Below are 121,896 nucleotides of genomic sequence, written 5' to 3' on the forward strand. Positions count from 1 at the left end.
TGTTACCGTGCCGCCCGTTCTGGGGCTTCCGGGGGAGTTGACATTCTGGAAGCTGATCAGGATGTGTGTCTGCAAATTCTTGATACATCCAGTGAGGAGAGCAGAGGAGATCCAAGCTGGCAATGGGAATGAGTTAAATCACCTCTGAAATCTCCTTTCTGAAGTGCTGCCTCCTTTCTAGATAAAGGTGAAAAGATCGCCGGAGATCAGACAAATCAGAGAGATTTATAAAATTCGAACAGGACTAGACAGGGTAGACGCAGGGAGGATATTCCCGATGGTGGGGGGAGTCCAGAACCAGGGGTCACAGTCTGAGGATTCAGGGGAGACCATTTAGGACAGAGGTGCGGAGACATTTCTTCACCCAGAGTGTGGCGAACCTGTGGAGTTCATTACCACAGGAAGTAGTTGATGCCAAAACATTGAATATATTCAAGAGGCAGCCGGATAGAGCACTTGGGGAGAACGGGATGAAAGGTTATGGGGAGGGAGCAGGATTAGGCTGCTGAGTTGGACTATCATGCCATGATAGTGATCGCTCGATGGGCCGACTGGCCTCCTCCTGCCCCTACTTTCCATGTTTCGATGTTCAGGGGTCAGAAATCATTTCCAAATAAGTTCCAGAAACGTTCACTGGAGTGGGATCTATTTTAAACAGAAAGAAAACAGTTGGAAGATATTTTGAGACACAATAAAGATCTTGGAAATTGTTTAGTCTGCTGAGTGATTACAGAGCGGTGGATGTGGAAAATTACCTACCAGCGCATCCCACCTGATGGTAAAACGGTTCCACGCTCTGTAATCATCCGAAATAAACGGTCAAATGATTTTCTTTTCAATCCACAAAAATCGCTCAGCAGCTGCAAACAGCAACAGCAAGAAACAAAAACCTTCATTGCTGAGAAAATGTGGTTCACATCTCTCGTGGAGGCGCTGACTCTCACTGACGCTCACTGACACTCACTGACTCTCACTGACTATCGCTGACACTCAATGACTCTCACTGACTATCGCTGACACTCAATGACTCTCACTGACTCTCACTGACTCTCGCTGACTCTCATTCACACTCACTGACTCTGACTATCGCTGACACTCAATGACTCTCACTGACTCTCACTGACTCTCACTGACTCTCATTGACACTCACTAACTCTCGCTGACTCTCACTGACTCTCACTGATGCTCACTGACACTCACTGACTCTCGCTGACACTCACTGACTCTCATTCACACTCACTGACTCTGACTCTCGCTGACACTCAATGACTCTCACTGACACTCACTGACTCTCACTGACTCTCATTGACACTCACTAACTCTCGCTGACACTCAATGACTCTCACTGACACTCACTGACTCTCACTGACTCTCATTGACACTCACTAACTCTCGCTGACTCTCACTGACTCTCACTGACTCTCACTGACACTCACTAACTCTCACTGACTCTCACTGACTCTCACTGACGCTCACTGACACTCACTGACTCTCACTGACTCTCGCTGACACTCACTGACTCTCATTCACACTCACTGACTCTGACTCTCACTGACACTCACTGACTCTCACTGACTCTCATTGACACTCACTAACTCTCGCTGACTCTCACTGACTCTCACTGACACTCACTGACTCTCACTGACTCTCATTGACACTCACTAACTCTCGCTGACTCTCACTGACTCTCACTGACTCTCACTGACGCTCACTGACACTCACTGACTCTGACTCTCGCTGACACTCACTGACTCTCATTCACACTCACTGACTCTGACTCTCGCTGACACTCAATGACTCTCACTGACACTCACTGACTCTCACTGACTCTCATTGACACTCACTAACTCTCGCTGACTCTCACTGACTCTCACTGATACTCACAGACAGTCACTGACACTCACTGACTCTCACTGACTCTCATTGACACTCACTGCCTCTCGCTGACTCTCACTGACTCTCGCTGACACTCACTGACTCTCATTCACACTCACTGACTCTGACTCTCGCTGACACTCACTGACTCTCACTGACACTCACTGACTCTCACTGACTCTCATTGACACTCACTAACTCTCGCTGACTCTCACTGACTCTCACTGACTCTCACTGACTCTCGCTGACACTCACTGACTCTCATTCACACTCACTGACTCTGACTCTCGCTGACACTCACTGACTCTCACTGACACTCACTGACTCTCACTGACTCTCATTGACACTCACTAACTCTCGCTGACTCTCACTGACTCTCACTGACTCTCACTGACTCTCGCTGAAACTCACTGACTCTCACTGACACTCACTGACACTCACTGACTCTCACTGATACTCACAGACACTCAAAGACTCTCACTGACACACACTGACTCTCACTGACACTCACTGACACTCACTGACTCTCACTGACTCTCACTGACACTCACTGACACTCACTGACTCTCACTGATACTCACAGACACTCAAAGACTCTCACTGACACACACTGACTCTCACTGACTCTCATTGACACTCACTAACTCTCGCTGACTCTCGCTGACACTCACTGACTCTCGCTGACACTCACTGACTCTCGCTGACACTCACAGACTCTCACTGACTCTGACTGACTCTCACTGACTCTCACTGATTCTCAATGACTCTCTCTGACTCTCACTGACACTCACTGACTCTCACTGACTCTCACTGATTCTCAATGACTCTCTCTGACTCTCACTGATTCTCAATGACTCTCTCTGACTCTCACTGACACTCACTGACTCTCACTGACTCTCACTGACTCTGACTGACTCTCTCTGACTCTCACTGACACTCAGTGACTCTCACTGACACTCATTGACACTCACTGACTCTCGCAGTCACTCACTGATCTCACTGACACTCACTGACTCTCGCTGTCACTCACTGACTCTCACTGACACTCACTGACTCTCGCTGTCACTCACTGACTCTCACTGACACTCACTGACTCTCACTGACTCTCGCAGTCTCTCACTGACTCTCGCTGTCACTCACTGACACTCACTGACTCTCAAGGACTCACGCTGAGTCTCACTGACTCTCACTGACTCTCACTGACTCTCACTGACTCTTGCTGACACTCACTGACACTCACTGACTCTCACTGACTCTGACTGACTCTCACTGATTCTCATTGACTCTCTCTGACTCTCGCTGACACTCATTGACTCTCTCTGACTCTCACTGACACTCACTGATTCTCACTGACACTCACTGACTCTGACTGACTCTCACTGACTCTGACTGACTTTCACTGACTCTCACTGACTCTCGCTGAATCGCACAGACTCTCACTGACACTCACTGACTCTGACTGACTCTCGCTGTCTCTCACTGACTCTCGCTGTCACTCACTGACTCTCACTGACACTCACTGACTCTCAAGGACTCACGCTGAGTCTCACCGACTCTCACTGACTCTCGCTCACACTCACTGACACTCACTGACTCTCAAGGACTCACGCTGACTCTCACTGACTCTCACTGACTCTCACTGAATCTCGCTGTCACTCACTGACTCTCACTGACATTCACTGCCTCACACTGATTGTCACTGACACTCACTGCCTCACACTGACTCTCGCTGAAACTCACTGACTCTCACTGACACTCACAGACTCACTGACACTCACTGACTCTCACTGACACTCATTGACTCTCACTGACATTCACTGCCTCTCACTGACTCTCACTGACTCTCACTGACTCTCACTGACACTCACAGACTCACTGACACTCACTGACTCTCACTGATACTCACTGACACTCACTGACTCTCACTGACTCTCGTTGACACTCACTGACTCTCACTGACTCTCGTTGACTCTCACTGACTCTCACTGACACTCACTGACTCTCATTGACTCTCACTGACACTCACTGACTCTCGCTGACTCTCGGTGACTCTCACTGACTCTCACTGATTCTCATTGACTCTCTCTGACTCTCGCTGACACTCACTGACTCTCACTGACACGCACTGACTCTCACTGACACTCACTGATTCTCACTGACACTCACTGACTCTGACTGACTCTCACTGACTCTCACTGACTCTCACTGACTCTCACTGACACTCACTGACACTCGCTGACTCTCACTGACACTGACTGACTCTGACTGACTCTCACTGACTCTCACTGATTCTCAATGACTCTCTCTGACTCTCACTGACACTCAGTGACTCTCACTGACACTCACTGACTCTCGCTGTCTCTCACTGACTCTCGCTGTCACTCACTGACTCTCACTGACACTCACTGACACTCACTGACTCTCACTGACTCTCACTGACTCTCACTGACTCTCACTGACTCTCGCTGTCACTCACTGACTCTCGCTGACTCTCACTGACTCTCACTGACTCTCACTGACTCTCACTGACTCTTGCTGACTCTCACTGACTCTCACTGACTCTCACTGACTCTCGCTGACTCTCACTGACTCTCACTGACTCTCACTGACTCTCACTGACTCTCGCTGACTCTCGCTGACTCTCACTGACTCTCACTGACTCTCACTGACTCTCGCTGACTCTCGCTGACTCTCACTGACACTCAGTGACTCTGACTGACTCTCACTGACTCTCACTGACTCTTACTGACTCTGACTGACTCTCACTGACTCTCGCTGAATCGCACTGACTCTCACTGACACTCACAGACTCTCACTGACACTCACTGACTCTCACTGACTCTCACTGACACTGACTGACTCTGACTGACTCTCACTGATTCTCAATGACTCTCTCTGACTCTCACTGACACTCACTGACTCTCAAGGACTCACGCTGAGTCTCACTGACTCTCACTGACTCTCGCTCACACTCACTGACACTCACTGACTCTCAAGGACTCACGCTGACTCTCACTGACTCTCACTGACTCTCGCTGACAATCACTGACTCTCGCTGTCACTCACTGACTCTCACTGACACTCACTGACTCTCACTGACACTCACTGACACTCACTGATTCTCACTGACACTCACTGCCTCACACTGACACTCACTGACACTCACTGATTCTCACTGACACTCACTGCCTCACACTGACTCTCGCTGAAACTCACTGACTCTCGCTGACACTCACTGACTCTCACTGACTCTCACTGACTCTCACTGACTCTCACTGACACTCACTGACACTCACTGATTCTCACTGACACTCACTGCCTCACACTGACTCTCGCTGACACTCACTGACTCTCACTGACTCTCACTGACTCTCACTGACACTCACTGACACTCACTGATTCTCACTGACACTCACTGCCTCACACTGACTCTCGCTGACACTCACTGACTCTCACTGACTCTCACTGACTCTCACTGACACTCACTGCCTCTCACTGACTCTCGCTGACAATCACTGACTCTCACTGACACTCACTGACTCTCGCTGACTCTCGCTGACTCTCACTGACTCTCACTGACTCTCGCTGACACTCACTGACTCTCGCTGACTCTCGCTGACACTCACTGACTCTCACTGACTCTCACTGACACTCACTTACACTCACTGACTCTCACTGACTCTCGCTGACACTCACTGACTCTCACTGACTCTCACTGACACTCACTGACACTCACTGACTCTCACTGACTCTCGCTGACACTCACTGACACTCACTGACACTCACTGACTCTCACTGACTCTCGCTGACTCTCACTGACTCTCGCTGACAATCACTGACTCTGACTGACACTCACTGACTCTCAATGACACTCACTGACTCTCACTGACTCTCGCTGACTCTCACTGACTCTCGCTGACACTCACTGACTCTCACTGACTCTCACTGACTCTCAATGACACTCACTGACTCTCAGTGACTCTCACTGACACTCACAGACTCTCACTGACTCTCACTCACTCTCACTGACTCTCACTGACACTCACAGACTCTCACTGACTCTCACTCACTCTCACTGACTCTCACTGACACTCACAGACTCTCACTGACTCTCACTCACTCTCACTGACTCTCGCTGACACTCACTGACTTCACTGACTCTCACTGACTCTCAATGACACTCACTGACTCTCAGTGACTCTCACTGACACTCACAGACTCTCACTGACTCTCACTCACTCTCACTGACTCTCACTGACACTCACAGACTCTCACTGACTCTCACTCACTCTCACTGACTCTCGCTGACACTCACTGACTTCACTGACTCTCACTGACTCTCAATGACACTCACTGACTCTCACTGACACTCACTGACTCTCACTGACTCTCACTGACACTCACAGACTCTCACTGACTCTCACTCACTCTCACTGACTCTCACTGACACTCACAGACTCTCACTGACTCTCACTCACTCTCACTGACACTCACTGACTCTCAGTGACACTCACTGACACTCACTGCCACTCGCTGGCTGTCTCAAACTCTCGCTGATGCTCTCACTGACTCTCACTGACACTCACTGACTCTCGCTGAATCTCACAGGCACTCACTGACACTCACTGACTCTCACTGACACTCACTGACTCTCGCTGACTCTCGCTGAAACTCACTGACACTGACACTCACTGACACTCACTGACTCTCGCTCACACTCACTGACACTCACTGACTCTCACTGACTCTCGCTGACACTCACTGACTCTCACTGACACTCACTGACTCTCGCTCACACTCACTGACACTCACTGACTCTCACTGATACTCACTGACTCTCACTGACTCTCACTGACACTCACTGACTCTCACTGACTCTCGCTCACACTCACTGACTCTCACTGACTCTCGCTGACTCTCGCTGACACTCACTGACTCTCACTGACTCTCGCTGACAATCACTGACTCTGACTGACACTCACTGACTCTCACTGACTCTCACTGACTCTCGCTGACTCTCGCTGACACTCACTGACTCTCAATGACTCTCACTGACTCTCAATGACACTCACTGACTCTCACTGACTCTCGCTCACTCTCGCTGACACTCACTGACTCTCACTGACTCTCACTGACTCTCAATGACACTCACTGACTCTCACTGACTCTCGCTCACTCTCGCTGACACTCACTGACTCTCACTGACTCTCACTGACTCTCGCTGACACTCACTGACTCTCACTGACACTCACAGACTCTCACTGACTCTCGCTGACTCTCGCTGACACTCACTGACTCTCAATGACACTCACTGACTCTCACTGACACTCACTGACTCTTGCACACACTCACTGACACTCACTGACTCTCGCTGACTCTCACTGACTCTCAATGACACTCACTGACTCTCACTGACTCTCAATGACACTCACTGACTCTCACTGACACTCACTGACTCTCACTGACACTCACTGACACTCACTGACTCTCACTGACTCTCACTGACTCTCGCTGACACTCACTGACTCTCACTGACTCTCACTGACACTCACTGACACTCACTGACTCTCACTGACTCTCACTGACTCTCAATGACACTCACTGACACTCACTGACTCTCACTGACTCTCACTGACACTCACTGACACTCACTGACTCTCACTGACTCTTGCTCACACTCACTGACACTCACTGACTCTCACTGACTCTCGCTGACACTCACTGACTCTCACTGACACTCACTGACTCTCACTGACACTCACTGACTCTCGCTCACACTCACTGACTCTCACTGACTCTCGCTGACTCTCACTGACTCTCGCTGACAATCACTGACTCTGACTGACTCTCGCTGACACTCACTGACTCTCGCTGACTCTCACTGACTCTCAATGACACTCACTGACTCTCACTGACTCTCACTGACTCTCACTGACTCTCGCTGACACTCACTGACTCTCACTGACACTCACTGACTCTCGCTCACACTCACTGACACTCACTGACTCTCACTGATACTCACTGACTCTCACTGACTCTCGCTGACACTCACTGACTCTCACTGACTCTCGCTCACACTCACTGACTCTCACTGACTCTCGCTGACTCTCGCTGACACTCACTGACTCTCACTGACTCACGCTGACAATCACTGACTCTGACTGACACTCACTGACTCTCACTGACACTCACTGACTCTCGCTGACAATCACTGACTCTGACTGACTCTCGCTGACACTCACTGACTCTCAGTGACACTCACTGACTCTCACTGACACTCACTGACTCTCACTGACTCTCGCTCACTCTCGCTGACACTCACTGACTCTCACTGACTCTCACTGACTCTCAATGACACTCACTGACTCTCACTGACACTCACTGACTCTCACTGACACTCACTGACTCTCACTGACTCTCGCTGACTCTCGCTGACACTCACTGACTCTCAATGACACTCACTGACTCTCACTGACACTCACTGACTCTTGCACACACTCACTGACACTCACTGACTCTCGCTGACTCTCACTGACTCTCAATGACACTCACTGACTCTCACTGACTCTCAATGACACTCACTGACTCTCACTGACACTCACTGACTCTCACTGACTCTCACTGACACTCACTAACTCTCGCTGACTCTCGCTGAAACTCACTGACACTGACACTCACTGACACTCACTGACTCTCGCTCACACTCACTGACACTCACTGACTCTCACTGACTCTCAATGACACTCACTGACTCTCACTGACTCTCAATGACACTCACTGACTCTCACTGACACTCACTGACTCTCACTGACTCTCACTGACACTCACTGACTCTCGCTGACTCTCGCTGAAACTCACTGACACTGACACTCACTGACACTCACTGACTCTCGCTCACACTCACTGACACTCACTGACTCTCACTGACTCTCGCTGACACTCACTGACTCTCACTGACACTCACTGACTCTCGCTCACACTCACTGACACTCACTGACTCTCACTGATACTCACTGACTCTCACTGACTCTCACTGACACTCACTGACTCTCACTGACTCTCGCTCACACTCACTGACTCTCACTGACTCTCGCTGACTCTCGCTGACACTCACTGACTCTCACTGACTCTCGCTGACAATCACTGACTCTGACTGACACTCACTGACTCTCACTGACTCTCACTGACACTCACTGACTCTCACTGACTCTCGCTGACTCTCGCTGACACTCACTGACTCTCAATGACTCTCACTGACTCTCAATGACACTCACTGACTCTCACTGACTCTCGCTCACTCTCGCTGACACTCACTGACTCTCACTGACTCTCACTGACTCTCAATGACACTCACTGACTCTCACTGACTCTCGCTCACTCTCGCTGACACTCACTGACTCTCACTGACTCTCACTGACTCTCGCTGACACTCACTGACTCTCACTGACACTCACAGACTCTCACTAACTCTCGCTCACTCTCGCTGACACTCACTGACTCTCAATGACACTCACTGACTCTCACTGACACTCACTGACTCTTGCACACACTCACTGACACTCACTGACTCTCGCTGACTCTCACTGACTCTCAATGACACTCACTGACTCTCACTGACTCTCAATGACACTCACTGACTCTCACTGACACTCACTGACTCTCACTGACTCTCACTGACACTCACTGACACTCACTGACTCTCACTGACTCTCACTGACTCTCGCTGACACTCACTGACTCTCACTGACTCTCACTGACTCTCACTGACACTCACTGACACTCACTGACTCTCACTGACTCTCACTGACTCTCAATGACACTCACTGACTCTCACTGACACTCACTGACTCTCACTGACTCTCACTGACACTCACTGACACTCACTGACTCTCACTGACTCTTGCTCACACTCACTGCCACTCACTGACTCTCACTGACTCTCGCTGACACTCACTGACTCTCACTGACACTCACTGACTCTCACTGACACTCACTGACTCTCGCTCACACTCACTGACTCTCACTGACTCTCGCTGACTCTCACTGACTCTCGCTGACAATCACTGACTCTGACTGACTCTCGCTGACACTCACTGACTCTCGCTGACTCTCACTGACTCTCAATGACACTCACTGACTCTCACTGACTCTCACTGACTCTCGCTGACACTCACTGACTCTCACTGACACTCACTGACTCTCGCTCACACTCACTGACACTCACTGACTCTCACTGATACTCACTGACTCTCACTGACTCTCGCTGACACTCACTGACTCTCACTGACTCTCGCTCACACTCACTGACTCTCACTGACTCTCGCTGACTCTCGCTGACACTCACTGACTCTCACTGACTCACGCTGACAATCACTGACTCTGACTGACACTCACTGACTCTCACTGACACTCACTGACTCTCGCTGACAATCACTGACTCTGACTGACTCTCGCTGACACTCACTGACTCTCAGTGACACTCACTGACTCTCACTGACACTCACTGACTCTCACTGACTCTCGCTCACTCTCGCTGACACTCACTGACTCTCACTGACTCTCACTGACTCTCAATGACACTCACTGACACTCACTGACTCTCACTGACACTCACTGACTCTCACTGACTCTCGCTGACTCTCGCTGACACTCACTGACTCTCAATGACACTCACTGACTCTCACTGACACTCACTGACTCTTGCACACACTCACTGACACTCACTGACTCTCGCTGACTCTCACTGACTCTCAATGACACTCACTGACTCTCACTGACTCTCAATGACACTCACTGACTCTCACTGACACTCACTGACTCTCACTGACTCTCACTGACACTCACTGACACTCACTGACTCTCACTGACTCTCACTGACTCTCGCTGACACTCACTGACTCTCACTGACACTCACTGACTCTCACTGACACTCACTGACTCTCACTGACACTCACTGACACTCACTGACTCTCACTGACTCTTGCTCACACTCACTGACACTCACTGACACTCACTGACTCTCACTGACTCTCGCTGACACTCACTGACTCTCACTGACACTCACTGACTCTCACTGACACTCACTGACTCTCGCTCACACTCACTGACTCTCGCTGACTCTCACTGACTCTCGCTGACAATCACTGACTCTGACTGACTCTCGCTGACTCTCACTGACTCTCACTGACTCTTGCTCACACTCACTGACACTCACTGACACTCACTGACTCTCACTGACTCTCGCTGACACTCACTGACTCTCACTGACACTCACTGACTCTCACTGTCACTCACTGACTCTCACTGACTCTCACTGACACTCACTGACTCTCACTGACTCTCGCTGACAATCACTGACTCTGACTGACTCTCGCTGACTCTCGCTGACACTCACTGACTCTCGCTGACTCTCACTGAATCTCACTGACTGTCACAGACTCTCACTGACTCTCGCTGACTCTCACTGACACTCACTGACTCTCAGTGACACTCACTGACACTCACTGACTCTCGCTGACTCTCGGTGACTCTCGCTGACACTCGCTGACTCTCACTGACACTCACTGACTCTCACTGACTCTCACTGACACTCGTGACTCTCGCTGACTCTCGCTAACACTCACTGACACTCACTGACTCCCACTGACTCTGACTGACTCTCACTGACTCTCACTGACACGCTCTGACTCTCACTGACACTCACTGATTCTCACTGACACTCACTGACTATGACTGACTCTTACTGACTCTGACTGACTTTCACTGACTCTCACTGACTCTCGCTGAATCGCACTGACTCTCACTGACACTCACAGACTCTCACTGACACTCACTGACTCTCACTGACTCTCACTCACTCTGACTGACTCTGACTGAATATCACTGACTCTCACTGATTCTCATTGACTCTCTCTGACTCTCGCTGACTCTCACTGACTCTCACTGACACTCACTGACACTCACTGACACTCACTGACTCTCGCAGTCACTCACTGATCTCACTGACACTCACTAACTCTCGCTGTCACTCACTGACTCTCACTGACACTCACTGACTCTCGCTGTCACTCACTGACTCTCACTGACACTCACTGACTCTCGCTGTCACTCACTGACTCTCACTGACACTCACTGACACTCACTGACTCTCGCAGTCACTCACTGATCTCACTGACACTCACTGACTCTCGCTGTCACTCACTGACTCTCACTGACACTCACTGACTCTCGCTGTCACTCACTGACTCTCACTGACTCTCACTGACACTCACTGACACTCACTGACTCTCGCTGTCACTCACTGACTCTCACTGACACTCACTGACACTCACTGACTCTCGCAGTCACTCACTGATCTCACTGACACTCACTGACTCTCGCTGTCACTCACTGACTCTCACTGACACTCACTGACTCTCGCTGTCACTCACTGACTCTCACTGACTCTCACTGACACTCACTGACACTCACTGACTCTCGCTGTCACTCACTGACTCTCACTGACACTCACTGACACTCACTGACTCTCGCAGTCACTCACTGATCTCACTGACACTCACTGACTCTCGCTGTCACTCACTGACTCTCACTGACACTCACTGACTCTCGCTGACTCTCGGTGACTCTCGCTGACACTCGCTGACTCTCACTGACACTCATTGACTCTCGCTGACTCTCACTGACTCTCACTCACTCTCACTGACTCTCACTGACTCTCGCTGACTCTCTCTGACTCTCGCTGACACTCACTGACTCTCACTGACACTCACTGACTCTCGCTGTCACTCACTGACTCTCACTGACACTCACTGACTCTCGCTGTCACTCACTGACTCTCACTGACACTCACTGACACTCACTGACTCTCGGTGACTCTCGCTGACACTCACTGACTCTCGCTGACTCTCGGTGACTCTCGCTGACACTCGCTGACTCTCACTGACACTCATTGACTCTCGCTGACACTCACTGACTCTCACTCACTCTCACTGACACTCACTGACTCTCACTGACTCTCTCTGACTCTCGCTGACACTCACTGACTCTCACTGACTCTCACTGACACTCACTGATTCTCACTGACACTCACTGACTCTGACTGACTCTTACTGACTCTGACTGACTTTCACTGACTCTCACTGACTCTCGCTGAATCGCACTGACTCTCACTGACACTCGCTGACACTCACTGACTCTCACTGACTCTCGCTGACACTCACTGACTCTCACTGACACTCACTGACTCTCGCTGACTCTCGCTGAAACTCACTGACACTGACTCTCACTGACACTCACTGACACTCACTGACTCTCACTGACTCTCGCTGACACTCACTGACTCTCACTGACACTCACTGACACTCACTGACTCTCACTGACTCTCGCTGACACTCACTGACACTCACTGACTCTCACTGACACTCACTGACTCTCACTGACTCTCGCTGACACTCACTGACTCTCACTGACTCTCGCTGACTCTCACTGACTCTCGCTGACAATCACTGACTCTGACTGACACTCACTGACTCTCACTGACACTCACTGACTCTCACTGACTCTCACTGACACTCACTGACTCTCACTGACTCTCACTGACTCTCAATGACACTCACTGACTCTCAGTGACTCTCACTGACACTCACAGACTCTCACTGACTCTCACTCACTCTCACTGACTCTCACTGACACTCACAGACTGTCACTGACTCTCACTCACTCTCACTGACTCTCACTGACACTCACAGACTCTCACTGACTCTCACTCACTCTCACTGACTCTCGCTGACACTCACTGACTTCACTGACTCTCACTGACTCTCACTGACTCTCAATGACACTCACTGACTCTCACTGACTCTCAATGACTCTCACTGACTCTCAATGACACTCACTGACTCTCACTGACACTCACTGACTCTCGCTGTCACTCACTGACTCTCACTGAGACTCACTGACTCTCGCTGTCACTCACTGACTCTCACTGACACTCACTGACACTCACTGACTCTCGGTGACTCTCACTGACACTCACTGACTCTCGCTGACTCTCGGTGACTCTCGCTGACACTCGCTGACTCTCACTGACACTCATTGACTCTCGCTGACACTCACTGACTCTCACTCACTCTCACTGACACTCACTGACTCTCACTGACTCTCTCTGACTCTCGCTGACACTCACTGACTCTCACTGACTCTCACTGACACTCACTGATTCTCACTGACACTCACTGACTCTGACTGACTCTTACTGACTCTGACTGACTTTCACTGACTCTCAGTGACTCTCGCTGAATCGCACTGACTCTCACTGACACTCGCTGACACTCACTGACTCTCACTGACTCTCGCTGACACTCACTGACTCTCACTGACACTCACTGACTCTCGCTGACTCTCGCTGAAACTCACTGACACTGACTCTCATTGACACTCACTGACACTCACTGACTCTCACTGACTCTCGCTGACACTCACTGACTCTCACTGACACTCACTGACACTCACTGACTCTCACTGACTCTCGCTGACACTCACTGACACTCACTGACACTCACTGACTCTCACTGACACTCACTGACTCTCACTGACTCTCGCTGACACTCACTGACTCTCACTGACTCTCGCTGACTCTCACTGACTCTCGCTGACAATCACTGACTCTGACTGACACTCACTGACTCTCACTGACACTCACTGACTCTCACTGACTCTCACTGACACTCACTGACTCTCACTGACTCTCACTGACTCTCAATGACACTCACTGACTCTCAGTGACTCTCACTGACACTCACAGACTCTCACTGACTCTCACTCACTCTCAATGACACTCACTGACTCTCACTGACTCTCACTGACTCTCACTGACTCTCACTGACTCTCAATGACACTCACTGACTCTCACTGACTCTCGCTGACTCTCGCTGACACTCACTGACTCTCACTGACTCTCAATGACACTCACTGTCACTCACTGACTCTCACTGACACTCACTGACTCTCGCTGACACTCGCTGACTCTCGCTGAAACTCACTGACACTTTCTCCCACTGACACTCACTGACTCTCACTGACACTCACTGACTCTCGCTGACTCTCACTAACTCTCACTGACTCTCATTGACACTCACTAACTCTCACTGACTCTCACTGACTCTCACTGACTCTCATTGACACTCACTAACTCTCGCTGACTCTCACTGACTCTCACTGACTCTCGCTGACACTCACTGACTCTCAATGACACTCACTGACACTCACTGATACTCACTGACACTCACAGACCCTCACTGACTCTCACTGACACTCACTGACACTCACTGACTCTCACTGACACACACTGACACTCACTGACTCTCACTGACTCTCACTGACTCTCACTGACACTCGCTGACTCTCACTGACACTCACTGACACTCACTGACTCTCACTGACTCTCACTGACACTCACTGACTCACACTGACACTTACTGACTCACACTGACTCTCAATGACACTCACTGACACTCACTGATACTCACTGACACTCACTGACACTCACAGACCCTCACTGACTCTCACTGACACTCACTGACACTCACTGACTCTCACTGACACACACTGACACTCACTGACTCTCACTGACTCTCACTGACACTCGCTGACTCTCACTGACACTCACTGACACTCACTGACTCTCACTGACACACACTGACTCTCACTGACACTCACTGACACTCACTGACTCTCACTGACACACACTGACTCTCACTGACACTCACTGACTCTCAATGACACTCACTGACTCTCACTGACACTCACTGATACTCACTGACACTCACTGACACTCACAGACCCTCACTGACACTCACTGACACTCACTGACTCTCACTGACACACACTGACTCTCACTGACACTCACTGACTCTCACTGAATCGCACTGACTCTGACTGACTCTGACTGACTCTCACTGACTCTCATTGACACTCACTCACTCTCGGTGACTCTCACTGACACTCACTGACTCTCGCTGACTCTCGGTGACTCTCGCTGACTCTCGCTGACTCTCACTGACACTCACTGACTCTCACTGACTCTCACTGACACTCACTGACTCTCGCGGACTCTCTCTGACTCTCGCTGACACTCACTGACACTCACTGATTCTCACTGACACTCACTGATTCTCACTGACACTCACTGACTCTGACTGACTCTTACTGACTCTGACTGACTTTCACTGACTCTCACTGACTCTCGCTGAATCGCACTGACTCTCACTGACACTCACAGACTCTCACTGACTGTCACTGACTCTCACTGACACACACTGACTCTCACTGACACTCACTGACTCTCACTGACTCTCACTGACACTCAATAACTCTCGCTGACTCTCACTGACTCTCGCTGACTCTCACTGACACTCACTGACTCTCATTGACACTCACACTCTCGGTGACTCTCACTGACACTCACTGACTCTCACTGACTCTCAGTGACACTCACTGACACTCACTGACTCTCGCTGACTCTCGGTGACACACGCTGACTCTCACTGACACTCACTGACTCTCGCTGACTCTCGCTGACACTCACAGACACTCACTGACTCTCACTGACTCTCACTGATTCTCATTGACTCTCTCTGACTCTCGCTGACACTCACTGACTCTCACTGATACGCACTGACTCTCACTGACACTCACTGACTCTGACTGACTCTTACTGACTCTGACTGACTTTCACTGACTCTCACTGACTCTCGCTGAATCGCACTGACTCTCACTGACACTCACAGACTCTCACTGACACTCACAGACTCTCACTGACACTCACTGACTCTGACTGACTCTGACTGACTCTCACTGACTCTCACTGATTCTCATTGACTCTGACTCTCGCTGACACTCACTGATTCTCATTGACTCTCTCTGACTCTCGCTGTCACTCACTGACTCTCACTGACACTCACTGACTCTCACTGACTCTCATTGACACTCAATAACTCTCGCTGACTCTAACTGAATCTCACTGACTGTCACAGACTCTCACTGACTCTCGCTGACTCTCACTGACTCTCATTGACACTCACTCACTCTCGGTGACTCTCACTGACACTCACTGAATCTCACTGACTCTCACTGACTCTCACTGACACTCACTGACTCTCAGTGACACTCACTGACTCTCGGTGACTCTCGCTGACACTCGCTGACACTCACTGACACTCACTGACTCTCACTGACTCTCACTGACACTCGTGACTCTCGCTGACTCTCGCTGACACTCACTGACTCTCACTGACTCTGACTGACTCTCACTGACTCTCACTGATTCTCATTGACTCTCTCTGACTCTCGCTGACACTCACTGACTCTCACTGACACGCACTGACTCTCACTGACACTCACTGATTCTCACTGACAGTCACTGACTCTGACTGACTCTAACTGACTTTGACTGACTTTCACTGACTCTCACTGACTCTCGCTGAATCGCACTGACTCTCACTGACACTCACAGACTCTCACTGACACTCACTGACTCTCACTGACTCTCACTCACTCTGACTGACTCTGACTGAATATCACTGACTCTCACTGATTCTCATTGACTCTCTCTGACTCTCGCTGACACTCACTGACTCTCACTGACACTCAGTGACTCTCGCTGTCACTCACTGACTCTCACTGACACTCACTGACTCTCACTGACACTCACTGACACTCACTGACTCTCGCAGTCACTCACTGATCTCACTGACACTCACTGACTCTCGCTGTCACTCACTGACTCTCACTGACACTCACTGACTCTCAGTGACACTCACTGACACTCACTGACTCTCGCAGTCACTCACTGATCTCACTGACACTCACTGACTCTCGCTGTCACTCACTGACTCTCACTGACACTCACTGACTCTCAGTGACACTCACTGACACTCACTGACTCTCGCTGACTCTCGGTGACACTCACTGACTCTCACTGACACTCACTGACTCTCACTGACACTCACTGACTCTCACTGACTCTCGCTGACAATCACTGACTCTGACTGACTCTCACTGACTCTCGCTGACACTCACTGACTCTCGCTGGCTCTCACTGACTCTCAATGACACTCACTGACTCTCGCTGACTCCCACTGACTCTCACTGACACTCACTGACTCTCGCTGACTCCCACTGACTCTCAATGACACTCACTGACTCTCACTGACTCTCACTGACTCTCGCTGACACTCACTGACTCTCACTGACTCTCGCTGGCAATCACTGACTCTGACTGACTCTCACTGACTCTCGCTGACACTCACTGACTCTCACTGACTCTCAATGACACTCACTGACTCTCACTGACTCTCACTGACACTCACTGACTCTCGCTGACTCTCGCTGACACTCGCTGACTCTCGCTGGAACTCACTGACACTGAATCTCACTGACACTCACTGACTCTCACTGACACGCACTGACTCTCACTGACTCTCATTGACACTCATTGACCCTCACTAACTCTCACTGACTCTCTCTGACTCTCACTGACACGCACTGACTCTCACTGACTCTCACTGACTCTCATTGACCCTCACTAACTCTCACTGACTCTCACTGACTCTCACTGACACTCACTGACTCTCATTGACACTCACTGACACTCACTAACTCTCACTGACTCTCGCTGACTCTCACTGACTCTCACTGACTCTCGCTGAAACTCACTGACTCTCACTGACTCTCACTGACACTCACTGACTCTCACTGACTCTCACTGACTTTCACTGACACTCACTGACACTCACTGACTCACACTGACACTCACTGACACTGACTGACTCTCAATGACACTCACTGACTCTCACTGACACTCACTGACTCTCACTGACACTCACTGACTCTCACTGACACACACTGACACTCACTGACACTCACAGACTCTCACTGACACTCACTGACACACACTGACTCTCACTGACACTCACTGACTCTCACTGACTCTCATTGACACTCAATAACTCTCGCTGACTCTCACTGACTCTCACAGACTCTCACTGACTCTCGCTCACTCTCACTGACACTCACTGACTCTCATTGATACTCACTCACTCTCGGTGACTCTCACTGACACTCACTGACTCTCACTGACTCTCACTGACACTCACTGACTCTCGCTGACTCTCGGTGACTCTCGCTGACACTCGCTGACTCTCACTGACTCTCACTGACTCTGACTGATTCTCATTGACTCTCTCTGACTCTCGCTGACACTCACTGACTCTCACTGACACGCACTGACTCTCACTGACACTCACTGATTCTCACTGACACTCACTGACTCTGACTGACTCTTACTGACTCTGACTGACTTTCACTGACTCTCACTGACTCTCGCTGAATCGCACTGACGCTCACGGACACTCACAGACTCTCACTGACACTCACTGACTCTCACTGACTCTCACTGAGTCTGACTGACTCTCACTGACTCTCCCTGATTCTCATTAACTCTCTCTGACTCTCGCTGACACTCACTGACTCTCACTGACACTCACTGATTCTCACTGACACTCACTGACTCTGACTGACTCTTACTGACTCTGACTGACTTTCACTGACTCTCACTGACTCTCGCTGAATCGCACTGACGCTCACTGACACTCACAGACTCTCACTGTCACTCTGTGACTCTCGCTGTCACTCACTGACTCTCACTGACACTCACTGACTCTCACTGACTCTCATTGACACTCAATAACTCTCGCTGACATTCACTGACTCAAACTGTCACTCACTGACTCAAACTGACACTCAGACTCTCATTGACTCTCACTGACTCTCACTGACACTCACTTACTCAAACTGACACTCACTGACCCTCACTGACACTCACTGACTCTCACTGACTCTCACTGACTCTCACTGACACTCACTGACTCTCACTGACTCAAACTGACTCTCACTGACTCTCACTGACTCTCGCTGACACTCACTGACTCTCGCTGACACTCACTGACTCTCAAGGACTCACGCTTAGTCTCACTGACACTCATTGACTCATGCTGACTCACACTGACACGACTGACTCTCGCTGACACTCACTGAATCTCGCTGACGCTCTCTGACTCTCACTGACACTCACAGACTCTCATTGACTCTCACTGACACTCACTGATACTCACAGACTCTCACTGACTCTCACTGACTCTCGCTGACACTCACTGACTCTCAAGGACTCACGCTTAGTCTCACTGACACTCATTGACTCATGCTGACTCACACTGACACGACTGACTCTCGCTGACACTCACTGAATCTCGCTGACGCTCTCTGACTCTCACTGACACTCACAGACTCTCACTGACACTCACTGACACTCACTGACACTCGCTGACTCTCACTGACACTCACTGACTCTCACTGATACTCACAGACTCTCACTGACTCTCGCTGACACTCACTGACACTCACTGACACTCACTGACTCTCGCTCACACTCACTGAATCTCGCTGACACTCGCTGACTCTCACTGACACTCACTGACTCTCACTGATACTCACAGACTCTCACTGACTCTCGCTGACACTCACTGACACTCACTGACTCTCACTGACACTCACTGACTCTCTCTGACTCTCACTGACTCTCTCTGACACTCACTGAATCCCGCTGAATCTCGCTGCCTCTCGCTGTCTCACACTGACACTCACTGACTCAAACTGACGCTCACTAACACTCACTGACTCTCTCTGACTCTCGCTGACTCTCGCTGACACTCACTGACTCTCACTGACAGTCACTGACTCTCTCTGACTCTCGCTGTCTCTCACTGAAACTCACTGACTCTCACTGACTCTCACTGACACTCACTGACTCTCACTGACAGTCACTGACTCTCTCTGACTCTCGCTGTCTCTCACTGAAACTCACTGACTCTCACTGACTCTCACTGACACTCACTGACTCTCACTGACAGTGACTGACTCTCTCTGACTCTCGCTGTCTCTCACTGAAACTCACTGACTCTCACTGACTCTCACTGACACTCACTGACTCTCACTGACAGTCACTGACTCTCTCTGACTCTCGCTGTCTCTCACTGACACTCACTGACTCTCACTGACACTCACTCACACTCACTGACACTCACTGACTCTCGCTGACTCTCACTGACTCTCACTGACACTCAGTGACTCTCACTGACTCTCAATGACACTCACTGACTCTCACTGACTCTCACTCACTCTCGCTGACTCTCACTGACACTCACTGACTCTCGCTGACTCTCACTGCCTCTCACTCACTCTCACTGACTCTCGCTGACACTCACTGACTCTCGCTGACTCTCACTGACACTCACTGACTCTCGCTGACACTCACTGACTCTCGCTGACACTCACTGACTCTCGCTGACTCTCACTGACACTCACTGACTCTCGCTGACTCTCACTGACTCTCACTGACTCTCACTGTCTCTCACTGACTCTCACTGACTCTCACTGACTCTCGCTGACTCTCACTGACTCTCACTGACTCTCACTGACTCTCGCTGACTCTCACTGACACTCACTGACTCTCGCTGACTCTCACTGACTCTCACTGACTCTCATTGACACTCACTGACTCTCACTGACACTCACTGACACTCACTGACACTCGCTGACTCTCACTTACACTCACTGATACTCACAGACTCTCACTGACTCTCACTGACTCTCACTGCCACTCACTGACTCTCACTGACTCTCACTGACACTCACTGCCACTCACTGACTGTCTCAAACTCTCGCTGACGTTCTCTGGCTCTCACTGACTCTCACTGACTCTCACTGACTCTCGCTGACTCTCACTGACTCTCATTGACTCTCACTGACTCTCACTGCCTCTCACTGACTCTCGCTGACTCTCACTGACACTCACTGACTCTCGCTGACTCTCACTGACTCTCACTGACTCTCATTGACACTCACTGACTCTCACTGACACTCACTGACACTCACTGACACTCGCTGACTCTCACTTACACTCACTGATACTCACAGACTCTCACTGACTCTCACTGACTCTCACTGCCACTCACTGACTCTCACTGACTCTCACTGACACTCACTGCCACTCACTGACTGTCTCAAACTCTCGCTGACGTTCTCTGGCTCTCACTGACTCTCACTCACTCTCACTGACTCTCGCTGACTCTCACTGACTCTCTCTGACACTCACTGAATCTGGCTGAATCTCGCTGCCTCTCGCTGTCTCACACTGACACTCACTGACACTCACTGACTCTCTCTGACTCTCACTGACTCTCTCTGACACTCAGTGACTCTCACTGACCTTCACTGACTCTCACTGACTCTCACTGACTCTCGCTGACTCTCAATGACACTCACTGACTCTCGCTGACTCTCACTGCCTCTCACTCACTCTCACTGACTCTCGCTGACACTCACTGACTCTCACTGACTCTCACTGTCTCTCACTGACTCTCGCTGACACTCACTGACTCTCGCTGACTCTCGCTGACACTCACTGACTCTCACAGACTCTCACTGACACTCACTGACTCTCACTGACTCTCGCTGACTCTCACTGACTCTCACTGACTCTCGCTGACACTCACTGACTCTCACAGACTCTCACTGACACTCACAGACTCTCACTGACTCTCACTGACACTCACTGACTCTCACTGACACTCGCTGACTCTCACTGACACTCACTGATACTCACTGACTGTCTCAAACTCTCGCTGACGTTCTCTGACACTCACTGACTCTCACTGACACTCACTGACTGTCTCAAACTCTCGCTGACGTTCTCTGACACTCACTGACTCTCACTGACACTCACTGACTCTCACTGACTCTCCCTCACTCTCACTGACTCTCACTGACTCTCATTGACTCTCACTGACTCTCACTGACATTCACTGACTCTCACTGACACTCACTGACTCTCGCTGACACTCACTGACTCAAACTGACTCTCACTGACTCTCACTGACATTCACTGACTCTCACTGACTCTCACTGACACTCACTGCCACTCACTGACTGTCTCAAACTCTCGCTGACGTTCTCTGACACTCACTGACTCTCACTGACACTCACTGACTCTCACTGACTCTCCCTCACTCTCACTGACTCTCACTGACTCTCATTGACTCTCACTGACATTCACTGACTCTCACTGACACTCACTGACTCTCGCTGACTCTCGCTGGCACTCACTGACTCTCGCTGACACTCACTGACTCAAACTGACTCTCACTGACTCTCACTGACATTCACTGACTCTCACTGACTCTCGCTGGCACTCACTGACTCTCGCTGACACTCACTGACTCAAACTGACTCTCACTGACTCTCACTGACATTCACTGACTCTCACTGACTCTCGCTGACTCTCGCTGGCACTCACTGACTCTCGCTGACACTCACTGACTCAAACTGACTCTCACTGACTCTCACTGACATTCACTGACACTCACTGACTCTCGCTGACTCTCGCTGGCACTCACTGACTCTCGCTGACACTCACTGACTCAAACTGACTCTCACTGACTCTCACTGACATTCACTGACTCTCACTGACTCTCGCTGGCACTCACTGAATCTCACTGACTCTCGCTGACTCTAGCTGACTCTCACTGAATCTCACTGACTCTCACTGACTCTCACTGACTCTCGCTGACTCTCACTGACTCTCACTGACACTCACTGACTCTCACTGACTCTCGCTGGCACTCACTGACTCTCGCTGACTCTCGCTGACACTCACTGACTCTCACTGACTCTCACTGACTCTCGCTGACTCTCACTGACTCTCGCTGACTCTAGCTGACTCTCACTGAATCTCACTGACTCTCACTGACTCTCACTGACATTCACTGACTCTCACTGACACTCACTGACTCTCGCTGACTCTCGCTGGCACTCACTGACTCTCGCTGACACTCACTGACTCAAACTGACACTCACTGACTCTCGCTGACTCTCACTGACTCTCGCTGACTCTCGCTGACTCTCACTGACTCAAACTGACACTCACTGACTCTCGCTGACACTCACTGACTCTCGCTGACTCTCACTGACTCTCACTGACACTCACTGACTCTCACTGACTCTCGCTGGCACTCACAGACTCTCACTGACTCTCACTGACTCTCACTGACTCTCGCTGACACTCACAGACTCTCACTGACTCAAACTGACACTCACTGACTCTCGCTGACTCTCACTGACTCTCACTGACACTCACTGACTCTCACTGACTCTCACTGACACTCACTGACTCTCACTGACTCTCGCTGGCACTCACTGACTCTCGCTGACTCTCGCTGACACTCACTGACTCTCGCTGACTCTCACTGACTCTCACTGACACTCAATGTCACTCACTGACTCTCACTGACTCTCACTGACTCACATTGACTCTCTCTGACTCTCGCTGACTGTCATAGACTCTCACTGACACTCACTGACTCTCGCTGACTCTCACTGACTCTCAAGGACTCACGCTGAGTCTCACTGACTCTCATTGACTCTCGCTGACATTCACTGACACTCGCTGACACTCACTGACACTCACAGACTCTCACTGACTCTCACTGACATTCACTGCCTCAAACTGACACTCAGACTCTCATTGACTCTCACTGACTCTCACTGACTCAAACTGACACTCACTGACTCTCGCTGACTCTCGCTGTCTCTCACTGACACTCACTGACTCTCACTGACAGTCACTGACTCTCTTTGACTCTCGCTGGCTCTCGCTGACTCTCGCTGTCTCTCAGTGACACTCACTGACTCTCACTGACACTCACTGACTCTCACTGACTCTCGCTGACTCTCACTGACTCTCGCTGACTCTCACTGAATCTCACTGACTCTCACTGACTCTCATTGACTCTCACTGACTCTCGCTGAATCTCACTGACTCTCACTGACTCTCATTGACTCTCGCTGACTCTCACTGACACTCACTGACTCTCACTGACTCTCACTGACTCTCACTGACTCTCATTGACTCTCGCTGACTCTCACTGACACTCACTGACTCTCACTGACTCTCACTGACTCTCGCTGACTCTCACTGACTCTCACTGACTCTCGCTGACTCTCACTGAATCTCACTGACTCTCACTGACTCTCATTGACTCTCGCTGACACTCACTGACTCTCACTGACACTCACTGACACTCGCTGACACTCACTGACACTCACTGACTCTCACGGACACTCACGGACACTCACTGTCACTCACTGACTCTCACTGACTCTCACAGACACTCACTGACTCTGACTCTCACTGACTCAGAATGAGAGCCTCATTAGTACGAATGGAGTGAGAGAAAGAGAGCGGGGGCTTTGGAGATAGGTAGAGGGGATGCATATTTCAATTTGTCTCGTGCCTTTAATGTGTGGCTTTGTAAATAAAATTTACTTTATTTTAATGGAATACCAAACACTCCAATGTGCATTGCAGGAACACTTTAGGACAAGACATGACATGGACCAATGTAGAGACGAGATAACAGGGCAGGTGACCAAATAGCTGGTCAGATCGGTAGTTTTTAATGAGTGTCCTAATGGCTGTGAGAGGATAGACAGACTGGGAAGATTCAGGATGGAATTCTAGAAATTGGGGCTTCATCACTTGAGTGCATGAAGACAAGATAGAATCCCTACAGTGCAGAAGGAGGCTATTCTACCCATGAGTCTTTATTGACCACAATTCCTCCCAGGCCCTATTCCCATAACCCCATATCTTTACCCGGCTAATCCCCCTGACACTAGGGTCACGTTGGCACGGCTAATCCACCTTATCCGCACATCTTTGTGTGCTTGGGAGGAAACCAGGGCACCCAGAGGAAACCCACGCAGACAAGGGGAGAAGGTGCAGACTCCACACAGACAGTGACCCGAGCTGGGAATCGTACGCGGCTCTCTGGTGCTGTGAGGCAGCGGTGCTCACCACTGTGCCTGCATAAATAGATGGTTACGCAGGAAAAGATATTGCTGATGGACTAAGGGCTTTAGATCAGTAGTTCCCAACCAATGTGTCATGCACGCTAGTGTGTTGTGAAAGCGCCCCCCCACCAACACCTCCCCCCCCCAATCCCCTTCAAAGTTTGCTCTGAAAAAGGTTTCAAAATACATGTAATTCCTCAAACACTTTGTCTTCATCTCTCTGGTCGGCAGCTCTGAGACCCGATGAACCTCAGGCCAGCCGGAAAAGAGCCATGCACGTGCAGTTTCGATCTTTTACATTGGTCCAGCCCATGTACGTGACCGACGGGACTCGGAGCTGAAGGCAAAGGTTCCATCGCGCCCACACAATATGTGAAAACTCAAAAAGAACCCTGGGAGAAGCGAGAGGGACAGGGAGGGGATTAAAGAAAACACACGCGAGGAGAGGGAGAGGTTAAAAACAAAGTTCCCAGTGAGGGGAGAAGACAGAGAAAGGGATGCCTCAAATCTTTTCTCTCAGAGAGGCGCGCTCTGACATGGAAGAGTTTGGGCATCATTGAGATGGACACGTCACCTGAGAATTTTCACAGACGCACCATAGAAAGCATTCTTTCTGGTTGTATCACAGCTTGGTATGGGCTCCTGCTCTGCCCAAGATCACAACGAACTATAAGGGTCGTGAATGCAGCCCAGCCCATCACACAAGCCTGGGATCGGGTCTGGGTGGGACTGTGTTTGGTGCAGACTCCATCTATCAAATGGCCTCCTTCTGCACTGTAGAGATTCTGTGATTCTCTGTCTACACTTCCCACTGCCTCGGCAAAGCAGCCAATATAATCAAGGGCCCCATGCACTCCGGACATTCTCTCTTCCACCTTCTTCCGTTGGGAAAAAGATACAAAAGTCTGAGGTCATGTACCAACCAACTCAAGAACAGCTTCTTCCCTGCTGCTGTCAGACTTTTGAATGGACCTACCTCGCATTAAGTTGATCTTTCTCTACACCCTTGATGTGACTGTAACACTACATTCTGCACTCTCTCCTTCCCTTCCCCCTTATGTATTCCAAGCATGCTATGCTTTGTCTGTCTAGTGTACAAGAAGCAATACTTTTCACTGCAATCCCAATATGACACGACAGCTCAGTGACTATCACTGTTTGCTGTGCAGGCACATGGATTTGGGTCGGTGTCTGCGGGAGTTTGCGCATTCTCCCCGTGCTTGCGTGGGTTTTCTCCGGGTGCTCCGGTTTCCTCCCACACCCCAAAGGTGCGCTCTTAGGCTGATTGGTGTAACAAATTGTCCCTAAATTAGTCTCCCCTCAATCTGGTTTCCGATGTGGAGTGCCATAAACGTAGACAGGGGTCACGGGCGGAAGAGGGGACTCACAATGTTGAAATGGCGGCGCGGGCTTGTTGGGCCGAAGGGCCTGTTTCCCGGGCTGTGTTGTTCTTTGTTCTTTGTACGGCGATAATAATTCAGGTGCCACATCAGACTGTCCTGGTGTCAGAACTCAAATGATTATCATTTCACAGATTTCATTGGAGGAGCAACAGGGTGGGTTCTCCAATGGACCAGATTAATCCTCAGTGAATGGGGGCAAAAACCAGCCCCCCATGGTCAGATTGAGTTGGACAGAGATAGATGAATAGATTGATAGATAGATGAGAAAGATTGATTAATGGCATTTCCCTTTGTTGTTTCACTGTGAGACCACACAAAACAAAGAGTCATAAAAGGGAAGTTCAGAAATGTTCCTTGGCTGCTGTGGTAACAGAGAGCTTTAATCTTTGATGTTTTGAAAACAGCATTAAAATGGTTCGCCCCGAGCAATCATCTGTTGCCAGAGCTCAGGAATTGTCCAAACGTTCTGTGTATCTGGGATCACTGTGAGTTTTGCAGAGATTAAACGCTCAGCTTTACTGAAAAAGGAACAAAGATAAAAGTATTTGCGATGTGAATGCAACAATTAGCCGTGGAAAGAAACATTCCCAATCCAAAACAAACTGGACCATTTCCTTCTTCAGTTTGAGCAACTCTTATTTAATGCCTCTTCTCAGTAAAGTATTTTTTCTTTGGCATTAAACTGCTTTACCTATCGTAATCTTTCGTTTGCAAGTCTGATCCTGATCTCTTGCGACAGCAACAAGCTCGGCAGAATCGCGGAAGGCGGAAGGTTAGGCTCAGGTCTCCCTCTAGTGGATTTCCCCAAACCAGGAGCCAGGAAATCTGGATGTCTACTTTCACTCAGTCCTTCTCAGGCTGTGAGTGTTGTTGGCATTGCCTGTGCCACGTGGCGCAGTGGTTAGCACTGCTGCCTCACAACGCCAGGGATCTGAGTTCGATTCCTGGTTTGGGCCACTGTCTATGTGGGGTTTGTACATTCTCCCTGTATCTGCGTGGGATTCCTCCTGGTGTTCCCGTTTCCTCCCACACTCCAAAGGTGTGCGAGTTAGGTGGATACGTTGCCCTGTAGTGTTAAAGTAAAGTTTATTTATTATTCACAAGTAAGGCTTACATTGACACTGCAATGAAGTTACTGTGAAATTTCCCTAGTCGTCACAGTCTGGTGCCTGTTTGGGTCAGTGCACCTAACCAGCACGTCTTTCGGAATGTGAGAGGAAACCGGGGCACCCGTAGGAAACCCACACGCACACGGGGAGAATGTGCAAACTCCACACTGACAGTGACCCGAGCCGGGAATCAAATCCGGATCCCTGACGCTGTGAGGTGGCAGTGCTAACCACTGTGCTGCTTGTCAGGGCGACTAGCAAGGGTAAATGCATGGGATTATGAGTATAGAGCCTGGGTGGGATTGTGGTCGGTGTACACTCGATGGGCCAAATGGCCTCCTTTTGCACTGTATGCATTCTATGATTCAATGAATCCCTCAGCACTGAGCCTCTGACAGTGCGGCACTCCCTCCGCACTGACCCTCTGACAGTGCGGCACTCCCTCAGCACTGATCCTCTGACAGTGCGGCACTCCCTCCGCACTGACCCTCTGACAGTGCGGCACTCCCTCCGCACTGACCCTCTGACAGTGCGGCACTCCCTCAGCACTGATCCTCTGACAGTGCGGCACTCCCTCAGCACTGACCCTCTGACAGTGCGGCACCCCCTCAGTACTGACCCTCTGACAGTGCGGCACTCCCTCAGCACTGACCCTCTGACAGTGCGGCACTCCCTCAGTACTGACCCTCTGACAGTGCGGCACTCCCTCAGTACTGACCCTCTGACAGTGCTGCACTCCTTTAGTATTACACTGACCCATTAGTCCAACTAATGTGCATAAATCCTCAAGTGACATTTGAACTCATATCCTGAACTGAGTGACCACAGCTAACAGTTATCAATAAATGATAATTTTGGAATTAATGGGTTGCCATACAAAAACTAAAATACACTTCTTACTGTCTGACAGGTAGTAAACTTTCTGAGAACTCAGAAACTCTGTCCTTCATGTCCATATTATCATTATTTTGTTTGTTACTAACTCTGTTGTTTTGCCTTTTTTTCTGTGGTATCCCTGAAGCCCTGTAATCTCTTCACACTGCTGCCTCACAGAGCCAGGAACCCGGGTTCAATTACTGCCTCGGGTGACAGTGCGGAGTCTGCACATTCTCCCCGTATCTGCATGGGTTTCCTCCGGGTTCTCCGTTTTCCTCCCACAGTCCAAAGACATGCAGCTTGGGTGGATTGGCCGTGCTAAATTGCCCAGTTATGTCCATAGATGTGTACGGTAGGAAGATTAGCCGTGGTAAGTGTTTGGGATAAGAGGCAATGGGACAGTCTGGTGGGCCTGGGTGAGATGCATTTGCGGAGAGTGGGTGCAGACTCGATGGGACAGTTGCCTCTTTCGGCACTGTAGGGATTCTATGGGAGAATGGGCATTTGAATGATACAATCTGTACATCTTTGGACTGTGGGAGGAAACTGGAGCACCCGGAGGAAACGCTTGCACAAACGAAGAGAACATGTCACTCCAACATCACTCCCTCCGGCTCTGATGCTCAATATCGGCCTTGGAGGGAGCACAGAGAAGGTTCACCAGGCCGATACCGGAGATGAGGGGGTTAGCTTATGAGGAGAGATTGAATAGACTGGGCCTGTACTCGTTGGAGTTTGGAAGGCTGAGGGGGGATCTTATAGAAACATACAAGATAATGAAGGGGCTAGATAGGGTAGAGGTGGAGAGATTCTTCCCGCTTAGAAAGGAAAACAGAACTTGAGGGCACAGCCTCAAAATAAGGAGTGGGGCGCAGTTTAGATCGGAGTTGAGGAGGAACTTCTTCACTCAAAGGGTGGTGAATCTCTGGAATCCTCTGCCCGTTGAAGTAGTGGAGGCTACCTCGCTGAATATATTTAAGTCACGGGTAGACAGATTTCTGATAGACAGGGGAATTAAGGGTTATGGGGAGAAAGCGGGAAAGTGGAACTGATCCACTTCAGATCAGCCATGATCTTATTGAATGGCGGGGCAGGCTTGAAGGGCTAGTTGGCCTACTCCTGCTCCTATTTCTTATGTTCTTAGTAGCAGCAGTGTGTATTATCTACAAGATGTACTGTCGCAATTCACCAAAGATTCTTAGACAGCACCTTTCAAACCCATGACCACTTCCATCTAGAAGGACAAGGGCATCAGATACATGGGGAACACCACCACCTGCAAGTTCCCCACCAAGATATTCACCATCCTGACTTGGAAATATATCGGCCGTTCCTCTGCAGTTGCCGGATCAAAATCCTGGAATTCACTTCCTAATGGCATTGTGGGTCAACCCCCAGCACATGGACTGCAGCGATTCAAGAAGGCAGCTCACCCCCACCTTCTCAAGGGGCAACGAGGGATGGGCAATAGATGCTGGGTCAGTCAGCAACGCCCCATGAATGAATATGAAAGAACTGTTGAAAAATGGCAGGAAGATTGGTAACCAGAGGATACAGACTTCAGATAATTAACTCCAGAGCTGGAAGCAACATGAGGGAAAATTATTTTAACACAGCGAGTTGGTGTGATCTGGAAGGGTGGTGGAAACAGACCCAATCAGAACTTCCAAAGCAGAATTGGGTAAATAGTTGAAATTGAATAATTTGGAGGGCTACGAGGCAGGAGCGGGTTGGATTGGATACTCCTTCGAAGGGGCAGCATGGACACAATGGAACGAACGGCCTCCTTCTGCGATGAACAGCCTTTGTGCGGAAGGTGTTCTATGATCAGCCACAGCAATTCTCCTGCTGTCCACCAGGAGGGGCATGTGAGCCATTCTCCCCTCCAGATTTACCCTCCTGATTCAGAAGGGGATGTCGGAGCTTGTCTGCAGGTTTGATTCGATATCCCACTGGCTCAGGGATCAGGGCTGCCAATGGTGCCGAATGTTTGTGGGGAATGGGAATTCCTGCCGCCAGGGCAAGAAGTGGCAGTCGGCCTCGCTCCGACAGACGATCCTTTGCTGGTGGCTGGTACTCCGAGAGCGGGCAGCATTAACAGTGCCATCCTCGTTGGGTTTGTTTCGGGGAGTTGGGGGGGGGATGGAGGGAGCCAGGATCAGGCTGGATACCAGCCGGAAATCCTGACAGGAATACTGCAGGAAAGCAAGCTTCAGCAAGCTGGTTATCACTGCTGCCTCACAGCGCCAGGGACACAGGTTCGATTCCCGGCTTGGGTCACTTTCTGTGTGAAGTTTGCACATCCTCCCCGTGTCTGCGTGGGTTTTTCTCTGGGTGCTCCAGTTTCCTCCCACAGTCCGAAGATGTGCGGGTTTGGTGCATTGGCCGTGCTAAATTGCCCCTTAGTGTCAGGGGGATTAGGACTGTAAATATGAGGGGTTACAGGGATGGGACCTAGGTGGGATAGTATTTGGTGTAGACTCGATGGGCCTAATGATCTCCTTCTGCACTGTAGGTTCTATGATTGTTAAGAGTGGGATCACAGCAGGACTAGCAAGACAAGGGAACACACAATGAACAGTAGGGAAGTACAGAGGACCACTCGGACCAGGGGGTGAATGTCCAAAGATCCCTGCAGGATCTGAAGCAGGGAGGTTATGATGGAGCTGTACCAAACACTCGTTAGGCCACAGCGAGAGCACTGTGTGCAGTTCCTGTCACCACACTGTAGAAGGGGTGTGATTGCACTGGAGAGGGAGCAGAGGGGATTCACCGGGATGCTGCCTGGGAACGTTCCAGCTCCTGGAGAGGCTGGTTAGGCTGGGCTCGTTCTCCTTGGAGCAGAGAAGGCTGAGGGATGATTGAGGTCTACAAAATTATGGGGGACATCGATAGGATGGATAGAAAGAAACTTTTCCCCTCAATAGAGGGATCACCAACCAGGGGGAAGAGATTTAAAGAAAGGGGCAAGGGATTTGAGGGGGAATAGTTGCACTCAGAGGGTGCTGGGAATCTGGAACTCACTGCCTGAGAGTGGGGACTCTCAACAACATTTAAGAAGTACTTAAATGAGCGCTTGAAACGCCAGAACATACAAGGCTATGGACCAAATGCTGGAAAACGGGATTAGAATGGATAGGTGCTCAATGATCAGTGCAGACATGATGGGCCGAAGGGTCTCTTTTGGTGCTGTAAAATTCTATCAGCTGAAATCTCCCCCCTCTCGCCTGCCTTGGGAATCGCCGCAGGCGGAGACGTTGACCTTAGGCAGGATTTTCCAGTCCTGGGGGAGAGTGCAGCTGGAAAATCCCACCCCGTGACTCTACACCCAACTGCAATGCCTTCAGCAGTCCAATAGCCCAACAACATTGGTTGCCTTGACTCCAACAAAGATGGCAGCCAGGTGGGTGCGCTGTGGGAGGGGGGGGGCCATCGATCTCAGCCCCCACCCTGGGAACCGCAGAGTCTGCTCCTTCAGGAGATACCGGGAAGCACTCTGGGAAGGTGGGGAAGCACCTGCCTGTCAGAGTGAGGGTCACTGAACCACATTGGCTCCCACGCAAGTAATGTCATTCTTGTTTTCGAATCATCGTCCTGATTTCTGTAATCTCTCCCAGGCCCACAACCTGCTGAGATATCTGTGTTTCTCAGATTCCAGCCTAGTCTGCGTTCCAGCATTGCCTCATCAACACTGGGGGCTAGGTCTCTAGTTGCCTGGGCCCACTGCTCCCTGGGCCCACTGCTCCCTGGGTCCAGTCTCACTGGGTCCAGTGCTGTCTAGTTCCAGTGCTCACTGCATCCAATGCCGTCAGAGTCCAGAGCTGTCTGGGCCCAGTGCTCTCTGCGTCCAGTGCTCTCTGCATCCAGTGCTCTTTAGCTCCAGTGCTCTCTGGGTCCACTGCTCTCTGTGTCCAGTGCTCTCCGCGTCCAGTGCTCTTTGGCTCCAGTGCTCTCTGGGCCCAGTGCTCTCTGCATCCAGTGCTCTTTGGCTCCAGTGCCCTGTGCGTCTAATGCTGTCTGGGCCCATTGCTCTCTGCACCCAGTGCTGTCTGGGCCCAGTGCTCTCTGCATCCAGTGCTGTGTGGGCCCAGTGCTCTCTGCATCCAGTGCTCTCTGGGCCCAGTGCTCTCTGCGTCAAGTACTGTCTGGGCCCAGTGCTCTCTGCATCCAGTGCTCTCTGGGTCCAGTGCTGTCTGGCTCCAGTGCTCTCTGGGCCCAGTGCTCTCTGCATCTAGTGCTGTCAAATTGTTTTTGGGAGAGGTGGACGAAGATGCCAGAATATGAGGTGGGGCTTGTTAACATGGCACATCAGGATGGTTAGCACTCAGAATTAGGGGTTTGGAAGGGTTACTGTTGGCCCTGGTCCTCTTTAGAGAACAGGAACTGGGCCAGATAGGAGAGAGGGCACTGCCTGGTGTGTGGGGTTGTCTTACAGTCGCTGTCCCTGGGCTTAGCGAACTGTGTACTGGGCTGCAGAGGGTATATGACAGGGGATATTTGCAGCCTTTAGCTAGAGAAGATATAATGCATGGTGGAGGATGTCATTTCTGTACATAACAGTGTGCACACCCTCCAGATAGGGAAGATAGCGATCCACATGGGGCATAGGCTCGGGGGAAGAGTGGCAATGTCCACCACGACAATGATAAGATCCAGTGTTAGTGGGGGAGGTGAGAACGTAACAGCTATCATCTGTAACTGCACACTGTGAGTGTTATATATTTAAGTAGTTGTATGATTGCCTTAAGAACCAGTCACATGATTCGTTGATATCACTTGGGGTGTTGCTGGTTGCTGTTCAATTTCATTTTTTGTTCATAGAATCATACAGTGCAGAAGGAGGCCATTCAGCCCATCGAGTCTGCACCGACCACAATCCCACCCAAGCCCTATCCCTACAACCCCATCCATTCACCCTACCCAGTTCCCCCAGCACTAAGGGACAATTTAGCATGGCCAATCCACCTGACCCCACATCTTTGGAGTGTGGGAGGAAACCGTAGCACTGGGAGGAAACCCACGCAGACATGGGGAGAATGTGCTAACTCCACACAGACAGTCACCCAAACTGGGGATCGACCCAAACTGGGGATCGAACCTGGGTCCCTGGCGCTGTGAGGCAGCAGTGCTAACCACTGTGCCACCCCAGACCGTTCTGTGTAGAGAACATCTCTTTCAATAAACCTGTTGGGTGTCATTTTGAATCTAAGTGTGCAAACCACATCTATTTCTTTTTGTTTAAAACCCACAACACCAAACATAATTAGGGCGTTACAAAAGGTAAATAGACATTGCGGGTCCTCAACTTTGAATATTAGAAGTTAGCTCTTTACAATGAGGCTCCAGGTTAATTGGAGGCACGTGGGGAGTGAGTGAGAGAGGGAGAGAGGGGTAGTCAAACTCCACCCTCTCGTAAAGGTGAAATGCCGCTATCCTGAAGTCCAAGAACAATGCATCCAGCAAAAACGAAAGTAAAATTGGTTTTATCTGGGATGACCATGAGGTAGTGTGGGAGGACCACTACACTGGGCTATGGGGCTCCAGAACATTCACATACTAATCCAATGAGTGAGAGACTATGGGCAGGATTTTCCATATCAAAAATCATTGGATGAGTCTCACCCTGTTCACAACAATTGCAAGTTTAATATTATCTCAAAATTGTTGAAATCTGACCCTGTACAATACTACTCATAGTCATTAATATGCACCAACAATGTACGATGACTACAAAAGTAGCCGATTTACCATTTGGGAAGTAGATCTTCTTTGAAAGCAATGTGTCAACAATCAGAGCGTATCACCATTTACTGTGCGTCAGTATGAACAGGGTGTCCCCGGGGAGTGTGTCAGTATTTACAGAGGGTCCCCGGGGAGTGTGTCAGTATTTAGAGAGGGTCCCCGGGGAGTGTGTCAGTATTTACAGGGGGTTCCCCGGGGAGTGTGTCAGTATTTACAGGGGGTCCCCGGGGAGTGTGTCAGTATTTACAGGGGGTCCCCGGGGAGTGTGTCAGTATTTACAGGGTGTTCCCGGGGAGTGTGTCAGTATTTACAGGGGGTTCCCCGGGGAGTGTGTCAGTATTTACAGGGTGTTCCCGGGGAGTGTGTCAGTATTTACAGGGTGTTCCCGGGGAGTGTGTCAGTATTTACAGGGTGTTCCCGGGGAGTGTGTCAGTATTTACAGAGGGTCCCCGGGGAGTGTGTCAGTATTTACAGGGGGTCCCCGGGGAGTGTGTCAGTATTTACAGGGGGTCCCCGGGGAGTGTGTCAGTATTTAGAGGGTGTTCCCGGGGAGTGTGTCAGTATTTACAGGGAGTCCCTGGGGAGTGTGTCAGTATTTACAGGATGTTCCCGGGGAGTGTGTCAGTATTTACAGGGTGTCCCCGGGGAGTGTGTCAGTATTTACAGGGGATCCCCGGGGAGTGTGTCAGTATTTACAGGGTGTTCCCGGGGAGTGTGTCAGTATTTACAGGGAGTCCCTGGGGAGTGTGTCAGTATTTAGAGGGTGCTCCCGGGGAGTGTGTCAGTATTTAAAAGGGGTCCCCGGGGTGTGTGTCAGTACTTACAGGGTGTTCCCGGGGAGTGTGTCAGTATTTTACAGAGGGTCCCCGGGGAGTGTGTCAGTATTTACAGGGGGTTCCCCGGGGAGCGTGTCAGTATCTACAGGGGGTCCCCGGAGAGTGTGTCAGTATTTACAGGGGGTTCCCCGGGGAGCGTGTCAGTATCTACAGGGGGTCCCCGGAGAGTGTGTCAGTATTTACAGGGTGTCCCTGGGGAGTGTGTCAGTATTTACAGGGGGTTCCCGGGGAGTGTGTCAGTATTTACAGGGGGATCCCCGGGGACTGTGTCAGTATTTACAGTGGTTCCCTGGGGAGTGTGTCAGTATTTACAGGGGGTCCCCGGGGAGTGTGTCAGTATTTACAGGATGTCCCCGGGGAGTGTGTCAGTATTTACAGGGGGATCCCCGGGGAGTGTGTCAGTATTTACAGGGTGTCCCCGGGGAGCGTGTCAGTATTTACAGGTGTCCCTAGGGGAGTGTGTCAGTATTTACAGTGGGGTCCCCGAGGAGTGTGTCAGTATTTACAGGGGGTTCCCGGGGAGTGTGTCAGTATATACAGTGGGGTCCCCGGGGAGTGTGTCAGTATTTACAGGGGGATCCCCGGGGACTGTGTCAGTATTTACAGTGGTTCCCTGGGGAGTGTGTCAGTATTTACAGGGGGTCCCCGGGGAGTGTGTCAGTATTTACAGGGGGATCCCCGGGGAGTGTGTCAGTATTTACAGGGTGTCCCCGGGGAGCGTGTCAGTATTTACAGGTGTCCCTAGGGGAGTGTGTCAGTATTTACAGTGGGGTCCCCGAGGAGTGTGTCAGTATTTACAGGGGGTTCCCGGGGAGTGTGTCAGTATATACAGTGGGGTCCCCGGGGAGTGTGTCAGTATTTACAGGGGGTCCCTGGGGAGTGTGTCAGTATTTACAGGGGGTCCCTGGGGAGTGTGTCAGTATTTACAGGGGGTCCCTGGGGAGTGTGTCAGTATTTACAGTGTGTTCCCGGGGAGTGTGTCAGTATTTACAGGGGGATCCCCGGGGAGTGTGTCAGTATTTACAGTGCAGTCCCCGGGGAGTGTGTCAGTATTTACAGTGGGGTCCCCGGGGAGTGTGTCAGTATTTAGAGGGAGTCCCCGGGAAGTGTGTCAGTATTTACAGGGGGTCCCTGGGGAGTGTGTCAGTATTTACAGGGAGTCCCCGGGAAGTGTGTCAGTATTTACAGAGGGTCCCCGGGGAGTGTGTCAGTATTTACAGGGGTCCCCGGGGAGTGTGTCAGTATTTCCAGGGGTCCCCAGGGAATGTGTCAGTATTTACAGGAGGTCCCCGGGGAGTGTGTCAGTATTTACAGGGGGTCCCCGGGGAGTGTGTCAGTATTTACAGGGTGTACCTGGGGAGTGTGTCAGTATTTATAGGAGGTTCCCGGGGAGTGTGTCAGTATTTACAGGGGGTCCCTGGGGAGTGTGTCAGTATTTACAGGGGGTCCCTGGGGAGTGTGTCAGTATTTACAGGGGGTCCCTGGGGAGTGTGTCAGTATTTACAGGGGGTCCCTGGGGAGTGTGTCAGTATTTACAGGGGGTTCCCAGGGAGTGTGTCAGTATTTACAGGGGGTCCCTGGGGAGTGTGTCAGTATTTACAGGGGGTCCCCGGGGAGTGTGTCAGTATTTACAGGGGGTTCCCAGGGAGTGTGTCAGTATTTACAGAGGGTCCCCGGGGAGTGTGTCAGTATTTACAGAGGGTCCCCGGGGAGTGTGTCAGTATTTACAGGGTGTCCCCGGGGAGTGTGTCAGTATTTGCAGGTGTCCCTGGGGAGTGTGTCAGTATTTACAGGGGGTCCCTGGGGAGTGTGTCAGTATTTACAGGGGGTCCCTGGGGAGTGTGTCAGTATTTACAGGGGGTCCCTGGGGAGTGTGTCAGTATTTACAGGGGGTCCCTGGGGAGTGTGTCAGTATTTACAGGGGGTCCCTGGGGAGTGTGTCAGTATTTACAGGGGGTCCCTGGGGAGTGTGTCAGTATTTACAGGGGGTTCCCCGGGGAGTGTGTCAGTATTTACAGGGTGTTCCCGGGGAGTGTGTCAGTATTTACAGGGTGTTCCCGGGGAGTGTGTCAGTATTTACAGGGTGTTCCCGGGGAGTGTGTCAGTATTTACAGGGTGTTCCCGGGGAGTGTGTCAGTATTTACAGGGTGTTCCCGGGGAGTGTGTCAGTATTTACAGGGCGTCCCTGGGGAGTGTGTCAGTATTTACAGGGGGTCCCTGGGGAGTGTGTCAGTATTTACAGGGGGTTCCCCGGGGAGTGTGTCAGTATTTACAGGGTGTTCCCAGGGAGTGTGTCAGTATTTACAGGGTGTTCCCGGGGAGTGTGTCAGTATTTACAGGGGGTCCCCGGGGAGTGTGTCAGTATTTAGAGGGTGTTCCCGGGGAGTGTGTCAGTATTTACAGGGAGTCCCTGGGGAGTGTGTCAGTATTTACAGTGTGTTCCCGGGGAGTGTGTCAGTATTTACAGGGGGTCCCCGGGGAGTGTGTCAGTATTTACAGGGTGTTCCCGGGGAGTGTGTCAGTATTTACAGGGAGTCCCTGGGGAGTGTGTCAGTATTTACAGGATGTTCCCGGGAAGTGTGTCAGTATTTACAGGGTGTTCCCGGGGAGTGTGTCAGTATTTACAGGGGGTCCCTGGGGAGTGTGTCAGTATTTACAGGGGGTTCCCAGGGAGTGTGTCAGTATTTACAGGGGGTCCCTGGGGAGTGTGTCAGTATTTACAGGGGGTTCCCGGGGAGTGTGTCAGTATTTACAGGGAGTCCCTGGGGAGTGTGTCAGTATTTACAGGATGTTCCCGGGGAGTGTGTCAGTATTTACAGGGTGTCCCCGGGGAGTGTGTCAGTATTTACAGGGGGTCCCTGGGGTGTGTGTCAGTATTTACAGGGGGTCCCTGGGGAGTGTGTCAGTATTTACAGGGGGTCCCCGGGGAGTGTGTCAGTATTTACAGGGGGTCCCTGGGGAGTGTGTCAGTATTTACAGGGGGTCCCCGGGGAGTGTGTCAGTATTTACAGTGGGTCCCTGGGGAGTGTGTCAGTATTTACAGGGGGTCCCCGGGGAGTGTGTCAGTATTTACAGGGGGTCCCCGGGGAGTGTGTCAGTATTTACAGTGGGTCCCCGGGGAGTGTGTCAGTATTTACAGGGTGTCTCCGGGGAGTGTGTCAGAGTGTGGGGATACCTGGAGTGAGTTTTTCACACTTATACTCCCATACACACAAACACTCCCTCTCACATACATAGACAATCTCTCACTCTCTCACACAGACACACATAAACACACTCTCATAAACACAGCCACACATATAACGTTCTCACACACACTCTCCCAAACACATTCTCTCTCACACAATTGCATCCTGTCTCTGTCACACACAGACACACACACACACACACACACACACACACACACACACACACACACACACACACACACACACACACACACACACACACACACGCTCCCTGTCTGGTATGAATTAACAGAATGCTCAGAAAATAATTCTTTTTTCTTAAATAGAACCTCATGTATTTAATGATAAGTTGTACATAGAACATATTACAGAGAGAGAGAGAGACTACAGGGATTTAAAGGAATTGATCTGGGATTAAGATGCAGTTGGAGAATTGCCATAGATGGGATGCAGATTTCTGTCTGTAACTGTGATTTCATTTGGTAAAACAGAACTGCCCCAGAAATCCAGTCATTTCAAATGAAAACCTGCTTCCAGCATACCTTGTTTACCAGAATATCACAGCAATCCCTTTCAGCAAGCTCGCACTTTACCCTCCCTCTAGCCCACCACATGTCCACACACACACAAATGCGTGACGCACACAAATACGTGATGCACACAAACACACGACGCACACACAAATGCATGACACGCACACAAACACATGACGCACACACAAACACATGACACACACACAAACACATGACGCACACAGAAAACATGATGCACACACAAACACATGATGCACACACAAAACATGACGCACACACAAATGCATGACGCGCACACAAATGCATGAATATGTGCACGACGCACACGCAAATACATGATGCACACACAAACACGATGCACACGCAAACACATGATGCACAAACAAATACATGATGCACACACAAACACGATGCACACGCAAACACATGATGCACAAACAAATACATGACGCACACACAAACACATGATGCACACACAGATGGACAATGACAGGGGCTGGATTTTTATGTATATAGTTCAGGCACACCCCATCGGTGTGTAAAACTGCATAAGAGGACATTGATCATGCATATCACCGTGCACCTGCCCGCTATTTCAGTTGGAAATGCACCCATTGGTCATCAAGTAACCAATTTAAGTGAGTTAGACTGCAATTGACTGGAATTTTACTTGGCGCGTCTGCCTTTACTATTGGCAAGTGGGCTAATTGGCCAGAAAAAACTTTACATTCAAGCTGCGACCCCGATCCAGAGTGAGTGAAAGGTCAGGACTCAAATAAAATTCATAAATGTGTCTGGGGAGCGAACAGTGAACGAACGTGCTGCCCAGACACAGATGATACAGTTTTAACATTGATATTTACTTGTCACAGGTCAGCAGTTTCCTGAGACATCCCTACGGCATGTGTCCCTCTGAGGAGACACATTGGAACCAGCGGACCGCACACCCCATCTCTTCCCCTCTCCCCAGCACCCCTCCACCTTGCCCAGAGCCTGCTTCATGCTGGCTGGCCATTAATTGGCCAGTTGGCGTAAAATTGGCTGTGCATGGCCATGGCTGCGTTTCACACATACTTCAGGTCGTGTTGGACAAATGCATCTTCGCACACACGCGTGCACATGTGGTACACTCGCACAAACACAAATACATCACGTCTACACAAGTGAAGTCAAGTTAAAAGTAAAGTACTTTATTTATTAGTCACAAGTAAGGCCTACATTAACACTGCAATGAAGTTAGTGTGATATTCCCCTAGTCGCCACACTCCGGTGCCTGTTCAAGTCAATGCACCTAACCAGCACGTCTTTCAGAATGTGGGAGGAAACCCACTAGCACCCCAGAGGAAGCCCACGCAGACACTGGGAGAATGTGCAAACTCCACATAGACAGTGACCCAAGCCAGGAAGCGAACCCGGGTCCCTGGCGCTGTGAAGCAGCACAGTCAAAATTCGCAGATGACACTAAGATGAGCGGCAGAGCAAAGTTTGAGGGGGACACTGAAAGTCTGCAAAGGGATAGTCTAAGTGAGTGGATGAGGGTCTGGCAGATGGAGTACAATGTTGGTAAATGTGAGGTCATCCATTTTGGTAGGAATAACAGCAAAATGGACTATTTTTGAAATGGTAAAAAAATTGCAGCATGCTGCAGTGCAGAGGGACCTGGGTGTCCTTGTGTAAGAATCACAAGGAGTTGGTTTGCAGGTGCAGCAGGTAATTTAGAAGGCAAATAGGATTTTGTCCTTCATTGCTAGAGGGATGGAGTTTAAAAACAGTGAGGTTATGTTGCAGCTGTATAAGGTGCTGGTGAGGCCACACCTGGAGCACACCTATACTCACTGGAATTCAGCAGAATGAGGGGAGATCTTATAGAAACATAAAAGATAATGAAGGGGCTAGAAAGGGTAGAGGTAGTGAGATTCTTCCCGCTTAGAAAGGATAGCAGGACTAGAGGGCACAGCCTCAAAATAAGGGGGGGGACAGTTTAGATCAGAGTTGAGGAGGAACTTCACTCAAAGGGTGGTGAATCTCTGGAATTCTCTGCCCGTTGAAGTGGTGGAGGCTACCTCGCTAAATATATTTAAGTCACGGGTAGATAGGTTTCTGATAGACAGGAGAATTAAGGGTTATGGGGAGAGGGCGGGAAAGTGGAACTGATCCACTTCAGATCAGCCACGATCTTATTGAATGGCGGGGCAGGCTCGAAGGGCTAGATGGCCTACTCCTGCTCCTATTTCTTATATTCTTATGTTCTTATGAGTACTGTGTACAGTTTTGGTCTCCTTCCTTGAGAAAGGATATACTGGAGGGGGTACAGAGGAGATTCACTAGGTTGATCCTGGAGTTGAGAGGGTTGGCTTATGAGGAGAGACTGAGTAGACTGGGTCTATACTCATTAGAATTCAGAAGAATGAGGAGAGATGTTATAGAAACATATAAGATTATGGAGGGAATAGATAAGGTAGAAGCAGGGAAGTTATTCCCACTGGCGGGTGAAGCTAGAACTAAGGGGCATGGCCTCAAAATAAGGGGAAGCAGATTTAGGACTGAGTTGAGGAGGAACTTCTTCACACAAAGGGTTGTGAATCTGTGGAATTCCTTGCCCAGTGAAGCAGTTGAGGCTCCCTCATTGAATGTTTTTAAGGCAAGGATAGATACAGTTTTGAACAGTAAAGGAATTAAGGGTTATGGTGAGTGGGTGGGTAAGCGGAGCTGAGTCCACGAAAAGATCAGCCGTGATTTTATTGAATGACGGAGCAGGCTCGAGGGGCCAGATGGCCTATTGCTGCTCCTAGTTCTTATGTTCTTATGCTAACCACTGTGCTAGCGTCCCGTTACACGAACTTGCTGATCTGTGACAAGTAAATATCAATATCAATCACCAGTGTCCAGGCAACACATTCATACACAGCTCAGTCCCCAGTACATGATGCACATGTGTGCACCATCACATACATGTTAAGGTGTGTAGTGGAAAAAGACAATTCACACACAGAGTCACATGCATGCAGACCTATGTGACGCACAAGCACATGATGTACACATACGCAAGCCCACACAATGCACACGACACACACAAACATGTGCACAAATGGCACACACGTGCAGAAAGCATGAAACGCAAAAAATACCCACAAAAATATAAGAGCAAAGGTTTCGGGTTTCTCCTCGAATGAGCGTGTTTTTCAGAAGCTTTTAGGATTTCCGTCCTGGCTATGCCCCAGTGTGAAATGTGGCATTGCTGTCTCTGTTTTTGAGGTCCCAGGTTACTGTTTAAGCTGGTCAGTGAGGAGGAAGGCGAGGATTGCGGGAGTTCCAGTTTCTCCGAATGTTCTTGCACATCACACACAGTTGGACGAGTATCTCCCCCGTGCCCCAACCCCCCACCAACTTTATTTAAAACCCACACCTGCTTTGCCCACTAGTTTCTAAAAGAGCTTGCACATCGCCACAGTAGTTACAACACGCCTTGTGTTCTCAGAGGCAGTTCTCTAACAATAGCTTCACCATCTCTTAAGTTGTCACAAAGTAGTTTGTGGAGTGTTCTTTTCCAGAGGTTTACCCCGCCTGCACCCCCTCCGCCCAACAACACCCCCTGTGCCTTCGGGAAAATTCCTGCACAGCTGGTTTATGGTTGCTGACTTGTCACTGTGGATTCGCCAAGTTTCCAGGAATGACCTGGACCCTTCAGGAATTGAAGATTCATCTCGGGGGGGACACAGCTTGTGTAAAAATCCGCGAGGACAACCCGACAAGCTCAGTGACTATCACTGTTTGCTGTGCAGATACAGGGACCCGGGTCGGCTCTCCGGCTTGGGTCGGTGTCTGTGCGGAGTTTGCACATCCTCCCCGTGCTCGCGTGGGTTTTTCTCCGGGTGCCCCGGTTTCCTCCCACACCCCAAAAACGCGCTCTGAGGCTGACTGGTGTTAACAAATTGTCCCTAAGTTAGACCTCCCTTAATCTGGCGCGCATATAATTCTCTAAATTTGTACCCCCTTTATTGTGGAACCCGTGGGCAAAAGTCGTAGGTGGTAGAAGGATTGGAATGAGGCACTGGCTGAGCGTTAACACGGGTGGCGCGGGCTTGTAGGGCCAAAGGGCCTGTTTCCTGGGTTGTGTTGTTCTTTGTTTTTTTGACGTGGGGAGAACAGTGTGTGGCGGGGGGGGGGAGGGTCTGAAAAAATTTGTGGTTTTGATGTCCATTGAATATTAATTATAAAGAATGTCAGTGGGTGGGGGGGGGCGCGGGGGGGTGGTGGGCGTGCCAAGTAAGGAAAGAAATCTGTGGGGCGGGCGATCAATCAAGCAAACAAGGAAAGGCTCCATTCCGTTTCCAATTTATTTGATCGTGGGATGAGGACATCGCTGAGTAAGCCAGCATTTATCGCCCGCCCCTAATCGCCCTTGTCTCGCCGGGCCGTTTCAGAGGGTCATTGCTGTGTGTGCATGTCTGGAGGCCAGGCCGGGTAAGGGCGGCAGATTTCCTTCCCCTCGAGAACATTAGTCAACCAGATGGGTTTTTCTGATAATCGGCGACGGTTTCATTGTGGGACTTTTTCATTCCAATTTTTTTTCCTATTATTGAATTCATATTTCACCGGCTGCCATGGTGGGGTCCGAACCCTGGTCCCCAGAGCATTACCTGGAGTTATGGGGGGGGGCGTGGGTCTCTGGATTACGAGTCCAGTGACAATGCCACTACACCACTATTGGGTTGGCAGGACTTGCAAATGTGGGGTAATATTCGGTGGGGCCACTTGAAGGTGACGGGAGCTGGAGGGGGGGAGGTGGTGGGAGGGCCACGTGACGGAAAAGCATCCAGGAACGCGCCTGGCCAGACCTGACCCCCCCCCCCCTCCAACCAACCCTCCAGGTGCCCGGCGCCAACCACCCCACCCCTGCCACCCATCACCCAGTCACAAGCACAGGCTCAACTGGTTGCGGACGGTGCACTTCTTGCACTGCACCACGCAGCACCAGTGGAAACGGCACAGGCAGTTCTCCTCCACCACCACCGTCTGGTCCCTGAAGCCCCTGCCGCAGCACAGCAGGTCACAGCCGCTCACGTCCAGCGCCGTGCTGTTGCACGCCCTGCCCCGAGTGCCCGGCGAGCCCGTCTTGCGGTTGGGCAGGCAGAAGTCGGGCGAGTTGGCGGAGTAGACCAGGTCGTGGCGGTCGGGGGGCTTGATGTTCTGGCCCACCGGGATGAGGGTCTTCCCGTCGTTGCCCCCCATCACCTTGAAGGCGCCGTTAAAGCGGTCCAGGAGGCGGGAGCCCACCTCGCGGAGGTTGGGCATTTTCTTCCAACACGTTCGGAGGGTGCAGGAGCCAGACAAGCCGTGACACTTGCACTCGGTTCTCATGTAACTCTTCACAGCCTGTAGTCCGGGAGAGAGAAAAAGAAAATAGCCGAGATCGATTAGCGAGATAAACCCGACTGCAGAATTAATTCTAATAGCTACAGGGAAAGGATTGTCAGGTAACATCACTTACATACCTACTGTAATGAAGTCATGATTAATGCGTCAAGCTGCTGTCTGAAAAGCTTTAACCAACTTTAATTAAGGTGGGTTTGCAGACTAAAAGCCGAGGGATATCTTCGGATACCAGGAGGAACATGCGGACATTCGATCCCTTCCCCGATTAGTTAAAGCTCAAGTAGAGATTGGGATCTCTGCCCCGGTAAGCAACTTTAAAGATGCCGTTCCCCAACTCCAAGAGTTCCTCTTGTCCTTCCACGGGACGTGGGCACCGCTGGCGAGGCCAGCCGCTGTTACCCGTCCCTCGTTGCCCGAGAATTCACAGAACGAAGAACAGCACAGGAAACAGGCCCTTACAAGCCCGCGCCGCCCACCCTAACACTCAGGGAGCGCCTCATCCCAATCCTTCTTCTACCTACCACGTCACATTCAATGTCACATTGGCCGTTTCAGAGGGACATGAAGGATAAACCACGTTGCCGTGGCTCTGGAATCAGACGTAGGCCAGGCTGGGTTACAACAGCAGATTTCCTTCCCTAAAGTGAACCAGACGGGTTTTTGCCGAAACTATTGATGCTAGTTTCATGGTCACCGTTGCTGCGATTAGTTTTTAATCCCAGATTGAATTATTAATTGAATTAAAATCCTACGAGCTGCCATCGTGGGTTTTGAGTTCCTGTCCCCAGAGTGTTAACCTCTGGATTACTCACCCAGTGACCTGCCAGCACTGGATTGCCAACTGAACGGTGGCTCAGACCTGATCTACAAAGGGCTCCGTTCAAATGGAATATTCCTTAGCCCATTGTCAAGGGGTTCCTGGTCACCAGGCCGATTTGGATCAGTTTGGTTCTCACCCTGGGGTGCGCCAGGCTCAGGGGCGAGAAATAAATTCAGTAAAAGCCAGAGAATGATGAAGAGATGATGAAGGTTTTCCAGTCCCGCTGCAGTGCGGGGAAATTTGACCGAGCGCCCAATTCTCCGTTCTCGCTGGCAGCGCCAGTGGGGTGTGCGCGACTGGAGAATTCCAGCCTCTGGGTAAAGTAGCATATTCAGTTGAATTCATCAGTAGCTTTCTTGAGTATCCAGTGATGCTTGTTGAGATATACAGATAATATGGACAACAGGCAGGAAGGGGGGTGGGGGGGTGACGGGGGGGGGGCGGGGAGGAGGATGTTGCGTGGTACAGTGAGTGTGGGGGGAGTGGGGGAACATGGAGTGGGGAAGGGGGCGCGTCACCTGTATAACCAAAACATAAATCAAAGCAAATTACTGTGAATGTTGGAAATTGAAAATAAGAACGGAAAATGCTGGAAAAACTCATAACTGAAGCATCATCTCTTTACGCTTATACTCAATTCCCCTCGCAATAAACAAGAATATTTTATTAGCTTTCCTAATCGCTTGCTGTATTTGCATATTATTCTATTGTGACTCATGCACTAGGACACCCAGATCCCTCTGCACCTCAAGAGCTAAGCATTCTCATCATTTCTCTCACCAATTAGTTAATAAGCTTCTCTTTTATTCTTCCTGCCAAAATGGACAATTTCACATTTTCCCACAATCCATTTTCCAGATCTTTGCCCACTCACTTAACCTAATTATATCCCCTTACAGCCCCCTTACGCCCTCTTCACAACTCACTTTCCTACCTATCTTTCTATCATCAGCAAATTTAGCAAACACCCCATGGGCGGCATGGTGGCACAGTGGTTAGCACTGCTGCCTCACAGCGCACAGGGACCCGGGTTCGATTCCTGGCTTGGGTCACTGTCGGTGTGGAGTTTGCACGTTCTCCCCGTATCTGCGTGGGTTTCCTGCGGGTGCTCTGGCTTCTTCCCACATTTCAAGGATGCGTGGGTTAGGTGGATTGACCATGTTAAGTTGCCCCTTCGTGTTAGGGGGGCTAGCTGGGGTAAATACATGGGGTTATGGGAATGGGGTCTGGCTGGGATTGTGATTGGTGTAGACTTGATGGGCTGAGTGGCCTCCTCCTGCACTGTAGGATTCTAAGATTCTATCCCTTCATCCAAATCATTTATATAAATTGCAGAATATTTGTCCAGTCTTGTATGATATAATCTAAATGCTGCACTACTGATTCCCTTGTTATTCTATCCAAATGAAGGGAGTCTGTGGTTCGGTTTGCCTCTGATTTTGAAGATTGTAAGCTCGAGTCTCACCCTATTAAATTCATAATCTTGGCTGGCGTTCCCAGCTGTGAGAGATGCTGTCCTTACAGATTAACATTAAACAGCTTACTTGGGCTGACCCGAAAGCTCCCAAAAGCACTACGCTAATGTAAGAACAGGGACGTGCTACCCTGTGGTCACTCAAACCGATTAGCTGGGACGTCTGCTGCGTCGCTGTTTGTGGGATCTTGCTGTGCGCAGACCGGCCGCTGCGTCTCCGACGCGACTACGCTCCAAAGGAGCACTCCCCTGACTGTACGGTGCTTCGGGCTGTTTTCAGATCACTCATCTTTTTTTGTCTTCGTTCTCAGATGGAAAATGCATCACCCACACAACTGGGTGGATTCAACACGAGGAAAAAATGCCAAAAATGTGGAAATTCAATCCCAATATTTTGAAGCTTCCTCCTTTCTTAGCCTACATCTGCTTTGCTTCTTTAATTTGCTCGCAGGACACGGGTGTCGCTGGCTGGATTGCCCTTCCCTCATTGCCCTTGAGAAGGCGCGATGCGGGAGACGCCAGCGTCGGACTGGGGTGGGCACAGTCAAAAGTCTGACAGCGCCAGGCTGAAGTTCAACAGGGTTATTTGGAATCACGAGCTTGCGGAGCGCTGCTCCTGCATCAGGTGACTCACATCGTTCCGGTGAGGACAAACTAAGTTTCTCCTATCTGAGCCCTGGAGAAATCCCATCAGCAACAGCTCTGCCGCGCCCTGCAAGTTCAGCAGAACAGTAGCACAGTGCTTAGCACCACGGCTTCACAGCTCCCAGGGTCCTGGGTTCGATTCCCAGCTCGGGTCACTGCCTGTGTGGAGTTTGCACATTCTCCTCGTGTCTGCGTGGGTTTCCTCCGGGTGCTCCGGTTTCCTCCCACAGTCCAAAGATGTGCGGGTTAGGTTGATTGGCCGTGCTAAGAACTTGTCCCTTAGTGTCCAGGGATGCGCAGGTTGGAGGGATTAGTGGGTAAAATATGTAGGGATATGGGGGTAGGGCCTGGGTGGGATTGTGTTTGGCGCAGATGCGATGGGCCGAAGGGCCTCTTTCTGCACTGTAGGATTCTATGATTGAACAAAAGTTCCTTCTTGAAGCCAACTCCACAAGATGTCAAGCAAATCCCTTGAGAAACTCAATTGCGATGGACTGGATACTGTGTGCCTGGCTGGCTGAGCGCCGTCTCCCCAGCCAGATCCCGTGTGCTGGAATCTCGAATGGGCCTCAGAGACACTGACTCCTCACCGAAGTACGGCAGTGTAAAGGTGGGCTGGGCGGGGGCTGCTACCAATCACTCACAGTGATTGACATCAAGCCGCATCAGGCTGTGAGTCACACTGTCTTAACGATGATGCAAAGGAGGAAAGAAAAGGAAGAAGGCGATGGCACGGGTTTCCTCTGGTTTCCTCCCACAGTCCAAAGATGTGCGGGTCAGGTAGATTGGCCATGTTAAGTTGCCCCTTCGTGTCAGGGGGATTAACATGGGGTTAGGAGGATAGAGCTGGGTGGGACTCGAATGGGCTGAATGGCCTCTTTCTGCACTGTAGGGATTCCATGATTCTAAGATCCACCAGATCCCACCAAACTGCCCCATCGGCCCAAAGATCTGCAGGTCAATAGTCCCGGGCCTGTTTCGTCAAATGGCGGGGTCCCTGAGTAAATGTATTCCTTGAATCAAAGGACAAATGAGGCCCAGCCATCAATGAGAGTTTTATCATAAGAACCCCTGCCATAAACTATTAATCCCATGAAATGAATTCAGATTAACTTTAGCATCCTTCCTTCAGCCAATATCATTGGACAATTTGAGCCATCGCATCACGATGACTCTGGGGCTGGTCTTGGCCCATGCTCCACCTAGTGGTCTCGGTGAGAACTGACAGAGTCGCCCTCTGCTGTCAACAGCATCGAAATTATTGAGAGAACCGTTCGTGATCAATGAATTTGCAACTCCTCTGCCTGTTTTCATGAATGAAAAGATGGCTTTAGACCTCAGTCCCCCCACCATGCCGACACTATAGTTAAGAAAACCCACCAAGGCCTCTATTTTCTCAGGAGGCTAAGGAAATTTGGCATGTCAGCTATGACTCTCACCAACTTTTACAGATGCACCACAGAAAGCATTCTTTCTGGTTGTATCACAAATTAGTATGGCTTCGGCCAAAACCGAAGGAAATACAAAGGTGACATGCTTAGCACTGCTGCCTCACAGTGCCAGGGATCCAGGTTCAATGCCAGCCTCGGGTCACTGTCTGTGTGGAGTCTACATGTTCTCCCCGTGTCCGCATGGGTTTCTTCCAGATGCTCCTGTTTCCTATCACAGTCCAAAGATGTAAAGGTTAGGTGGATTGGCCATGCTAAATTGCCCCTTAATGTCAAGGGGATTAGCAGGATAGATGTGTGGTTCACGGGAGTAGGACCTGGGTGGTATTATGTTCAGTACAGATTCAACGGGCTGCAAGGCCTCCTTCTGTACTGTCGGGATTCTATGATGAACGAAGCCCAGTCTCCAGTCACACAAACCAGCCTCCCATCCATTGACTCTGTCTACACTTCCCGTTGCCTCAGCAAAACAGCCAGCATAATTAAGGATCCCCACGCACCGCAGACATCTTCCGTTGGGAAAAAGATACAAAAGTCTGAGGTCACGTACCAACCGACTCAAGAACAGCTTCTTCCCTGCTGCTGTCAGACTTTTGAATGGACTTACTTCGCATTAAGTTGACCTTTCTCTAGACTCTAGCAATGACTGTAATACTGCATTCCGCACCCTCTCCTTTCCTTCTCTATGAACGGTATGTTTTGTCTGTATAGCGTGCAAGAAACAATACTTTCCATTGTATACTAATACATGTGACAATAATAAATCAATCAATGTTTTCTGTACCACACATCTAGAACATGCAATTCTCAACAATTCTCAGTAATACCCAGGAACCCCGGTTTTTCAATATTTGCTCGATGGATTGAATATTTTGTCTTGAAGCAGAAGTTTATGGTTTTCCAGTCCTGGTCACTTTAACATTGCTCTGCATTATTTACTGCTGTTTGTGAAAGCTTGCTGTGCAGAAATTGGTTGCTGTGTTCCCCACTTCTCTCTGGCAAATGTTGGCGCTACCATTTGGCAGTGCCAACCTGCAAATACTGCCGACAGGTTAGCCTGTACATTCCACTGACATCGCTGAAAAGAGAAACATGTCGCAGATGCTCTTTGCATTGTTCAGGACAAATACAAGAATACCAAATTTCAAACAATCTCAGCTATTCATATTACACAAGGAAAGGGTGTTGACTGGTTGGCACCTGGATAGATCTTTTGAATAGGCAGGAAATCGAGGGATAGCAACCACGTAAAAACAAGAAAATATTAGATTGGAGAGACATCTTGGTCGGCACAGACTTGGTGGGCCGAAGGGCCTGTTCCTGTGCTGTACCGTTCTTTGTTCAGATTACGTATGGAGTCTACAGTGGTTGAGTGTTCAGAAAAGTGTCTGTCCTGAAGAGAACTCAGAGCCTACAGGCATCTAGAAGCAGCCTAAATCCAGCTTTGATTGCATTAGGGAAGGAACTGAGTGATGCTCGGGTTAATATTGTCAAGAGCACAATGGAACTTGTAGTTCAATCGGAGCCCAATTCATCATTTGTGGGGAACCTGACCAGCCCCTCACTCAACTCACCAACCCTGTCCATGTCCCTCTGCCCTGATCCATCAATGTACACGTAGCTCGTAAAGTCGCTCAGTTTGTCACTAATGTTTTCTTTAAAAAACGAACTTGGTATTCGTTTTATTTTAAGAATCCCCACAGTGCAGAAGGGGGCCATTCGACCCATTAGCTGGAAATCTATCACCTTGCCCGCCACAGAATCAGAGCGGGCGAAGGTCCCACATCAGAAATCTCCGCTGACCTTGGCAGGAGTTTCTGGTCTCCAGTCTACACTGACTGGTAGATATCTTACCCAGGGCCCCTCCATCACTCCATCCCAATACCCCACACATTTCCCATGGCCAATCCATCGAATTCACACATCTTGGGACACCAAGGGCCCGATTTTGCCAACAATTTGCGCCCGTTTTTGGGCGCGAAATCGTGGTAAATTCGGGCGCGAGACCTCTCTCGCGACCTGCACCCGAGTCCGCACAGATCGCCACTTTACCGAGACCCGCGAATGGCGGGGATCCGTTCCGCACCCAAATCCGGCGCAACAACGCCTTTGCATGCATTTAAATTGAATGAATGAACTGTCCGCCCAACTCTGTCAGCATTTCCCCCTTTACCACCACGTTTACCGATCCAGAACCTGCTGAATAAAAGTCTGAGTCGGGTGCTCCAGCCTCTGTTCAGTGATTCCTACAGCTCTCTGACTCTGCTCAGTGACGGGGGTGGGGGTGGACGGGAGGTGGGTCTGATGGATTTCTGGTGGGGTGGGGGGGGGGGCAGATGGATCTCTGATGAAGAGGGGGAGCAGATGGATCTCTGGTGGGGGGGGGGCAGATGGATCTCTGATGAAGCGGGGGCAGATGGATCTCTGATGGGGGGGGAGCAGATGGATCTCTGGTTGGGGGGGGTGCAGGGAGGTCCGCTGCCCCCCCCTCTGTTGGCGATCAGTGGGGGGGGGGGGAGGGGATCAGGGTGGTGATCGGTCTGGGTAGTGGGGGGGATGGATAAGGGGGGGCAGTGATGTGTGTGTGTGTGTGTCTCCTTTACCCACCCCCACCCACCCCTATCACCCAGACCAATCACCACCCGCGCCCCCCTCCTCCCCCCCCCCACCGATTGCCCGCAGAGTGGCAACAAACCCCCCCCCTCCACCAGAGGTCCATCTGCCCCGCCCCCAGAGATCTATCTGCCTCCCCCTGAGATACATCTTACCTGTCTCCCTCCTCCCCACCCCCTGAGATACATCTTACCTGTCTCCCTCCTCCCCACCCCCTGAGATACATCTTACCTGTCTCCCTCCTCCCCACCCCCTGAGATACATCTTACCTGTCTCCCTCCTCCCCACCCCCTGAGATACATCTTACCTGTCTCCCTCCTCCCCACCCCCTGAGATACATCCTTGCTCCCACTTCTCGCTCCCGGGCCACTTTCTCTACTCCCTGCGGCTCGGGAGCGATCTGACACGGGCGCACTCTTTCCAACATTTTCCCAATTGCGCACGCGCAGTTCCGAGCTCCGATCGTTCCAGATGCACTAAGCCCCGCCCACAGCGCGAATCGGATTGGAGATGGCTGACAGCGGATTTCTATGTTGGGATCTGTGCTACGCCCAGACTCGGCACTTTGAATCAAAATGGTAAAATCGGGCCCTAAGTGTCAATTTAGCACGGCCAATCCACCTAAAAATGCACAACTTTGCAATGTGAGAAGAAACTGGATCGCTCGGAGGAAACCCATGTAGACATGTGGGTGGCACCGTGGGCAGCACGGTGGTTAGCACTGCTGCCTCATATCTCCAGGGTCCTGGGTTCAATTCCGTCCTCAGGTCTCTGTCTGTGGTGGAATTTGCACATTCTCCCCATATCTGCGTGGGTTTCCTCCGGGTGCTCCAGTTTCCACCCACAGTCCAAAGTTGACCGGCCCTGCTAAATTGCCCATTAGTGTCCCGGGAACCTACGTTAGAGGGATTAGCGAGGTAAATCTGGGGAGTTACGGGGGTAGGGCCTGGGTGGGATTGCTGTCGGTGCAGACTCGATGGGCCAAATGGCCTCCTTCTGCACTGTAGGATTCTACCTTTCTATTCTATCGTGGGGAGAATGTGCAGACTCCACACAAACAGAGATCCAAGGCTGGAATTGAACCCGGGTCCCTGGCACTGTGAAGCAGCAGTGCTCACCACTGTGCCATCTTCCACAACCTCAAGATGTCCTGAAGCACTTGGGATCCAGTGAAGCAAATGTAGTCACTATTGATGTAACGTATGAATCATCTCATAATATTGTAGCTCTCGATAGGTCCAGCACTGGTATGTGGTTTCTTTTTGTGGTATTGCAAGTTCCACCAGCTCAACATTTGGATGAAGCTCTGGGAAAGGTCCTGGATGGAGCTCTGGGCGCGCGCACTGGCCTTGGAAAGGGCCCAGAGGAGGTTCACAAGAATGATCCCTGGAAATGAAGAGCTTGTCGTATGAGGAACGGTTGAGGACTCTGGGTCTGTACTCGTTGAGAGTTTAGAAGGGTGAAGGGGGATTTTATTAAAACTTACAGGATACTGCAAGGCCTCAATAGAGTGGACATGGAGACGATGCTTCCAATAGTAGGAAAAACTAGAACCAGAAGGCACAACCTCAGGCTAAAGGGACAATTCTTTAAAACAGAGATGAGGAGGAATTTCTTCAGCCAGAGACTGGTGAATCTGATTTGTTCAGATTACGTATGGAGTCTACAGTGGTTGAGTGTTCAAAAAGTGTCTGTCCTGAAGAGAACTCAGAGCCTACAGGCATCTAGAAGCAGCCTAAATCCAGCTTTGATTGCATTAGGGAAGGAACTGAGTGATGCCCGGGTTAATATTGTCAAGAGCACAATGGAACTTGTAGTTCAATCGGAGCCCGATTCATCATTTGTGGGGAACCTGACCAGCCCCTCACTCAACTCACCAACCCTGTCCATGTCCCTCCGCCCTGATCCATCAATGTACACGTAGCTCGTAAAGTCGCTCAGTTTGTCACTAATGTTTTCTTTAAAAAACGAACTTGGTATTCGTTTTATTTTAAGAATCCCCACAGTGCAGAAGGGGGCCATTCGACCCATTAGCTGGAAATCTATCACCTTGCCCGCCACAGAATCAGAGCGGGCGAACTCTTTGCCACAGAAGGCTGTGGAGGCCAGGTCATTGAGTGTCTTTAAGACAGAGATAGAGAGGTTCTTGATAGATAACGGATTCGGGGGTTATGAGGAAGAATGGGGATGAAAAAGATATCAGCCATGATTGAGTGGTGGAGCAGACTCGATGGGCCAAATGGCCTAATTCTGCTCCTATGTCTTATGATCTTATGGACAGACCTTGGATGTTGCCCTGGGGACAGGCCCTGGATGGAGGCCTGGGGACAGGCCCTGGATGGAGGCCTGGGGACAGGCCCTGGATGGAGGCCTGGGGACAGGCTCTGGATATTGCCCTGGAAATAGGCCCTGGATGGTGCCTAGGAGACAGGCCCTGTACACCCAGGCATCAATGTGCCCTGAATTTAATCCCAGTATGAAATTTCCTTGGGTTTCTGTCCCAGTGTGTTTAGCTTCCATAAAACGGAGCTGGAGGAAATGTTTGACAGTATTTCAGCCCCGGACCTGGACACTATCAGTGTTTATCTAATGAGCATAGAGACCGGTAGCAGGAGCCTTCATGAATGTCACGCCTCACAAATCCACTGGAATTCTCTGCTTGATTAAACCCTGCATCAAAGTTAGATTAAAAGGTGCTGAGAAAGAGGCAGGGCGGGCCGGCAAACTGGTCGAGCAACAGTAACAGAAACAGCACTGATCGATTGGCCAGGATTCCTCAGCCACAGAGACAACCATGTGTAACGTTGTGAGCAGGATGCTGGGGCAACTCCAGGGTTTGTGGGTGTAACTGTGTGAGGGAGCCCTTTAACAATTCCTCCTTGTACACAGGTGAGGAAGTCAACCAAAAACTCATGAGCTTAACTTTCTATTCTGAAGTTTTTCTAATATGTGGATAGTTATTTTGAAGCAAAACATTTGTTTTTACAATCTACCTACCGTCCGTCCATCCATCCATCTGTCCATCCATCCATCCGTCCGTCCATCCATCCATCCGTCCGTCCATCCTTCCGTCCGTCCATCCATCCTTCTGTCCGTCCATCCATCCTTCTGTCCGTCCATCCATCCATCCGTCCGTCCATCCATCCATCCGTCCGTCCATCCTTCCGTCCGTCCATCCATCCATCCGTCCGTCCATCCATCCATCCGTCCGTCCATCCATCCGTCCGTCCATCCATCCTTCTGTCTGTCCATCCATCCGTCCATCTGTCCACCCATCCATCCATCTGTCCACCCATCCATCCATCTGTCCATCCATCCGTCCGTCCGTCCACCCATCCATCCATCTGTCCATCCGTCCGTCTGTTCGTCCACCCATCCATCCATCTGTCCATCCATCCGTCCGTCCGTCCACCCATCCATCCATCTGTCCATCCATCCGTCCGTCCGTCCACCCATCCATCCATCTGTCCATCCATCCGTCCCTCTGTCCACCCATCCATCCATCTGTCCATCCATCCATCCCTCTGTCCACCCATCCATCCATCTGTCCATGTCTGGCTATTGGCAAAGTTTTCATTGTAGAATGCCAACAGTACAGAAGGAGGCCATTCGGCCCATAGAGACTGCACTAACTCTCATAGAAACATAGAATCCCGGCAGCGGAAAAGGAGGCCATTTGGCCCATTAAGTCTGCGCTGACAACAATCCCACCCAAGCCCTGTGCCCATAACCCCATGCATTTACCCTGCTAATCCCCCTAACACTAAGGGGCAATTTAGCATGGCAAATCCACCTAACCCGCACACCTTTAGAGAGGAAACTGGAGCACCTGGAGGAAACCCACGCCAACATGGGAAGAATGTACAGACTCCTCGCAGACAGTGACCCGAGGCTGGAATTGAACCCAGGCCTCTGGTGTTGGGAGGCAGCAGTGCTAACCACATGCCACTGTGCCACCCTCTCTGATGGAATGTCTCACCCAGGCCCTCTCCCCTATCTCCATAATCCCACACATTCATAATAGCTAACGCCCCCCTTAGCCTACACATCTCGGAACACTAAGGGGTAATTTAGCGTGGCCAATCCACCTAGCCTGCACGTCTTTCCACATTGGCTTATTTACATATCACGAGGTATTTGTGGTTGATACATCAACAGAAATAGAGACTGACAGGTGAATAGACAACTGGACAGCTGAGGGAGAGACAGGAGCAGATAGAATTGTTAAATAAAGATAAATAAGTAAAGAAAGGCTTGTATTTATGTTGACCCTTTCATGACCTCAAGCACTCAAGAGATTCCAAAGTGCTTTGCAGTCAATGAAGTTCTTTTTTGAAATGCAGTCAGTGTCAAAATCCAGGAAATTCCACAGCCAATTTGTGTACAGTAAGCTCCCACAAATTACACTGAGATGCCAACCAGATAACTTGTCCTTTAGCAGCAGTGGCCAGGATACTGGGGAAATTGCCCTTGTTCTTCTTTCAAATAGTATACCATTTACATTCAGCTCAGGCCGCAGACATAGAAACAGAGAAACTACAAGTTTCCGCCCTTCATTTTGATCATGGCTGATCATCGAATTCAATATCTGACCCCCCCTCCCTCCCCATATCCCTTTAGCCCCAGGAGCGATATCCAATTTCTTCTTGAAATCAGACAATGTTTTGGCCTCAACTACATTCTGTGGTAGTGAATTCTACACATTCACCACCCTCTGGGTGAAGGAATTTCTCCTCACCTCAGTCCTAAAAGATTTACCCCTTATCCTCAAACTATGACCCCCTAGTTCTGGACTCCCCACCATTGGGAACATTGTCAACTGTCATTTCTAAGGGGTGGTGTCTCCAACAGTACAGCGCTCCCTCTGTACTGCACAGGAATGGAACCTTAAGCTTTGTCCTCAAGTGCCTGGCACGGGACTACGAACCTTCTAACTGAGAGGTGAGAGCTGCCACTGGGGCAAGATTGATTCTGTTACTGAACGGTTACGGAGGAGCACAGACACATTAAGTCTAAGTTTATTTATTAGAGTCACAAATAGGCTTACATTAACACTGCAATGAAGTTACTGTGAAAATCCCCTAGTCGCCACACTCCAGCGCCTGTTCGGGTACACTGAGGGAGAATTGAGCATGGCCAGTGAACCGAACCAGCACATCTTTCAGACTGTGGGAGGAAACTGGAGCACCCAGAGGAAACCCACGCAGGCACGGGGAGAATGTGCAGACTCCGCACAGACAGTGACCCAAGCCAGGAATTGAACCTGGGTCCCTGGAGCTGTGAGGCAGCAGTGCTATCCGCTGCACCACCTCACAATAACTGATGAACTAATTAATGACTTTTGTTACAGGCACAGTGGTTAGCACTGCTGCCTCAGAGCTCCAGGGGCCTGGGTTCAATTCCGACCTTGGGTGACCATCTGTGTGGAGTGTGCATGTTCTCCCCATGTCTGTGTGGGTTTCCTCGGGTGCTCCGGGTTCCCCTCACAGACTGAAAGACATGCTAGTTAGGTGGACTGGCCATGCTAAATTGTCCCCGGGTGACGGAAGATGTGTAGGTTAGGGGGATTGGCAGGCTAAATATGTGGGGTTACGGGAAAGGGCCTGGGTGGGATTCTCTGTCAGGAAGTCAATGCAGAGTCGATGGGCCAAAAGGCCTCCTCCCACACTGCAGGGAGTCTATGATTCAATGAGTGTCATTGAACCTATACTCCAGTGAGAGAACTGAAGAATAGAACTGCAAAGCTGGAATGAGGCTAAAATTTAAAGAAGATTTGTGCCTTCCACATGAATATGAAAATGAAGAAGTGATGGATAACTGGTTAAAGACACGATTGATGGGTACAAGAGTTGACAGAAATTATCAAACAACGTACGGGACATGATGGGGCCATGGTAATGTCATCTGAGGAATGTGGCTGGTCAGCATTGAATAATGTCAGTTGTTAATGTTAGATTAATATCTTGGGATTACCTTCAGGGCCCAGGGAGTAAGTACATATCCATGTAGTTTTATTCTTCTTGGAAGGCTTAGCTGCAGCAAACTCTCTGTCCCTTTAGGCAATTAAATAATGAGTGGATTCCACAAAAGTGCAAATTGTACGGGGTCCATCTGAACAACAGGATCAGTGGAAAATGCTGCCCTGTCTCCATTCGTAAGGGTTTTATTGATGTTATTACAGGCTGTAGGATAGCCTGTGTTTATTACAGCGCTGCAAATCACAAACAGTAGGCTCTTCTTCCCCTTCACTGCCCAGACAGAGTGGATCCCCCACTCCCGTTCTACCAGACAGCCATCCACTCATCCCAATAGAATCACAGAACCCCTAGAGCGCAGAAGGAGGCCATTCGTCCCATCGATCCTGCACCGAACACAATCCCAACCAGGCCCTATCCCCATTACCCCATGCATTTACCCCAGCTAGTCCTCCTGACGCTAAGAGGCAATTTAGCACGGCCAATCCAACTAACTCACATCGTTGCACTGTGGCAGGAAACCGGAGCACCAGGAGGAAACCCACGCAGACATGGGGAGAATGTGCAAACTCCACACAGACAGTGGCTGAAGCTGGGAATCGAAGCCAGGTCCCTGCGCTGTGAGGCAGCAGTGCTAACCACAGTTTAGCTGGTTCTCTCGGTAGCAGCCGGCTGTGGTGGCTCGCGTACACCCTCATTTTTCAAGCACCCCCTCAGTACTGGCTCTCTCTCTCCCTCTCCCTCCCTCTCGAGGGCTCTTGTTCACCACATTTTCACAGACCCACATTGGTAGCTCGGCACAATTAAGCGAGAAATGAAAAGATTTGGTGTGGTAGGAAAGATGTTTCCACTTTCAGGGGAGACCAGGCCTAGGGAGTAGCAATGTAAGATGATCACTAATAAATCCAATAGGGGGGTTCAGGAGAAACCTCTGTGAGTGATGGATGTGGCAATGACAGGGAGTAGTTGAGGTGAATATCATTGATGGATTTGAGAGGAAGATACATGAGTAGATGAGGGAGAAAGAAACGGAAGGATATGTTAATGGGCTGAGATGAAGTAGAGTGGAAGGAAGCTCGAGAGGAAGCTAAACACCAGCACGGACTATTTGGGCCGAATGGCCTGTTCCTGCACTGTAACTATTTTGGAAACCGTTCCACCAGAATCGATCAATGAGGGTGAGACACACAAACATCCCCAAACCCTGCTTGATGTATAATTGATACATATAGACCTTATCATAATCACACAGCGCAGAAGGAGAACTTTCAGTCCACCTCACTACCCTAAAACCTTCATGAGAACAGCACAGCATCTTTGTAAAGAAGAATATTATTATTTCTCTACTACGTTACACAGGAAATATTTTCCTATATGTTTTCTTGGCTGTTAACTGGTCTCAGCTATCTGGCAGTGTGTTTCCTCTTGAAAAATCTGCCACCAGTTTTTAGAGTTTGCCCCCAAGGTCTTGACCCTCCAAATAGCAGAAATTGGTTCTCCCATTCTACCTCTATCTGCCCCTATCTACTCCCTCTACCCCATCCTCTTCAATCTACCCCCTTTCTACTCCTATCTGCCCCTATCTACTCCCTCTACCCCATCCTCTTCAATCTACCCCTTTTCTACTCCTATCTTCCCCTATCTACCCCTTTAAACCCCTATCAATGATGCCAAGGTCAATATATCCTTTCTAAATTACGGTGCCTACTCTATTCCAAGTGGTAATTAACCAAGGCTTTGTAGAGCTGTGGACAGAGAAGAGAGCCAATGTTTCAAGACTGGATGACCCTTTGTCAGAATCTTCAGACAGTCATCCAGACTTGAAAGTTTGCCTCTATTCTTTCTCCACAGACGCTGTCAAATCTGCTGAGATTTTCCAGCATTTTCTGTTTTGGTAACGTTAGCTAAAGTGAGGTTATCCACTTTGGTAGAAATAATAGTAGGAGGAATTATTATTTAAAAGGTGAAAAGCTGCAGCATGCTACGGTGCAGAGGGACCTGGGGGTCCTTGTGCACGAATCGCAAAAACCCAGCCTGCAGGTGCAGCAGGTGGTCAGGAAGGCGAATGGGATGCTGGCCTTTATAGCGAGGGGGATTGAATATAAAAGTAGGGAGGTCTTGCTGCAACTGTACAGGGCACTGGTGAGGCCGCAGCTGAAGTACTGTGTGCAGTTTTGGTCGCCGCACTTGTGGAAGGATATTTTGGCCTTGGAGGGAGTGCAGAGGAGGTTCACTAGGCTGATACTGGAGATGAGGCGGTTGGACTATGAAGGGAGATTGAATAGTCTGTGCTCGTTGGAGTTTAGAAGACTGAGGGGGGATCTTATAGAGACGTATAAGATAATGAAAGGGATGGATAGGGTAGAGGTAGAGAGATTCTTCCCGCTTAGAAAGGACAGCAGGACTAGAGGGCACAGCCTCAAGATAAGCGGGGAGCAGTTTAGATCAGAGTTGAGGAGGAACTTCTTCACTCAAAGGGTGGTGAATCTCTGGAATTCTCTGCCCATTGAAGTGGTGGAAGCTGCCTCGCTGAATATATTTAAGCCACGGGTAGATAGGTTTCTGATAGACAAGGGAATTAAGGGTTATGGGGAGAAAGCGGGAAAGTGGAACTGATCCACTTCAGATCAGCCATGATCTTATTGAATGGCGGGGCAGGCTCGAAGGGCTAGATGGCCGACTCCTGCTCTTATTTCTTATGTTCTTGTGTTTCACATTCCAGCAGCCACAGTATTTTGCCTTTAGGTTTATACAGCTGCAGTAGCCATCATGCTGGAACCAGGGACTTGACAATGAAGCCACATCTCACTATAGTGTGACGCTACAGTGTAACAGGCCAGGGTGAGGGTAAACGTGTCTCTCGTTCCGTGCAACGCAAAGTCACACCCCACCCAAAGGTCAGCCACCTTAAAGTAAACCTTGAGAACTCACCAGCCTCCCCGCCTCGTTGTTGTGCAGGTCCACCAGCGTCCGGATGTCGCTCTTACCCTTCTTCCGCCTCGCGTCCATGAACTGCTTGGACTTCTCGTAGCCGAAATCCACGTCGTCTCCGCAGCCTCCCCACTCCCAGGCCGTGCCCTCTGCCCGGGCTCCCGAGGCGGGCAGAGGGGGCGTGCGGCCCCTGGACCTGTCGCAGCCGCACTGCAGCAGCTCGCCCATGCTGCACGCTTGGGTCACGGCGTGCGTCACGCCAGCTGAGGTAATGGCGTACACAAAGGCCGTCTCCCGAATATCTGTGCGGTGGGGGTGGGGTGGTGGGAGGGGAAGGGGACAGAGAGCAAAGATCGTGAGGGAGGGGGGAGAGTGGTTACTGAATAAAACAACAAATTTCATTGAGATAGCACCCGCAACATCACAGAAACATCCCAAGGTGCTTCACAGGAGGACAAGATTTGTTACATATTAATATACTGGGATGGGAAGAGCAGGATTAGGTTCATGAGTTGGGCTTTCAGCCATGATCATGATGAATGGTGGTGCAGGCTCAGTTCATAGAAGCCCTACAGTGCAGAAGGAGGCCATTTGGCCCATCGAGTCTGCACTGACAACAATCCCTCCACATTTACCCCGCGAATCCCTGTAACCTACACATCCCGGGACACTAAGGGGCAATTTTGCACGGTCAATCAATCTAACTTGCACATCTTTGGGCTTTTTGGAGCACTCAGGGGAAACATATGCAGGCATGGTGAGAACACGCAAACTCCGCACAGACAGTGACCCAAGCCAGGAATTGAACCCGAGTCCATAAGAACATAAGAACATAAGAAATAGGAGCAGGAGTAGGCCATCTAGCCCCTCAAGCCTGCCCCGCCATTCAATAAGATCATGGCTGATCTGAAGTGGATCAGTTCCACTTTCCCGCTTTCTCCCCATAACCCTTAATTCCCTTGTCTGTCCATGGAGCTATGAGGCAGCAGCAGTGCTAACCATTGTGCCACCGTTCCTCCCAAATGTTCTGGGGAGCCGGGTTCGAATCCCACCATGGCAGTTGGTGGAATTTGAATTCAATAAAAAATACCTGGAATTAAGAATCTGCTGATGACCATCAAACCATTGTCGATTGTCAGAAAAAACCCATCTGGTTCACTAATGTCCTTTAGGGAAGGAAATCTGCCATCCTTACCTGGTCTGGCCTACATGTGACTCCAGAGCCACAGCAACGTGGTCAACTCTGGACTGTACTTGGGCAACTAGGGATGGGTAATAAATGCTGGCCAGCCAGTGACACCCATGTCCATAAGTAAATTTAAAAAAGCCTTGAAAGGCCTCCTCCTGCTCCTATCTTCTATGTTTCTTCTTCTATGTGATCTAGTCATTTATCTCTGCTGTTGTGGGAGCTTGCTGTGCACAAATTGCCCATACTATTTCCTTCACTACCCCAGCAACCACACTTCAATAGTGTTTCGTGGACTGTGAGATGCTTTGGGAAGTACTGAATTTGTGAAAAGTGAGATTTAAACACAAATAGTTTATTTAAGTCCTTGTGTAAGGCAGAAAGTTGCTTCACCAGTGCGCAGCTGGAGTACTGTGTGCAGTTTTGGGCGCCGCACCTGCGCAAGGATATTTTGGCCTTGGAGGGAGTGCAGAGGAGGTTTACTAGGCTGATACCGGAGTTGAGGGGGTTGAGCTATGAGGAGAGGCTGAATAAACTAGGCTTGTACTCGTTAGAGTTTAGAAGAATGAGGGGAGATCTCATTGAGACGTATAAGATGATGAATGGGATGGATAGGATAGAGGTGGAGAGACTCTTCCCGCTCAGAAAGGATAGTAGGACTAGGGGGCACAGCCTCAAGATAAAGGGGGGGCGGTTTAGAACGGAGTTGAGGAGGAACTTCTTCACTCAAAGGGTGGTGAATCTCTGGAATTCTCTGCCCGTTGAAGTGGTGGAGGCTGCCTCGCTAAATATTTTTAAGACGCGGGTTGATGGGTTTTTGATAAGCGAGGGGATTAAGGGTTATGGGGAGAGGGCGGGAATGTGGAACTGAGCCACGACAGATCAGCCATGATCTTATTGAATGGCAGGGCAGGCTCGAGGGGCTAGATGGCCTACTCCTGCTCCTATTTCTTATGTTCTTATGTTCATTCGCAACAAGGCATTGTTAGAACAATTGGAAGTAAACATGTCGGGTGAGATTTCATTGAATCCTACAGTCCAGAAGGAGGCCATTCGGCCCATCGAGTCTGTACCAACCACAATCCTACCCAAGCCGTATCCCCATAACCCCATGCATTTACCCTAGCTAGTGCCCCTGACACTAAGGGGCAATTTGGAATGGCCAATCAACCCAACCTGCACATCTTTGGGGTGTGGGAGGAAGCCGGAGTATCTGAAAGAAACCCATGCAGACACGGGGAGAATATGCAGACTCCACACAGAAGGTGATCCAAGCCAGGAATCAAAACCGGGTCCCTGGCACTGTGAGGCAGCAGTGCTAACCACTGTGCCACCATGCCGCCCCAAAACTGGAACATCCCACCCGAGGTCAACAGACCTTTGCAAGTCTCACTCCTCACCCGCTACGATTCCCGTGGCGGGTGGGACGGCCCATCGAATCTTATTGCCATTGTACGGACGTGCTCACAGAATGACCAAGGCTGGAACCTGAATATTCAAAGATATTTAGTATTTAGGAAGGACAGACAGAAAGGATAAAGAAGTGAGGGAGTCCCAATCACAATGGGAGAGATCACTTTGTGAGTGAGAGAAGATATTGGATCGGGAGATGAAGGTGTAGAAACAGGCTGGGTGGAGAAACAGCAACGTACTTTGGTGGAGTTATTTATAGGCCATCACACAGTAGTAATAATGTAGGGGGCAGTATAAATCAGAAAATTAGAGGGGTATGGAACAAGGACAATATTGCAATCAAGGGGTGCAGGTTGGCCATGCTAATTTCCCAGTTAGTGTCCCAGGGTGTATGGGTTAGGGGGATTAATGGTGTAAATATACAGTGATACAAGGATAGGGCCTGGCTAGGATGCTCCGTTGGAGGATCGGTGCAGACTCAATGGGCTGAATAGTCTCCTTCTGCACTGTAGGGATTCTATGATTTCAATCTGCATATTAAGTTCATAAGATTAAGTTTCACTCAAAGGGTGGTGAATCTCTGGAATTCTCTGCCCGTTGAAGTGGTGGAGGCTACCTCGCTAAATATATTTAAGACGCGGGTTGATAGGTTTTTGGTAGGCAAGGGAATTAAGGGTTATGGGGAGAAAACGGGAAAGTGGAACTGAGTCACTTCAGATCAGCCATGATCTTATTGAATGGCGGGGCAGGCTCGAAGGGCTGGATGGCCTATTCCTGCTCCTATTTCTTATGTTCTTATGTTCTTAAGATATAGGAGCAGAACTAGGCCATTCAACCTATCGAGTCTAGTCTGCCATTCGATCATGGCTGATATTCTCCTCATCCCCATTCTCCTGCCTTCTCCCCATAACCCTTCAACCCCATTACCAATCAAAAATCCATCTAACTCCTCCTTAAATTTATTCACTGTCCCAACATCCGCTGCACTTTGGGGGTAGCGAATTCCACAGATTCACAACCCTTTGGGAGAGGTAGTTTCTCCTCAACTCTGTTTTAAATTTGCCACCCCTTATCCTAAGACTATGATCTCTCGTCCTAGAATGTCCCACCATCCGCTCCACGTCTACTTAATTCCTGGAATATTTACGAGATGGTTTTCTAGGATAGCGTGCTGTGGAACCAACTGGAAAACAGGCTATTTTGCAATGAAAAGGGGTTAATTGATAGGTCATTGTAAAGGAGGCTTTAGGGAAGAGTGATCATAATATGATAGAATTTTTAAAAAGTTTGGAAGTGATGTATTCAATCCAAAACTAAGGCCTTTTTATCTTAAGGAGGAAATTACGTCGGGGAAGTTGGCAGTGGTAAAGTGGGAAATTGCAGTAAAAGATTTGATGGTAGATAGACAATGGCTGACACTGAAAGAATTAATGCATTGTTTACAACAAATACACATTCCTTTGAGACACAAAAATCCCAACCGGAAAAGTGATTCAACCATGGCTCATAAGAGAAGTTAATGATTGTATTAGGTCAAAAGTAAGAGGCTTAGCAAGTTGCCAAAAATGTAGTAAGCTTAAGAATTGGGCGCATTTTAGAATTCAGCAAAGAAGAACCAAGAAACTGATAAAGAAAAAGAAAATAAAATAAACTACCGAGAAACATCAAAACGGACTATGAAAGCTTCTATAAATTTGTAAAAAGGAAAAGATTAGCAAAGGCCTCGTGATACTATTCCTCTCTTGGGAAAATAAACCCAACAAAGAGACAGAGAGAGGTCACTCGAATTTCTGCCACTGTTTAAACTCTACATGACCTTCCTTCACTTTGATGGCCACTTTACACATTGCCCCATATCCATCTATTCCTTTACCCCGCATATATTTATCACGCCATCCGTTAATTACATCAAAATAATTGGCTTCAATCATCCCACATTGGAATACAAGATAAAGGAATTAGGAGGAGGCCATTCAGCCCTTCAAGCCTCCTCCGCCATTCAATAAGATCATGGCTGACCTGATTGTGATCTCAACTCCATTTTTCTGTCAATCTCCCATCGTACCTCCATTTTCCAGCACTCGGTCTGTAGCCTTGCGCGCTACGGAGTTTCAAGAGCTCATCCAAATGCTTCTTAAATGTTGTGAGGGTTCCCGCCTCTACCACCCTTTCAGGCAGCGAGTTCCAGATTCCCACCCCTCTCTGGATGAAAACATTTTTCCTCAAATCTCTTCTAAATCTTATGCCCCTTTTCTTAAATCTCTGCCCCCCCCCCGCCCCGCACCGGTTATTGACTCCTCTCTGACTAACTCTGCTTTGAATATATTCAATGATCCAGCCTTTCTGACGAAATGGTTCCATATACTAACCATTTTTGAGAAAAAAAGTTTCTCCTCATCCCTGTCCCAAACAGGAAATCTCTCATTCTCAATCTGTGTCTCCTGGTTCTAATCTCTCCCCTACCCTATCCAGTCCCCTCAGGATCTGAGACGTTTCAAAAAATATCACCTCTTATTCTTCTAAACTCCAATCTGTTCGACCCAAGTTTTACAACACTGAGAGAGGCCCCTTCATATCAGCACCAGCCATCAAGCGCCTATCCCATTTTTCAGCACTGGTCTGTTGCCGTGTGTGTTCTGGCGTTTCAGGAGCTCATCTAAATGCTTCTTAAACGTTGCGAGAGTTCCCACCTCTACCACCCTTTCAGACAACGAATCATAGAATCTTACAGTGCAGAAGGGGGCCATTCAGCCCATCGAGTCTGCGATGACCACAGCTCCACCCAGGCCCTATCCCCACAGCCCCATTTACCTCGACACTGAGGGGCAATTTTGCGTGGCAAATCTACCTAACCCGCACATCTTTGGACTGTAGGAGGAAACTGGAGCATCCAGAGGAAGCTCACACAGACAGTCACCCAAGCCAGGAATCAAACCCAGGTCCCTGGCGCTGTGAGGCAACAGCGCTAACCAGTGCCAATTCCCACCATCCTCTGGGTGATAACATTTTTTTTCCTCCAGTACTCTCTAAGTCCACTGCCCCTTACCTTAACTGTGCCCCCTGATTATTGACCCCTCAACCAAGGGGAAAAGTTTATTCCTATCCACTCCATCTATGTCCCTCATAATTTAGCACATCTCGATCAGATCGCCCTCAGCTTGCTCCACTCTAAGGAAAATAGCCTAACCAGCCTGTCTTCATAGCTCAAACACTCCAGCCCCGACAACATCCTGGTGAATCTCTGCACCCTCTCTAATGCAATCACATCCCTCCTACAGTGTGGTGACTGGGACTGTACACAGTGCTCTAGCTGTGGCCTAACGAGTGTTTTATACGGCTCCACCATAACCTCACTGCTCTTATATTCTATGCCTTGACTAATAGAAACATAGAAAATAGGAGCAGGAGGAGGCCATTTGGCCCTTCGAGTCTGCTCCACCATTTGTTACGATCATGGCTGATCATCCAACTCAATAGCCTAATCCTGCTTTTTCCCCATAACCTTTGATTAATATATTTAATGTTTTGGCATCAACTACTTCCTGTGGCAATGAATTCCACAGGCTCTAAAGGCAAGTGGCCCATATGCCTTCATAACCACCTTATCCACCTGTCCTGTTGCTTTCAGGGATCTTTGGACCTGCACCCCAAGTTCCCTTTGGTCCTTTCTGATTTGATTTGACTGTATTTCAGGTACATCCCCTTGTTCGGGACTCTGTACAATTAGGAACAGTTCCACCATGTCGCCCCTAACAAACTCATTCAGTGAAGAGAGTGGCTTAGTGCTAACGTCATTGGACGTGTAATCCCAAGGCCCAAGCGAGAGACGCAGGTTCAAATCCCACACGGGATCCAGAGCTAGCTAGCCTCAGTAAGGTGACTGTGAAATTATTATCGATTGTTGTAAATGTGCTGGGGGAAGGGGCAAACGGTTATTGGGAATGTGGGGTAGAGGTTACAATCAGAGCAGCCATGATCCTGGAATGGTGGAGCAGGCTCGAGGGGCCAAGTGGCCTTACTCCCGCTCCTCATTCGCATGTTCATAAAATCTCGTCTGGTTCCACCATCCTTACCCAGTCTGGCCTCCAGATCCACAACAAAACAGTTGACCCTCAGTTGTTACAATGAGGGATGGACAATAAATGTTGTGCTTGCCAACAACATCCACATCCCCAAGAAATAATTTTAAAATTCTCATTTCTCTTGAGTGGAAAACTTTCACCATTGTTTCCAGTTGTGCAGTGAAACATTTCAAGACTCATAGAGGTTTACAGCATGGAAGAAGGCCCTTCGGCCCAACTTGTCCATGCTGTCCTATTTTTAAGCTAATCCCAATTGCCCGAATTTGGCCCATATCCTTCTATACCCATTTTATCCATGTAGCTAAATGATTTTTAAAAGATAAAATTGTACCCGCCTCTATTATTACCGCTGGCAGCTTGTTCCAGACACACACCACTTTCTGTATGAAAAAATTGCCCCTCTGGATCCTTTTGTATCTCCCCCCTCTCTCCTGAAACCTATGCCCTCTAGTATTACACTCCCCTACTATTGGGAAAAGATATTGACTATCTATCTGATCTGTGCCCGTCATTATTTTATAGACCTCTATAAGATCACCCCCAAGCCTCCTACGCTTCCGGGAAAAAAGTCCCAGCCTATCCACTCTCTTTATAACTCAAGCCATCAAGTCCCGGTAGCATCCGAGTAAATCTTTTCTGCAATCTTTCCAGTTTAATTTTATCCTTTCGACAACAGGGTGACCAGAACTGTGCACTCCCCCCTTCCCCCACTCTCTGCTGCTTGCTCCCCTGCGATGTGAAGGTACCTGGTGAGATTTTCATCCTTCTCATTATTCCCCAGGCGAAACATCAGCCTGACTGACCTGACCTTGACTTGAACCCTTGCTCCAGACAGTGTGCGGCGTCTCGAGACTGTGATGCGCCTTGGGACGAGGAGAATTCTCCTCGCCTTCTGAATGCCGACCTGAGCCACCCACCTTAAATATCAACGCTTAGTCCCCATCCTCAAAGGGACGAGGGGAAAATCCTCTTCACGCAGCCCCCTCCCCACCGAACCACGTTGAACTGAAGTCCCCAGTCTCCTGTGTCTAGACTGCGACGTGGGGGAGAGATGCCAGGGGGTGGGGGGAGCGGGAAGGGAGGGTAAAGAAAAGCTCAAGCGAGCTGGCGTCTCCCAAATCCTCCACGCACCGTTTCCCAAAATAAAAGTTCATTTGTTAGCCGCCAGTAAGGCTTACATTAACACTGCAACGAAGTTACTGCAAAATTCCCCTGGTGGCCACATTCCAGCGCCTGACCAGCACCTCTTCCCAGACTGTGGGAGGAAACCGGAGCACCCGGAGGACACCCACCCTGGGCTCTTAGCCAGACGGGGATCCTGCCTCGAACCTATTTCATCCAGCCCTGAAGATAAAAGTCTACACTACAAATGAACAGATGCCGATATCAGTGCACCCCCTACCACCACCGTCCCCCCCCCTCCCCGGCTTTCCCTTTTTTATAATTGGAGTCCAGTAACAAACAGCAATGGGAGGGGGAAGAATGGGCACAAACTTGCTTCCAGCCCTAAACACACATTTTTTGAGATGTGAAAAATGGATGGGTTAAAGGTCGGCGAGCAGGATACGCCAATTCCTCCTGAACGGGACATGTAAGGATAGCCTCTGGTGCAGCCATACCATTAACTCCGGTATATTGATAAGGTGACTTAAGTACAGTGGAACCCTTTTAAGTAGCACCTGGGAACTCAGTGTGAGTGAGTGATTAGTCGACTGGAGCCAGACAGTCTGCAGTTTGAACACTGCAGGTTTCTCCCCCCCCCCCCCCCCTCTCCGCCCCCACCACTGCCTTGCTCACCCCGCAACCCCACAGCTCACCCTGCCCCTTTCCTCTACTGGTCAGAGAGGCAGCGCCAAAGCAAATATTACAGGAAGGTTGCACCCCCGCCCCACCTCCCCGCACCCGCGAGGCTGCAGTTTGCCCCTCGCCCACTAATGCTCATTTTACACGTGAGTCAAGAACAGTCGAGAGTGTCCCATAGAATAGGCTGGAATTTTACAGCCTCCCCCCCCCCCCAATGCACCCCAGGATGCGAAGGAAAGTGGCTGGAGGAGGGGAGAGGCTAAATTTGACTCAATGTCCATAGTCTGGATCCAAATTCCCCTCCCATCCCCGGGGGGGGGGCCAGTGCTAAATGTCCAGCCTAGGTTGTCTATTGTGATTAAATGTTTCCCGGGAGGTTTTTGTCACATGACTTGACCTCACGGTCCAGCCAATGTGGCCAACATAGCCATCCTTGTGTCACATGGGCCTTCCTACACCAATCGGAAAGCAGAAAAGACCCATGGCCAAATTATATAAGCAAAATACTGCAAATGGTTTTGTTTATTCATTAACGGGACATGGGCATTGCTGGCTGGCCCAGCATTTATTGCCCATCCCTAGTTGCTCAAGGGCAGTTGAGAGTCAACCACGTGGCTCTGAAGTCATATGTAAGCCAGACCGGGCAAGGACGGAAGATTTCCTTCCCTGAAGGACATTAGTGAACCAGATGGGTTTTTCCGACGCATCAGCAATGATTCTATGGTTATCAATAGATTCTCAATTTCAGATATTTTTAATCGAATTCAAATTCCACCAGCTGCCATGGAGGGATTTGAACCCGTGTCCCCAGAATATTAGTTGAGTTTCTGGGTTAATAGTCTACTGAAAATACCACTGGACCTCCCCTTCATTAGAGCTGGTGAAGGGTCATCCAGACTCGAAATGTTGGCTCTATTCTTTCCACCAGACCTGCTGAGATTTTCCAGCATCATCTGTATTTGTTCCATTGCCCAATTGGTTGATGTCTAACTGTTGGCCAAAAAGCCACGCTTTTCCCCATTTTTAATATATTTATACCTTGTGCAGAGAAATGTTGGAAGAAAATTTTCAGGAACAATCTTTTTGAATCCCTGGGTGATTTTTCTCCAGAGTCGCACATAGCTGTGTCCTGGAGATTTATTTTCATCCCCCGGAGACTCCCGGCCAATGCTGGAGCGTTGGCACCCCTCGTCCTGCCAGGCAGACTGGTAGCTGGACAAGTAGGTGAGGGGTGCCCAATTTTCCCATGTCCTTCAGAGGCCTCGCACCAAGCTAATTCTCCCTCTTGCCCCTCGCCCCGGATTCCTCTCAACCCCTCACCCCTACGATCCGTTCTCACCATTCATTGGTTGAAGGAATTTCACCCCTCAGCCTTCATCTTTCAAGAAAACAAAAAAGCTGAAAGTAAGTCAGTGGGTTCCGGACTCCAGACTCACTCTCAGGACTTTGTTGACACTTCGATGGAGTAGCGGGGGAATGCTGCACTGCCTGAGGTGCAGTCTTTCAGATGAGATTTTGCCTACTCTGTCAAGTGAATGTAAAAGGTCATAAGATATTGGGGCAGAATTAGGCCATTCGGCCCATTGAGTCTGTTCTGCCATTGAATCATGGCTGATCAGATTCTCACCCCCATTCTCCTGCCTTCTCCCCATAACCCCTGATCCCCTTATTAATTAAGAACCTATCTATCTGTGTCTTAAAGACCCCCAGTGACCTGGCCTCTACAGCCTTCTGTGGCAAAGAGTTCCACAAATTCACCACCCTCTAGCTGAGAAAATTCCTCCTCATCTCAGTTTTAAAGGATCGTCCCTTCACTCGGAACTTGTGCCCTCGAGTTTGAGTCTCCCACATCCTTTTCACATCCATTCTATCTAGGCCTCACAGTATTCTATAAGTTTCAATTAGATTCCCCTTCATCCTTCTCAACTCGATCAAGTATAGTCCCAAACTCTTCAACCGCTCCTCATGTGACAAATCCTTCATTCCTGAGATCATTCTTGTGAATCTCCTCTGGACCCCCTCTGAGGCCAGCACATCCTTCCATGGATATGGGGCCCAAAACTGCTCACAATATTCTAAATGGGGCCTGTCCTGGGCTTTGTACAATCTCAAAAGTACATCCCTGCTCTTGGATTCTAGCCCTCTAGAAATGTATGTTAACATTGCATTTGCCTTCCTAATTGCCAACTGAGCCTTCACGTTAACTTTAAGAGAGTCTTGAATCAGGATCCCCAAATCCCTTTGTGCTTCAGAATTCCGAAGCCGTTCTCCATTTAGAAAATAGCCTACACCTCCATTCTTCCTACCAAAGTGCATAACCTCACACTTTCCCACAGATCCCTTGGTAAAGTTTGAAAGAATAGGGGGGTTGGGAGGGTGCCATCACTGGGACTGGAAGATCCCGCTGAGGTGAACAGCCAGGGAATTCCAGCCTATGGAAGCCCACTCCTGGAATTGTATAACACAGCATAAGGCCACTTGGTCCATTGTGCCTGCACTGGAACTCCCAAAGGACTATCCCATTCCCCAAAGCCCTGTAAATTTAAAATAAACTAAAATTTACGTTAACACTGCAGTGAAGTTACTGAGAAAATCCCCTAGTCGTGACACTCTGGTACCTGTCTGGGTGCACTGAGGGAGGATTTAACATGGCCAATGCATCTAACCTGCTCATCTTTGGACTGTGGGAGGAAACCAGAGCACCCGGATGAAACCCACGCAGACACAGGGAGAACGTGCAAACTCCACACAGACAGTGACCCAAGCTGGGAATCGAACCCAGGTCCCTGCTGCTGTGAGGCAGCAGAGATAACCATCGCGCCACCACATCCTTTTCCATGTGTGTCATGCACAAATACAAATATGTTATGACAGCACGTTCTAGATCACAGTAATTTACTGTGTAATTTCTTATTTTTCTTGGCTCATTTTGATCTTAGTTCCGTGTCCTCTGATTCCCACCCTCCTGGCAAATGCAAACATTCCCTCCCTACTCAAGCAGAACCCCTTTAAAATTTCGACCACCTCTATCAAACCTCCCCTCAGGCTTGTCTGCTCTGAGGGAAGCAAATCAATCCCAGCTTCCTCACATTAAGCTGAAGTCTCTGGTGCCCGGGACCGGTCCAGTGGATCTGCCCCCTCTCCAGAGCCTGGACCACCCTCCTGAAAGTGGGGAGCCCGGGAATGGGCACTCTGGGCCAGCCTTCCTTTAAAAAACGTTCACCTTCCAAAAAAGAGATACGCCCGGGGGGAAAGTGAAGCAAGGGGAACGGTACAAGTCGAAAAACAACAGGAACGCCGAGCACATGAGGTTGTGTCTGTACATGTAAGAGGGCTGTTGAAATAACCCACCTGCGCATCACAAAAGTAGAGCACACAAGGGGTTAATCTGCTTAAGTAAACATGTAAGAATGCAGTTCTTTTTTTCCCCCAAAAATAAATGGCATGGTGCAATGGTACAGCGATGGTGTCAATAAGGCATGCTGTGTGAGAGAGAGGGGGGGCGGGCTGTGTTAATACTAAACACTGATGAGTTCAATTCTGCTTCAGGACACAAATTCCGAACAAATTTTACCTGCAAATCTCTGCCTCAACCTGCCAGGCGCTCACAGCGAGTGCCAGGACAGGACATTGAAATGGATTTTTTTTTCCCCCCCTCCTTCTAATCGCTCTGAATATTTACACGGAAAAAACCCAGCGAAATAAACCTCCCTTTTGCAAAACAAAAACCGGCCAGGAACACGGCGGCTATTTCACCTCCCACTCTCCTTCCCTTCCGTTAAGGGAGCCAGTAACCTGATCGCCGCGTTTCTTGCGAACATGTTGAATGGGAACCCACGGTATCTTGAAGAAAGGACAGCACAGAAGTTAAATGTTGGCTTCTGGCTGGTTAGGTAATCTACACTTGACAGCATCGCATTTAGCTTCAGGTTGAATAGAAGGAGAAGGCATTTGCCCACAGTTCATTCTCCAGCTGAATCTTGCCAAATTCCAAACTGGTTTCACCTTTACGATTGTTATGTCTGGCTTAGAGTTTCCAGTTGCAATCGGATTCCAACAAAAGAAAATAACATTTTTATATATTATTTTATTACCAGCGGAGGAGGAGAGGGCAAAACCGGTGCCCATTGGTCCCCTCAGCCAGCCTTTCTATCTTTTGATTTATTCGTGGGACATGGGCTGGGTCAGCATTTATTGCCCATCCCTATCGCCCTTGCAGGGCAGTTAAGAGTCAATCACATTGCTGTGGTTCTGGAGCTACATGTAGGCCAGTCGGGTAAGGACAGCAGATTTCCTTCCCTAAAGGACATTAAAGTTTAAAAGTTTATCTCTTAGTGTCACAAATAGGCTTATGTTAACACTGCAATGAAGTTACTGTGAAAATCCCCTAGTTGCCACACTCTGGCACCTGTTTGGGACACCGAGGGAGAATTTAGCATGGCCAATGCACCTAACCAGCAAGAATTTAGCATGGCCAATGCACCTAACCAGCAAGAATTTGGCATGGCCAACGCAACTAAGTAGCACATCTTTTGGACTGTGGGAGGACAAAGAACAAAGAACAAAAACAGCCCGGGAAACAGGCCCTTTGGCCCAACGCGCCCACACCGCCATTTTAACATTAGCAGTCCCCCCTCCACCCATGACCCTTATCTATGCTTATGGCATTCCACATTGAGGGAAACTAATTTAGGGACAATTTATTACCTCCAATCAGCCTAATAGCACATCTTTGGGGTGTAGGAGGAAACCGGAGCACCAGGAGAAAACCCACGCAAGCACGGGGAGAATGCGCAAACTCCCACAGACACTGGCCCAAATCCATGTGTCTGCACAGCAAACAGCGATAGTCACTGAGCTGTCGTGTTGCCCAGCATCTGGTCCAGTTTAAGCGTACACTAACGACTAGAGCAGCCCTAGTACGACCCATCGCGTGTATACCCCTCGTTGGACAACAAGGCGGAAACCAGAGGAAACCCATACAGACACGGGGAGAATGTGCAGACTCCAAACTGGGAATCGAACCCGGTTCCCTGGCACTGTGAGGCAGCAGTGCCAACCACTCTGCCACCACGCCACCTGTGAAATTAGATGGGTTTTTCCGACAATGGACAATGGTTGTCAGTAGATTTTTAATTCCAAATATATTTTATTGAATTCAAATTCCACTATCTGCCAGGGTGGGTTTTGAACTTGGGTCCCCAGAACATTAGCTGAGTTTCTGGATTAATAATCAAGTGATAATAGCACTAGGCCATTTCATTCCAATATCTTGCCTCCTAACAAAAGCAGAGAGTAAAACTCTCGGGCAGACAATGGAACACTGCTGAGTTTTCAGTTGGTGTGTACGAGGAGATGGAGGTCTCAGCAGGACAGTGGGTCACCTCCCTGCCTCTGAGCCAGAAGCTCTGGGTTCAAGTCTCTCATTCCAAGACCCGATGGCCAAGGAAAGGTGTGCTCATAACACAGACAAATAGGGTTCAATGTCAAACTTGCAACTCCATCTAGTGTATATCAATGGCTGGTGGTAAGATTGGGAGAGATTTCTGGTCAGCCGTGCGTTGGAAAGGAAATTGGAGCCCCTACCACCACTATTCATAGCTCTAGACTGCGACATGCATGTTGCCACAGCAACTCAGACACCCCACGTGAACTGTGGCACCACAGCATGTGGCTTATATATGTTCCCTGCCTTACCTCCAGCGCACACATTCTTTACAAAGCTTCTTTAGATTAATGTATGACCAGACTTCTGGTTGCCGGATATTACATCATCTTGTGTGTCTCGATACCAAATGATGCTGCTGTGAACCACCTTGGGATGTTAAATCAACGAATGGTGTTGATGTTCCCTTTCTGAAGTCAGTATCTCCTACTCTAATACAATTCCAAATGTGTCCACCTCACTTGTGTATCTGCAGTGGTGTTCAGTGTTAGAAGCCTAATGGAACACTGAGAGGGGAATATATACACCACTGTCACCGCCTTTAGTTAGCGTCTTTAAATAAGAGGCCTGACTTGAGATCGGCCCATACGGTGGTTGTGGGAAGCAACATGGTGAGGTCCTATATTAGCTGAGTGCTCCACTACTCCTGTACACCTATTCGTTAAGCCAAGGGTCTCCATATTGTCAACTGGGTTGCAAGGGAAAGACGATATATTGGGATGTTCCAGGTCCTGACAGGTTATAACGATCAGGAAAGATTGACCAGAACAGAGAAGACTGCTGCTACAGTTTTAGATATCGCAAACGTAAGAACATAAGAAATAGGAGCAGGAGTAGGCCATCTAGCCCCTCGAGCCTGCCCCGCCGTTCAATAAGATCATGAATGATCTGTCATGGCTCAGTTCCACATTCCCACCCTCTCCTCATAGGCAAGGGGGAGGAAATTAGGTGTCACTGCATCAAAAAACATGTTTCTTATGGAACCCAAGAAAAAATGTTTGCGCGAGCTGGGCCTAGAGGGAATCACAGTAAGAAGTCTCTTTCAGAGCACTGCTCCTTCAGCCCAAAACATGCATGAGCTGGATCAGCAAGGCGCACTCTCCGTCTGAGTGTAACTTGTAAATTATTGTTGAAGAACCAGGTGCAACATAGAAACTAGAAGCAGGAGTAGGCCATTTGGCCTGTCAAGTCTGCTCCACCATTCAGTTTGATCTTGGCTGTTCATTAAATTCAATATTCTGATCCCATCTTCCCCCCATATCCCTTGACCCCTTTAGCCCCAAGAGCAATATCTAATTTCTTCTTGAATCAGACGTTTTTGGCCTCAACTACATTCTGTGGTAGTGAATTTCACACATGCAAGGACATCCTTCCTCAGATAAGGACACCAAAACTGCACACAATACTCTAGGTGTGGCCTCACCAAAGCCCTATACAATTGCAGCAAAACATTCCTATCTCTATACTCAAATCCTCTCGCTATGAAGGCCAACGTACCATTTGCCTTCTTGACTGCCCGCTGTACCCGTGTGCTTACTTTCAGTGACTGATGCACAGGGACTCCAAGGTCTCGTTGAGTACCCACCTCTCTCAATTTACACCCATTCAAGTAATAATCTGTCTTCCTATTCTTGCTACCAAAATGGATAGCCTCACATGAGATAGGACAGTTCAGGGCTCGATTATTTTACACTCATAGCCATGGCCCCTCAACCCTCCTCCCACAGGAGTTCACCATACAAATAGAAGGAGGTCAGTTAGCTATGCTTTGAGGACACAAGGGCCTAATGATAAGCTCATAAGAAATAGGAGCAGGAGTAGGCCAACTCGCCCTTCGAGCCTGCCCTGCCATTCAATAAGATCATGGCTGATCTGTCATGGCTCAGTTCCACATTCCCGCCCTCTCCCCAAAACCCTTAATCCCCTCTCTCATCAAAAACCCATCAACCCGCATCTTAAAAATATTTAGCGAGGTAGCCTCCACCACTTCAACGGGCAGAGAATTCCAGAGATTCACCACCCTTTGACTGAAGAAGTTCCTCCTCAACTCTGTTCTAAACCGCCCCCCCTTTATCTTGAGGCTATGCCCCCTAGTCCTACTGTCCTTTCTGAGCGGGAAGAGTCTCTCCACCTCTATCCTATCCATCCCATTCATCATCTTATACGTCTCAATGAGATCTCCCCTCATTCTTCTAAACTCTAACGAGTACAAGCCTAGTTTATTCAGCCTCTCCTCATAGCTCAACCCCCTCAACTCCGGTATCAGCCTAGTAAACCTCCTCTGCACTCCCTCCAAGGCCAAAATATCCTTGCGCAGGTGCGGCGCCCAAAACTGCACACAGTACTCCAGCTGCGGCCTCACCAATGCCCTATACAGCTGCAGCAAGACCTCCCTACTTTTATATTCAATCCCCCTCGCTATGAAGGAAGGATAAAGTTAGTGGAGTAGTGACCCAGAGACTATCGCAAAAATGGGGACATATTCAAATGCCACCAAGGCAGCTGGCAAAATTTAAGTTCCACTAATATCATCTGTGAATAAGAAGCTAGTCTCAGTGATGGTGGCCATGATGGCTACCATCGATTGTTGCAATAACCCATCTGGTTCACTATTGTCCTTTAGGGAAGGAAATCGGCCGTCCTTACCCAGTCCGGCCTACATGTGACTCCAGATCCACAGCAATGTGGTTAACTCTTAAATGCCCTCTGATAGAGAGAGATTCCGTTTATTAGAGATGGATAACAAGTGCTGACCTTGCCAGCGATGCCTACAACCCATGAAAGAATTAAAGAAAAATCTGTGACCTTTACCCCGTATTCCTTCTCACTTTTGGATGATAAAAATCTATCAGTTGGGTTTAAAACGAACAATTGGCCCAACATCAACTGTTATCCAAATGTCCATCTTTTACCTGCAGGCATGTTTCCTAACCTAGGTCCAAGACTCACTCCCTAACCACAAAGTTACTATTCAATGAGCTACATTGAGATGCATTGAGGTGTCTAGACAGGGGTAGAGGCCTCACCTGGTTCTGTCCAGAGAAAGCCCATCCTCAAACTAGGTCCAACCTCTTAACTGCCAGAATCTGAGTCATCCTCTAACAATTTAAATCGGCCCGGTTACAAAGAAACAAAGTATTTATATTCATGCCAGATCTTTTACGACCTCAGTTGATCTCATAGATTCCATACCATCCCTACAGTACAATGCAGCTGGCCATTCAGCCCATCAAGTCTGCACTGACTCTCTGAAAGAGCATCTTACCTAGGTCCACCTGCCATCCTACCCCTGTAAGCAAGGGTATTTACCCCACTAATCCCCTTAACCTACACATCTTTGGAACATTAAGGGGCAATTTAGCATGACCAATCCAGCTATCCTGCACATCTATGGACTGTGGGAGGAAGCCGGAGCATCTGGAGGGAACTCACACAGTCATGGGGAGAATGTACAGACTCCACACAGACAGTGACCCAAGGCTAGAATTGAACCCAGGTCCCTGGCGCTGTGAGGCAGCAATGCTAACCACTGAGTCACTGTGCTGCCCAAAGAACTTCCCAACTCATTCAGTACTATTTCTGAAGGGTAGTCACTGTTGTAACGTAGAAAGCATCACAACCAATTTATCCACAACCATCTCCCAGAAAAAGCAATGAGATGAATGACACGACCTCCCTTCTGGCTCTTTTGTAAGTGACATTAGTTGAAGGATAAATATTTATTGGGATACTGGTTGGAGAATTTCCCTTAGCCATTCTTCAAAATATTGTCCCAGAATCTTTTATGTCTACCTGAGATGTTCTCCATTTAGTGAGACAATACACGCCTCCTGGGATATGTGCCTTTATCTTGATTAACTCTTTTTTTTAAAAAGGTGATGATTGTTTTTTGTTTAATAAGTTTTTAAAAATTCTTGAGACGTTAAATTGCCAACCAAAATTGCTCATCTCTAATCAGAAATCTCAGGCAGTCCCCAAACCAACATTGTGGGTTCAAAACCTGCAATGGCAGCAGATGGAATTTATATTCAATTATCTTTTTTTAACTGCAATTGAAAATAATGGTGACCATGGAATTATTGTCAATGTCATACCTGGTTCATTAATATCCTTTAGGGAAGGAAATCTGCCGTCCTTACCTGGTCTGGCCTACATGTGACTCCAGACCCACAGCCAATGTGGTTAAATCTTAACTGCTCCATTGAAAATGTCCCAGCAAACCCATTCAGTTCAAGGGCCTTGCCAGTGAGGCCTATATCCCATGAATGAATAGGAAAAAACAATCCCTGGAATGTGGGGATCACAGGTAAGGCCAACATTTATTTTTGATCCCTTCACTGTGGGCCTGGAGTCACATGTAGGCCAGGCCGGGTAAGGTCGACACATTTCCTTCCCTGAAGGATGCCAGTGAACCCAATGGGTTTTTGACATTGGTCATCATTTGACTTTGTTTTTAAATTCCAGACACTTATTGAACTCAAATTTCATCATCTGCCTTTTTATTTAATTCACTCATGGGACGTGGATGTCGCTGGCTGGCCAGTATTTATTGCCCACCCTCGGCTTCCCATGGAGGGCAGTTGAGAGTCAGCCACATTGCTGTGGATTGCTATGGAGAGTCACACATAGGCCAGACTAGGTAAGGACAGCAGATTTCCTTCCCTAAAGGATGTTAATGAACTAGATGGGTTTTTCCGACAACCATCAATGGTTTCACGGCCATCGGTAGAATCTTAGTTGTAGATACATTTTGTTGAATTCAAATTCCACCATCTGCCGTGGGGGGATTCGAACTCAAATCCCCCAGAACAGTTTCTGGATTAATAGTCTACAATACCATTAGGCCATCGCCTTCCCATGGTGGGATTTAAACCCGGATCCCCAGAGAACTATCCTGAGTGTCTGGATCACTGGTGCAGTGATGATAGTAAGAAGTCTCACAACACCAGGTTACAGTCCAACAGGTTTAGAACATACAGAGAACATAGAACACTACAGCACAAACAGGCCCTTCGGCCCACAAGTTGCGCCAATCATATCCATACCTACCAGGCCTATCTATAACTCTCAATCCCATTAAATCCCACGTACTCATCCAGAAGTCTCTTCAAAGACCCCAGCGAGTTCATCTCTACCACCACCAACGGCAGCCGATTCCACTCACTCACCACCCTCTGAGTGAAAAACTTACCCCTAACATCTCCTCTGTACCTACTCCCCAGCACCTTAAACCTGTGTCCTCTCGTAGCGACCATTTCAGCCCTGGGAAAAAGCCTCCGAGAATCCACCCGATCTTGTACCTCTCAACATTTTATAAACCTCTATCAGGTCACCTCTCAACCTTCGACTCTCCGGGGAGAAGAGACCTAGCTCCCTCAACCTATCCTCATAAGGCATGCCTCCCGATCCAGGCAACATCCTTGTAAATCTGCAGCTGCCAAATAAACCTGTTGGACTTTAACCTGGTGCTGTGAGACTGTGCTTACCCCAGTCCAGCGCCGGCATCTCCACATCATGGCCAATAAGCAACTGCCTCCCCCTGCAGTGGCTCAAGAAAGCAGCTCAACACCACCTTCTCAAAACACAATCAGCGATGGGCAATGATGGCCTCGCCAGCCATACCCACATCCCATAAAGGATTTTTAAAAGCATCCGCATTCACTGAACAAGAGTGGCCCTTTAAGAACTCTGCCTCAGTCATCAGTATGGGTTATGTTCGGGTGATACAGAACTCTGCTTTGGGAGGACAAGCAGAAGAGATAGCTATACATACCTGCAGCCAACTGCATAATTTTTCCAAATACTGCCAACCCAGAAATCTGGATGTCGAAGCATCCTGGATTGATTTAAATGTTTCTTCAGCTGTTTCCCTTGGATTGTCCGCTTCCTCTGAATTATTTAGCGCTGGTGTAAATTTACTGAACTCTCATGCTTTCTAATAAAGTGCAGATGGTGGGACTGTAACATCAGCCCTTACACCAACTGTTCAAAACATGTCTCCCAAAAATACATATGTTTTCCAGCAATCTTACCACAGGGACCATCTCGCTTTCTGCTTTCTTTAAATATTCTTATGCTGAGGTCTCCACCTGCCGTCTCCATCCCTCTACACGTCAGACTGAATTCTGGATGATCATAGAATTCATGGGATGGTGATAGCCCAGGAGGCCATTCGACCTCTCGTCTTTGTGCCAGCTCCCTCCAAGAGCAAATTCGCCTCACGCCAATCCCCTGCTGCTTTTCCCTGCGGCCCGGCAAATTTTTCCTTTTCAGACAATGATCCAATTCCCTTTTGAAAGCCCCAGTTGAGTCACCACGCTCTCACACAGTGCATTCCAAATCCTAACCACTCGCCGCAAATGAGAAGTTTTTTCCTCACATCTCCATCGCTTCTCTTGCCATTTATCTCCGACCTGTGGCCTCTGGTTCTTGACCTTTTCACCAACGGCAACAGTTTCTCCCTCTCTACTCTGTCCCGACCCCTCGTGATTTTAAACGCTTCAATCAAATCTCCTCCCAACTTTCTCTATTCCAAGGGGAACATCCCCAGCTTCTCCAAAACCTCCACGGATCCGAAGGCGATGGCCTAGTGGCATTATCGCTAGATTATTAATCCCGATACCTCAGGTAACGTTCTGGGGCACCCGGGTTCGAAATCCCTGCCACGGCAGCTGGTGGCACTTGAATTCAATAAAAGATATCTGGAATTAAGAATCTACGGATGAACGTGAAATAATTGTCAGGAAAGCCCATCTGGTTCACGAATGTCCTTTAGGGAAGGAAATCTGCGCCCTTACCCAGTCTGGCTTACACGTGTCTCCAGAGCCACAGCAATGTGGTTGATTCTCAGTGCCCTCAGGCAAGTAGGGATGGGCAGTAAATACTGAAAGCAATCCCACGACACCAGTTTGAAGGCTAAACAGGTTTATTTGTAGCAAAAGCCGCAAGCTTTCGGGACAAGCTGTCCCGAAAGCTTGTGGCTTTTGCTACAAATAAACCTGTTGGACTTTAAACTGGTGTTGTGGGATTTCTTTCTGTGTTTACCCCAGTCCAACGCTGGCATCTCCACATCAATAAATGCTGGCCAGCCAGTGACAGCCATGTCACATGAATGAAAAATCCCTGGAATCATTCTCATGAATCACTGCTGTGTGGTCTCTAATGCTCTCATATCCTTCTTAAAGGGCATTGCCCTGAACCAGACACGGTGACTGGAATTTTCCAGCCGTTCATTCCACAACTAGCTCCCTCCCCCTCCATCCGCTCCATCTCCCAACGGCAAAGGAACACATACAACAGGAAACTACAGTGACAACGGCAGGACCAGGAGATCTGCTGCTGCCCTCATTGCGAAGAAAATCCTGTCCAACATTCCTCTTGAGGCTAAACTATCGTTTGAAATTCAGCGTGAACTTACCACAGTCTACCTGCCTGTCTGACTGTTTCACTCACAATAAGGATAGATGTACAGAGCGAGGGTACAACTTACACAGAGGATGGTGGAACATACTGATTAGTTTTTTGGTAGTACGGAACTTGAGTATTGCTGAGAAAAGAGACATGCTGTCAAAGATTTTTGCCTTGCACTCATCAGGACAAAGAAACCAACAGTCGAGGGAACAACAATTTATACTGCATGGAAAGAGAGGGCTGTTTGAAATGTCCAATTGCAGGACAACATCTAATGTTACAGGCATCAATGATTGCAGACAGAAGGAGCTGGTCCACATATTGCACCTTTTTAACTGAACAAAAGCTTGGGGGATTGTCACCTTATAGTATGTCCTTTGTCAATGCTTTAACCAATGAAACTTGACCTACTTAGTTTGACCAAAATCTTGGCAATTAACTGTTCTCTGCTTTGCCTTGGCAACACTTCTACCAATCACAGTCCCCTTGCTGTCCAATCAGAATTCTCTTCTCATGCAGTATAAATTGTTGTTCCCTTTCCTGTTGGTTTATCTTGTCTAGCTGTCCTGATGAGTACAAGCCGAAAAACTTCAATAGCATGTTCCTTTCTTTTCCAGCAATAATTTGATGGGAGGACACCAGGAGGAAAGTTGTGTTGGAAAGATGGCTTGGTTGCGTTCTGGAGATGCTGTAAGTATAACAAAAATAATTTGCATTTATATAACGCCTTTAATGTGGGAAAACATCCTAAGGAACTTCTCTTCAATTAGTGTTGAAAGAGTAGATGGGCCGTGTCAGAGGTCAGAATGGGTGCCCTTTACGATGACAAGCATTGATTGAATAAGATGAAAATTGGAATTGAGAAGCAAACGTTGATATTTTTAGAGAGACCCAAAGGTTTGTCAAAGAGGTCACTTTTCAAGAGAATCTTTAACAAGGAGAGCAGGGTGGCCATGGAGAGGCTAAGGAAGGAAGTTCAAAGGTCAGGGCCTTGCAAACTAATGGAATGACCGCTCATGATGCAGTCAAGTGGTCAGAGTTGGAGAAGTGCAGGGATCTCAGAGGATGGGGAAGCTGCTATAGAAACAGAGGGTGGGTGGGATGGGGGGGAGGCTGGAAAGGGAGTTGAACATGAGGATGAGTTTGAGGTCACCAAGAGAACAGAGGTGATGGGTGAATGGGGGCAGAGTTTTGGATGAAGTGGATTTCCAGGAAGGTAGAATGTTGGATATCCAGTGAGGGAAAACATTGGGAAATCGGGTCTGGAGATAACAAAGTGCATCATCATTGTCATTGACAAGTGCTGCGGTTGGAGGAGGACATCTACTCAGAGTCACCAGTTCCTACTGTGGGTCTTTCTGTCAGTGAATATGGCAATTCTGAACCCACAGGCCTCTGGGCACACAGGGCAGGGCCTTCCACAAGGTAGTGGGATTCGGAGGGTAGGATTTGCTACCTTTACTTTCCTTCTCTACCATTGCTCTGCCTTATTATTAGAGCATTGTGGGCCAGATTTTCCAGCCACGCTTACTCCAAAGGCTGGAAATTTTCACCTGAGGTCAAACAGACCTCCGTCTGGTGTGTGTCCCACCCGCTACGATTCGGGTGGGAAGGGAAAATTCTACCCTGTGACTCAAAGTACGATGAGGCTGGATGGACAAGTTATCACCATTGTGAACAACTGGTAGCAAAATCCTCCCAGATATTGATGTCAACCCATGACATCAACAATCAACATTGGTTTCATGGTCATCAGGAGATTCTTAATTCCAAATTTTTTTTTTATTGAATTCAAATTCCTCCAGCTGCCATGGTGAGATTCGAACCCAAGTCCTTAGAACACTAGCTGAGTGGATTAATAATCTAGTGATAATAGCACTAGGCCATCGCCTTGTGGTATTATTGTTAGACTATTAATCCAGGATTACAGAAACATAGAAATTAGGAGCAGGAGTAGGCCATTCAGCCCTTCGAGCTTTCTCCGCCATTCATTATGGTCATAGTTGATCATCAAACTCAATAGCCTGATTGCCCCTTCCTTCGATATCCATCGATCTTCCTCGCCCCAATATTTAATTCCTTCCTGAAAACAATACATTAGTTTGCCTCAGCTGCTTTGTGTGGTGGAGAATTCCACAGGCTCACCACTCTCTGGGTGGTGAAATTTCTCCTCATCTCACTTCTAAAAGGTTTACCCCACATCCTTAAACCACGCAAACCACTGGCAATTAAGGCTTTCCCACCCACAGTGTAAGAGAGGAAAGCAGGTGGGTAGAGGCAGGGGATACAGAGTGGGTCTGAGATGGCAGAGAGTAGGACACAATCTGGAGCTGATTGAAGACGGTCATGGGGGAATGGTGGGACTTGGGGTGAGAGGTTGCTGCTGTGAAGGGTTTGGAAAGGTGGGCAATAACTTTGGTCCTGATGCGTTGAGGGCTGGAGAGCCAGTAGCCAGAGATGTCAGGTAAGTATTGCTTGGATTTATTTATCAGTGTCACAAGTAGGCATGCATTAACACTGCAATGAAGTTGCTGTGAAAATCCCCTAGTTACCCCACTCTAGCGCCTGTTCGGATACACTGAGGGAGAATTTAGCACGGCCAATGCTCCTAACCAGCACATCTTTCGGACTGTGGGAGGAAACCGGAGGAAACCCACGCTGACATGGGGAGACTGTGCAAGCTCCACCCAGATAGTGACTCAAGCTGGGAATCAAACCTGGGTCCCTGGCGCTTTGAGGCCGCTGTTTCTGTGCCACTATGCCAGTTCCAGGCTGTGTAGGGGAAAGAAAAAGGATTTGCATTTAGCGCCTTTCATGATCCCTGTGCATCCCAATGTGCCTTAGCGCCAATAAGCATTTTGTAGACATTGTAATGTAGGAAATGCAGCAGCCAATTTACACACAGCAAACTCATCCAAGTGTCACCGTGATAATGATCAGATAATCCTTTCAGTGATGCTGGATTGGGAGATATATATTGTCCAGGGAGAACACCCCAGCAATTCTTCAAAGTAATAGCCTTAAGATCCTTAACATTCCTCAGAGAGGTCAGACAGGGCCATGGTTTTAATATCTGATCAGAGACAGCATCTCCTGGCAGTGCAGCACTCTCTCGGTACAGCAGCAGAAGTGCCAAGCATTGGCTCAAGGCCTGGAGTGGGACTTGAACCAGCAACAGCGTGACTCAAAGATAAAAGTGCCATCCACTGAGCCGTAGATGAAAACCAGGAATGGCATTGGGCGAGCCAGCCTGGGTAAGGTACAGTCTTCGAATCCCAATTCCATAGAAACATAGAATCCCTACGCTGCAGAAAGCCCAGGCCCATCGATTCTGCACCAACCACAATCCTACCGAGGCCCTATTCTCATAACCCCATATATTTACCCTACTAATCCCCTGACATTCGGGTCAATTTAGCATGGCCAATCCACCCAACGCACACATCTTTGGAGTGTGGGAGGAAACTGGAGGAAACCCACGCAGACACAGGGAGAATGTGCAAACTTGGTACAGGCAGCAACCCGAGGCCGGAATTGAACCCTGATCTCTGGCGCTGTGAGGCAGCAGTGCTAACCGCTGTGCAGTCCCAAGACATATATTCCAACAGCTCAGTGTTTTTCCAGTTGAGAAGCTTGGAAGCATTGGGCAGAATAACTGCAAGCTTGACAAGTCTCCCTGTATGAACTGGATCCTGTTACTATAATGCTGGGCTAAGCCCCAAGAGAACACGGTTAAAGAAACAATATCCCTCCTCGTGGATTTAATTTCTTGTGTGTTTACACGTCTAACTCCAAAACCACACAGGCAGGATCCAGAAAGTGCCCATCGACACCTCCGCCTTGTGAAAAGAGATGTCATTTGAAGCAAAGTATCAGAAATAACATCATGAGAAAGAAGAATTGCCAATGTTGAAAGGTATAAGTAGCTTTGAGGAGCTGACAAAACATCTCTCTGTCACGCACAGGTCTTGACTGATCTGTTGGAGAGATCTCCCATTATTAAAATGTCTGGCAATCACTCGGTTGGCCTGAATGTTTTTGGAAAGGCAGAGACTTCAGAATGACCTCCAACCATAGCTTTTAGGAAGGTAATTCCATAAAGTCCAGCAAACCACGCCTCATGGTGGCAAAACTTATATGATAAGAACAAGAAATAGGAGCAGGAGTAGGCCATCTAGCCCTTCGATTCTCTGCCATTCACTAAGATCATGGCTGATCTGAAGTGGATCAGTTCCACTTTCCCGCTTTTTCCCCATAACCCTTAATTCCCCTGTCTATCAGAAACCTATCCACCCATGACTTAAATATATTTAGCGAGGTAGCCTCCACCACTCCAACAGGCAGAGAATTCCAGAGACTCACCACCGTTTGAGTGAAGAAGTTCCTCCTCAACTCCGATCTAAACTGTCCCCCCGCTTATTTTGAGGCTGTGCCCTCTAGTCCTGCTATCCTTTCTGAGCGGAAAGAATCTCTCTACCTCTACCCTATCCATCCCCTTCATTATCTTATACGTCTCTGTTGATGATTTGAAGATGAGGGCATTGGGCTGGGACGGGCACAGTAAGAATTCTCACAACACCAGATTAAAGTCCAACAGGTTTATTTGGAATCACGAGCTTTCAAGGAGCACACTGAGGAACCTGGTGCTGTGAGAAACCTTAATGACTCACACTTACTTTGCACCTTGAAGATTCAAAGGCAACCCACCCCCTCCCCGAGAAAACAGACAGCGGGAGCGACAGGTCAAAGCTCATGGGACAGGTGCCAGGGAAGCGGGCATGATTTGGAGGGGGTTTGACTGGAAGCTCAGTCGAATGGTTGGTTTTGAAAGATTTCTCAGAGGTGGTGGGGTCAGGGAGAGGAAGAGGGCATTCACCCAGTGAGGTGCAGAGAACGGGGATGAACAGCCTTCGATTTTGTCACTATTATGGGAAGAGGACAGGAGAGGATGTTAAAAAAGATTACAAATAAAGGGTGCGCAAGGTGTTATGCAAGGTTACAGAGATAGATTAGTGAGCAGTGGTGGTGTAGTGGTAATGTCATTGGACAAGTAATCCAGAAGTCTAGGTTAATTGATTCAAATCCTAGCATAGCAATTTGGTTAAATGTGTTGAGACACTAGTCTTGTTAATATTGAACATGAAATCATTGTTGTAAAAACCCATCTGGTTCACTAATGTTCCTTTAGAGAAGGAAATCTGCCGTCCTTACCCAGCCTGGCCTATATGTGACTCCAGATCCACAGCCAATGTGATTGACTCTTAACTGCCCTCTGAAAATGACCCTCAGTTCCATGGCATTTGGGGATGGGCAACATTTGCTGGCCTTGCTAATGATGCCCACGTCCCATGAAAGGATACAAAAATAGTTCTGATGGATGTGGTTCACAAAATTAGGTAAGAAGGGAGCCAAAAGAAACATTTAAGATAACTTACCTTAAAAATCAGTCCCACTTTGGAAGGATAACCTCAATGTGGGTTTCCCTGTTTTGCTCACCTTCATATTACAGGAATATAGAAAGATTGAAATATAGAAAATAGTTGCACAGGTATGCCATTTGGCCCTCTGAGTCTACTCCATCATTCATTATCATCATGGCTGATCATCCAACTCAATAGCTTAATCCCGCCTTTCCCCCACAGCCCCCATGATCTTTGATCCCTGTGACGAATATGTGCTTGAATATGAGCTCCCTGATTAAGTTGATGGGCCAATCAGGGAGCCCCATGCTCTGTATTTAAACAGGCGTGCCAGTTCCTCTGACACTCCGGGTGTAGACTGCAGACTGAGAACACTCTGTATTGTGTTGTTGGATCTTGTAAGTAAAGGAATTTTGGTGAAGGGCCTTCCACCTCTGAGGTTCTATTACAATCCTATTCGCCCCAAGAGCTTTATTTAACCCTTTCTTTGTTGTGAGAGAGCAGCTTGCTGCACTAACACCGTGACAACAGCAGGCCTCGATCAGACAGTCAGTTCGGAGATATATATCTGGGTGGTCCACCACTTTCCCAATGACATGCTGCTGATAGAGGGAAACCTTTGTCATCAAGGAAGGCTGCATTCCCCTAACACGGGAGTCTCTCCTCATACAAACTGGGGGTGGTAGAGGTGCTGAAGGAAATTAAACATCGGGCACATAAGATGATGATATTGTTCATCTCCATTCCACATCTGTCCCAATTCAAAATGTTCTTTTCAGACTGATGGAGGATTTAATGAGTACCTCATGGCTTTCTTTCTACATAATGTTGATCAAAATCCAACTTACACCATTGAAAACAAATTCAACCACAAAATTGCTTTCTCCCAAGCATTTGTGGCAGGAATCTGTAACTGTGGAAGCAATCATTCTAGATGGCGCAAAATGAGAGAGGTAAAGGAAAGAGGTTTTCTTCACTGAACATCCTAACTTGTCCCACAGAAGCGTCGCACAGTGCTTCCGAACCAATAAGTCCCTTTGACGTCCTGCCTGTGGTGAAATGTATTGGTCAACATTGACACAGCAAGATCTCACAAACAGCCAATTCTGTTGTTGGTTTATTGTTGGGTAGGCCACACAGAACTGAGATGAGGAGGAATTTCTTCACTCAGAGGGTGGTGAGTCTTTGGAATTCTCTACCTCAGAGAGGCTCAGTCGTTGAGTATGTCGATGGTTGATAGAATTCGACATATTAAAATCATCAAAAGATGCAGGGATAGTGCAGGAAAGTGGTGTTAAAGTCGAAGAACAGCAGAGATCCCACTGAATGGCAGAGTGTTGTGGAAGGGCTGAATGGTCTATTCCTGTTCCCATTTCTTAATTTCTGATCCAAAATAGAAACAATGGGTGGGAATATTTCCCCACTTGCCTGGATTGGTGCAGCTCCAACAACACTTGGGCAGCACGGTAGCACAGTGGTTAGCACTGCTGCTTCACAGCTCCAGTGACCTGGATTCGATTCCCGGCTTGGGTCACTGTCTGTGTGGAGTTTGCACATTCTCCTCGGGTTTCCTCCGGGTGCTCCGGTTTCCTCCCACAGTCCAAAAATGTGTGGGTTAGGTTGATTGGCCATGCTAAAAAAAATTGCCCCTTTGTGTCCTGAGGTGTGTAGGTTAGAGGGATTAGTGGGTAGGGCTGGGTGGGGATTGTGGTTGGCGCAGACTCGATGGGCCCAATGGCCTCTTTCTGTACTGTAGGGTTTCTATGACATTTCTAACACTCAAGAAGCTCAACACCATCCAGGACAAAGCAGCCCATTTGATTGGCACCACATCTACAAGCATTCAATCCCTCTACCACCGATGTTCAGTAGCAGCAGTGCGTATTATCTACAAGAAACACTGCAGCAATTCACCAAAGATCCTTAGACAGCACCTTCCAAACACACAACCACTTCCATCTAGGAGGACAAGGGCAGCAGATACATGGGGAACACCACCACCTGCAAGTTCCCCACCAAGCCACTCACCACCCTGACTTGGGAATATATCACCGTTCCTTCACAGTGGCTGGGTCAAAATCCTGGAATTCCTTCCCTAACAGCACTGTGGGCATGTGGAGTGCAGTGATTCAAGAAGGCAGCTCACTATCATCTTCTCAAGGGCAACTAGGGATGGGCAATAAATGCTGGCCTAGGCAGTGACGCTCATGTCCCACAAATTAACTTTTAAAAATCTATTCTTCACATCTTCCCATGGCATCTCCAATACCTATTTCAACAGGAACACCTGTCTAAGGGACACATGAAGCAACATAAAGTTCAGGACAACTGGAGTCCTAAGTAAAGTTTCAGGCAGTTCATGATTTTAGAGAGGTGGGAAAGAAAATTAAAAAGCACAACCTCAAAAGCAGTAATCTCAGGGTTACTCCCTGGGCCACGCACTGGTGCAAAACAGGAGGATTGAGCGACTGAACACCTGGTTAGAGGATTGGTGTAGGAGGGAAGGTAAAAAATTTCTGAGGCATTGGGACCCCTCCTGTTGCAGGGGGGAACGTGTACAAGCTGGAGGAGTTACACCTTAGCAGGACCAAGACTAATATCCTCGCAGAGCTTATCGGTGGCAGGCTTTTTTTTTATTTATGGGACATGGGATCACTGGTGGGCCAGCATTTATTGCCCCTCCCTAGTTGCCCAAGGGCAGTGAGAGCCAACCACATTGCTGTAACTCAGGAGTCACATGTAGGCCAGGCCAGGTAAAGCCGGAGGATTTCCTTCCCTAAAGGACATTAGCGAACCAGATGGGTTTTTCTGACAATCCACAATGGTTTCATCAGTAGATTCTTAATTCTAGATTTTATTTTTATTGAATTCAAATTCCACTATCTGCCATGGTGGGATTCGAACTCGGGTCCCCAGAACATTAATTGAATTTCTGAGTTAATAATCTACCGATAATAGTGGTATTGTCGCTATTATTCACTGGTATTGTCATTGGGCTACTAATCCAGAGATCCAGGTAATGTTTTGGGGAGAATGAAGGAGCAGGAATATGAGCAGGAGGAGGCCATTCAGTCCCTTTAACCTACTCCACCGTTCAATATGATCATGGCTGATCCTCTTTCTCAGCACCATACTTCTCCCCATACTCCCTGGCACCTTCAGAGTCTACAAGTCTATCTAATTCCTTCTTAAGTATATTCAGTGACTTGGCTTCCACCGGCTCAGATCTCATCCAGTGTAGACCAGGATGTAACCTTACATGGTCCCCTGGCATGGAGACTACCCTCACCAGCTTCACCCAGAGCGGAAACACACCAGCTCATCCCAACATCAGCCATGATTACCCAATGGACACCCAAGCAGAACCTGCAGCGTCAGTAGCTATTCCAAGCCGAGATCTGTGACCATCGTTACAGCCCTTGGGAATGACAGACCCTGGAACCCCTCCTACAGTCCATATGGCAATCCAACCAATTATTCCCGAGCGCAGGGTTCCCCGTTTGGGAACATTTAATTCAGGATGTGAGGGGGTAATTGGGATTAAAAGAATAGACTATGAACCTGCCATCGCGAAATGTGAAGCTGATTGTAGTGTAGGATGGAGCAGCTCAAAGTGTTAGCCTGATAGGCAGCACTTAACCAGGGACCCTTGTGGAGAATTAGTTAATGGGGTTACACAGTTAGGCAACTAATTGATGGATACGCATATTCTTTGACCACCTTCTACCCTCCAGCCCGAGAACCCCATCCATGATCTGATTCAGCTCCTACCTTGCTGCAGGATTTTGCTGAAGTATTTATTGTGGATGGTACAGTTCCATCGACGGCTCCGGAATTGGAACTGGCACTCTCGGACCCCCAGCCTGGCTCCCTTTGCCACCTCACTCACGATCTCTGGCTCGGTCTGGCACAGCTCGGCCTGCTTCCCTGCCAGCCGCTTGGTTTTGCGACAGATGCTGTTTGGGTCCATCACCAAGGGACTCCCCACCGCCCTGCAACCAAAAGATCAGAGTCACCATCGCCACAACACAAGCCTAACTTCAAATGATAGCCCCTCGAGTCACATCACCCTGATCAGCACTGGAGCAAGGAGTGGAGAGAAGTGGAAGGTTATAAATATCAGTGAGGACAGTAGCTTTCTCTAGAAAAGCTAAAGTTTGAACTTTATTTATTATTGTCACAAGTAGGCTTACATTAACACTGCAATGAAGTCATTGTGAAAATGCCCTAGTCGCCACACTCCGGCGCCTGTTAGCGAGGGGGATTGAATATAAAAGTAGGGAGGTCTTGCTGCGGCTGTATAGGGCATTGGTGAGGCCGCAGCTGGAGTACTGTGTGCAGTTTTGGGCGCCGCACCTGCGCAAGGATATTTTGGCCCTGGAGGGAGTGCAGAGGAGGTTTACTAGGCTGATACCGGAGTTGAGGGGATTGAGCTATGAGGAGAGGCTGAATAAACTAGGCTTGTACTCGTTAGAGTTTAGAAGAATGAGGGGAGATCTCATTGAGACGTATAAGATGATGAATGGGATGGATAGGATAGAGGTGGAGAGACTCTTCCCGCTCAAAAAAGACAGTAGGACTAGGGGGCACAGCCTCAAGATAAAGGGGAGGCGGTTTAGAACGGAGTTGAGGAGGAACTTCTTCACTCAAAGGGTGGTGAATCTCTGGAATTCTCTGCCCGTTGAAGTGGTGGAGGCTGCCTCGCTAAATATTTTTAAGAAGCGGGTTGATGGGTTCTTGATAAGAGAGGGGATTAAGGGTTATGGGGAGAGGGCGGGAAAGTGGAACTGAGCCACGACAGATCAGCCATGATCTTATTGAATGGCGGGGCAGGCTCGAAGGGCTAGATGGCCTACTCCTGCTCCTATTTCTTATGTTCTTATGTTCTTATGTACATTGAGGGAGAATTTAGCACAGCCAATGCACCAAACCAGCACATCTTCCGGACTGTGGGAAGAAACCAGAGCATTCAGAGGAAACCCACACAGACACGGGGAGAACATGCAAACTCCACATAGATAGTCACCCAAGTTGGGAATTGAATCCGGATCCCTGGCACTGTGAGGCAGCAATGCTAACAACTGTGCCAAAGCTAAAGGTGACCTGACAGAGGTCTTTCAAAATATGAAACAATTCATCAGTTTGAGATGGCACAGTGGCTAACGCTGCTGCCTCACAGCACCAGGGACCTGGGTTCAATTCCAGCCTGGTGTCACTGTCTGTGTGGAGTCTGCATGTCCTTCCCAAGTCTGCGTGGGTTTCCTCCAGGTGCCCGGTTTCCTCCCACAGTCCAAAGATGTGCAGGTTAGGTGGATTGGCCATGCTAAATTGCCCCTTAATGTCCCAAGATGTGTAGGTTGGGGGGATTAGTGGGATAAATGCATGGGTCATGGGGATAGGGTGTGTGGTACACCTGGGTGAGATGCTCTGTCAGTGTTGGTGCAGACTCAATGGGCCAAATGGCCTCTTTCTGCACTTTAGGGATTCTATTGTTCTATGAAGAGAGACCATAACAAACGTAACTTCAGGCAGTCACTAATATATTCCATAGGGAATTCAGGAGAAAATTTTTTTACCAGTGAGGTTAGAACATGACACGACAAGGAGTATTCAAGGTGAATAGCTACATGTAAGGGAATGCTGGAGAGGGAAAGACCAGCAGGATTGGCTGGTTTGATCCATAGAGGAGGAGGGGAGGAGGTTCATGTGAAGCAAAAAACTCTCGGGCTGAATGGTGAGTTTCTGTGCTGGTGTCAGAAGTGTTTGAGCTAAACTTTTGCTACCCTGAGGGGCTGGAACCAAATTGGGCAAATGCCCGCTGCTTACTGGACTAGTTTGTGTTTCATTGAATTCCAACATACGTACACACCCACCCATATACACACACACACACACATACACACAGACACAAATGCACACACAAATACACACACACATAAACGTATAAAAATATACACACACACATATACACACACACATACATGCAAAAATACACACACATACAAATACACACACAGATGCACAAATACATACACAAACACACACACATATACAAATACACACACATGCATGCACAAAAACATACATAAACACACACACATAAATATACACACACACTCTCACACATACACACACAGTCATTATACCCAGACTCACATACATACATTAACACACACACAGTAACACACACACATACATAGGCACATTCACACAGTAACATAAGGCACACAGACACCACACCCACACACATGTATTAACATGCGCAGACACACTCTCACAGTAACATACAGACACACACACACGTACAGACACATTACACACACAGTAATGCACAGACTCACACTCACACTGACATCAAATACATACTTGCAGACACATGCACACGCACTCTAACACACAGAGACACATGCACAGATGACACACACACAAAAAGATACATATACTCACACAGATACAAACACATTCACATACATAAAGCACATGCAAACACGCACAGATTGCCACAAACACACACACAAACACACACACACACACACACACACACACACACACACACACAGATACAAGTGTCTGCACAAACACCAAATATCAACCACGCAACCACATATTCAGCAGCTCTGTTTCAAATCACAGTTTACTCCCCTGAGCATCTTGCTGAAGTGTATAAATTCTCTGAAAAAGACTAAGGCACAGGCAGGCAGTGCCAGATTGCCAAACTGAGATGTCAGTCCATCAAACAGAGAATATGTGTGTGTGGGAGCTACCTGGAGGAGAAGGTGCATCAGGAAACTGTGTGAGAGGGGAAGGTATATCAGGGAGAAATGGTGTGTGTGTGTGTGTGTGTGTGTGTGTGTGTGTGTGTGTGTGTGTGTGTGTGTGTGTGTGTGTGTGTGTGTGTGTGTGTGTGTGTGTGTGTACGCACATGTGTGTGTCTGTCTGTCTGTGCCTGTGTTTGTGTGTGAAGGAAGGCAGGGTCAAGTGAGTGATGGATGAAGCATCCCACCCCAGTCCCACATTTTAACTATCATCACAAAATCCTCAGTCTGTGCAATGCTGGACTCTGGAAACAACTGGCAGAACAGGTCCCTTCAGAGGGTGTAGAATCAATTAGCTATTGTACAGATGATGTGACAGACCAGAATAAGGAGGCTGAATTCCCTTTTCGAAAGGCTGAACTGGGCTTTGTACAATTTGAGACATCAGAGCCTTTTTCTTACCTCCCAAACATCAGGGTCACAAGTCTTGCATCATAACCATTACTTAACTACCCTCGGAAACCACCATCCCATATTCTGGCTCTGTGAGGTCTTTCCTGGTGTTACTCAGAGGTTAGGCATTCATCTGAGGGTTGATAACTCTCCAGCACAGCCATGGGGTCGCCAAGAATTGAAGTGATTACCCAGAGTAACACAGTCCAAGAGAAAAGTCAACAGGGCGGAGAAAAAGTTATGACTTTTCTTTCAATTTCTTTGAGCATCTTACTTTGTCGCAAATAAAAGCTTGTGCATGGGGTTGGAAAGGCTGTTTTATGGGATCACATCTACGCTCCTTGGAGTACCTGATGTAGAGTTCCCAATTCTGACTGGTGTACGGGGTGGGGTTATTTAATGATCTTGGGAGATCATTTAATAACCTCCGCCCGCCCCCCCAAATACATCCAGTCAGAACTGGGAACTCTACATCAGGTACTTCACGGGGGGTTTAGATGTGTAGATCTGATAAGCTGGAAATAGATTGAAATAAAACATTAAAGACAAACTGAATTCTCAATTCATGCATTGGAATGTTGGATTTGATGGCAAAGAGATATTATATATTTAACGAGTCAATGATTACAGACATAACAGGAAATAGCGAGTAGCGACAAGTGGGTCTCATCACAATTTTTTTAATTCATTCGTGGGACGTGGATGTTGCTGGCTGGCCAGCATTTATTGCCCATTCTACTTGCCGAGGGCAGTTGAGAGTCAACCACATTGCAATGGTTGTGCTGTCACATGTAGGCCAGACCAGCTAAAGATTCCTTTCCCTAAAGGACATTAGTGAACCAGATGGGTTTTTCCAACAATCGACAATGGTTTCACGGTCATCTGTAGATTCTTAATTCCAGATATTTTTTACTGAATTCAAATTCCACCATCTACCATGAGCAGGATTCGAACCCAGGTCTTCAGAACGTTAGCTGAGTTTCTGGATTAATAGCCTAGCGATAATACCACGAGGCCATCACCTCACCTAAAGCATGGAATGCAAAAGCTTTAATGCTGGGATTGTATCTCTTCACAAAATATATTAATAATTTGGAGGAAGGAACAGAATGTACTGTGGACAAATTTGCAGATGATACAAAGGTGGGAGGGAAGGTAGGTTGTAAGGCGGATGTACATAGTTTACAGAGAGATATTGACAGGTTAAGTAATGGGCAGAAAATTGGTAAATGGAATTTAATATTGGAAAACATGAGATTGTTCTTAATGCTTAATGTAAATACTTTGGGCAAAGACTTGGGGATGAGGTGTAGTAAAAGTGTATCTGGAATGCAAAGGGTTAATCTGGGACTGGGAAACAGCACTGCCCACAATGTGATATAAAGAGAGACACATGACCTGAAACTTGGGTCAGATGTCGACTGGACAGAGACCTGTGCAGAAGCAAGTATAGAGTTAATACTTTGGGCTCTCTGCTGTATGTATGTACATAGTTTAGTGATATTAACAAACATTTAACTATCAACCATTCAAGGTTCAGAACCTGTATGTAAGATCCACTGAACATGTAGCATATTGCTGTTCGTGGGATCTTGCTGTGCACAGATTACTGCCATGTTTCACACTTAATAACAGTGAGTACACTATTATTTCAAGTGCTTTGGGACATTCTGAGATTATGAAAGACGCTTTAGAAATTTCATTTTGTAGACTTTATTTTCTGATTTAAGTCCCTCCTTAAAATCTATCACATTGACCAAGCTTTTGTCACCTGTCCAAATATCATAAAATCACAGAATAGTACAGTGCAGAAGAGGCCCTTTGGCCCAACAAGTCTACACCCACGCATGAAAGGTCCTGACTTGTCCACCTAATCCCACTTGCCAGCACTTAGCTCATAACCTTGAATGTTATGATGTGCCAAGTACTCATCCAGGTATTTTTTTAAAGGAGGTGAGGCATCCCGCCCCCACCACCCTCCCAGGCAGCGCATTCCAGACTGTCATCACCCTCTGGGCAAAAAGGTTTTTCCTCAAATCCCTCCTAAACCTCTCACCCCTCATTTTTAATTTGTGTCCCCTCGTAACTGACCCTTCAACTAAGGGGAACTGCTGCTCTCTATCCCCTGGCAGCAGTGCCAGGGCCCTGGGTTCGATTCCTCGCTCAGGTCACTCTGTGCGCAGTTTGCACATACTCCCCGTGTCTGCATGGGTTTCCTCCGGGTGCTCTGTCTCCCACAGTCCAAAGGCGTGCAGGTTAGGCGCACTGACCATGCTAAATTCTCCCTCAGTGTACCCGAACAGGTGCCGGAGAGTGGCGACTCGGGGATTTTTACAGTAACTTCATTGCAGTGTGAATGTAAGCCTACTTGTGACTAAGAAATAAACTTTAATTTTACTGCAAACTAAACGATCAATTAGAATCATAATTAAATAGCAATCCAGACATTGGGTTATACTGTATCAGGAATGTAAGCTTTTTATCAGTCTTTTATTTTCTCTTTCTCTCTCAAACAATAAATGGGGCTGCTATATTCACCCCATCTGTAATACTAATCAGAATGGATTATTAACAAGATTGATCCAATATTGCTACTGAATACCCCAACTATATATTCGGTTATTTGTAACATTTACCATGCCAAAGGCTAAACACTTCAAAATCATTGCGATACAAATATATGAATTAGGAGCAGCAGTAGGCCACTCGGCCCCTCAAGCACCGTAGCTGATCTGGTTCTAACCTCAACCCGAGATAACCTTTCACCCCCTCGCTAACAACAATCTCGACAGGGCACAGACATCAGTGATATCTGTGGCCAAAGAATTAACAAGATCATTCTTTATATGTTTTGGAATGTTTCTGTTTTTTTATTGATTACAATCTGTATGTTTATTCTTCCCTAGTTTGTTATCTCACTCCCAGATATCATTATTTTGTACATTTTGTGTTATTTTTTCATGGGATGTTGGTGTTGCTGGAAAAACCAGCACTAATTGTCCATCACAAACCAGATATAAACCTTCTGAAATCTGCATTATATTCCAGTCTGTATCTCACTCTCAGGTATTTGTTATTCTATATATAAACCACCCCAAACCCCTTGATTAGATTCTAGTCTGTAACTCACTCTCGGGTATCTGTTATTCTTTTTATAAATCACCCCAAACTCCTTGATTAGAATCCAGTCTGTAACTCACTCCCGGGTATCTGTTATTCCATATATAAACCATCCCAAACCCCTTGATTAGATTCCAGTCTGTACCTCACTCCAGGGTATCTATTATTTGACATATAAACTACCCCAAACTCCTCGATGAGATTCCAGTCTGTGTCTCACTCTCAGGTATCTGTTATTCTATATTTAAACCACCCCAAAATCCTCAATTAGATTCCAGTTTGTATCTCACTCCCAGGTATCTGATATTCCATAAGTAAATCATCCTGAACCCCTCAATTAGATTTCAGTTTGTAATTCACTCCCGAGTATCTGTTATTCTATATATAAACCACCCCGAACCCCTCGATTAGATTCCAGTCTGTAACTCACTCCCGGGTATTTATTATTCTATATATAAACTACACCGAACCCCTCGATTAGATTCCAATTTGTAACTCACTTCCGGGTATCTGTTATTCTATATATAAACCACCCCAAACTTCTCGATTAGATTCAGTCTATAACTCAGTCCCAGGTATCTGTTGTTCTATATATAAAACATCCCGAATCCCTCGATTAGATTCCAGTCTGTAACTCACTCCCGGGTATCTATTATTCTATATATAAACCATCCCAAACCCCTCGATTAGATTCCAGTCTGTTACTCACTCCCAGGTATCTATTATTCTATATATAAACCACCTTAAACCCTTGATCAGATTCCAGCCTGTGACTCACTCCCAGGTGTTCACTATTCTATGTACAAAGTATCTGAATCTCTCTGTCAAATTCCAGTCTGTAACTCAGTCCCATGTATTTAGTACATTACCTGTCATGTAATGTGTAAATCTTTGGTTACATGGTTACATTATAGCTTCAGCAGTATCTCAGCTTCGACTCAACTGGAACAATCATTGTGCCAAACACTTAGTAATTAACCCACCCAATGTATATATCCGTGATGTGCAAATATTATCCAGCTGACACAATGTAAAAAGCTGTAATTCAATCTTCCTGCTAACATTTGTGAGCCACTCAACCATTACATCAGGACTGTCTGTTTAGATTGCAACCTTGTAGCTAGCTACTGATTATCTCCTACATAAATTCCTGTCCGGTATGCAGCACACGCCATATCTTAACTGCGTCTCAAGCAGAAAAGCAATTACGTATCCTGATAGAAACTTAATTGAAATATTTATCACTGACCATGTATTGTGATTGGTTCAAACTTCCCAGGAATCAATCACTTATTTATTTATTCTTCAATGCAATTCTCACTACAATCTATAATATCCTCCCAATCCTTATAGAATCAACTGCATGATATTTATAGAATCAACTGCATCATACTGATAGAATCAAGAATATCATGCTTATAGAATCAACTGGACTATGAAGAGAGACTAAATAGCCTGGGTCTGTACTTGTTGGAGTTTAGAAGGATGAGGGGGGATCCTATAGAGACATATAAGATAATGAAGGGGATGGATAGGGTAGAGGTAGAGAGATTCTTCCCACTTAGAAAGGATAGCAGGGCTAGAGGGCACAGCCTCAAAATAAGGGAGGGGGGGGTGCAGTTTAGATCAGTGTTGAGGAGGAACTTCTTCACTCAAAGGGTGGTGAATCTCTGGAATTCTCTGCCCGTTGAAGTGGTGGAGGCTACCTCGTTAAATATATTTAAGTCACGGGTAGATAGATTTTTGATAGAGGAGGGAATTAAGGGTTATGGGGAGAAAGCGGGAAAGTGGAACTGAGCCACGACAGATCAGCCATGATCTTATTGAATGGCGGGGCAGGCTCGAAGGGCTAGATGGCCTACTCCTGCTCCTATTTCTTATGTTTTCATGTAACTGCATCATACTTATAGAATTAACTGCATCATACTTATAGAATTAACTGTATCATATTTCAAGCAGTCCATTTCAAAGTGTCAAATGTATTGAAAATGAGACAAAGAACAATAATTATTTCAGGCTCTTTCTCCCCTAATTCCTAGACTCTGCACAAGTAATGTCCAATCTGCAAATTAGACACCTAGATATAGTGGATACAGAGAACATGTTTACACTAGTGAGAAAGATGAGGACTCGAGGGCACAGTCTCAGAGTGAAGATATAAAACTGAGATGAGGAGGAATTTCTTCGGCCAGAGAGTGGCGAATCTGTGGAACTCCTTGCCACAAGGGGTGGTGGAGGCCAGGTCACCGAGTGTCTTAAAGATAGATAAGTCCTTGATCAATAAGGGGATCAAGGATTATGGGGAGAAGGCAGGAGAATGGGGATGAGAGTCATATCAGCCATGATTAAGTGGCAGAGCAGAACCGATGGTCCGAATGGTCTAATTCTGCTCTTAAATCTTATGGTTTAAACTGTGTTTGCCATAGAGCAATCGACCTCTGACTTTTCAGCAATTAGGGATGGGCAATAAATGCCAGCCAAGCCAGAAATATATATATACTTTTTAAAAAAGCCTCAGAGGGAAAGGCCACTGAAACACAACATCAACTTGGCAGGAAAGTTGGAGTTTGTGGAAAAGCTGGTGAATAATTAAGTTCCTTTATCCTCCACCCTGTACTGCGCTGGCATGTTCCTCTCCGCAAATAACTTCCACCACCCCGCCACCTACCCCACCCCTATTATTTATTTTTATTTTTTATTAGTGTCACAAGTAGGCTTACATTAACACTACAATGAAGTTACTTTGCGAATCCCCTAGTCGCCACACTCTGGTGCCGTTCGGGTACACTGTGGGAGAATTTCGCATGGACAATGCACCCTCACCAGCACAAGTTTTGGATTGTGGGAGGAAACCCACACCGACACGGGGAGAATGCGCAAACTCTGCACACACAGTGACCCGAGCCAGGAATCGAACCCAGATCCGTGGCGCTGTGAGGCAGCAGTGCTAACCACCATGCCACAGTGCCATCCCTGCTGAATGAGGGAATGGAGCCTCATTCTGCACCGCCACCCCACCCCAGCAGCCCTGGGGAAACCAACGCAATAGATAACAAGCAGCCCCTCTCCTAGCCACTGTTAGCTGGTATTCAGACCCACACGTACTATAAACAACGCGACTGGTGTACCAGGAAGCGACGCGAACGAGCAGGCATGATTAGTTCATTTGGGAATTGGTTCATTTGTGGTCCAGACATTCCAGTACCACTGTACATGAGTTGTAATTGTTCAAAATATGCTGGAATGTTATTACCAAAATAAAGTAGCATTTTTTCTGTGGGGGGTGGGGGGGGGGGGTCATGGAGGGATCTTGTTACACACAAACGGCCATGATAACAACAGCAGCTGAATTTCAGAACTAACTCATCGATGGTGAAGTGCTTGGGATGTCCTCAGGTCATGTAACATTCTTAGAGTCAGACGTATACAGTACAGAAAACACCCTTTGGTCCACTGCGCCTGCACCAACAATAGCAAACCACCGATCTATTCTAATCCCATTTTCCAGCACTCGGCCCGTAGCCTTGTATAAAAGTTGGCAAATTATGTTAGCTATATAAAACATTGGTTAGGCCATACTTGGTGTACTGTGTCCAATTCTGGTCACCACACTACCAGAAGGATGTGGAGACTTTGGAGGGAGTGCTGAAAAGGTTTACCAGGGTGTTGCCTGGTATGGAAGGTATTAGCGATGAGGAGAGATTGAATAAACTGGGATTGTTCTCCCTGGAGTGTTGGAGGCTGAGAGGCGACCTGATAGAACGTTTGTAAGGTTATGAGGGGTATGGATAGGGTGAACAGTTGGAAGCTTTTTCCCAGGGCAGAAATGACAATTACAAGGGGGCACATGTACAAGATGCAGGGGGGTGGTGGGAGTGGAGGGGGTGATGGGGCTGAAGGTTCAGTGGAGATGTGTGGGGGACTTTTTTTACACACAGGGCATTGGGTGCCTGGAATTCACTGCCAAGTGAGGTAGTCAAGGCAGATACGTTAGCGACACTTAAGACTTATCTTGATAAACGTATGAACAAACGGGAATAGAAGGATATAAGCATTTTGTCTAGATAGGACATGACTGGTGCAGGCTTGGAGGGCCGAAGGACCTGTTCCTGTTCTGCACTGTTCTTTGTTCTTGTGCTCCTGGGGCATCGCAAGTGCACATCTACATATTTCTTTAATATTACGTCGGTCTCTGCCGCCACTATACTTTCAGGCAGTGGGTTCCAGGCTTCCACCTCTCTCTGGATGAAAAAGCTTCCTCACATCCCCTCTAAACCTCCTGCCCCTGAATTTAAATCTGTTCCCCTGGTTATTGATCCCTCTACCAAGGGGAAAATTTTTTTCCTGTCCACTCTATCTACAGCCCTCATAATCTTATGCATTGCAATCATGTTCTCCCTCAGTCTCCTCTGCTCCAGGGAACACAATTCCAGTCTACCCAATCTTTCTTCATAACTAAACCTCTCCAGCTCAGGCAACATCCTTAGTAAATCTCCTCTGTATTCTTTCCAGTGTCATCACATCACTCCAATAATGTGCATTCCAGAACTGGACTCTTTGTCCATGTGACCAATTTTTTGCTTAATATTGATGGGCGGCACGGTGGCACAGTGGTTAGCACTGCTGCCTCACAGCCGCGGGGACCCAGGTTCAATTCCGGCCTTGGATGATTTTCTGTGTGAAGTTTGCACAATCTCCCCGTGTCTGCATGGGTTTCCTTCGGGTGCTCTGGTTTCCTCCCACACTCCAAGGATGTGCGAGTTAGGTGGATTAGCCATGCTAAATTGCTCATTATTGTCCTAATATGTGTAGATTAGGGGGATTAGGCATGGGAATTGTGTGGGGTTATGGAGATAGGATGGGGGAGAGGACCTGGTTAAGATGCTCTGCCAAAGAGTCAGTGCAGACTGGATGGACTGAATGGCCTCTTCTGCACTGTGGAATTCCCTGATGTTGTGACAATAACACCTTGGCTTATTGTTAGTGTTAAAATAACACCAAGCAAAAGTACACCTAGTACTAAGATTGCGATAATGAACTATTTACATAATAAAATTATCAAGTTGTAATAAAATGTTGGTCTCCTTCCCCAAGAAACATTTATTGCCTTCGAGGCAGTGGAACGCATTTTAACTAGACTGATTTTGGGAATTAGGGGATTAGCCTCTGAGGGGAGTCAATGTGGTCTATGTTCCTCAGATGGAGGAGTTCTCACTAAAACAGAGAAAAATTCTTAACAGTGTTGAGAGTGGATGCTGGCAAGATGTTTCCCCTGGCTGGGGAATGGGGTCACAATCTCATCAGAAGAGCCCAGTCATTTAAGATTTCAATAAGAATGCTACCGAGACGTGATGGATTGAGTTATAAGGAGAGGCTGAACAGACTGGGACTTTTTTCCCTGGAGGGTAGGAGGCTGAGGGGTGACCTTATGGAGGTCTATAAAATAATGAGGGGCACAGACAAGGTAGATAGTCAATATCTTTTCCCAAAGGTAGGGGAGTCTAAAACTAAAGGGATAGGTTTAAGGTGAGAGGGGAGAGATACAAAAGTGTCCAGAGGGACAATTTTTTCACACAGAGGGTGGTGAGTGGCTGGAACAAGCTGCCAGAAGTCGTGGTAGAGACAGGCACAATTTTATCTTTTAAAAAACATTTAGATAGTTGCATGGTTATGATGGGTATAGAGGGATATGGGTCAAAAGCAGGCAATTGGGATTAGGGGTTATAAAAAAAAGGGCGGCATGGACAAGTATTTCCATGCTGTAAACCTCTATGACTCTATGAGGAGAAACTTCACCACTAAAGGGGTGTGAACCTTTGGAATTCTCTACCCCAGGGAGGCGTGGGTGCTCCAGCAATAGAGACATTCAATAGTGGTCGATAGTGTTTTGGATACCAAGCAAATTAAGAAATAGTGCAGGAATGTGGAATTAAGGTAGATGATTGGCCATAATTTAGATGGCCCATTTCTGCAGTGAATCCTTATGTTGTTGGTTAGAATATATTGTGACTTATTGGGAGAATACAGCGGCTAGTGGAGTGAAATAATTCCTCAGAGACCAAATTTCTTTTATTTAAAAGTAAATAAAGGTTCCCTTTATTTACAAACTTGTCTCCACTCCTACAAGTACTTCAGATACAAAGTCAGAATCCGGAGTGTCTGTAGCCCTGACACTCTAGGACTCTCTGATTGGGAAGGCAATCATTATCTCAATCAGGGAGCTCATACTTCAAGAGGCCAGCCTCATGGGCCTTGTTGAGTTCATTACACTGAGCAGTACTGAGGTTGCAAATCCAATTGGTGAATTTCACCTTAAGCGGGTCAATCATAGCTCCCGACAATTGGTCTCCTCAAGCGGGAGAAGGCAAAATTAGTTGGGGTTCTTCCTCCTCACCACAATCCAGAGCTCTGCGTGCACAGAAAGGACACACCAGGCTCAGCTGTGCGACTAAATGGTGAGCCAGCACTTGGCTTAGGCATGAAGGGTGAACACTGGGCTAGGTACCGGACGGTAGCCATGGAAATATGGTCGAGGAAGAGCCTTTGGGAGTAGAAGGCAGAAAACTGGCTTAGGACAATCTAATACCCGAATTGAACTGGTGGCACTCAGCACTCTGTCTAAAAGGGGCAGCAATGAACAAAAGGCAGCTAATAGCAGAAAACAAGAAGTCGAAGGAAATTCCAAGGGGCCTACTACTGTAGGCTCATATTTTCAAACATAAATATGCTCACATGTCCTATAGGCACAATGCAATAATGTTTCCTCCCAGAATATATCATTGAGCTCTTTGGGTGAAAGCTATTCCACATTGTTTTACAACCTTTGAGGTACAGGATAGCGGCTGGGCGAATGTTTCTATAAGAAATGTAAATTAGCAATCATTTTAAGTTTATTTATTAGTGTCACAAGTAGGCTTAGATTAACACCGCAATGAAGTTATTGTGAAAATCCCCTCATCACTACATTCTGGCACCTGTTCGGGTACACTGAGGGAGAATTTAGCCATGCACCTAACCAGCACATCGTCTGGACTGTGGGAGGAAACCACAGCACCCGGAGGAAACCCACACAGACACGGGGAGAATGTACAGGCTCTGCACAGACAGTGACCTAAGCCGGGAATCGAACCCGGGTCACTGGCACTGTGAGGCAGCAGTGCTAAACACTGTGCCACCGTGCTGCCGTATGACTTGCGATGTCTTTTTATCTCTTTCCTTTACAAGAAAGAAGACATTAAAATTACACATAAGATGGTTGACAGGGATCACAGTTAAACTGAGTAGTTCTCAACAAGTCATACAAGATCACAACATGAAGAGCTTACAAACACAAGTAGAGCCTATTAAGATTGAATTACAATCTTGAAACCACAGGCATTTATCCTGCCAAAAATCTCATACCGTATCCCTGAATCTCTCCCCAACCTTTGGCACTCAATCAGATTCAGTCTGCAATCTTGGTGTCATATTCAATCAACAGCAAGATCTGTTTCAAACCCCACCCCCCATCTCCTCCATCGTAAAAACCAACTGCTTCAACCTCTGAAACATGGCACACCACCCTCACCACCTCATCCTCATTGTCACTGGGACTCCTTCATCACCTCCAGACTTGATCTTTCAGTTTGTTCAACATCGAGGGCCCAAGGGCCTGTATCGTGCTGTTCTGTGTTCTATGTTCAACGTTCTGAGCCCCTAGACTCCAACTCATGCACAAAGCTGCCACCACCATTGGACCCACAGGAAATCCCATTGCAGGTATCACCCTTTCTCTGCTCCTCAGCACATCAAGTTCAATCGTGGGATGTGTGCATCACGGTCTGGGCCAACATTATTGCCCGTCCCTGATTGCCCTTGAGCTGAGTGACTTGCTAGGCCAGTTCAGAGGGCATTTAAGAGTGAACCACATTGCTGTGGCTTGGGAGTCACACGTAGGCCAGGCCAGGTAAGGATGGCAGATTTCCTTCCCTGAAGGACATAGATACATAGAAAATAGATGCAGGAGTAGGCCATTCAGCCCTTCGAGCCTGCACTACCATTCAAAATGATCGTAGCTGACCATGCACTTTTAATATCTCACTCCTGCTTTCTCTCCATATCCCATGATCTCCTTAGCGACAAGAGCCACATCCAGCTCCCTCCTGGACATATCCAATGAACTGGCCCCAACAGCTTCCTGTGGTAGGGAATTCCTCTATGAATGAAGAAGTTCTTCCTCATCTCAGTCCTGAATGGCTTACCCCTTATCCTTAGACTGTGACCCCCGAGTTCTGCACTTTCCCAACATCAGGAACATTCTTCCCGCATCTAGTCTGTCCAGTCCCATCAGGGTTTTATATGTTTCTATGACATCCCCTCTCATTCTTCTACGTTCCAGTGAGTACAAGCCCAGTCGATCCAGTCTCTCTTCACACATCAGTCCTGCCATTCCAGGAATCAGTCTGGTGAACCTTCTCTGACTCCCTCAATGGCAAGAATGTCCTTCCTCAGGCTAGAAGACCAAATACATACCGAAGGTGCAGTCTCACTAAGGCCTGGTATAACTGCAGCAAGACATCCTCACTCCAATACGCAAATCCTCTCGCTACTAACACCAGCTTGTCATTAGCTTTCCTCACTGCCTGCTGTGTCTGCATGCCAACCTTCAGTGACTGTTCCACTATGACACCCAGGTCACGTTGCACTTCCCCGTTGCCTGAACTGCCACCGTTCAGATAATAATCTTCCTTCTTATTTTTGCCAACAAAGTGGATAACCTCACATTTATCCACATTATATTGCCCCCTCAGCCAGCCTGTCCAAGTCACCCTGTAGCCTCTTAACATCCTCCTTACAGCACACACTGCCACCCAGCTTAGTGTCGTCTGCAAATTTGGAGATATTGTATTCAATTCTTCATCCAAATCATTAACGTATATTGTGGCATATTGGGGTCCCAGCACTGGACCCTGCGATACCTCACTAGTCACTGCCTGCCACTGTGAAAAGGACCCATTTATCCCCACTCTCTGCCTCCTGTCTGCCAACAAGTTCTCTAACCAAGTTAATACATTACCCCCAATACCATAAGCTTTAATTTTGCTCACTAATCTCTTGCGTGGGACCTTGTCAAAAGCCTTTTGAAAATCCAGATACTCAACATCCACTGTTTCACTGTTGTCACATCCTCAAAATATTCCAGAAGGTTTGTCAAGCACAATTTCCCTTTACTGAATCCATGCTGACTTGGATCCTGTCATCACTTTCCAAATGCTCAGTTATTGCATCCTTAATAATTGATTCCAGCATTTTCCCCACCACCGATGTCCAGCTAACTGGTCTATAATTTCCCGTCAATTTCCAGAGTCTATAGAATGCTGGAAAATGATGGCCAATACATCCACTATTTCTAAGGCCACTTCCTCTGGGGTGCAGGGAATCAGGCCCTGGGGACTTATTGGGTTTTAATCCCAGCAATTTCCCAATACAATTTCCTGATTAATAAGGATTTCCTTCAGTTCCTCCTTCACACTAGACCCTCTGTTCCTTATATTTCTGGAAGGTTATTTGTTTCCTCCTTAGTGAAGACAGATCCAAAGTATCTGTTCAGCTGGTCTGCTATCTCTTTGTTGTCCATTATGAATCCACCTGATTCTAACTGTAAATTGTCTTCATCAGTCTTTTTCTTTTATCTATAAAAGGTTTTGTAGTCAGACTTTATGTTTTCTGCAAACCTACTTCTGTATTCCATTTTTCCCTTCTGAATTAAACCCTTTGTTCTCTTCTGCTGGATCTTAAATTTCTTCCAGTCCTCGGGTTTGTTGCTTTTTCTGGTCAATTTATAGGCCTCACCTTTGGGTTCAACACCATCCCTGATTTCCTCCATTAGCCATGGATTTCCCCATTTTACTCTCACACCAGACAGGGATGTACATTGTTGAAGTTCATCTATGCGTTCTTTAAATGTCTGCCATTGCCTATCCACTGTCAACGCCTCAAGTATCCTTTGCCAGCTTATCTCAGCCAATGCACGTCTCAATGTTAGCTTTCCTCAAGTTCGGACACTAATAAACCAGTTGGAGTTTTGCACCAATTGACAATGGTTTCATCATCATCATTAGACTCTTAATTCCAGCCCAAAGATATGCAGAGGTGGATTGGCCATGGTAAATGTGTGAGATAGGACAGGGGAGAGGGCCTGAGTAGGGCGGCACGGTAGCACTGCTGCTTCGCAGCTCCAGGGACCTAAGTTCAATTGCCGGCTTGGGTCACTATCTGTGTGGAGTTTGCACATTCTCCTCGTGTCTGTGTGGGTTTCCTCCGGGTGCTCCGGTTTCCTCCCACAGTCCAAAGATGTGCAGGTTAGGTTGATTGGCTATGCTAAATTGACCGTAGATGCATAGGTTAGAGAGGATTAGTGGTTAAAATATGTACAGATCGGGGGGTAGGGCCTGGGTGAGATTGTGGTCGGTGCAGACTCGATGGGCCGAAGGGCCTCTTTCTGTACTGTAAGGTTTCTATGATTCTATTAAGTTAGACTGGTGCAGACTCAATGGACTGAATTCTATGATTTTTATTGAATTCAAACTTCACCATCTGCCTTGGCAGGATTCGAACCTGGGGTGTCTGAATTTAGACCGTGACACGACCATTCTGCCACCAGCTCCCTGAGATTTCTTTCACCTACAAATCTATCCATAGCCCCACTCATCTGACCTCAATAATTTCATTCAGTACAATGTTCCTTGCACGCCTTCCATTGTACATTTCGTGTTGCTGCCAGTTGTACAAAGGAAGAGTTTGCACACATATTGGACCTTTCATGATCTCAGACATCCTGAAGGACTTGGTAGGCAACATTTTGAAGCAATGCCATTGTAATGTAGGAGACATGGCAGCCAATTTATGCACAGCAAGCTCTCACACACAAAAATCAGATAATAACCAGAAAATCCACGTTGGTCATGTTGATTGAGGGACAAGGACCCCTCAGAAACCTTCCTGGCGCTCCTTTGAAAACCACCATAGGATCTTTATCATCCACTTGTAACAACGGAGGTTGGAGAGGAAATGATGTGGGGGGGGCTTGGCTTAAATTTTCATTTGAAAGATTGTTCTGTCAACAGTGCAGGTTTCTCTTAGTAGATATTAGCCTAGATATGTACTCAAGTCCCTGGAGTGGAACTTGATCTTGCCAATTCTGAATCACACTGAAATCACCTACCATCCTGGCCTCGCACTATATAATTCTTTATATTAGGCCCATTGACTCTGAAACATCCCATTCTGCCTTCAAAATGCCTCCCTGATTTTAATGACTCCATTATTGACAGCCATGCCTTCAGCTAACTGGGTCGTAAGCTCTCAAATTCCTTCGCTAAATCAGCCACACAGTGCCTAGCACTGCTGCCTCAAGCACCAGGGACCCAGGTTCAATTCCACCCTTGGGTCACTGTCTGTGTGAGGTCAACACGTTCTCCCTGTGTCTGCATGGGTTTTCTCCAGGTGCTCCGGTTTCCTCCCACTGTCCAAAATACATGCAGGTTAGGTGCATTGACCATCCTAAATTCTGCCTCAGTGTACCCGGACAGACATGTGGCGACTAGAGGATTTTCACAGTAACTTCATTGCAGTGTTAATGTAAGCCCACTTGTGATGCTAATAAATAAACTTTAACTCTCAACGTCTCGATATCGCCTTCCTCCTTAAAACTTGGCTCTTTAGGGGAGGAGGTGGCATCGTGGTACTGTCACTGGACTAGTAATCTAGAGATCCCCAGGGCAATGGTCTGGGGACCCGGGTTCGAATCCCACCACAGCAGCTGGTGGAATTTGAATTCAATAAAAAATATCTGGAATTAAGAATCTACTGTTGAAACCAATGTTGATTGTTGTAAAAATCCATCTGGTTCACTAATGCCCTTTAGGGAAGGAAATCTGCCACCCTTACCCAATCTGGCCTACATGTGACTCCAAAGCCACAGCAATGTGGCTGTCTTGTAAATGTCCTCTGAAAAGGCCTAGCAAGCCACTCAGTTCAAGGGCAATTAGGGATGGGCAACAAATGCTGGCCTAGCATCTCATGAATGAACAAAAGAAATGACCAAATGGTCATTGAAGTGGGTGGCATGGTAGCACAGTGGTTAGCACTGCTGCTTCACAGCTCCAGGAACCTAGGTTCGATTCCCGGCTTGGGTCACTGTCTGTGTGGAGTTTGCACATTCTCCTCGTGTCTGCGTGGGTTTCCTCCGGGTGCTCCAGTTTCCTCCCACAGTCCAAAGATGTGCGGGTTAGGTTGATTGGCCATGCTAAAATTGTCCCTTAGTGTCCTGAGATGCGTAGGTTAGAGGGAATAGTGGGTAAATATGTAGGGATATGGGGGTAGGGCCTGGGTGGGATTGTGGTCGGTGCAGACTTGATGGGCCAAATGGCCTCTTTCTGCACTGTAGGGTATCTAATTAATGGGTGGCGCAGTGCAAAAATTCATTTGTCTGCACTCTTGTAAAGTGTCTCGGGGCATTTTATGATGGTCAAAACATTGGCCGGAATTCTCCAACCTCACCCGCGGCTGGGATTCTCCAGTCCCGCTGCAGTGAATGGAAATTTGGCCGAGCGCCAAATTCCCCACTCTCACCGGAAGCGGCGGTGGGGTGTATGACACTGGAGAATTCCGGCCACCATATAAATGCAAGTTGTTGTTGTTGTCGCTCCCCGAATCCACGTCGCAGCCGATAATGTCTCTGTGAGAGGGTCGTCCTTTGCTGATCGGAACTCAACCTCAGAAAGGAAACTGCAGGAATTAACTGGCTTTCTCGCACTTAATTTCCATGCTCTTGTTTGAGATGGTTCAGTTGCGATTTCTGGCCGTTCGAAGCAAACTTTGACGTCTAACGGAGAGCAGACACATCTGGTAACTTTTCTAAATAAACCGCATTGTCCGTAACTTTGTAAGAAACTTTATCGTGTCATCACTGGAAGGAAATGTGAGGCAACATGAAATGTTTCTGCATTCGACAGGCAGGCAGGCTCAGCAATTTGTCCAGCCACTGAATAGCCCTGTTCTCTCCTCACATCTTCATTTTACACATGTCAGTCGGATAAAAATCTGTTTGAACCTTGCCAGGAAACCAGCACCTGCTGTTTCTCAACCAGCACTGCTACCCCTGCTCCTCCAGGGATTTTAACTGCCTTTTTAATCCAAAATAAAGTCAGATGTGTTCCAGTCATCTGCAAACAAATTGAAACGATACTAAAAACAAGATGGGCGGCACAGTGGTCAGCACTGCTGCCTCATAATGCCAGGGACCCAGGTTCGATTAGCTGGCTGTCAGTGTGGAGTTTGCACATTCTCCCCGTGTCTGCGTGGGTTTCCCCTGGGTGCTCCAGTTTCCTCCCACGCTCCAAAAGGTGTGCGGGTTAGGTGGATTGGCCACGTTAAATTGCCCCAGTGGATTTTTACCACAATGGAGAGGATGATCTAGTGATATTATTGCTAGACTATTAATCCAGAAACTCAGCTAATGTTCTGGGGACCCGGGTTCGAATCCCACCACAGCAGATGGTGGAATTTGAATTCAATAAAAAATATCTGGAACTAAGAATCTACTGATGACCAGAAAACCATTGTCAGTTGTTGGAAAAAACCATTTGGTTCAGTAATGTCCTTCAGGGAAGGAAATCTGCCGTCCTTACCCAGTCTGGCCTACATGTGATTCCAGAGCCACAGCAATGTGGTCGATTCTCAACTGGCCTTTGAACAAGGATAATAAATTTAAGATAAAACCTAGCCACTGATGCCCATGTCCCACGAAAGAATAAAAATAAGTTTCATGTTCGCCATTACTGAGACTAGATCTGAAATAAATCCCAGATTTATTAATTCAATTTAAATTCAGTGCACTGCCACTGTGGGATTTGAACCCATGGTTCTGGGGGATCAGTGTATTAGCCAGAGCCTGTGGATAGTCCGGTGACATTACCAATAGGCCACCATCTTCCCTCACATGTTGTCTTTATTCTGAACCACTTTCTGGCCTATTTAACCAAACGAGTTAATTGGCTGCCAACAAAGTGATAATGACCAGATTATCTGCCTTTCGTTTGAAGTTTAGGATAAATATTGGTCAGGGCGCCAGTGACAACTCTCTTCTTCAAAGTAGTGCCCACGGGAACTCTCGGATGAGACAGGGCCCTGGTTTGACATCTCATCCAACAGATGGCACCTTCCAATCTCGCAGCATTCCCTCTTTTCAGCGTAAGACCATCAGACCAGAGTTTTGTGCTGAAATCTCCAGTCGGAGCAGCTGATACAATAAAGCCAAACCCCACTCGACTCAGAGACTTAGGCGGAGAATAAGGAAAAATTGTCTTGGGCTTGTGGAGGAGGGTGGGAGTGGAAAGGTGGAGGTTGGTGAAGTGGGAAGCATTAAGTAACTTTGAGTAAAGAGTCACCTCAAAATGATTTAGTTTCACAATGTTCGTGCTAAGATATCACTGATATCTGGAAATGCAACACAGAGGAGCTAACAATCAGTAATGGTAGTGGAAAGAGAATGAAGAAGAGAGATAGACTACTTTCTGATCTACAAACAACCTTTTTTTAAATTATTCATTTATGGGACATGGGTTTCGCTGGCTGGCCTGCAGTTCCTGCCCATTCCTAGTTGCCCTTGGAGAGCAGTGGAGAGTCAACCATGTTGCTGTGGCTCTAAGCTCTTGTGTAGGCCAAACCAGGCAAGGACAGCAGATTTCCTTCCCTAAAGTGAGCAGGTTGGGTTTTTCTCCCACAATGATTTCACAGTCATCAGCAGATTCTTAATTCCAGATTTTTTTTATATGTTGAATTCAAATCCCACCATCTGCAGGATTCGAACCCAGGTCCCCAGAACCTTCGCTGATTTTCTGGATTAATAATCTAGTGATGGCACCACCAGGCCATCATCTCCCGCATGCCGTCCACCAGAACTACACCAGGACTTAAAGAGTTAAATTATGAAGAGTTGAGATTTTACCTCACTCAAGTATTTATACAGAGTTATAAATCACACCAAGTGTCTCTATTCTCTCCCCGTAATTTCGGTCTGACTGGCTGAGATTCTCTGCTGTTGTTTGTGCAAGTGTCCATCAACGTGGCTTGTGTTCTCTGGAGTTTCGAGCTTTCAGGGGGTTATTTAAATGAGAATAGGGTTAATTGAAGAAACTATTACAGGCAAGTGGTTAGAATCTGGAACACACTGCCCGAGAGTGCAGTGGAGGCAGGTTCAATCATGGTTTTCGACAGGGAATTGAATTTTTATTTAAATTCATTCACAGCATGCGTGTGTTGCTGGTTAGGTCAGCATACGCTGCCACTCCCTAACTGAACAGAGTCTCGCTCTCGGCCATTTTCGGTTGAGAGTCAACCACATTACTGTGGGTCTGGTGTCACATGTAGGCCGGACCGGGTGAGGATGACCTTCCGTAAAGGTGGGTTTTTACAAAAATCGACAACGGTCTCATGGTCATCAGTAGATTCTTAATTACAGATTTCGATAGAGTCATCTGCCGCTCTGAGATTTGAACCTGGGTCTCCAGAGCGTTACTGTGGACCTCTGGATTACCAATCCAGCAACAGTAAAACTACATCGCTGCCTGCCCTTCAATTACCTGAAGGGAAAGACAATATTTACTGCCAAAGCTGCAAGTGCCCAGTTGTTCACACAGCCCAATGCTCCTGGAACACAGGAATCTCACCGGGCAGATGGCAGAATTTGAATTTAACAGCACGGTGGCACAGTGGTTAGCACTGCTGCCTCACAGCACCAGGAACCTGGGTTCAACTCCAGCCTGGGGTCACTGTCTGTGTGGAGTTTGCACATTCTCCCCGTGTCTGCGTGGGTTTCCCCCGGGTGCTCCGGTTTCCTCCCACAGTCCAAAGATTTTAGGTTAGGTAGATTGGCCATGCTAAATTGCCCTTTAGCGTCGGGGTATTAGCAGGGTAAATGTTTGGGATTACGGGGATAGATCCTGGGTGGGATTGTAACCGATGCAGACTCAATGGGCCAAATGGCCTCCTTCTACACTGTAGGGCTTCTATGATTCTAAAATGGCTGCCGATACCTGTCTATACAGGTGCACTTGTCAACACATGAGCAGAATCCAATGATGTCATTTGGAGGAGATACAAATCCATCCTCAGAAACGATGACAGCTTCTTTTCACCAGTCTTCAAACTTCTAATAATGAATTTTATTTCATTGCCCATGTATCCCCCTGGATGGAGAGGATTGGTAATAATGTTAACTTGATGCTGACTGCAAAGTAATGCTTGCAATTGCGGAGCCTGTGATGGCCACACATGTGCCCAACTCCACATTACTACCTATAAAGGTGGCAGCTTTTTTATTCATTCATGGGATTTGGGCCATGAAGCCTGGCCAGCAATTATTACCCATCCCAAGTTGCTCTTGTTCAGGGGGCAGTTGAGAATCAACCACTTTGTTGTGGTTCTGGGATCACATGTAGGCCGGACCAGGTAAGGACGGCACATCCCACCTAACCCGCACATCTTTGGAGTGTGGGAGGAAACCCACACAGACACAGGGAAGAACATGCAAACTCCACTCAGATAGTCACCCAAGGCTGGAATTGAGCCCCAGTCCCTAACGCTAACCACTGTGCCACCATGCTTGGGTTGGCAGGAGGTACTGTGGAAGAGAACCGATTTGCAGGGCTATGGGGGGGGGAGAGAGGTAGTGGCGTGGGAGGAGGTGCTGGCTACGTGAGTTGCTTTTGCAGGTACTAGTGGCTAAGTGGCCTCCTTCTGTGCTTGGAGATTGAGTGATTCTCTGCTGCTGGAATCCTGAACTTTGGGTGCGGGGGATTTAATTCAAAATTAAGCAATTTAAAGTCAAATCAAGAAGCATTTCATCCTGCAGAGGGGTGGAAATTTCAAATTTTCTCTGTCAAATGGTAGTGCAGGCAATTGAAATCTTCAAGATAGATTAATGGATTGGAGTTGAGGAGGAACTTCTTCACTCAAAGGGTGGTGAATCTCTGGAATTCTCTGCCCGTTGAAGTGGTGGAGGCTACCTCGCTAAATATATTTAAGTCACGGGTAGATAGGTTTCTGATAGACAGGGGAATTAAGGGGAGAAAGCGGGAAAGTGGAACTGATCCACTTCAGATCAGCCATGATCTTATTGAATGGCGGGGCAGGCTCGAGGGGCTAGATGGCCTACTCCTGCTCCTATTTCTTATGTTCTTATGTGGCGAAAGGGTATTGAGAAGCAACTGGAGCAAGGGTGGGTAAATGGAGTTAAGATTAACCATGCTCTCAATTGGACTGAATGGCCTCCTTCTGTTCCCACGTTCCGAGATGTTTAATGATAAAAATCACAAGACTAGCCAACTCCTCGCCTCCCCCCGCCACTCCTCAACCCCCCACTCTCCACCCCCACCCCCTCCATGTTGTGTACCAGACAGTCTGGCTTTTCACTCAAGCTGGATGTGGGGAGCTACGAGGAGAGTTTGGCTTGTTTTCACTTGAACGTTGGAGGCTGAGATGACCTGATTAGAAGTTTACAAAATGATGAGAATCATGGATAGAATGGACAGTCAGAGTCTTTTTCCCCAGGGAGAAATGTCAAAGCCTAGGGGACACAGGCTTAAGATAAAAGAGGGAAAGTTTGAAGGAAGTGTGGGAGGCAAGTGTTTTACACAGAGGGTGCTTTGGGCGGCATGGTAGCACAGTGATTAGCACTGCTACTTCACAGCTCCAAGGTCCTGGGTTCGATTCCCGGCTCGGGTTACTGTCTGTGTGGAGTTTGCACATTCTCTTCGTGTCTGCGTGGGTTTCCTCTGGGTACTCCAGTTTCCTCCCACAGTCCAAAGATGTGCGGGTTAGGTTGATTGGCCGTGCTAAGAAATTGCCCCTTAGTGTCCAGGGATGCGTAGGTTAGAGGGATTAGTGGGTATAATATGTAGGGATATGGGGGTAGGGCCTGTGTGGGATTGTGTTCGGTGCAGACTCGATGGGCCGAAGGGCCTCTTTCTGCACTGGAGGGTTCTATGATTCTATGTGCCTAGAATATGCTGCCAGGGGAGGTGATAGAAGTAGATATAATGGCAACATTTAAGAGGCAACTTGACAAATACATGAATAGGCAGGGAATAAAGGGATAGGGCTGCGTAGAGGCAAAAGGTCTTTAGTTTTGAAAGGCGTCATGTGTCAGTGTTGGCTCGATGGGCCGAAGGGTCTGTTCCTGTACTGTACTGTTCTTTGTTCAAAACACAACCCTCGCACCATTAAAGGTGTCTTCATCAATAAAAGTCCTTCCTTCCCTTGATGTGGAATTAGGTTTCTCGACTAATTTCATTCAGCAGTTAGGAAGGGGTCAGGGGTCAGGGCCCCTGTGCCCAGTTCAGATTTGCATTTGGCCGAAGGTGGCAGCATTGCCATGGGAGATGCCTCTTGGAGTCTGTCCCAAGTCCTTGGCTGAAAAGATGGCAGTGAGAATGAGTGGGGAAATATTTGGCTGCAATACCAATGATACAATTGACACTGGAGAGGCAGTGGGGAAGGTTTGTGGAAAGGCGTTCCGAAATTCCCACACAATTCGCTTTCTCTCTGTGTTTGGAAACAGGTTGACTAGACAGTCACCTTGGAGCAGGGTGGATAAGGAAATGGGCCAGGTGGAGATGGGATTATCTATCCCCCACAAACAGATGACAACCTCAGTCTCCATGGAAATGTGTTCCACCAAACACTTTGACCTTCCTGATTTTGCTATGGAGAGACAGTAGAAATCTACCAACTGGTCCTGTCGCTACCGTGACACACACAGTAAGTTCGAATGTATGTTTTCGTTGGATTTCCATTGCTTTGTGCCCACAGAAAATAAAATTCATTCCTTCAAGAAGACCGCGTCCTTTAAAACGTGGCTAGTTTGACTCTCTGACCATTCGGAAGTCAGAGGAATGTTTGGGCAGACGAGGACTGCGCAGGAGAACCCGACTGGAGGGAGAGATAGAGAGAGAGGGAGAGAATGGGGGACAGAGGAAGGGAATGGGAGGGGTAGAGAGAGGCAGAAGGAGAGATAGAGAGAATGGGGGACAGAGAGAGAGAATGGGGGACAAAGAGAGAGAGGGAGAGATAGAAGGGGGAGTCAGAGGGAGAGAGAGGGAGAGAGCAGGAGGGAGGGGGAGAGAGGGGGATGGAGGTGGAGGGAGGCGGAGGGAGGGGGAGGGAGGCGGAGGGAGGGGGAGGGAGGTGGAGGGAGGGGGAGGGAGGTGGAGGAAGGAGGAGGAAGTGGGAGGGAGAGAACCATAGAAGCATAGAAGATAGGAGACCATTTTACCCTTCAAGCCTGCTCCACTATTCATTAAGATCATGGCTGATCATCCAGCTCAATAGCCTAATCCTGCTTTTTCCCCATAACCTTTGATCCCATTTACCCCACGTGCTATATCTAACTGCTTCTTGAATACATTCAATGTTTTGGCATCGGCTACTTCCTGTGGTAATGAATTCTACAGGCTCACCACTCTTTGGGTGAAGAAATGTCTCCTCATCTCCTTCCTAAATGGTCTATCCTGAATCCTCAGACTGTGATCCCTGGTTCTGGACTCCCCCGACTATCAGGAATATCTTCCCTGCATCGATCCTGTCCCGTCCTGTTAGAATTTTATAAGTCTCTATGATGTCACACCTCATTTGTCTGAACTCCAGTGAAAACAATCTTAATCTAGTCAATCTCTTCTCCTACATCAGTCGCACCGTTCCCGGAATCAGCCTGGCAAACCTTCGCTGCACTCCCTCAACAGCAAGAACACTCTTCCTCAGAAAAAGAGACCAAAACTGTACACAATACTCTAGGTGTGGTCTCACCAGGGCCCCTGTGTAATTGCAACAACACATCCCTGCTCCTGTGCTCAAAACCTCTCACAATCAATGCCAACATATCATTTGCTTTTTACCCGCCTGCTGCACCTGCATGCTTACGACTAGTGAACAAGGACACCCCGGTCCCACTGCACACTCCCCTCTCCCAGTTTACAGCCATTCAGGTAGTAATCTGCCTTCTTGTTTTTGCTTCCAAAGTGAATAACCTCACATTTATTCAAATTATACTGCATCTGCCATTGATTAGCCCACTCACCCAAACTGACCAGATCATTCTGAAGGATCTCTGCATCCATGTCACAGTTCACCCTCCCACCCAACTCGGTATCATCTGCAAACTTTGAGATGTTACATTTTGTTCCCTCATCCAAATCATTAATATAAATTGTGAACAGCTGGAGCCCCAGCACTGATCCCTGTGGCACCCTACTAGTTACTGCCTGCCAATGTGAAAAGCACCCATTAGTTCCTACTCTTTGTTTCCTCTCTGCCAACCAGTTTTCTATCCATCTCAATACACTTCCCCCTATCCCATGTACTTTAATCTTGCACGATAATCTCTTGTGCGAGACTTTGTCAAACGCTTTCTGAAAGTCTAAATATATCACATCTACTGATTCCCCTTTGTCAACTCTATTAGTTACATCTCCAAAGAATTCCAATAGATTTGTCAAGCATGATTTCCCCTTCATAAAGCCATGTTGACTCTGTCTGATCCTGCCAGTGCTTTCTAAATGCTCTACTATAAAGTCCTTGATAATCGATTTGAGAATTTTCCCCACTATCGATATTAAGCTCACTAGTCTTTAATTCCCTGTTTTCTCTCTACTTCCCTCTTTGAATACTCACAACCATCCAATCTGCAGGGACTGTTCCAGGGTCTATAGAATCTGGAAGATGACCACCAATGCACCCACTATTTCTAGAGCCATTTCCTTAAGTAGTCTTGGATGTAGGTTATCAGGCCCTGGAGATTTATTTCTCTTCAATCCCACCAACTTTCCCAGTATCATTTCTCTACTAGTATTGATGTCCCTCAGTTCTTCCATATCACTAACACTTGTACTCTCCAACACTTCTGGCATTTGATTTGCGTCCTCTTTTGTGAAGTTAGCACCAAAGTATGTATTCAGCTGCTCTCCCTTTCTCCCTCAACCTCTCTCTCTCTTTCTATCTCTCCTTCTGTGTCTCCCTCTTTCTCTGAGGTGGAGATGCTGGTGTTGGACTGATGTGGGCCCAATAAGAAGTCTCACAACACCAGGTTAAAGTCCAATGGGTTTATTTGGAATCACGAGCTTTTGGTTCCCTATTATACATTTTGTTCCCTATTATACATTCCCCCATTTCTGTCTGCAAAGGATCAATATCTGCCTTCACCAACCTTTTCCTCTTCAGGTATCTATAGAAACTCTTAGTGTCAGTCTTCATGGTCCCTTCAAGCATACTTTTTCATACTGTATTTCTTCCTTCCTAATCAATCCTCTTTGCTAAGTTCTAAACTGCTCCCAATCCTCAGACCTATTATTTTTCTTGGCCAACCTGTATGCTTCTATCTTAGATGCTTTCTCTAATTCCCTTTGTAAGCCATGGATTGACTCTCATGGCCATTTTGCTTTTGTGCCAGACAAGAATAAACAGTTGCTGCAGCTCCCCCACGCGTTCCTTGAATGTTTGCCATTATCTATCCACTGTCATCCCTTCAAGTAACTCTCCCCAATCTGCCAAGGCCAACTCACGCCTCATACCTTCATAGTTTCCTTTATTAAGATTCAGCATCCTGGTCTCCGAATCAGCTACTTCACTCTCCATCCTGTGAAAAAATTCTATCTTGTTCTGGTCGCTCGTCTCCAAGGAATCTCGTACAGCTAGATTGGCAATGATTCCCTTCTCATTATACAGTACCCAGTCTAAAATGGCCTGCTCTCTAGTTGGTTCCTCCACATATTGCCAAGAAAACTATCCCACATACACGCCAAGATTTCCTAATCTACAGCATTGTGGCTAATTTGATTTGCCCAATCTATGTGCAGATTAAAATCCCCCACGATCACTGATATTCCCTGATCACATGCATCACTAATTTCATGTTTAATGCCATTCCCATCATCACCACTGCACTTTGGGGGGGTCTATATATGACAGCCACTAATATTTTTTGTCCCTTGGTATTTCTCAACCCGACCCATACAGACTCCACGTTGTCAGAGCTAGTATCGTTTCTCACTATTGCATATCCTTTCTCACTATTGAGAGGGAGGAAAAGAGCAGGAGAGAGAGGGAGAGATAAAGGGAGAGAATGGGGGACAGAGAGAGGGAGAGATAGAGGGAGAAAAGGAGAGATAGAGGCAGAGATAGAAGAGAGGGGTAAATGGCAGATAGAAGGAGAGAGTGAGGGAGAGACGGTGAGATAGGGGGACAGTAAGAAGTCTCACAACACCAGGTTAAAGTCCAATAGGTTTATTTGGAATCACAAGCCTGGTCGTGATGAAGGAGTTCCAAAAGCTCGTGATTCCAAATAAACCCGTTGGACTTTAACCTGGTGTTGTGAGACTTCTTACTGGGCCCACCCCAGTCCAACACCAGCATCTCTGCCTCAGAGAAAGAGGGAGACATAAAAGGAGAGATAGAAAGAGAGAGAGAGAGGTTGAGGGAGAAAGGAAGAAATGGAGGGAGAGATACAAAAGTCAGAGTCAGAGACACAGGGAAGGAGAGAGAGAGAGACAGAAATACAGAGACAGTCAGAGAGGGCACACCTGACTCACCTGATGAAAGGGCAGTGCTCCAAAAGCCCATACTACCAAATAAACCTGTTGGACTTTAATCTGGTGTTGTGAGACTTCTTACTGTGCTACTCCACTCCCTGGAGCGGGAGAAGAGACAGATAGGAAAATGTTATATTTATCTCAAAATTGGGAGAGAAAGGCAGAGGGAGGAGAAGAGAAAGAGGCAGAGAAAAGTAAGGGGTGGAAAGGGAAAGTGAAAAAGACAAGAAATAGAGATCACAAGGAGACAGAGAGGGAAAAAAAGACGAGAGAGAGAGATACAGAGCGAAAGACAAAAAGACAGAGAAAGAATAACTTGGGTAGTTACTCACCACCAAAGGCTGATGATCTTGGCAGGACAGAGGAGAAACAGAAAGAGGGCGAGTTGTACACGGGATACAGATTCCATCCTCCAGATTGTGGGATTCAGACCACCAGCAACTGGATAATCCTCCCGGGAACTGAATAATCCTCTCGGGACAGCAACTGGACAATCCTCTCAAGAACTGGACAATCTCTCGGTGCAGGAACTGGACAATCCTCTCAGGAACTGGACAATCCTCTTTGGACAGAGACTGGCCAAACCTTTTGGGACAGAGACCGGCAATCCTCTCAGGAACTGGACAATCTCTCAGTACAGGAACTGGACAATCCTCTCAGGAACTGGACAATCTCTCAGTACAGGAACTGGACAATCCTCTCAGGAACTGGACAATCCTCTTGGGACAGCGACTGTTCAATCCTCTCAGGACACAGACTGGACAATCCTCCTTGGACAGCGTCTGGACAATCCTCTCAGGACAGAGACTGGACAATCCTCTCAGGAACTGGACAATCCTCTCAGGACAGCAATTGGACAATCCTCTCAGGACAGGAACTGGACAATCCTCTCAGGACAGAGGCTGGACAATCCTCTCAGGACAGAGGCTGGACAATCCTCTCAGGACAGAGGCTGGACAATCCTCTCAGGACAGAGGCTGGGCAGTCCTCTCAGGACAGAGGCTGGGCAGTCCTCTCAGGACAGAGACTGGACAATCCTCTCAGGACAGGAACTGGACAATCCTCTCAGGAACCAGCCAATCTTCTCGGGACAGAGACAGAACAATCCTCTCAAAAACTGGACAATCCTCTCAGGACAGGAACTGGACAATCCTCTTGGGACAGAGATTGGACAATCCTCCCAGGACAGAGACTGGACAATCCTCTCAGGACAGAGACTGGACAATCCTCCCAGGACAGAGACTGGACAATCCTCTCAGGACAGAGACTGGACAATCCTCCCAGGACAGAGACTGGACAATCCTCTCAGGACAGGGACTGGACAATCCTCCCAGGACAGAGACTGGACAATCCTCCCAGGACAGAGACTGGACAATCC

The 121,896-nt window shown here is 48.2% G+C and overlaps 1 protein-coding gene across 1 annotated transcript; it reads right to left on the reverse strand.

Moving 5' to 3' along the window:
• Positions 1-44,426: 44,426 nt before the first annotated feature.
• On the reverse strand, positions 44,427-121,383 carry wnt6b (wingless-type MMTV integration site family, member 6b). Its single transcript, XM_080199535.1, has 4 exons — positions 120,851-121,383; positions 91,340-91,560; positions 60,809-61,110; positions 44,427-44,902 (listed from the first exon to the last, which is right to left on the reverse strand). The coding sequence occupies exons 1-4, from the start codon at positions 120,925-120,927 to the stop codon at positions 44,441-44,443; spliced, it is 1,062 nt and encodes a 353-aa protein (XP_080055661.1). The 5' UTR covers positions 120,928-121,383; the 3' UTR covers positions 44,427-44,440.
• Between the last annotated feature and the right edge of the window lie 513 nt (positions 121,384-121,896).

The sequence above is a fragment of the Carcharhinus amblyrhynchos genome, chromosome 11, assembly GCF_965287045.1.
Source record: "Carcharhinus amblyrhynchos chromosome 11, sCarAmb.v2.hapA, whole genome shotgun sequence".
Taxonomy (NCBI): Eukaryota; Metazoa; Chordata; class Chondrichthyes; order Carcharhiniformes; family Carcharhinidae; genus Carcharhinus; species Carcharhinus amblyrhynchos.

Bases quoted from the DNA above. Each gene is read 5' to 3' on its own strand.
- wnt6b (XM_080199535.1), bottom strand. From the start codon at position 120,927: ATGGAATCTGTATCCCGTGTACAACTCGCCCTCTTTCTGTTTCTCCTC. The intron at 91,561-120,850 runs GTGAGTAACTAC...TTTTGGTTGCAG, and splicing joins AAGATCATCAGCCTTTGGTG to GGCGGTGGGGAGTCCCTTGG. The intron at 44,903-60,808 runs GTGAGTTCTCAA...CCCGGACTACAG, and splicing joins ACAACGAGGCGGGGAGGCTG to GCTGTGAAGAGTTACATGAG.